We start from the raw sequence: 144179 nt of genomic DNA on the forward strand, positions 1-144179 counted from the left end.
GAGAAACACACAACACACTGAGAGAAACACATGCTGAGAGGCACACATACAGAGACAAGCCCAAAACACCCAGACACAGCAAGCTGACAAGGACACACACATTGAGAGACACCCTCATCCAGGAAGAGTCACACACTCCTGAGAGCAAGACACACACAACGCCTGAGAATCAGACACACTCACACTGAGAGAGATAACACACTGAGACAGACACACCCATTCAGAGAGTCAATACACACTGAGAGAAACACACAGAGACACACAGAGACATGCAACCTGAGACGGACACACACACTGAGAGACACACGCATACACTGGGAGAAATACAGACACACACTAAGAACCAGGCAACCTGACAATGAGAGAGACACACTGACAGAGACAAACACTGAAAGAGACAAAAAACACTGAGAGACACACATCCTGAGAGAGACACACACTGAGAGAGTGTTAACAACACACTGAGAGAAACACACAGAGACACACAGAGAGGCAAACTCACTGGGACATACAGACTAAGAGATATACGCATACAGTGGGAGAAACACACACTCCTGAGAGCAAACAAACACAAACACTGAGAATCAGACATACTCACCCTGAGAGAGACACACACATCCAGAGACACAAATCCCACTGAGAGACTCATGCAGAGACATGCAAAACCAGACGGACACACTGAGAGACATACACATACAGAGGGAGAAACACACACACACACTAAGAACCAGGCACACTCACAATGAGAGAGACACACTGAAACAGACACACACTAGAGACAGAGAAAAACAAAATGAGAGAGACACACTGACAGAGACACTCAATGAGAGACACTGACGGAGAGAGAAAAACACACTGAGAGACACACTGGCTGAGAGACACACATACAGAGAGACAAGCCCAGAGACACACAGACACAGTAAACTGACAAGGACACATACACTGAGAGACACCCTCATCCAGGAAGAGTCACAGACTCCTGAGCACAAGACACACAAAAACCCTGAGAATATGACACACTCACACTGAGAGAGACAACACACTGTGACAGACGCACACATTCAGAGAGTTAAAACACACTGAGAGAAACTCACAGAGACACACAGAGACATGCAACTTGAGAGGGACACACACACTGAGAGACACACACATACAGTGGGAGAAATACTGACACACACTAAGAACCAGGCACACTCACAATTAGAGAGACACACTGACAGAGACACACACTGAAAGATACAAAAACACACCGAGAGACACACACCCTGAGAGAGACACACTCAGAGAGTGTGAAAAACACACTGAGAGAAACACACAGAGACACACAGACAGGCAAACACACTGGGACACACACACTGAGAGACATAAACATTCAGCTGGAGAAACACACATTCCTGAGAGCAAACAAGCACAAACAATGAGAATCAGACACACTCACACTGAGAGAGACACACACGCTGAGAGAGACACACACATTCAGAGACTCAAAACACACGGAGAGACTCATACAGAGACACAAAGGAACATGTAAACTGAGACATACACACAGATTAGGAGACGTACACGTACACAGGGAGAAACACACACACACACTAACAACCGGCACGCTCACAATTAGAGAGAATCCCTGAGAGAGATACACACTGATCGACAGTGAAAAACACACTGAGTGATGCACACAACCTGAGAGACACAGTCAGAGACACACAGACAGGCAAACTCACAGGGACACACACACTAAGAGATATACGCATACAGTGGGAGAAACACACACTCCAGAGAGCAAACAAACACAAACTCTGAGAATCAAACACATTCACACTGAGACAGACACACACAGTGAGACAGACACACACATTCAGAGACTCAAAACCCACTGAGAGTCACATGCAGAGACACGCAGTCATGCAAACCCAGACAGACACACACTGGGAGATATACACACACAGAGGGAGAAACAAACACAAACACACTGAGAACCAGGCACACTCACAATGAGAGAAAACCTGACAGAGACATAAACTGAGAGAGATACAAAAACACAATGAGAGACACACTAAGAAAGACACATACTGAGAGAGACAGTAAAACACACTGAGAGACACACATACTGAGAGACACACATACTGAGAGACACACACAGAGACCCACAGAGACATGCAAAATGACAGGGACACACACTCTGAGAGACACCCTCATCCAGGGAGAGACACACTCCTAAGAGCAAGGCACCCACAAACACTGAGAATCAGACACACTCACACTGAGAGGGTTACAAGCACTGAGAGAGTGTCAAAACACACTGAGCGACACAAAGGGAGACACACAGAGACATGCAACCTGAGACAGACACACACACACACAGACATACACATACATTAGTACAAACACACACTCCTCAGAGCAAACAAACACAAACACTGAGAATCACACACTCACACTGAGAGAGACACACACACTGAGAGAGACACACTTATTGAGAGAGACACACACAGAGAGAGTCAAAACACACTGAGAAACACACACATGCGGAGAGACACACACAGAGACACACAGAGAGGCAAACTCACTGGGACACACACACGCAGAGACATGCACATACAGTGGGAGAAACACACATTCCTGGGAGCAAACAAACACAAACCCTGAGAATCAGACACACTCACACTGAGAGAGACACACACTCAGAGAGACACACATATTCAGAGACTCAAAACCCACTGAGAGACACATGCAGAGACACAAAGTGAGAGGCCAACTACGAGAGACACACACTGAGAGACATACACATACAGAAGGAGAAACACACACACACACCAAGATCAGGCACACTCACAGTGAGGGAAACACACTGGCAGAGACACACACTGAGCGAGGTACAAAAGCATAATGAGAGAGACACACTGAGAAAGACACACACTGAGAGAGACAGAAAAACACACTGAGAGACACACTTACTGAGAGACACACACAGAGAGACACAGAGACAGGCAGAATGACAGGGACACACACACACAGAGACACCCTCATCCAGGAAGAGAAACACTTCTGAGAGCAAGACAGCCACAAATACTGAGAATCAGACACACTCACACTGAGAGGGACACACACTGAGAGAGAGGCAAAACACACTGAGAGACACACACAGAGACACACAGAGACATGCAAACACTGAGGGACACACACACTGAGAGACATACACATACAGTGGGAGAAACACACACTCCTGAGAGCAAACAAACACAAACACTGAGAATCAGACACACTCACACTGAGAGAAACACACACACTGAGACAGACAACTTATTGAGAGAGACATACACAGAGAGAGTCGAAACACACTGAGACACACACACATGCAGAGAGACACACACAGAGACACACAGAGAGGCAAACTCACTGGGACACACACACGCAGAGACATACACATACAGTGGGAGAAACACACATTCCTGGGAGCAAACAAACACAAACCCTGAGAATCAGACACACTCACACTGAGAGAGAGACACACACTCAGACAGACACACATATTCAGAGACTCAAAACCCACTGAGAGACACATGCAGAGACACAAAGTGAGAGGCCAACTACGAGAGACACACACTGAGAGACATACACATACAGAGGGAGAAACACACACACACACTAAGAGACATACACATACAGAGGGAGAAACACACACACACACTAAGAATAAGGCACACTCACAATGAGAGACACACTGACAGAGACACACACAGATAGACAGAGGAAAACAAAATGAGAGAGATACACTGAGAGAGACACTGACTGAGAGAGACACACAGTGAGAAGAAGAGAAAAACACACTGAAAGACACACATGCTGAGAGACCCACATACAGAGAGACAAGCCCAGAGATACACAGACACAGCAAACTGGCAAGGACACACACACTGAGAGACACCCTGATCCAGGAAGAGTCATACACTCCTGAGTGAAAGACCCACACAGACCCTGAAAATCAGACACACTCACACTGAGAGAGCCAACACACTGAAACAGATACACACATTCAGAGAGTCAAAACAGACAGACAGAAACACACAGAGACACGCAAACTGAGAGGGAAACACACACTGAGAGACACACACATGCAGTGGGAGAAATACAGACATACACTAAGAACCAGGCCCACTCGTTATGAGAGAGACACACTGACAGAGACACACACTGAGAGAAAGTGAAAAACACACTGAGACTCAGAAACAAACTGAGAGACACACAGAGACACACAGAAAGGCAAACTCACTGGGACACACACACACTGAGGTGCACACACATACAGTGGGAGAAATACAGACACACACTAAGAACCAGGCACACTGACAATGAGAGAGACACACTGACAGAGACACACACTAAGAGACACAAAAACACACTGAGAGACACACATCCTGAGAGAGACACACACTGAGAGACTGTTAAAACACACTGAGAGATACACACAGAGACACACAGACAGGCAAACTCACTGGGACACACACACTGAGAAACATACACATACAGCTGGAGAAACACACATTCCTGAGAGCAAACAAACAAAATCACTGAGAATCAGACACACTCACACTGAGAGAGACAGACACCCTGAGAGAAACACACACATTCAGAGACTCAAAACACAGTGAGTGACACACACAGAGACACAAAGAAATATGTTAACTGAGACAGACACACACACTGGGAGACATACACTTACAGACGGAAACACACACACACACTAACAACCAGCACGCTAACAATAGGAGAGAATACCTGAGAGATACACACACTGCGAGGCAGTGGAAAACACACTGAGACTCGCACACAAACTGAGAGACACACAGAGTCAAACAGAAAGGCAAACTCACAGCGACACACATACTGAGGGACTTGCACATATAGAGGGAGAAACACATATTCCTGGGAGCTAACAAACACAGAGAATCAGACACATTCACACAGAGAGACACACAAAGTGAGACAGGCACACACATTCAGAGACTCAAAACCCACTGAGAGACACATGCAGAGACACGCCGAGACATGCAAACTGAGAGAGACACACAATGAGAGACATACACATACAGAGGGACAAACACACACACACACACCAAGAACCAGGCACACTCACAATGAGAGAAACACACTGGTGGAGACACACACTGAGAGAGATACAAAAATATAATGAGAGACACACGGAGAAAGACACACACTAAGAGAGACAGAAAATGACACTGAGAGACACACATAATGAGAGACACACACAGAGACACTCAGAGACAGGCAAACTGACAGGGACCCACACATTGAGAGACACCCTCATCCAGGAAGAGAAACACTCCTGAGAGTAAGACACCGGCAAACACTGAGAATCAGACACACTCACACTGAGAGGGACACACACACTGAGAGAGAGTCAAAACACACTGAGAGACACAGAGAGACATGCAAACATAGAGGGACACACACACTGAGAGACATCCACATACAGTGGGAGAAACACACACTCCTGAGAGCAAACAAACACAAACACTGAGATTCAGACACACTTACACTGAGAGAGACACACACACTGAGAGATACATGCTTATTTAGAGAGACACACACACAGAGATTCAAAACACACTGAGAGAGACACACATACGGAGAGACACACACAGAGACACACAGAGAGGCAAACTCACTGGGACACACACACTCAGAGACATACACATACAGTGGGAGAAACAGATACTCTTGAGATCAAACAAATACAAACACTAAGAATCAGACACGCTCACACTGAGAGAGACACACACACACAGAGACACACACATTCAGAGACTCAAAACACACTGAGAGACTCATACAGAGACAAACAGACGCATGCCAACTCAGAGAGACATACACACAGAGAGACATACACATACACTGGTAGAAACACACACACACACTAAGAACCAGGCACACTCACAATGGGAGAGACACACTGACACAGACACACTCTGAGAGAGAGAGAAAAACAAAATGAGAGAGACATATTGACAGAGACACTCACTGAGAGAGACACACACTGAGAGAGAGAGAGAAACACTGAGAGACACACATGCTGTGAGACACACATACAGGGAGACAAGCCCAGAGACACACAGACACAGCAAACTGACAAGGACACACACTGAGAGACACCCTCATCCAGGAAGAGTCACACACTGCTGAGCGCAAGACACACACAAACCCTGAGAATCACACACACTCACACTGAGAGAGACAACACACTGAGACAGACACACACATTCAGAGAGTCAAAACACACTGAGAGAAACACACAGAGACACGCAAACTGAGAGGGACACACACACTGCCAGACACACACATACAGTGGGAGAAATACAGACACACACTAAGAACCAGGCACACTCACAATGAGAGAGGCACCCTGACACAGACACACACTGTGAGAAAGAAAAGCATACTGAGAGACACACATCCTGAGAGAGACACACACTGAGAGAGTGTTAAAAACACACTGAGAGGAACACACAGAGACACAGAGACATGCAATCTGACAGGTAGACACACACTGAGACACATGCACATAAATTGGGTGAAACACACACACACACACACACAGAACCAGTACCACTCACAATGAGAAAAACACACTGACAGAGACCCAGAGAGAGAGAGAAACACAATTAGAAAGACACACTCAGAGAGAGTCACACTGGCAAAAGAAAAACACACTGAGAGACACACATGCTAAGAGACACATATACAGAGAGACAAGCCCAGAGACACAGAGACACAGCTAAGTGACAAGGACACACACACTGAGAGACACCCTCATCCAGAAAGAGTCACACACTCCTGAGAGCAAGACACACAAAAACCCTGACAATCAGACACACTCACACTGAGAGAGATAACACACCGAGACAGACACACACATTCAGATAGTCAAAACACACTGAGAGAAACACACAGAGACACACAGTCATGCAACCTGAGAGGGACACACACACTGAGAGACACACACATACAGTGGGAGAAATACAGACACACAATAAGAACTAGGCACACTCACAATGAGAGAGACACACTCACAGAGACATACACTGAGAGAGAGAAAAACACACTGGGAGACACACATCCTGAGAGAGACACACACTGAGAGAGTGTTAAAAACACACTGAGAGAAACACACAGAGACACACAGACAGGCAAACGCACTGGGACACACACACTGAGAGACATACACATACAGCTGGACGAAGACACATTCCTGAGAGCAAACAAACACAAACACTGAGAATCAGACACACTCACACTGAGAGAGACACACACATTCAGAGACTCAAAACACACTCAGAGACACACACAGAGACACAAAGAAACATGTAAACTGAGACATACACACACACTGGGAGACCAACACGTACACAGGAAGAAACACACACACACACGAACAACCAGCACGCTCACAATTAGAGAGAATCCCTGAGAGAGATACACACGAAGAGACAGTGAAAAACTCACTGAGTGACACACACAAACTGAAAGACATATACAGAGACACACAGACAGGCAAAGACACAGGGACACACACACTAAGAGATATACGCATACAGTGTGAGAAACACACACTCCTGAGAGCAAAAGAACACAAACACTGAGAATCAGACACAGTCACACTGAGACAGACACACAGACTCAGAGACTTAAAACCCTCTGAGAGACACATGCAGAGACACACAGAGACATGCAAACCCAGACAGACACACACTGAGAGACATACACATACAGAGGGAGAAACACACACACACACATTGAGAACAAGGCACACCCACCATGAGAGAAACACACTGACAGAGACACGCACTGAGAGAGATACAAAAATATAATGAGAGACACACTGGGATAGACACACACTGAGAGAGACAGAAAAACACACTGAGAGAGACACATACTGAGAGACACACATAGAGACACAGAGACAGGCAAACTGACAGGGACACACACACTATGAGACACCCTCATCCAGGAAGAGAAACACTCCTGAGAGCAAGACACCCACAAACACTGAGAATCAGACACGCTCACCCTGAGAGGGACACAAGCACTGAGAGAGAGTCAAAACACACTTAGAGACACACACAGAGACACACAGAGACATGCAATCTGAGAGAGACACACACACTGAGAGACATACAGATAGAGTGGTAGAAACACACACTCCTGAGAGCAAACAAACTCAAACACTGAGCATCAGACACACTCACACTGAAAGAGACACAGAGACACAGAGACACACACATTCAGAGACTCAAAACACACTGAGAGACACACACAGAGACACAAAGAAACATGTAAACTGAGACAGACATACACACTGGGAGACATGCTCGTACACAGGGAGAAACACACACTCACACACACTAACAAGCAGCACGCTCACAATTAGAGAAAATCCTGAGAGAGACAAACACTGAGAGACAGTGAAAAACACTCTGAAACATGCACACAAACTGAGAGACTCACACAGAGACACACAGACAGGAAAACTCAAGGGACATACATACTGAGGGACTTACATACAGTGGGAGAAACACACATTCCTGGGACCAAACAAACACAAACACTGAGAATCAGACACACTCACACTGAGAGAGACACACACATTCAGAGACTCAAAATCCACTGAGAGACACATGCAGAGACACGCTGAGACATGCAAACTGAGAGAGACACACACTGAGAAACATCTACATACAGAGGGAGAAATACACACATACACACTAAGAACCAGGCACACTCAAAACTAGAGAAACACACTGGCAGAAACACACAGTGAGAGACATACAAAAACACAATGAGAGACACAATAAGAAAGACACACATTGAGAGAGACAGAAAAACACACTGAGGGACACACATACTGAGAGACACATGCAGGCACACACAGAAACAGGCAAACTGACAGGGACACACACACTGAGAGACACCCTCATCCAGGAAGAGAAACACTCCTGAGAGCAAGACACCCACAAACACTGAGAATCAGACACACTCAACCTGAGAGGGACACACACACTGAGAGAGAGTCAAAACACACTTAGAGACACCCACAGAGACACACAGACACATGAAACCTGAGAGGGACACACACACTGAGAGACATACACATAGTCGGAGAAACACACACTCCTGAGAGCAAACAAACTCAAACACTGAGCATCAGACACACTCCCACTGTGAGAAACACACACACTGAGAGAGACACACTTATTGAGAGAGACACACACACAGAGATTTAAAACACACTGAGAGACACACATGCAGAGAGACACACAGAGACACACAGAGGCAAACTCACTGGGACATACACACTCAGAGACATACACATAGAGTGGGAGAAACACACATTTCTAGGTGCAATCAAACACAAACACTGAGAATAGACACACTGACACTGAGAGAGACACACACACTGAGACAGACACACACATTCAGAGACTCAAAACCCACTGAGAGACACATGCAGAGACACACATGCAAACTCAGAGGGACACACACACTTAGAGACATACACACACTCTAGAGACATACACATACAGTGAGAGAAACACACACTCCTGAGAGCAAACACAAACACTGAGAATCAGACACACTCACACTGAGAGAGACACACACACACTGAGAGAGACACACACATTCATAGACTCAAAACACACTGAGAGACACACACAGAGACACGCAGAGACATGCAAACCCAGACAGACACACATTGAGAGACATACACATTCAGAGGGAGAAACACAGACACACACACTGAGAACCAGGCACACTGACAATGAGAGAAACACACTGACAGAAACACACACTGAAATAGATACAAAAACACAATGAGAGACACACTGAGAAAGACACACACTGAGAGAGACAGAAAAACACACTGAGAGACACACATACTGAGAGACACACATACTGAGAGACACACACAGAGACACCCAGAGACTAGCAAACTGACAGGGACACACACACTGAGATTACACCGTTATCCAGGAAGAGTCACACACTCCAGAGCCCAAGACATACACAACCCCTGAGAATCACACACACTCACACTGAGAGAGACACACATATTGAGAGAGACACACACATTCAGAGACTCAAAACACACTCAGACACACATGCATAGACACGCAGAAATATGCAAAGAGAGAGAGACACCCACTGAGAGACATACACATAGAGAGGGAGAAACACACGAACACACCAAGAGCCAGGCACAGGCAAAATGAGTGAAACACACTGGCAGAGACACACAGAGAGAGATACAAAAACACAATGAGAGGGACACACTGAGAAAGACACACACTGAGAGAGACAGAATCACACTGAGAGACACACATACTGAGAGACACACATACTGAGAGACACACACAGAAACCCACAGAGACAGGCAAACTCACTGGGATAAACACACTGAGGGAAACCCTCATCCAGAAGAGAAACAATCCTGAGAGCAAGATACCTACAAACATTTAGAATCAGACCCATTCACACTGAGAGGGACACACACTCTGAGAGTGAGTCAAAACACACTGAAAGTCACAGAGCGACATGCAAACATAGAGGGACACACACACTGAGAGACATACACATAGAATCAGAGAAACACACACTAGTGAGAGCAAACAAAGGCAAACACTGAGAATCAGACACACTCACACTGAGAGAGACAAACACACAGAGAGACTCACTTATTGAGAGAGACACAAACACAGAGAGTCAAATCACTGAGAGACACACACATACATAGAGACACACAGAGATACACAGAGAGACAAACTCACTGGGACACACACACTCAGAGACATACACATACAGTAGGAGAAACACACTCTCCTTAGAGCAAACAAACACAAACACTGAGAATCAGACACACTCATACTTAGAGAGACACACACACAGAGACACACACATTCAGAGACTCAAAACATACTGAGAGACTCATACAGAGACAGACTCAGAGAGACTTACACATACACTGGGAGAAACAGACACACACTAAGAACCAGGCACACTCATAGTGAGAGAGACACACTGACAGAGACACACACTGAGAGACAGAGAAAAACAAACTAGAGAGACACACTGATAGAGACACTCACTCAGAGAGACACACACTGAAAGAGAGAGGAAAACACACTGAGAGAGACACATGCTGTGAGACACACATACAGAGAGACAAGCCCAGAGACACACAGACACAGCAAACTGACAAGGACACACACACTGAGAAACACCCTCATCCAGGAAGAGTCACACACTCCTGAGCGCAAGACACACACAAACCTAAGAATCAGACATGCTCACACTAAGAGAGACAACACACTGAGACAGACACACATATTCAGAGAGTCAAAACACACTGAGAGAAACACAGAGACACGCAAACTGAGAGGGAAACACACACTGCAAGACACACACATTCAGTGGTAAAAACACAGACACACACTAAGAACCAGGCACACTCACAATGAGAGAGACACACTGACAGAGACACAACCTGAGAGAGAGAAAAACACAATGAGACACACACATCCTGAGAGAGACACACACTGAAACAGTGTGAAAAACACACTGAGAGAAACACACAGAGACACAGAGACATGCAATCTGACAGGTAGACACACACTGAGACACACACACATAAAGTTGGAGAAACACACACACACACACACAAAGAACCAGTACCACTCACAATGAGAGAAACACACTGACTGAGACACAGAGAGAGAGAGAGAGAAACACAAGTAGAAAGACACACTCAGAGAGAGGCACACTGAGAAAAGAAAAACACACTGAGAGACACACATGCTGAGAGACACACATACAGAGAGACAAGCCCAGGACACACAGACACAGCAAACTGACAAGGATACACACACTGAGAGACACTCTCATCCAGGAAGAGTCAAACACTCCTGAGTGCAAGACACACACATACCCTGAGAATCAGACACACTCACACTGAAAGAGACAACACAATGAAACAGACACACACATTCAGAGAGTCAAAACAGACTGAGAGAAACACACAGAGACACACAGAGACATGCAACCTGAGAGGGACACACACTCTGAGAGCCATACACATTCAGAGGAAGAAACACACAAACACACCAAGAACCCAGCACACTCACAATGACAGAAACACAGTGGCAGAAAAACCCACTGAGAGAGATACAAAAACACAATGAGAGAGACACACTGAGAAAGACACACCCTGAGAGAGACAGAAAAACACACAGAAACACATAAACTGAGAGTCACACACAGAGATACACAGAGACAGGCAAACTGACAGGGACACACACAGAGAGACACCCTCATCCAGGAAGAGAAACACTCCTGAGCGCAAGACACCCTCAAACAATGAGAATGAGACACACTCACACTGAGAGGGACACACAAACTGAGAGACACCCTCATCCAGGAAGAGAAACACTCCTGAGAACAAGACACCAGCAAACCCTGAGAATCAGACACACTCACACTGAGAAAGACAACATACTGAGACAGACACACACATTCAGAGAGTCAAAACACACTCAGAGAAACACACAGAGACACACAGAGACATGCAACCTGAGAGGGCCACACACACTGAGAGACACACACATACAGTGGGAGAAATACAGACACACACTAAGAACCAGGCACACTCACGATGAGAGACACACACTGACAGAGACACACACTGAAAGAGACAAAAACACACTGAGAGACACACATCCTGAGAGAGACACACACTGAGAAAGTGTTAAAAACACACTGAGAGAAACACACAGAGACACACAGAGACATGCAACCTGAGAGGGACACACGCACACTGAGAGACATACACAAACAGCTGGAGAAACACACATTCCTGGGAGCAAACAAACACAAACACTGAGAATCAGAAACACTCACACTGAGAGAGAAACACACACTGAGAGAGACACACACATTCAGAGACTCAAAACCCACTGTGAGACACATGCAGAGACACGCAGAGACATGCAAATTGAGAGAGACACACACTGAGAGACATAAACATACAGAGGGAGAAACACACACACACACCTAGAACCAGGCACACACACAATGATAGAAACACTCTGGCAGAGACAGACACTGCGAGAGATACAAAAACACAATGAGGGAGACACACTGAGAAAGACACACAATGAGAGAGACACACTGAGAAAGACACAAACTGAGAGAGACATAAATCACACTGAGAGAGACACATACAAAGAGATACACGCAGAGACACACAGAATGAGGCAAACTGACAGGGACACACACACTGAGAGACACCCTCATCCAGGAAGAGAAACACTCCTGAGAGCAAGATACCCGCAAACACTGAGAATCAGACACACTCACACTGAGAGGGACACACACACTGAGAGACAGTCAAAACACACTTAGACACACAGCGACATGCAAACTGAGAGGGACACAAACACTTAGAGACATACACATACAGTGGGAGAAACACACACTCCTGAGAGCAAACAAACACAAACACTGAGAATCAGACACACTCACACTGAGACACACACACTGGAGAGACTCACTTATTGAGAGAGACACACACACAGAGAGTCAAAACACACTGAGAGACACACACATACAGAGGGACACACACAGAGACACACTCACTGGGACACACACACTTAGAGACATACACATACAGTGGAAGAAACACACACTCCTGAGAGCAAACAAACACAAACACTGAGAATCAGACACATTGACAGTGACAGAGACACACTCACACAGAGACACACACATTTAGAGACTCAAAACACACTGAGAGACTCATAGAGAGACAAACAGCTGCATGCCAACTCAGAGAGACATGCACATACACTGGGAGAAACACACACACACACACACTAAGAACCAGGCACACTCACAATGAGAGAGACACACTGACAGAGACACACACTGAGAGGCAGAGAAAAACAAAATGACAGAGATACACTGACAGACACACACACTGAGAGACAGAGAAAAACAAAATGAGAGAGACACATGGACAGAGACACACATGAGAGACACACTGAGAGAGAGAGAAAAACACACTGAGAGACACACATGCTGAGAGACACATATGCAGAGAGGGAGGCCCAGAGACACACAGAAACAGCAAACTGACAAGGACACACACACTGAGAGACACCCTCATCCAGGAAGTGTCATACACTCCCGAGCGCAAGACACACACAATCCCTGAGAATCAGACACACTCAAACTGAGAGAGACAACACACTGAGACAGACACACACATTCAGAGAGTCAAAACACACTGAGAGAAACACACAGAAACATCCAAACTGAGAGGGAAACACACACTGAAAGACACACACATACAGTGGGAGAAATACAGACATAGACTAACAACCAGGCTCACTCATAATGAGAGAGAAACACTGACAGAGACACACACTGAGAGACAGTGAAAAACACAGTGGGACTCGCACACAAACGGAGAGACACACAGAGACACACAGAAAGGCAAACTCACTGGGACACACACACTGAGAGACATACACATACAGCGGGAGAAACACACATTCCTGAGAGCAAACAAACACAAACACTGAGAATCAGACACACTCACACTGAGAGAGACACACACACTGAGAGAGACACACACATTCAGAGACTCAAAACGCACTCAGAAACACGCATAGACACAAAGAAACATGTAAACTGAGACAGACACACACACTGGGAGACATACACGTACAGAGGGAGAAACACACACACACACTAACAACTGGCACGCTCACAATTAGAGAGAATCCCTGAGACAGACACACACTGAGAGACAGTGAAGAACACACTGAGACACGCACACAAACTGAGAGACTCACACAGAGACACACAGACAGGCAAACTCACAGGGGCAAACATACTGAGGGACCTATACATGCAGTGGGAGAAACACACATTCCTGGGAGCAAACAAACACAAACACTGAGAAGCAGACAAACTCACACAGAGAGAGCCACACATACTGAGACAGACACACACATTCAGAGACTCAAAACCCACTGTGAGACACATGCAGATACACGCAGAGACATGCAAACTGAGAGAGACACACACTGAAAGACATACACATACAGAGGGAGAAACAAACACTCACACCAAGAACCAGGCACACTCACAATGAGAGAAACACACGGGCAGAGACACACACTGAGAGAGATACCAAAACACAATGAGGGAGACACACTGAGAAAGACACACAATGAGAGAGACACACTGAGAAAGACACACACTGAGTGAGACAGAAAAACACACTGAGAGAGACACATACTGAGAGACACACGCAGAGACACACAGAGAGAGGAAACCTGACAGGGACATACACACCGAGAGACACCCTCATACAGGAAGAGAAACACTCCTGAGAGCAAGACACCCACAAATACTGAGAATCAGACACACTCACACTGAGAGAGACAACACACTGAGATAGACACACACATTCAGAGAGTCAAAACACCCTGAGAGAAACACACAGAGACATGCAAACTGAGAGGGAAACACACAATGAGGGACACACACATACAGTGGGAGAAATAGAGACATACACTAAGAACCAGGCCCACTCACAATGAGAGAGACACACTGACAGAGACACACACTGAGAGACAGTGAAAAACACACTGAGACTCACACAAACTGAGAGACACGCAAAGACACACAGAAAGGCAAACTCACAGGGACACACATATGAAGGACTTACATATACAAAGGGAGAAACACACATACCTTGGAGGAAACAAACACAAACACTGAGAATCAGACACATTCACACTGAGAGAGACATGCACACTGAGAGAGACACACACATTCAGAGACTCAAAACCCACTGATAGAAACATGCAGAGACACACAGGGACATGCAAACTGAGAGAGACACACAGTGAGAGACATACACATACAGAGGGAGAAACACACACACACACACACACACACACAGAACCAGGCATACTCACAATGAGAGAAACACACAGGCAGAGACACACACTGAGAGATAGAAAAACATAATGACAGAGACACACTGAGAAAGACACACTGAGAGAGACAGAAAATCACACTGAGAGGTACACATAATGAGAGACACACACAGAGAGACACAGAGACAGGCAAACTGACAGGGACACACACACTGAGAGACACCCTCATCCAGGAAGAGAAACACTCCTGAGAGCAGGACACACGTAAACACTGAGAATCAGACACATTCACACTTAGAGGGACACACACACACTGAGAGAGAGTCAAAACACACTGAGATACACAGTGAGACATGCAAACTGAGAGGGACACACACACTGAGAGACATACACATACAGTGAGATAAACACACACTTCTGAGAGCAAACAAACACAAACACTGAGAATCAGACACACTCACACTGAGAGAGACACACACACTGAGAGAGACAAAACTATTGAGAGAGAAACACACAGAGAGAGTCAAAACACACTGAGAGACACACACATACAGAGAGAAACAGAGACAAACAGAGAGGCTAACTCACTGGGACCCACACACTCAGAGACATACACATACAGTGGGAGAAGCACACACTCCTGAGAGCAAACAAACACAAACACTGAGAATCAGACACACTCACACTGAGAGAGACACATACACTGAGAGAGACACACTAATTGAGCGAGACATAGGCAGAGAGAATCAAAACACACTGAGAGACACACACATTCAGTGGGAGAAATACAGACACACACTAAAACCAGGCACACTCAAATGAGAGAGACACACTGAGAGAGACACACACTGAGAGAGATAAAAAACACCATGAGAGAGACACACTGAGAAAGAGACACACTGCGAGAGACAGAAAATCACACGGAGAGACACACATAATGAGAGACAACACAGAGACACACAGAGACAGGAAAACAGACAGGGACACACACACTGAGAGACGCCCTCATCCAGGAAGAGAAACACTCCTGAGAGCAAGACACCTGAAAACACTGAGAATCAGACACACTCACACTGAAAGAGTCACACACACACACAGAGACACACATATTCAGAGACTCAAAACATACTGAGAGACTCATACAGAGACAAACAGACGCATGCCATCTCAGAGAGACATACACACAGAGAGAGAAACACATACACTGGGAGAAACACACACACATTAAGAACCAGGCACACTCACAATGAGAGAGACACTGACAGAGACACACACTGAGAGACAGACGAATACAAAATGAGAGAAACACACTGACAGAGACACTCACTGAGAGAGAGACACACTGAGAGAGAGAGAGAAAAACACACTGAGAGACACACATAATGAGAGACACACACAGAGACACACAGAGACAGGCAAACTGACAGGGACACACACAGTTAGAGACACCCTCATCCAAAAGAGAAACACTCCTGAGAGCATGACACCCGCATACACTGAGAATCAGACACACTCACACTGAGAGGGACACACACACTGAGAGAGAGTCAAAACACACGGAGAGACACACAGAGACATGCAAACAAGAGGAACACAAACACTGAGAGACATACACTACAGTCGGAGAAACACACACTCCTGAGAGCAAACAAACACAAACACTGAGAATCAGACACACTCACACTGAGAGAGACACACACACTGAGAGAGACGCACGTATTGAGAGAGACACACACACAGAGAGTCAAAACACACTGAGAGACACACACATACACAGAGACACACACAGAGAGACACAGAGGGACAAACTCACAGTGACACACAAACTCAGAGACATACACATACAGTGGGAGAAACACACAATCCTGAGAGCAAACAAACACAAACACTGAGAATCAGACACACTCACACTGAAAGAGCCACATACACACAGAGACACACATATTCAGAGACTCAAAACACACTGACAGACTCATACAGAGACAAACAGACGCATGCCAACACCGAGAGACATACACACAGAGAGACATACACATACACTCAGAGAAACACACACACACACTAAGAACCAGGCACACTCACAATGGGAGAGACACACTGACAGAGGCACACACTGAGAGACAAAGAAAAACAAAATGAGAGAGACACACTGTCAGAGACACTCACTGAGAGAGAGAAACACTGAGAGAGAAAGAAAAACAAACTGCGAGACACACATGCTGAGAGACACACATACAGGAGACAAGCCAAGAGACACACAGACACAGCAAACTGACAAGGACACACACTGAGAGACACCCTCATCCAGGAAGAGTCACACACGCCTGAGCACAAGACACACACAAACCCTGAGAATCACACACACTCACACTGAGAGAGACAACACACTGAGACAGACATACACATTCAGAGAGTCAAAACACACTGAGAGAAACACACAGAGACACAGAGACATGCAATCTGACAGGTACACACACACTGGGCACGTGCACATAAAGTGGGAGAAACACAAACACACACACACACAAAGTACCAGTACCAATCACAATGAGAGAAACACACTGACAGAGACACAGAGAGAGAGAGAGAAAGAAACACAATTAGAAAGACACACTCAGAGAGGGGCACACTGAGAGAAGAAAAACACACTGAAAGACACACATACAGATAGACGAGCCCAGAGACACACAGACACAGCAAACTGACAAGGACACACACACGGAGAGACACCCTCATCCAGGAAGAGTCACACACTCCTGAGCGCAAGGCACACCCAGTCCCTGAGAATCAGACACACTCACACTGAGAGAGACAACACACTGAGATAGACACACACATTCAGAGAGTCAAAACACCCTGAGAGAAACACACAGAGACACGCAAACTGAGAGAGAATCACACACTGCCAGACACACACATACAGTGGGAGAAATACAGACACACACTAAGAACCAGGCACACTCACAATGAGAGAGACACACTGACAGAGACACATACTAAGAGAGAGAAAAACACACTGAGAGACACATATCCTGAGAGAGACACACACTGAGAGAGTGTTAAAAACACACTGAGAAAATCACACAGAGACACAGAGACATGCAATCTGACAAGTACATACACACTGAGACACATGCACATAAAGTGGGAGAAACACAAACACACAGACACACACAAAGAACCAGTACCACTCACAATAAGAGAAACACACTGACAGAGACACAGAGAGAGAGAGAGCGAGAAACACAATTAGAAAGACACACTCAGAGAGAGGCACACGGAGAGAAGAAAAACACACAGAGAGACACACATGGTGAGAGACACACATACAGAGAGACAAGCCCAGAGACACACAGACACAGCAAAGTGACAATGACACACATACTGAGAGACACCCTCATCCAAGAAGAGTCACACACTCCTGAGAGCAAGACACACACAAACCCTGAGAATCACACACACTCACACTGAGAGAGACAACACATTTAGACAGACACACACATTCAGAGAGTCAAAACACACTCAGAGAAACACACAGAGACATGCAACCTGAGAGGGACACACACACAGGGGCACACACATACAGTGGGAGAAATACAGACACACACTAAGAACCAGGCACACTCACTATGAGAGAGACACACTGACAGAGACACACACTGGAAGAGACAAAAACACCCTGAGAGACACACGTCCTGGGAGAGACACACCCTGAGAGAATGTTAAAAACACACTGAGAGAAACACACAGAGACACACAGACAGGCAAACTCACTGGGACACACACACTGAGAGACATACACATACAGCTGGACAAACACACATTCCTGAGAGCAAACAAACACAAACACTGAGAATCAGACACACTCACACTGAGAGAGACACACACACTGAGAGACACACACACATTCAGAGACTCAAAACACACTCAGAGACACACACAGAGACACAAGAAACATGTTAACTGAGACAGACACACACACTGGGAAGATACACGTACAGAGGGAGGAACACACACACACAGTAACAACTGGCACGCTCACAATTAGAGAGAACGCCTGAGAGAGACACACACTGAGAGTCAGTGACAAACACCCTGAGACACGCACACAAACTGAGAGACACACAGAGACACACAGAAAGGCAAACTCACGGGGACCCACATACTGAGGGACTTACACATATAGTGTAAGTAAGAGAACTACAGGTAAAGCACTAAATCTATAAATATTTTAAGCAGACTTGACATCTTTATAACAGTTTTCCCCCATAAATGAATATGGTATACTGCTAGAGACTTTTTTGTTTGAGACTGTTTGAGATTTTTTTTTTTTTACCCATATCTATCTACAAATTTGTGTTGTAGCCTCTATTAAGATTTTACATATTTCATTAGGCTTTTTAGGTAATTTGGGGGTTGTGTTGTGAATGGGGCATTTTTAAATTACATCTTCTAAATAGTGCTTTGTGTGTGTGGCAAGGCTCTTGGTTTTGCTGTAGTAATCTTCCATGCAAAGTCTTTTTTGGTCTTTTATTAATTTGAGTATTCCATGTATTGATTTCTTTGAATTCCCTTTGTAGATGACCATAATGTCACAAAATATTATCTTTTCAATATTTATACTTCTTAGTTCCTTTGATATGCACAGTTCTAACTCTGTGTTCCAGTGAATTTTTGCATCGTATAAGGGAGAGCATGCATCTTTGACACGTTCCTGTTTTTAATGGGAATGCATCGAACATTTCACATTGAAGTATGTTTGCTGTAGATATTAGGAGATGGAAGATCCTTTCTAATCTCAATTAGTTAAAAGTCAAATTCATGTTGAATTGGTTTCAGAGGCTTTCTCCACATCCATTGACATGCTCCAATGATTTTCCCTAATTTGTTACTGTGGATAATTATAATTGAGCTATTTTCTAGTTTGAATCATATTTTCATTCTTTAGCCATAACCTGTCTGTTCATGTAATTCACCGCTATATTGAATATGTTATTAGTTTGCTTAGCATATTTGCTACTGTGTGGGTGAACTTTGCTCAAGTGTTCTATTCATGGTGGGAGTGGGGGTACTCATCTGGTTTTATACTCAAGGAGAGCTAGTCGGAAAATAAGTTAAATAATTTCCCCGTTTTGTGTGTGTGTGTGCTTTAGAAAAGTTTACATAAGATGGAGATTAGTTCTCCCTGACCATTGGTAGAAATGACCACTCAAAATGCCTGTTTTGGAACATTTGAAGGTAGCATGGGTGTTGACTACAGTTAAAGTTTGTTTTGTTTAAAGTTTTCTATCACTTTATGGACTGATTTGGTCTTTTTTAAAAAGCAATTGTCCATTTCACCCAGAATTTCATGTTTATTGCATGATATTTATAATACAACTTTATTATTATAGCAGATGCTGTAAAACACATATAGCAGTAGAGAATGGTATAAGGGACCCAATATGCTTGGCAGCCAGCATCAATCATCTGCAGCACATGGCTGGTCTGGTTCCAATGTCCCCTAACCTTCCCCACATCTCTGCCAATGGACTAATGTGAAGGTAGTCCAAGACATCAGGATGTTTCATCTCTAAGTAGGTCAGTATGCATTTCTAAAAGACAAGGGATATTTTGTAAAACATAAACCCAAAATAATGATCATTCCTAAAAATTTAAATGTTTCAACAAGAGCAAATATCTAGTAATTTTTCACATTTACCTTATACAGTAATTTTTTTTAGTTTGTTTGGATACAAATATGGTCTATATATTGTGATTTTTTTATGTTCCTTAAGTCTTTTTTAATCAATAGGTTTCCCCTGCATCATCTTTTTTCCTTTGTTTTGAAAAAAAAAAAAAAAGAAAAGTGTTTGTTGTGAAAAGAAAAAGCAAGTTTTGTATTTTTCAAGCTTTCCATAATATAGATTACGTTGAATGAAAACAGTTTGATGTCATTTAACACGACTGGCCCTTCAACAGTTCTTTAAATTGCTAGTTACAGGTAGAAGCTTGATTAACTTGTTTATTTACAAGACTGCTACCTAGGTGACGCCATGTACTACCATTAAGAACATAATGTTTTCTTTTCCTTTGTGCTGAGTTGGCAGTCATTGATGATCCTCACCTTCATTTACCCATTGAGGGTTGCAGAGGGGTAATTTTCAAATTCTCTCATTCAGTTTTAGTTTATTACCTAAAGTACTTTCATATGGAGAAACGTTTCCTTGTCCACCATTTGCTTATCTTGAGGGAATCATATAACATATTTGCTGTGTCTTTACATCATTTAAGTATGTGTGGCATCTATAGTTTATACAGTTTTAATTTATATTGTTTATGTGTTATATTTTTTCTTTAGTATCTGGTCATATTTTCGAAAAAAGCCTCTTTCATAAATATTTTCAAGTAACTGGCATTTGTTTTTTGGCCTTACTGCTTTCCAGCTCATTATTTCTACACTTATCTTCGTGATTTCCTACCTTCTATTACCTAAGGTTTCCTATGATGTTCATTACCTAGCTTCTTGAATTTCTTGGGGGATTTAGATAGCTCTTGTTTTCTAACACATCTATCTCAGGATATATATTTCCCTTTGAGTACCATTTTGGCTCTTTTGCAGAAGCCATGCTATTTAACTCTATGGATATTGCTTGAGAAATCTGTATGCGGGTCAGGAAGCAACAGTTAGAACTGGACATGGAACAACAGACTGGTTCCAAATAGGAAACGGAGTACGTCGAGGCTGTATATTGTCACCCTGCTTATTTAACTTATATGCAGAGTACATCATGAAAAACGCTGGACTGGAAGAAACAGAAGCTGGAATCAAGATTGCCGGGAGAAATATCAATAACCTCAGATATGCAGATGATACCACCCTTATGGCAGAAAGTGAAGAGGAGCCAAAAAGCCTCCTGATGAAAGTGAAACAGGAGAGTGAAAAATTTGGCTTAAAGCTCAACATTCAGAAAACGAAGATCATGGCATCCGGTCCCATGAATTCATGGGAAATAGATGGGGAAACAGTGGAAACAGTGTCAGACTTTATTTTGGGGGGCTCCAAAATCACTGCAGATGGTGATTGCAGCCATGAAATTAAAAGACGCTTACTCCTTGGAAGAAAAGTTATCACCAACCTAGATAGTATATTCAAAAGCAGAGACATTACTTTGCCGACTGAGGTCCGTCTAGTCAAGGCTATGGTTTTTGCTGTGGTCATGTATGGATGTGAGAGTTGGACTGTGAAGAAGGCTGAGCACTGAAGAATTGATGCTTTTGAACTGTGGTGTTGGAGAAGACTCTTGAGGGTCCCTTGGACTGCAAGGAGATCCAACCAGTCCATTCTGAAGGAGATCAGCCCTGGGAATTCTTTGGAAGGAATGATGCTAAAGCTGAAACTCCAGTACTTTGGCCACCTCATGCAAAGAGTTGACTCATTGGAAAAGACTCTGATGCTGGGAGGGATTGGGGGCAGGAGGAGAAGGGGACGACAGAGGATGAGATGGCTGGATGGCATCACTGACTCGATGGACATGAGTCTGGGTGGACTCCGGGCGTTGGTGATGGACAGGGAGGCCTGGCGTGCTGCGATTCATGGGGTCACAGAGAGTCGGACATGACTGAGCGACTGAACTGAACTGAACTGATATTGCTTGAATTATTTTTATAAGTTGACTAAGTCACTCTGTTACTTATGCTATTAGAAATTTTCAATATATGCCCCCAAAACAGCAAGTGGAAAATTTAGTTTTGAGAAGGCTGTGAAGATGATGATGAAAGATGTATTATTTGTGGAAAGTTTCAGAGCCCAGGGGTATTTTGTTTTATTACTATTTTTATTAATTACAGAAGAGACAAACGTATTTAACTGCTGGTGACAGAGCTGGGTTTATGCCAGGAATGCAAAGGAGTTTACTAGAAGATCAGTCACTATAATTGGCTGCATGTAACAGTCAAGGATTGTCCAGGAAAATAGAAATAACTGTAAATACTTAACATGGAGAGAACGTAATGCAAGGGGTTGGTTACAAAAGCGGTAGGAAGCCAAGCAGGAAAGAATTGGGAAACCCAATTATTAGCAGCACGAGGAAATCACTCATCTCTAGGATGGAAGGACAAAGAAAGGAGACAGTATTACTGGAACCTGGGTGTTGGATTCAACAGGATCCAGAGCCATGATGGGCCAATCTCATGGCTGAATGGCTGGAGCCATGAATATAGAAGCACTGAAGGACAAGAACCACCTGATGCAGAGGAAGGAGAAAAATCTTTGACTGCTCTGTCTTCAAGGATTCTAATTTCTTGCTGGTGTTTCTGGTGAGCTGAACCAAAATGGCAGCCAACTGTTGGCTAGTTTGTCTGCAGCCTGCCAGACTCGGCCCCTGTATAATCTAGAACAGAGCAAGGAAGAATGAGGGATGGATCTGGGAATGCATAAGCCCAGGATTGCCTCATTAAAATAACAGATTGAGTGAGAAAAATCAGACCTACATTGATGCAGGGAAGTATTAATAAAAATCAACATCCAGTCATCATAAAAAGAAGGGTTAGTCCAAAGTATTCAACTGAGGTAATGAGTTTTGGGGAGGAAGACCAGAGAGACAAAGTGCTATTCTTATCACATCATATCAAGGGTACATACTATCAACATGATTTATCACCATTAATATTTACCTCGATCACCTAGCTGAAGTAGTATTTGTCATGTTTTCTCCTCTCTTGAGCTCAGATGCAGAAATAAGGAAGAGAGGAAGATAGCACTTGGATCATGTCCTAAATAACCAGCCAGAAATCACTGCTAACTGTGGCTAACTTGTCACACAGATTCAGTTCAGTTCAGTTCAGTCACACAAGTCATGTCCGAATCTTTGCGACCCCATGAATTGCAGTGCGTCAGACCTCCCTGTCCATCACCAGCTCCCGGAGTTCACCCAAACTCACGTGCATCGAGTTGGTGATGCCATCCAGCTATCTCATCCTCTGTCGTCCCCTTCTCCTCCTGCCCCCAATCCCTCCCAGCATCAGGGTCTTTTCCAATGAGTCAAGTCTTCGCATGAGGTGGCCAAAGTTTTGGAGTTTCAGCCTCAGCTACAGTCCTTCCTATGAACACCCAGGACTGGTCTCCTTTAGCATGGACTGGTTGGATCTCCTTGCAGTTCAAAGGAATCACAAGAGTCTTCTCCAGCACCACAGTTCAAAAGCATCAAATCTTTGGTGCTCAGCTTTCTTCACAGTCCAAATCTCACATCCATACATAACCACTGGAAAAACCATGGCCTAGACTAGACGGACCTTTGCTGGCAAAGTAATATCTCTACTTTTTAATATGCTGTCTAGGTTGGTCATAACTTTCCTTCCAAGGAGTAAGTGTCTTTTAATTTCATGGCTGCAATCACCATCTGCAGTGATTTGGGAGCCCCAAAAGATAAAGTCTGACACTGTTGCCACTGTTTCCCCATCGATTTCCCATGGAGTGATGGGACCAGATGCCATGATCTTCGTTTTCTGACTGCTGAGCTTTAAGCCAACTTTTTCACTCTCCTCTTTCACTTTCATCAAGAGGCCTTTTAGGTCCTCTTCAGTTCAGTTCAGTTCAGTCGCTCAGTCGTGTCCGACTCTTTGCGACCCCATGAATTGCAGCACGTCAGGCCTCCCTGTCCATCACCAGCTCCCAGAGTTCACTCAAACTCATGTCTATCGAGTCGGTGATGCCATCCAGCCATCTCATCCTCTGTCGTCCCCTTCTCCTCCTGCCCCCAATCCCTCCCAGCAACAGGGTCTTTTCCAGTGAGTCAACTCTTCGCATGAGGTGGCCAAAGTCTTGGAGTTTCAGCTTCAGCATCAGTCCTTCCAATGAACACCCAGGACCGATCTTCCTTAAGATGGACTAGTTGGACCTCCTTGCAGTCCAAGGGACTCTCAAGAGTCTTCTCCAACACCACACTTCAAAAGCATCAATTCTTCGGTGCTCACCTTTCTTCACAGTGCAACACTCACATCCATACATGACCACTGGGAAAACCATAGCCTTGACTAGACGGACCTTTGTTGACAAAGTAATGTCTCTGGTTTTGAATATGTTATCTAGGTTGGTCATAACTTTCCTTCCAAGGAGAAGCGTCTTTTCATTTCATGGCTGCAATCTCCATCTGCAGTGATGTGGGAGCCCCCCAAGATAAAGTCTGACACTGTTGCCACTGTTTCCCCATCTATTTGCCATGAAGTGATGGGACCAGATGCCATGAACTTAGTTTTCTGAATGTCGAGCTTTAAGCCAACTTTTCTCACTCTCCTCTTTCACTTTCATCAAGAGGCCTTTTAGGTCCTCTTCACTTTCTGCCATAAGGGTGGTGTCACCTGCCTATCTGAGGTTATTGATATTTCTCCCGGCAATCTTGATTCCAGCTTGTGCTTCTTCCAGCCCAGCGTTTCTCATGATGTACTCTGCATATAAGTTAAATAAGCAGGGTGACAGTATGCAGCCTTGATGTACTCCTTTTCCTATTTGGAACCAGTCTGTTGTTCCATGTCCAGTTCTGACTGTTGCTTCCTGACTTGCATATAGGTTTCTCAAGAGGCCAGTCAGGTGGTCTGGTATTCCCATCTCTTTAAGAATTTTCCACAGTTTATTGTGACCACACAGTCAAAAGCTTTGGCATAGTCAATAAAGCAGCAACAGATGTTTTTCTGGAACTCTCTTGCTTTTTCCATGATCCAGCAGATGTTGGCAATTTCATCTCTGGTTCCTCTGCCTTTCCTAAAACCAGCTTGAACATCTGGAAGTTCACGGTTCACGTATTGCTGAAGCCTGGCTTGGAGAACTTTGAGCATTACTTTCCTAGCATGTGAGATGAGTGCAATTGTGCACATCTTTGGCATTGCCTTTCTTTGGGATTGGGATGAAACCTGACCTTTTCCAGTCCTGTGGCCACTGCTGAGTTTTCCAAATTTGCTGGCATATTGAGTGCAGCACTTTCACAGCATCATCTTTCAGGATGTGAAGTAGCTCAACTGGAATGCCATCACCTCCACTAGCTTTGTTCGTAGTGATGCTTTCTAAGGCCCACTTGACTTCACATTCCAGGATGTCTGGCTCTAGGTGAGTGATCACACCAGCGTGATTATCTGGGTCATGAAGCTCTTTTTTGTACAGTTCTTCTGTGTATTCTTGCCACCTCTTCTTAAGCTCTTAAGCTTCTGTTAGGTCCATACCATTTCTGTCCTTTATTGAGCAGATTACAACCCAACAAAAAATATTCAGCCCTGTTTCCTGCAGTGAAACAGAAGTCTTCCAACATGGAAAACAATAAATGGGATCATGGTGTAAATAGAGAATATATGGCAGTTTGTGTCCAACTTACGGGGACCCTGAATATCAGAGGAAGGGGTGTGGACCTTATGTTTCACACTAAGTTGCTTCAGTCGTGTCAAGACTCTTTGCGACCCTATGGACTGTACTTTTCCAGGCTCCTCTGTCCATGGGATCCTCCAGGCAAGAATACTGGAGTGGGTTGCCATTTCCTTCTCCAGGAGATCTTCCCTACCCAGGGATCGAACCTGCATCTCTTATGTCTCCAGCATTGGCAGGCAGGTCCGTTTCCCCTGGTGCCACCTGGGAAGCTTTTCTTTTATGGGTGGTAGATAATTAAGCAGCAGAGTGACATGATCACACCTGGGCTCCTCTCATCCCCCCGCCCCAGTTCCTTTTGGGAGTGGGATTTGGATCTGTTTTCTTCTATACTATCCTCACCGGGTATGAGGAAGGCTTAAATGTTCTCACTTTGCGATGTACTTATGAATATCTCAAAAGAAGGGCCCATTTAAGCTCCCGTCTAAGAACAATCCTTTGCTCATTTTGAGATTAAGGTGTTTCAATAAGTCACACATTCAGTTCACCTGTGTTCTCTTTATTCTTTCAGGTCAAATTCCATCCAGTGACTGCTCAACATCATGGCCCAAAACCCTGGAAAGCATGAAGTCTTGATGACGAGCTGAAAACACCAGTTGAGCATCTTCATTCTTCATTGTGTGTTATGGACTCCCTATCCTATGGTCATGTGCACCATTGTATTTCCATCTGAATTCTGATTGTAGGCCTATTTTTGTGCTCAGGTATCTATCACCTCACTGTCTTGACCTCTCTGTTGCTAGAAGGGTGGATTTGCTAAACTAACACTGTCTCAGGTCCTTTTGACTTAAGCAAAAGTGAAACAGAATTACTAAATACTTGTTTCACACACTCACTCTTCTGTAATAGTGACAGGAAGGCCAGGCCTGGAATTCGGACTGTGAGGGTACTTGTTTCTTGTGTACTGACATTTAACACATACACTGTCATGGAAGGGCCAGAATGTTTATCTTCTTAGAAGAGTCAAAGTTGTCTGTATCTTGGATGTGCCAGAGGAAAGGCGCATCCATCCTTTCCTTTTAGGGAAGGACTGGGTTTTATACTTCTGGAAGTCATCAGAATATTCTACTCCTCCAAACCTAAATTGCCTTCCTATTGTGCCTAGTTGGTCATTGCCTCCTAAATGCCACTTTGGTTATCCCAGAACTTGGAGGACACGGGCTCAGCTTGTCATTCTATGAGGAGCTCTTTCTTGCCATCATTTTGTTCTTTCATGGCAGTGATCAGATTTGGGGATTTTTTAAAGCTACCTATGGCCTAAAATGGTTCTGTCTCTGTTGGTGACGTAAGTGTCAGGCGCCTCTCCTACAGATGTTTGCAGAGGTGTGTTTGCGTCACTGCTCCTGTTTGTGTTTATGGTTGTGTTGACCTGTTGCATGTGCTACTGCTAAGTCACTTCAGTCGTGTTCAACTCTGTGCAACCCCACAGATGGCAGCCCACCAGGCTCCCCCGCCCCTGGGATTCTCCAGGCAAGAACACTGGAGTGGGTTGCCATTTCCTTCTCCAGTGCATGAAAGAGAAAAGTGAAAGTGAAGTCGCTCAGCCATGTCGGATTCTTAGCGACCCCATGGACTGCAGCCTACCAGGCTCCTCCGGCCCTGGGATTTTCCAGGGAAGAGTACTGGAGTGGGCTGTCATTGCCTTCTCCGGTTGCATGTATTGGGGGCCAAATAAAGTTGATCTAACCAGATTGCAGGAGCCATGAGTAAGACATTATCTAGCAAACACTTTCTGATCTCCCACTGAGTGCCAAGGACCATGGTGGACACCAAGACCACAGAGCATGACCAGTAAACCTTACCCAGAGGAGCTCGCAATCTTGATAGCTTAGTTGCTCCAAAGTTTTGACTATTCTTCAGAGTTCTGGTAAAGTTGGTTCTTACAATTTCTGCTTGAGTTTTTGAAGTTTCTGAGGTTCTACACATTTTCTTTTTAGAAAAATTTAAAATATGATATCCATTCTCGAATAGTTGTAGTACACATCAGGAGTGAGTTGGGTAGTTTCTGGATTTTGAGGAATTGTACAATTCCATTTAAGTTCTTGAATTTATCTACCATACGTAGATTTGTTCTTAGTGTTTCCTTTTTATCTTTCCAACGTCTTCAGTGTAGGGCTTGTAGAATTGTAGTTATAGTCAGTATTTCATTTCTGGTATTAGACATTTGTCTTCTTTTTTTTGATTTTGTTTATCTGGCTAGAGTTTTCTCAACTTTGTTGATCTTTCCAATGATCCTGTTTTTTTCCACATGGTTTTTTTTTTTTTCCCCCTATGTTTCTAGTTTGTTTTCAGATTGCTTTGGGTAAAGTTTTCTCTTCTTTTTCTAAGTTAAGGTGGGAGCACAGATTATTGCTTGAGGTCCGTCTTCTTTCTTAACCTAAACATTAAATGCTATAATTTTCCCTCTTAACACTGATTTGGCTGCATGCCATGAACTGTAATACATTGCACTTTCCTTCTAATTCATTCTATTGCAGTTTCTGCTTCCTTGAGACTCTCTTTGACCTATGGATGGTTGTTTAATTTCCAAGTGTTTTGAGATTTTCTTCTCCTTCCATATTGCTTGATCTCTATTTTCATTCCTTTCTTGTCAGAGAACATACTCTGCATCATTTACATTTTTTCAATGTCTTTTGAGGATATAGGATTCTATCTTGGTGGATGTTTCCCATGTACTCGAAATAAATGTGCATTTTGCTGTGGTTGATGCAGTGATGCTTAGATCCATAGTGTTTGTGAATCATGCAGGGCCCAGCCTGCCCCTTGGGCAATGGTTCAGTTCTCCATGCTTTGGGTATTCTGCCTATGGTGAAATTCCTACATGCACAGCTCAGGTCAAACTCAGGAGTTCCTACAACATGCTGGAATCCCTTGCTCATATTTGCTCTTCTCCACTCTCTGCCCTCACTCTTTGGCTACCAGGAGGCTCTCCTTCTGGTCCTCTCACTCTGAGTGGGGGAATTTAGTTTCCTCACTCTGTCGTGTACTTCCCTTGAATGGATTCACCTAGATCACCAAGCAGTGAGGTAATACAAAAATAGCACAACAGTCACTTCTCACAAATTTGTTTTCTTTACAGAGAGAAAAAACGCCCTCCCTCAAAATGTTAGGTGTCTACCATGCTGTTATTGAGTCTTCCACCACAGGGTTACAAATCTAGACCTGGGGTTTTTGCTTCTATCCATGTTATAAATCCCTCAGTATGTTCACGCTACTTTGCTTTACACCAGGGATCAGCAAATTTTCCCGGTAAATGGCTAAATTGTAAATATTTTTGTCCTTGTAGGCCATACTTTCTATGAGATAGACAGATATTTAATTTTATTTTTTGTATTATATTCATAATAATTTTGTCTTTAATGTATTCATATTTAATGTTTATGATTAATTTAGTTACTTAATTGATCAATTTACTTAATAGTAAGGTTTATTTAATATCTGAGTGTTCATTGGAAGGACTGATATCGAAGCTGAAACTCCAATATTTTGGCCACCTGATGTGAAGAGCTGACACATTTGAAAAGACCCTGATGTTGGGAAAGGTTGAGGCAAGAGGAGAAGGGGACGACAGAGGATGAGATGGTTAGATGTCATCACCGACTCAATGGAAATGAGTTTGGGTAAACTCCAGGAGTTGGTGATGGACACGGAGGCCTGGCGTACTGCAGTCCATGGGGTCGCAAAGAGTTGGACACGACTGAGCGAATGAACTGAACTGAATAGTATAACAGTAATTAGCTTATATTATATTTTTATCGTTAGTCTTTAACTCATGTTCTTTTTTCTTAGAGGGTCATTTTACATCCAGCATACCACAGTCTATGTAGCTGTCATATTTCCTTAAATTTCTCGTTGCAGGGACAGTTTCTCAGACTTTCCTCTTTTTTTTTTTTGTTTTCTCCTCTCATGACATTGACAATTTTGAGGCATCCTGGTTAAGAATGTTGTAGGGACTTCCCTCATGGTCCAGTGGTTAGGACGCTCTGCTTCCACCGCAGGGGGCGTGGGTTTGATCCCTGGTTGGGGAACTAGGATCCTGCATGCTGAGTGGCCAACATAATTTAAAACATCAAACTAGGTTGTGGCAACCACGAGTCCCTCTTTATCCCTCTGGTCTTTACTCTTGAGCTCCACACACTGCAGGACACTCTGGCTGTCCACTGAGTTAAGTTCACAGCTATTTGAATATCATGGTACTTTGCTCACCTTAAAGGACAATTTCATGGACTCCTACAAGAAAGCAATGGAGTTCTAGGAAATAAATTACAGCCACTCTCAGTTCAGCACAGCTTCTGCAGACACTGGCGTTTACTCACCACAGGAGCAACTGCTAAAAGTCATTGGGAGACATGGAGTTACCACGTTAGAGATCATTTCTCCAGTTCCCAGAGGGGGAAAAGGGTGTCCTCAAGATCTTACCCTGGAGAGCCAGCTCTCCGTGCAGCCCCTCCGAGCTGGCAGGGGTTGGCAAAAAGGGTTTTGTGGAGGGAGACTGGGTAAGACCCAGATACAGATGGAGTAGGGGTAGAGTGGCCCTTGTCCTGACCTCTGTAAACCTGGACTTTGGGTTCAACCCTAGAGCTGGCGAAATGGCCTGGGAAACCCACGGTCAGAGCAAAGTGCCCTAGAATTGAGGATCCTCTACCTTAAGAATGAAGATCTCTGTTTATTCTCTCTACAGATATTGCAACATATATGCTCATCTCTTTGGAAAAGCTTCTGGCTCCTGACCCCTGGGCAGGGAGGCCTTGGCTCTAATGCAGGGCAGGTGGGTCTCTCTCTGAAGCTCTTCATTCAGATAACTGGATCCAAGAGTAATTTATCACTTTGTGAAGGATTAATCAAATGTGTTTCAAGTTCACTTCAAAGACAGTTCAAGTGATGAAAATATACAAGACACTTGAGGGCCATAGACCAGGTGCAAAATTTAGAATAGGACTTTAGGAGAGCAGAACACTATGGAGATACTGTTAGACAGTCTTAACCTATGTCTTCTGCTCTGTTACATATTCCTCTGTCATGTGGTGTTTACTACTCTTGACTGTGTGGCGGTAACTGTCAAAGCTGGGAAATGGACTCACATTGTTCTCTGTTTGCATGCGGGGAGAGAGGTGACACTTCCTGAGTAACAAATCTTTGAACCAGGAAAGCAACTCTTAACCTGCATGTGTCCTCCAGTCCCATTAGGTATTACTGATGTTCAGTCAGAGGAGGTAAGGGAATTTGAAATTTATAAAGTCTGACAATGTACAGATGCCAACTTGAAAACACTAAAACAAGCAGAAACTGGGATGACCCAAGAGGGATGGTACGGGGAAGGAGGTGGGAGGGGCGTTCAGGATGGGGAACACGTGTATACCTGTGGCGGATTCATGTTGATGTATAGCAAAACCAGTACAATATTGTAAAGTAATTCGTCTCCAATTAAAATAAATAAATGTATATATATATAAAAAAAAAACAAGCAGAAAAGGATTCTGATCTGCAGACTGGTTTCCAGAGTGTTATATGGGATGCTGCACTGGAGCCAGAATTGACAGCATCTCCTAAGGGATGTTTAAAATTCTGCTCACACTGAGAACTGTTTCTTGCTCAAATCTGGAAGCGTCACATGGGTGAATGACACCACCACTGCAGTTAGGTTTACTCCACTTGAAGAGAAGCCTTGCTAGCAAGGAGTGATGGAGTTAAAGCAAAAATCTTGACATGTTGATATGATACATTTATAAATGGTGAAATGATTACTGACATAGTATTAGTTACCACCTCCATCCTGTCACATTTCTCTTTTTTTTTTTTTCTTGTGGTGAGAACGTAGAAGTTCTACTCTCCTAGCAACAGTCAAGTATTTGATACAGAATTGTGAGCTGTAAGCATCCTGCTGTATACTGGATTTCAAAACTTGTTAGTACTCTAAGTGGGGGCTAGTACCCTGTGAACAATCTCTGCCTATTTCCCCATCCCCTAATTCTTGGTAAACACCACTCTTGTCTCCATTTCTCTGTTTGTCCTTTTTACTTCTTAAATTTATTTTTATTTATTTACTTTTTTAATGTTTGGCCTTGCTGCTCGGCATGTGGGATCTTAGTTCCCCAACCAGGGATCAAATCCATGCTCCTTGCATTGGAAGCACAGAGTCTTAGCCACTGGACTGCCAGGGAAATCCTGGTTTGTCCTTTTAGGATTCCACATGTAAGTGACAACAACCGGTATTTATCTTTTTCTGTCTCACTTATTTTACTTAGCATAACGCCCTCAAGCTCCTTCCAAGTTGTTGCAAACGGCATGATTTCCTTCTCTCACATGGCTGTATACTGAATGTGTCACATCTTTATCCATTCATCCACTGACGGACACTTAGGTTGTATCCACATTTTGGATATTGTGAACAATGATGCAATAAATGTAGGATTGAAAATATCTTTCTGATATCTTATTTTCATTTTCTTTTGAAAATACACTCAGAAGTGGAGTTGCTGTATCATATGGTAGCTTCTTTGATTGTGTTCTTTGATGCACAGACATTTTCTGTTTTTAATTTGATGAGGTCCAATTTATCTGTGTTTTCTTTTTTTTGCCTCTGTTTTTGGTATCATATCCATGAAATCATTACCATCTAAAATATTTCTAGATATATAAATAAACACAGGATAGGAAGTACACATATAATTCTTTGCTCTGTCAAAAAAGAGGTCCCCAGAACCAATGACTCTTCAGTACCAATGAGCACAATTAGTGTACAGATCTAGGTTTGTCAACACCATTCGATAATAAAAGGAATAAAGGCTCCATGGAAAAATTGATGATTATCGAACTGGGTTAGGAAATATGAAAAATGAGCCTGGAGCATCTTTGAAGGGTGTGAGAAAAAAAAAAGTGCTCAAGAAATGTTTAAAAAACGAAGCAACATTTTCAGGGGTATGACAATGTTATTCAGAAAGTGAACTGACAGGAAGAGCTCCCAATGGCCAATCTGAGAACAATTTGAAAATGAAAATATATAAATTTGTATTGGAGTTTAACCCAAAGTGTAATAAATACCATGAGTCCATACTGAGAAAAATTAATGATTTCTTAATTACACAAACAAAGATAGGCAAATCTCCCACAGAGAAAAATTCCAGTTTATGCAAACACTCCCACTTCTAGAAAGTGGAGCATAACTCCCTACCCCTGAAGCATGGACCGTCCATCGCGGCTTTCCTCCAAGGAGGAGAGGATGGAAATGGGGCATAAAACAATCACTTTATCGCCCAGACACCTGACAAGCACTACCTCAGCCAGATGATCAATGAGAGCATCATCAGTGATCAATTGTGCTAACAGAATATACACTTGATATGATGTGATGAGAATGGGATTTTTATCAGTAATATTCCTCCGGCAAACTCGTAATCCAAGACGAGGCATGAGTACAGTATCAGACAAATCCCAATCAAGGGACAGGGACATTGTACAAAACATCTACTGAGTACTCCTCAAAACTGTCAATATCATCCAAAACAAAGACATGTTAAAGCGAAGGGGAACCCAAGGAGACATTACAACTAAATGTTAGGCTGGTTTCCTGGCCAAGATCCTGGAGTGGGTAAAACCTATAGAAATCTGAGTAAAGTATGGCCTTTAGTTGATAATAAACAATGCATCAATACTTCCTCATCAATACTCCCTCGATAATTCCTCAGTAATAAATGTATCATATTAATGTAAGATATTCGTAATAGGGGAAACTGGGTGAGGGCATATGAGAAGTCCACGATTTTCACAAATATTACTCAAATCTTAAAGGGTTACAACGGAAAAGCTCCAATTAAAGACTATTGACAGTTTCAAAATAATTTTAAAAAAAGACAAGGAATCTTTGGGGAAAAGATGCTGAGTGTGTTTAAAAAGGGAATAGAAAGGAAACCAAACGCAAGCACACAGAACCTGTAAGTGTGAAACAACCCTTCCTAAATTATCTTCAGCTGTTCTTCTCCCTTAACCTCCAACCTCATATAATATACTAACTGGGCCTCTTCCACCACAGAAACATCTCTGGATCCACTTTTTCCTCAAGTCCCAAAAACACTGCCCTGATCCAATCTCATAGATGGTTTGCCTGGATATGGCAAGAGCCACCACCTGAGGCCAGGGGTAGACCTGGAACCCTGTATTGCCCCAAATCCACTTTCAGACGTCTGCCAGTGTTATTTGCCACAGAAGAAGTCTGGCAAGTTCCAGCAGGGGTCAGTGTCTTGCCAAAGATAAAAGAGTCCAGAGCAAACCTTCAGCTGTGCATACATGTGAGCGTGCTCAGTCGCTCCGTCATATCCGACTCTTTGCGACCCCATAGACTGTAGTCCCCCGGGCTCCTCTGTCCGTGGGATTTCCCAGGCAAGAATACTTGAGTGCACTGCCATTTCCTCCTCCAGAGTACCTTCCCACCCAGGGATCAAACTCGCGTCTCCCACATTGCAGGCGGATTCTTTAACACTGAGCCTCCAGGGAAGCCATGAGGAAACACAGGGCCTTCTCAGAAGAGCAGAACATTCACTGAGACTCCTTAAGCCAGGGGAGGCGCCTGTCCAATCGTTGATGCCCTGGGCAAGATCAGCTTGGGAACAGGGTGGTGTGTTTCCGCACAGAGGCTGCCGCAGAAGATGCTGGATCCTGGAAATGACCTCCAGATAAGTCGGTGGGGGCAGGGGGCAGTTTGGGCCTCCTAGCAGCCAAAGGCCTGAGGTTCTTATGTACCCAGAGCAAGAACCCAACCACACCTAACAGTCATATCCAATAAGGGGCATGAGGAGTACCTGTTATGAGAGCTGTCATGTATCCATCCTGGAGTGAAACCCGGGGCTGTGGTCCTGGCCTTGGCCCCAGAGCACGGATGTCCTCATGGAGGCCGGGGTGGCAGCTCACCTGCAGCAGCATCTGCTCCCCTCTCCCTCTCCTGGCCAGTCCCGGAAAAGTCAGATGGGCTCTCCAGGGGCTTGCTGCTTCCACCTCTCTGGGGCAGCCGACCCTCTGTGCAGCCTGCACCTCTGGGTGCCAGATTCCTCTCCTCCCTGGTTCCTTTCCGAATCCCCACCGGAGTCTGTGGCCTCTGGCACCTAGGAGAGCGTCCTGAGTATGATCCCTGCCATCTGCTAGAGCCTGTCCTCTGCTCAAACAGCCCGACTGGCTCCTAGCTGGCTCTGCGGGTGGCTGACCAGACACCCCTCTGCCTCTCTTATTCAGGCTCAAAAGCCATGACCTAACAGTCACATTCAAAGACCCTGCGTTTACTCCAACACGTGGGATTCCACAGGGAATGGTCTGATACACCTCAGGATTATATAGATGTGCCCCGCACATCCATGGGAATGATTATTACTGACCCACCATGAGGAGACTCGCCCAGGGGCTGCGTCAAGTCCTGCAGGCTCGAGCTGAAGCACCATGGAAGGGGATGCTGCTCGGGACTTCCAGATAAAGATACACACATGAGGTCATCAGGACCAGGGCCTAAGCTGTTCTCAGTGGGGACCAGAGAGGGGGCCAGGCAGGACTAAACCCAAGGCCAGGTTCTGAGGGAGAGGGGGCACTGTGGGCAGCAGGGGTGGGAGGCCTCATGACTGGGGCCCATGAGGAGTATGCTCCCAACCGCAACAGGGACCTTTGGCAGCTGGCTGCTGTCCTCCTGATGGAGACTGAGCAGAGCCCCGAAGGGGCTGACAGTGCCTCTCACCGGGGGTGGTGGCAGGCTGTGGGTGGGGGTGGGTGGAATTCCTGCAGCCAGCTCCCTGTGGGCCAGCCTCTCTCAAGGGTCAGAAGTGCAGGACTTTAGTCTCTAGGAGAGAAGCCTCACTCAGAGGTGTCTATGTCTGTGAGTTGTCCTGACTAGATGATTAACTCCCAGGCACCTGTGTCCCTTCAAAACAAATGGTCGTGACAAAAAATGCTTCTTTTCCAAATTCACTGGTCACGGGTCATCACATGACCCTTCCAAAGTGAAGAGGCCTGGCAGGGCCGTGTCCCCATGTGTGCAGGGAGAGAGGAAGACAAGAAGTAACTGAACACCTGCTGCTGCTGCTGCTGCTGCTGCTGAGTCGCTTCAGTCCTGTCCGACTCTGTGCGACCCCACAGACGGCAGCCCACCAGGCTCCTCCATCCTTGGGATCCTCCAGGCAAGAACACTGGAGTGGGTTGCCATTTCCTTCTCCAATGCATGAAAGTGAAAAGTGAAAGTGAGGTCGCTCAGTCATGTCCGACTCCTAGAGACCCCACGGACTGCAGCCTACCAGGCTCCTCCGTCCATGGGATTTTCCAGGCAAGAGTACTGGAGTGGGGTGCCATTGCCTTCTCTGACTGAACACCTGACATCTCTCCAATCCCACACTGCCTACCAGATGCTCAACAAAGAGCAGCAGTTAGAACTTATAATGACAAAATCTCCTGTTTTGGGGAAGACAGTCTGAGCAGGTCACATGGGTCTTGAAATTCTCAACCATTTCCAAGTGTCCACTGACTATGTGGCAGGTGCCATGTATGTAGCCAGAATCACATCTTCTGTTCCTGTTGTTCTCTGGCACTCAGCAGGGAGAGCTGCCCCTTCAGCCCCCTGCACCCGCCCGCACACCGGACAGCAGTGACCTCACCACCTCCTGAGGCCTGGAACTCGCTCCTGTCATTTGATGCCAGGCACAGCCTTAACCTGTTGAGTCTCTGCTGCCTCCACACTTCTGAACCTGCCTGAAGCCAGGGACGCTGGTGGATGCTGCATCTTTTTTTTTAATATAACAGCAAAAGAGACAGATGTATGGATGTTGCATCTCTTCTGGCTAGTACTTCTTTCTTTTGTCATTTGGATCTCAGACTCTGAGTCTCAGATAAATAAAAAAAAGCAGTCAAAATCGCTGCTCTGTGCGTTTTCCTCTTAGAGGTTATGTTATTCAACCGGGGTGTATGTGTGTGTTTGAGGGGTGTGGAGCAGTGTCTTTCCCAGCTGGGAATCAAAGTTCCCAGGATCCAGTCACCCAGCAGGATTTCTCCACTTAGCAGCTTCTCTTCACTCATTCCATCCCTCTGATATCTAGAGCATGGGCACAAGTGGCCAAAATAAAGTCCAGATGACCAAATAAATGGTCATTTCAATATACTTGGTAATCTGCTTTCCCAGGACAGAGAGCAGAGGGCCAGCCCAGGGAATACTGGGCCATACTTCAAAGCAACATTTGCTCTTCTCCAGGATTCTGAGCAGATGGTGGGGCAGTGGTAGAAAACACCTCCTTTGCCCCTGTGGTCAACAGCAATGCAACAACAGGCAGGACCCCTTCCTTCCTGCCCGAGAAAGAGATCTCTCTGTGTTTTATCCAAGATGCAAAAGGATACCTCACAGCAATGATCTGTTTCAGATTTTCCTGTCACCCCCAAGACACACTGTCTGCAAGTCTGAAGGATGCCACCACGCAGCCTCATCACAATCACCTCCCACAGAAGGAACCCAGTTTCCCAAAGCCCCAGAACGCCCTGGCTCAGACATTGACATTGCAGCGTTCCTCTAGGAGCCCGAGCGCCCCGCCCTGTGTTGCCTGGTTTAGTGTGACTAGGGGACTTATCTCCACCTTCTTCGTGTGACTACGGCTCCTAGATCATCGCTCAAGGTGTGGGGGGTGTCCGGCTTCTCCCAGTGTCCCCACTGCTAACCCAGCCTTTCATGGAGCAGCGGCTCCATAAAGGTCTTTGGAATACACGAGCCAGTGAGCAGGGGGCTCAATTCATTATCCGCTGATTCCTTAAATAACCCAGGCAAATCCAAATGAACAAGACATTATTTAGTTTTTGAAAATGACACACAAGAAGGACAGAACCATGAATTCACTACAATTACTCTTATCATCTCTTCCATCATCAATATTACTGCCAAGTAAGCTCACTTTTCCAAAACAGTTCTAATTCCAATTCCACTGCATCCTGTTCAGGACCACAAAACACAATGGAAGAGTCTCCAATCTCTTTTACAAAACAGCAAAACTCTTGCTCACAATCTGGGTAAGCGCAAATGCACTGTGATCAGCATCATTCACGAAGCTGAGACACTGAAGTTTATTTAGCATTCTATGAAAACAATCAAAGTCTGAAAATTATCTAAGGAGAACTGGTGAATCTCCATGTCATCACACAGAAAACAAATGCAATGAAGCTATACACTGGTTCCCCAAACTGCCCCAGGCCCTCACTTCTGAGAAGGCTGACCGCTCCCTCTTCAATCTCAGAGCGAAGGCTCACCTGGATGCTGCTCTGGCTCAGTCCGCCTCATCGTCCTCCCTTGCAGCCTCTGCAGACTGCAGTGGGAAGGCCCTCAAAGCCCTTTGTTTGACCCTGAGCAGAAATGCCATGATTTCCCACTTGCTGGTCTCCGCATAAGCCCGGGGACCCCACAGGAACTCATAGCGAGCAGGGTGGCTGTAAGGCACCTGCCGGTACTCCAGGTACCCCTCCTGCACCCACACGTGGGTCAGAAGCGTCCTGGGCTCCCCAAAGATGCAGTGCACACTCCCAGCATACACACCCAATCTGCTGAGTGCTCCCCAGACCTTCTGCTCAGGGGCACGGTCTCCATTCCGCATGATCAGGTTGAGGACCAGCACCAGGAGGCCGGCCTTGGGGATGCTCTGCCCACTGCTCAGCATTGCGTTGCAGCTGAGGCCCAGGATGGAGACCATGATGTAGATGTGCTCCCTGGGGTCCACCTCCTTCACTTCCACGCCAAAGACCAGCTGCAGGCACTGCGAGGCTTGGCTGAAGACCACCGGGAAGTACTCCTGGTTATCCCTGAGGACCTTATTCAGCATTTCCGCCTGGGAGGTCGGCTCCTTGGCTCGATACTTGAGGAGCAGGAACTTCATTAGGCTAGCTATCATCTCATTCAGCGCTTCCTGGGGCAAGGACTCCCCAGTGCCTAAGGAGGACACTGTGGGGGAGGAGGCCGAGGCAGATGCAGCCACCCCTGCCTCAGCCCCCAAGAGCTGCGCATTCACCGGGCCCTGGGCCTCGCCAGGGTCCTGAAAATCTTCCTCGGGCTTGCTCAGCTCACTCATCTCGACCACGAGCGTGATGCCTGGGATCAAACCACAGACAGGAGTCAGCCAGGGTGACAGATGGGGACCACGGGCCAGGCTGGGGGAGAGAGGGGCTGTGAATGGCCTCAGCTGAGCACCACACCCTGGGCGGACTGACACAGGCAACTTACAGGTCTCCGCTTGAGGGGTGCTCTCAGACCTCACAGGGGAAAGCCTCCGGGGCAGCCAGTCCCCTGGCTACCGGAAGGAGGAAGTGAGGTGGCTCCGCAGGGTACAGTCAGCACAGTCCAAGACTTCCGAGGCTGACAAGGTGGGGGATTAGGCCCTTGGGTGGTCCCTTCCGTTCTGGGGTGGGGAGTCCCCGGTGCACACTCAGGGTACCCTCCTCACCTTGACTCCTGGTACTGCCTGCACCTTCTCTGCCCTCTGACCTCAGGGCACGCGCCTCAGTCCTCTGCCTTCCCTTCCTGGTTCCTGCAGCTCCTGTGAGAAAAAGGGAAGGGGGCAGCTCGGGGGTATCCTGTGGCACAGCCCTGAGCCTTCTGTGACAGTACGCGGGGTGGACTCTGTGAGGTCACCCCAGTTGTGTGGTGGGAGGTCCCCTCAGGGCTCCCTTGTAGTGCTCACCTTGCCCCTGGCACCACCTGGTCCCTCCCCTCTGGGGGCCTGCATGGAAATTCAGAACAAGATCCAAGCCTCAACAGAAAGCGCTGAGGGGCTCCACATGCTGCCGAACCTGCCCAGGGCTTCCTGTGGGTCCTAGGCTGGGGACATGCTCGGTCCTCAGCTCCTCCTCACATCCTGCCTGGCCTCCCAGCACTGACCACAGGGGCGGGGGTCTGCTTAGTCCTCCCTCGGGTTTGGGGAGTTCAGCCTCTGCCGACCTGAAGCCTCTGCCCTCTGCCCAAATAAACCTCACCTCCCGGGGTCCCTAAGCCAGAAGTCAAGAAACTGCTCACCCCACTCTAGGGCCTCCCAGAGTCCCCACAAGGGCTAGGATCCCTGCCTCCCTGTTGGGTCTTTCCGCTTCAGTCCATCCTCGCATGCAGCCTGGCCCTCAGGCAGGACCGGAGATTGTCCCGTCCGCCATTTTGAGACCCCGCCGCTTTCACAAGATCCCCGGTCTCTCTCAGACCAGCATGTAAGAAAGGCAGACAGACAGAATGTGCTCCCAGGGCCGACTACAGGGGCGGGGATCTGTGGGGTTCCCTCACTCCTCATGCAGGGTCCCCTCAGTCCTCCTTCAGGCACCTCACCTGCCTCCGGCCGGGACCTGGGATTCTCGCCTCTCCCCAGCTGAAGCCCCGCCCCTTATACCACCCCCAGTCTCTCCAAGACCCGGATGTCAGGAAGTCAGACCATGCCTGCTGCGCTCCTCCGACCCCCACAGTTGCCCTGGACTGACGGCAGAGATGAGCTTCTCTGAGGTACCCTCTGATTGGGGTTCAGGGTCCTCTAGTTCCTCCTCAGGGTCCTCAACCTGACACCCCACCGGACCTGGGAATCGGACCACCTAAGGCCCCGCCCCATATGCAAGGTCCCCAGTCTGAGATCCCGACCGACCGACGTCAGGAAGTCAGCCCCCCTACCAGGTCTCCAGTCTGAGATCCAGATATGAGGAAGTGAAACCACGCACGTTGGGCTCATCCTACCCCAGGGCCGCCAAGGACCAACAGCAGCTACAGGCTTCTCCGAGGTCTCCTCTGATTGGGGTCCAGAGTCCGCTCGGTCCTCCCTCAGGGTCCTCAACTTGAAACTCTGGAGGAGCTGGGCTTCTTCCCTCTGCTCACCCGAGGCCACGCCCCCTTTCCCAGGTCCCCAGTTTCTCTGAGACCTGGATGTCAGGAAATGCAGCATGTGCTCAGCCACCCTCTGTGTTCCCTGAGCCTTGATGTGAGGGTCCCGCCTCGGGTCAACACTAGGGGTATCCCTGGATCTGCCAGGGCTCAAGATGAGGTCCCTGAGGGATGATAAAAGGTAACCCCACTGATCCCTGCCCCTGCTGTCAGCCCTGGGCCACCCTGGTGGTGGGATGAGCACTTGGCAGCCTGTTCTGACTTCCGCATCTGCATCTCAGAGACATTAGGCAACTGTTAGAAGGGGCAGGGCCTCAGATGGGAAGAGGGGGAGATCTTAGTTCTTTTGAGGGTCAAGGTGAAGACACTAAGGGAAGACTGAGAGGACGCTGGACCCCAGAGCAGAGTGGGGTCTGGGAGGACATAGGACAGATGAACCATGCTGCATTTCCTGACATCCGGGTGTCAGAGAGACTGGGGACCTGACATAACGGATGGGGCACGAGTGGGGAGAGGAGAGAATCGAAAGCCCTTGCACAGAGACAAGTTGAGGTCCCTGAGGGATGACTGAAGGGACCCCAAGCGAAGACTCTAGGGACCCCAAGGTAAGACTGATGGAACCCCACAGATCTCAGCCCCTGTTATCGGCCCTGGGAGCCCTTGGGGTGAGAAGAGCACACTAGGTCTGTCCTCTCTTCCTGAGTTCCGGGTCTGTGAGCGTGGGGACCAGGTGTGAGGAGCAGGGACCTCTTCCCACCTTTCCTAGTGGGGAGACGACAGAGCCTAGGTCCTACCGGAAGTCAAGGTGAACACCCTGAGCGAGGACTGAGGGTAGTCAGATCTCAGACCAGAGGGAACCTAGGTAGTCCCCAGGCAGGACACCTTCATGCCGCATTGCCTGACCTCCCCGTCAGAGAGACGGGTGAAAGCAGCAGAGCCTCCCGATTGCAGACAGGACACTTGCAGATCTTGCCTGGAGTACAGGCTCCATGCGAGGAGGGACCGAGACAGTTAGACCCCAACAGGGAGGGACTTGGCCCTTGCAGGAGGGTCTTGGAGGGCCCAGAGCAGGGTGGTGAGCAGGGTGAGCAGCTTCTTGACATCTGGCCTAGGGACCTCGTGAGGTGAGGTTTTTCGGGTGGAGTGCGGATGTCTTCAGGTTAGCAGAGGCTGGACACACCAATCCCGATGGAGGACTAAGCAGACCCCTGCCTCTGTGGTCAGTGCTGGGAGGCCAGGCAGGACGTGAGGAGGAGTTGAGGACCGAGCATCTCCCCAGCCTAGGACCCGTGGGATTCCCTGGGCAGGTGTGGCCTCTTGTGGGGCCCCTCAGCACTTTTTGTTCAGGCTAGGGTCTTGTTCTGAGTTTCCTTGCAGGTCCCCAGAGGGTAGGGATCAGGTTGTACCAGGGTAAGGGTGAGCACTGCAAGGGAGCCCTGAGGGGACCTCCCGCCACACAAAACTGAGGGGACCTCACAGAGTCCACCCCTCGTACTGTCACAGAAGGCTGAGGGCTGTGCCACAGGATACCCCCGAGCTGCGTCCTCCCTTTCTCTCACAGGAGCTGCAGGAACCAGGAGGCGAAAGCAGAGGTCTGAGGCCCATGTCCTGAGGTCAGAGAGCAGAGGTGGTCCAGGCAGTACCCAGAGTCAAGGTGAGGAGGGTGCCCTGAGTGTACACCAGGGGCTCCCCATCCCAGAACAGAGGGGACCCCACATGGGCCTCGTCCCACCACCTTGTCAGCCTCGGAAGTCTTGGACTGTGCTGACTGCACCCTGGGGAGACACCTCACTTCCTTCTTCAGGTAGCCAGGGGACTGGATGCCCCGGAGGCTTGCGCCTGTGAAGTCTGAGAACACCTTTCAAGAGGAGATGCGTAAGTGGCCTGTGGCCGCCCAGGGTGTGGTTTTCAGCTGAGGCTGTTCACAGCCCCTCTTTCCACCATCCAGGCCTGTGGTCCCCATATGTCCCCATCTGCCCTCCGCCCCCCTCCGCCGCCTCCCTCCTGCCTCAGGCTGTGGTTTGATCCCAGGCATCCCACTCATGGTCGAGATGAGTGAGCTGAGCAAGCTCGAGGAATAACTTAGGACCCAGGCCCAGGGCCCATTGGAGGCGCAGCTCTTGGGGCCTGAGGCAGGGGAGACTGCAATCCGCACCCCCTCAGTGTGTGTCTGTATTTCTCCCAATGTATCTGTGTGTCTCTCAGTGTGTGTGTCCCTCTCAGGTTGCATCTCTCTGTGTGTCTCTCAGTGTGTTTTGACTCTCTGAATCTTTTTGTCTGTCTCAGTGTGTTGTCTCTCTCAGTGTGAGTGTGTCTGATTCTCTGTGTTTGTTTGCTCTCAGGACTGTGTGTTTCTCCCACTGTATGTGTATGTCTCTGAGTGTGTGTGTCCCAGAGAGTTTGCCTCTCTGTGTGTCTCTGTGTGTGTCTGTCGGTATGTGTGTTTCTCTCAGTGTGTTTTGACTCTCTGTTTGTGTGTCTCTCTCAATAAGTGTGTCTCTCTCAGTGTGTGTGTCTTTCAGTGTGAGTGTGTCTGAATCTCAGTGTTTGTGTTTGTTTGCTCAGGAGTGTGTGTTTCTCCCACTGTATGTGTATGTCTCTCAGTGTGTGTGTCCCTCTAAGATTGCATGTCTCTGTGTGTCTCTGTGTGTGTCTCTCAGTGTGTTTTGACTCTCTCTCAGTGTGTGTGTCCCTCTCAGTGTGAGTGTGTCTGATTCTCAGTGTTTGCGGGTGTCTTACTCGCAGGAGTGTTTCTCTTCCTGGATGAGGGAGTCTGTCAGTGTGTGTGTCCTTGTCAGTTTGCCTGTCTCTGTGTGTCTCTATGTGTGTCTCTCAGTATGTGTGTCTCTCAGTGTGTTTTTCTGTCTCTTTCAGTGTGTGTCTTTTTCAGTGTGTCTCTATCATTGTGTTTTTGTATCTCTCTCAGTGTGTGTCTCTGTCAGTCTGTTTCTCTCATTGTGAGTGTGCCTGGTTCTTAGTGTGTGTGTGTGTGTGTTTCTCCCTCGGTATGTGTATGTCTCTCAGTGTGTGTCTGTCTCAGTTTGCATGTCTCTGCGTGTCTCTGCATGTGTCTCTCAGTGGATTTTGAGTCTCTGAATGTGTGTGTCTGTCTCAGTGTGTGTGTGTCTCTCAGTGTGAGTGTGTCTGATTCTCAGTGTTTGTGTTTGTTTGCTCCCAGGAATGTGTGTTTCTCCCACTGTATGTGTAAGTACCTCAGTATGTGTGTCCCTGTGAGCTTGCCTGTCTGTGTGTCTCTGAGTGTTTCTCTCAGTTTGTGTGCGTCTCTCAGTGTGTTTTTCACTGTCTCTCAGTGTGTGTCTCTCTCAGGCGTTCTCTCTAATTGTGAGCATGCCAGTTGTTACTCTGTGTGTGTGTTTCTCACTCTGTACGTGTATCTTCCCAGTGTGTGTGTCTGTCTCAGTTTACATGTTTCTTTGTGTCTCTGTGTGTGTCTCTGAGTGTGTTTTGAGTCTCTGAATGTGTGTGTGTCTCTCAGTGTGTGTGTCTCTCTCAGTGTGAGTGTGTCTGATTCTCAGTGTTTGTGTTTGTTTGCTCTCAGGAATGTGTGTTTGTCCAGCTCTATGTGTATGTCTCTCAGTGTGTGTGTCCCAGTGAGTTTGCCTGTCTGTGTGTCTCTGTGTGTGTCTCTCATCATGTGTGTCTCTCAGTGTGATTTTCTGTCTCTGTGTGTCTCTTTCTCAGTGTGTCTCCCTCATTGTGTTTTTGTATCTCTCTCAGTGTGTGTCTCTGCCACTGTGTTTCTCTCATTGTGAGTGTTCCTGGTTCTTTGTGTGTGTGTGTGTTTCTTCCTCTGTACGTGTATGTCTCCAAGTGTGTGTGTCTGTCTCAGTTTACATGTTTCTTTGTGTCTCTGTGTGTGCCTCTGAGTGTGTTTAGAGTCTCTAAATGTGTGTGTCTCTCTCAGTGTGTGTGTCTCTCTCAGTGTGAGTGTGTCTGATTCTCAGTGTTTGTGCTTGTTTGCTCTCAGTAATGTGTGTTTCTCCAGCTGTATGTGTATGTCTCTCACTGTGTGTTTCCTAGTGAGTTTGCCTGTCTGTGCATCCCTGCGTGTTTCTCTCAGTGTGTTTTTAACACTCTCTCCGTGTGTGTCTCTCTCAGGATATGTGTTTTTAACACTCTCTCCGTGTGTGTCTCTCTCAGGATATGTGTCTCTCCCTGTGTTTTCTTTTCTCTCAGAGTGTGTCTCTGTGAGTGTATCTCTCTCATTGTGAGTGTGCCTGGTTCTTAGTGTGTGTCTGTATTTCTCCCACTGTATGTGTGTGTCTTGCAGTGAGTGTGTCCCTCTGAGTTTGCATACCTCTGTGTGTTTCTCTCAGTGTGGTTTGACTGTTCTAAATGTGTGTGTCTGTCTCAGTGTGTTGTCTGTCTCAGTGTGAACGTGTCTGTTTCTCAGGGTTTGTGCGTGTCTTGCGCTCAGGAGTGTGTGACTTTTCCTGGATGAAGGTGTCTCTCCGTGTGTGTGTCCTTGTCACTTTGCTATGTCTGTGTGTCTCTGGGCTCGTCTCTCTGTATGTGTGTCTCTCAGTGTGTTTTTCTTCTCTCAGTGAGCCTCTCGCTGAGTGTGTCTTTCTAATTGTGTTTCTTTCTCTCTCTCTCTCTGTGTCTCTGTCAGTGTGTTTCTCTCATTGCGAGTGGTACTGGTACTTTGTGTGTGTGTGTGTGTTTGTGTTTCTCCCAGTTTATGTGCATGTGCCCAGTGTGTGTGTACCTGTCAGATTGCATGTCTCTGTGTCTCTGTGTGTTTCTCTCAGTGTGTTTTGACTCTCTGAATATGTGTGTCTGTCTCAGTGTGTTGTCTCTCTCAGTGTGAGTGTGTGTGTTTCTCAGGGTTTGTGCGTATCTTGCGCTCAGGCGTGTGTGACGCTTCCTGGATGAGGGTCTCTCTCAGTGTGTGTGCCCTTGTCAGTTTGCTGTGTCTGTGTGTCTCTGGCCTTGTCACTCTGTATGTGTGTCTGTGAGCATGTGTGTTCTCAGTGTCTATTTCTCTCTGTCTCAGTGTGTCTCTCTCTCAGTGAGTGTCTCTGTCATTGTGTCTCTCTCATTTTGTTTTTCTCTGCCTCTCAGTGTGTGTCTCTGTCAGTGTGTCTCTCTCATTGTGAGTGTGTCTGGTTCTTAGTGTGTGTGTATGTTTCTCCCAATGTATGTGTATGTCTCTCTGTGTGTATGTCTCTCTGAATTTGCATCTGTCTGTTTGTCTCTGTATGTGTCTCTCAGTGTGTTTTGAGTCTCTGAATGTGTGTGTCTCTGTGTGTGTGTGTCTCTCTCAGTGTGAGTGTGTCTGATTCTCAGTGTTTGTGTTTGTTTGCTCTCAGGAGTGTGTGGTTCTCCCACTGTGTGTGTATGTCTCTGAGTGTGTGTGTCCCAGGGAGTTTGCCTCTCTGTGTGTCTCTGTGTGTCTCTCTGTCGGTGTGTGTCTCTCAGTGTCTTTTGACTCTCTCTGTGTATGTCTGTCTCAATAAGTGTGTCTCTCTAGTGTGTGTTTCTGTCTCAGTGTGAGTGTGTCTGATTCTCAGTGTTTGTGTTTGTTTGCTCTCAGGAGTGTGTGTTTTTCCCACGGTGTGTGTATGTCTCTCAGGATGTGTCTCCCAGTAGGTTTGCCTACCGTGTGTCTCTGTGTGTGTCTCTCTGTATGTGTGTGTCTCTCAGTGTCTTTTGACTCTCTATGTGTGTGTCTCTCTCAATAAGTGTGTCTGTCTCAGTGTGTGTGTCTCTCTCAGTGTGAGTGTGTCTGATTCTAAGGGTTTGTGTTTATTTGCTCTCAGGAATGTGTGTTTCTACTACTGTATGTGTATGTCTGTGTGTGTGTGTGTCTCTCTCAGGTTGCATGTCTCTGTGTGTCTCTGTGTGTGTCTCTCTGTGTTTTTTGACTCTCTCTCAGTGCTTGTGACCCTCTCATTGTGAGTGTGCCTGATTCTCAGGGTGTGTGTGTTTCTCCCTCTGTATGTCTATGTCTCTCAGTGGGCGTCTATCTCTGTTTGTATGTCTCTGCGTGTCTCTGCATTTGTCTCTCAGTGGGTTTTGAGTCTCTGAATATGTGTGTCTGTCTGAGTGTGTGTGTCTCAGTGTGAGTGTGTCTGATTCTCAGTGTTTGTGGGTGCCTTGCTCTCAGGAATGTTTCTCTCCCTGGATGAGGGTGTCTCTCAGAGTGTGTGTCCCTGTCAGTTTGCATGACTCTGTGTCTCTGTCTGTGTCTCTCAGTGTGTTTTGACCCTCTCTCAGTGTGTGTGTCCCTCTCATTGTGAGTGTGTCTGATTCTCAGTGTTTGTGCTTGTTTGCTCTCAGGAATGCATGTTTCTCCCACTGTATGTTTATGTCTCCGAGTGTGTGTGTCCCAGTGAGTTTGCCTCTCTGTGTGTCTCTGTGTGTGTCTCTCTGCATGTGTGTCTTCCTCAGTGTTTTTTAACTCTCTCTGTTTGTGTCTCTCTCAATAAATGTGTCTTTTTCAGTGAGTGTGTTTTTCTCAGTGTGAGTGTGTATGATTCTCAGTGTTTGTGTTTGTTTGCTCTCAGAAATGTGTGTTTCTACAACTGTATGTGTATGTCTCTCAGTGTGTGTTTCCCTCAGAGTTTGCATCTCTCTGTGTGTCTCTGTGTGTGTCTCTCAGTGTGTTCTGACCCTCTCTCAGTGTGTGTATCCCTCTCAGTGTGAGTGTGTCTGATTCTCCGTGTTTGTGGCTGTCTTGCTCTCAGGAGTGTTTCTCTTCCTGGATGAGGGTGCCTCTGAGTGTGTGTATCCCTGTCAGTTTGCCTGTCTCTGTGTCTCTCTGTGTGTGTCTCTCAGTATGTGTGTCTCTCAGTGTGTTCTTCTGTCTCTCTCAGTGTGTGTCTTTCTCAGTGTGTCTCTCTCATTATGTTTTTTTACCTCGCTCAGTGTGTGTCTCTGCCAGGGTGTTTCTCTCATTGTGAGGGTGGGTGGTTCTCAGTGTGTGTGTGTGTGTGTGTTTCTCCTTCTGTATGTGTATGTCTCTCAGTGTGTGTCTCTCTTAGTTGGCCTCTCACTTCGTGTCTCTGCTTGTGTCTCTCAGTGGGTTTTGAGTCTCTGAATATGTGTGTCTGTCTGAGTGTGTGTGTCTCTCTCAGTGTGAGTGTGTCTGATTCTCAGTGTTTGTGTTTGTTTGCTCCCAGGAATGTGTGTTTCTCCCACTGTATGTGTATGTCTCTGAGTGTGTGTGTCCCAGTGAGTTTTCCTCTCTGTGTGTCTCTGTGTGTGTCTCTCTGCATGTGTGTGTTTCTCAGTGTGTTTTGACTCTCTCTGTGTGTGTCTCTCTCAATAAATCTGTCGCTGTCAGTGTGTGTGTTTCTCTCAGTGTGAGTGTGTATGATTCACAGTGTTTGTGTTTATTTGCTCTCAGGAGTGTGTGTTTCTACTACTATATGTGTATGTCTGTGTGCGTGTGTGTCTCTCTCTCTCAGGTTGCATGTCTCTGTGTGTCTCTGTGTGTGTCTCTCTGTGTGTTTTGACTCTCTCTCAGTGCTTGTGACCCTCTCAGTGTGAGTGTGTCTGATTCTCAGTGTTTCTGGGTGCCTTGCTCTCAGGAGTGTTTCTCTCCCTGGATGAGGGTGTCTCTCAGAGTGTGTGTCCCTGTCAGTTTGCATGACTCTGTGTCTCTGTGTGTGTCTCTCAGTATGTTTCTCTGTCTCTCTCAGTGTGTGTCTTTGTTAGTGTGTCTCTCATTGTATTTTTGTGTCTCTTCAATTTCTGTCTCTATCATGTTTTCTCTCATTGTGAGTGTGACTGGTTCTCAGTGTGTGTGTGTGTTTCTCCCTCTGTATGTGTATGTCTCTCAGTGTGTGTCCCTCAGAGTTTGCAAGTCTCTGTGTGTCTCTGTGTGTGTCTCTCAGTGTGTTTTGCCCCTCTCTCAGTGTGTGTGTCCCTCTCAGTGTGAGTGTGTCTGATTCTCCGTGTTTGTGGCTGTCTTGCTCTCAGGAGTGTTTCTCTTCCTGGATGAGGGTGTCTCTGAGTGTGTGTATCCCTGTCAGTTTGCCTGTCTCTGTGTCTCTCTGTGTGTGTCTCTCAGTAAGTGTGTCTCTCAGTGTGTTTTTCTGTCTCTCTCAGTTTGTGTCTTTTTCAGTGTGTCTCTCTCATTATGTTTTTGTACCTCGCTCAGTGTGTGTCTCTGCCAGTGTGTTTCTCTCATTTTGAGAGTGCCTGGTTCCTGGTGTGTGTGTGTGTGTTTCTCCCTCTGTATCTGTATGTCTCTCAGTGTGTGTCTCATTTAGTTTGCCTGTCTCTTCGTGTCTCTGCATGTGTCTCTCAGTGTGTTTTGAGTCTCTGAATGTGTGTGTCTCTCTCAGTGTGAATGTGTCTGATTCTCAGTTTTTGTGTTTGTTTGTGCCCAGGAATGTGTGTTTTTCCCACTGTACGTGCATGTTTCTGAGTGTGTGTGTCCCAGTAAGTTTGCCTGTCCGTGTGTCTCCGAGTGTGCCTCTCAGTTTGTGTGCATCACTGAGTGTGTATCTGTCTCAGGGATTCTCTCTAATTGTGAGCGTGCCGGTAGTTAGTATGTGTGTGTGTTTCTCCCTGTATACCTGTATGTCTCCTAGTGTGTGTGTTTGTCTCATTTTACAAGTTACTTTGTGTCTCTGTATGAGTTTCTTAGTGTGTTTTGTGTCTCTGAATGTGTGTGTCTCTCTCAGTGTGTGTGTCCCTCTCATTGTGAGTGTGTCTGATTCTCAGTGTTTGTGCTTGTTTGCTCTCAGGAATGCGTGTTTCTCCCACTGTATGTTTATGTCTCTCAGTGTGTGTGTCCCAGTGAGTTTGCCTGTCTATGTCTCTCTGTGTGTTTCTCTCAGTGTGTTTTTAAGACTCTCTCAGTGTGTGTCTCTCTCAGGATGTGTGTCTCTCAGTGTGTTTTTGTGTCTTGCAGTGTGTGTCTCTGTCAGTGTGTCTCTCTCATTGTGAGTGTGCCTGGTTCTTAGTGTGTGTGTGTGTGTTTCCCCCAGTGTATGTATATGTCTCTCTGTGTGTATATCTCTCTGAGTTGGCATGCATCTCTTTGTCTCTGTATGAATCTCTCAGTGTGTTTTGAGTCTCTGAATGTGTGCGTCTAAATGTGTGTGTCTCTCTCAGTGTGTGTGTCTGATTCTCAGTGTTTGTGTTTGTTTGCTCTCAGGAGTGTGTGTTTCTCCCACTGTACGTGTCTGTCTCTCTGTGTGACTCTCCCTCTCAGTTTGCGTGTCTCTGTGTATCTCTCTGTTTTTCTCTCAGTGCGTTTGACTCTCTCTCAGTGTGTGTGTCCCTCTCAGTGTGAGCGTGTCTTGTTCTCAGGGTTTGCGGGGTCTTGCTCTCAGGAGTGTTTCTCTTCCTGGATGAGGGCGTTCTCAGTGTGTGTGTCCCTGTAAGATTGCCTGTCTCTGTGTGTCTCTGTGTTTGTCTCTCAGAATGTGCGTCTCTCAGTGTGCTTTTCTGTCTCTCTCGATGGGTGACTTTCTCAGTGTGTCTCTCTCATTATGTTTGGTATCTCTCTCAGGGTGTGTCTCATTCAGTGTGTTTCTCTCATTGTGAGTGTGCCTGATTCTCAGGGTGTGTGTGTTTCTCCCTCTGTATGTCTATGTCTCTCAGTGGGTGTCTATCTCCATTTGCATGTCTCTGCGTGTCTCTGCATTTGTCTCTCAGTGGGTTTTGAGTCTCTGAATATGTGTGTCTGTCTGAGTGTGTGTGTCTCTCTCAGTGTGAGTGTGTCTGATTCTCAGTGTTTGTGTTTGTTTGCTCCCAGGAATGTGTGTTTCTCCCACTGTATGTGTATGTCTCTGAGTGTGTGTGTCCCAGTGAGTTTGCCTCTCTGTGTGTCTGTGTGTGTGTCTCTGCATGTGTGTCTTCCTCAGTGTTTTTTAACTCTCTCTGTTTGTGTCTCTCTCAATAAATGTGTCTTTTTCAGTGAGTGTGTTTTTCTCAGTGTGAGTGTGTATGATTCTCCGTGTTTGTGTTTGTTTGCTCTCAGGAGTGTGTGTTTCTACAACTGTATGTGTATGTCTCTCAGTGTGTTTCCCTCAGAGATTGCATCTCTCTGTGTGTCTCTGTCTGTGTCTCTCAGTGTGTTTTGACCCTCTCTCAGTGTGTGTGTCCCTCTCAGTGTGAGTGTGTCTGATTCTCCGTGTTTGTGGCTGTCTTGCTCTCAGGAGTTTTTCTCTTCCTGGATGAGGGTGCCTCTGAGTGTGTGTATCCCTGTCAGTTTGCCTGTCTCTGTGTCTCTGTGTGTGTCTCTCAGTATGTGTGTCTCTCAGTGTGTTTTTCTGTCTCTCTCAGTGTGTCTCTCTCATTATGTTTTTGTACCTCGCTCAGTGTGTTTCTCTGCCAGTGTGTTTCTCTCATTGTGAGGATGGGTGGTTCTCAGTGTGTGTGTGTTTCTCCTTCTGTATGTGTGTCTCTCAGTGTGTGTCTCTCTTAGTTGGCCTCTCACTTCGTGTCTCTGCTTGTGTCTCTCAGTGGGTTTTGAGTCTCTGAATATGTGTGTCTGTCTGAGTGTGTGTGTCTCTCTCAGTGTGAGTGTGTCTGATTCTCAGTGTTTGTGTTTGTTTGCTCCCAGGAATGTGTGTTTCTCCCACTGTATGTGTATGTCTCTGAGTGTGTGTGTCCCAGTGAGTTTTCCTCTCTGTGTGTCTCTGTGTGTGTCTCTCTGCATGTGTGTGTTTCTCAGTGTGTTTTGACTCTCTCTGTGTGTGTCTCTCTCAATAAATCTGTCGCTGTCAGTGTGTGTGTTTCTCTCAGTGTGAGTGTGTATGATTCACAGTGTTTGTGTTTATTTGCTCTCAGGAGTGTGTGTTTCTACTACTGTATGTGTATGTCTGTGTGTGTGTGTGTGTGTCTCTCTCTCAGGTTCCATGTCTCTGTGTGTCTCTGTGTGTGTCTCTCAGTTTGTGTGCGCCAGTCAGAGTGTTTTTCACTGTCTCTCAGTGTGTATCTCTCTCAGGGATTCTCTCTAATTGTGAGCGTACCGGTTGTTAGTGTGTGTGTGTTTTTCTCCCTGTGTACTTCTATGTCTCCCAGTGTGTGTGTCCCACTGAGGTTGCATGTTTCTATATTTCTCTGTGTGTTTCTCTCAGTGTGTTTGACTCTCTGAATGTGTGTGTCTGTCTCAGTGTGTGTGTCTCTCTCAGTGTCAGTGTGTCGAATTCTCAGGAGTTGTGTTTCTCTTGCACTCAGGAGTGTGTGACTTTTCCTGGATGAGGGTGTCTCTCAGTGTGTGTGTCCTTGTCAGTTTGCTGCGTCTGTGTGTCTCTGGCCTTTTCTCTGGCCTTGTCTCTCTGTATGTGTGTCTTTCAGCATGTGTGTCTCTCACTGTGTTTTTCTCTCTCTCTCAGTGTGTCTCTCTCTCAGTGAGTGTCTCTGTCAGTGTGTCTCTCTCTTTTTGTCTTTCTATGTCTCTCAGTGTGTGTCTCTGTCAGTGTGTCTCTCTCATTGTGAGTGTGCCTGGTCTTAGTGTGTGTATGTGTGTTTCTCCCTGTGTATGTGTATGTCTCTCTGTGTGTATGTCTCTCTGAGTTGGCATGAGTCTCTTTGTCTCTGTATGAGTCTCTCAGTGTGTTTTGAGTCTCTGACTGTGTTTCTTGTGTGTGTGTGTCTCTCTCAGTGTGAGTATGTTTGATACTCATTGTTTGTGTTGTTTGCTCCCAGGAATGTGTGATTATCCAGCTGTATGTATATATCTCTCAGTGTGTGTGTCCCAGTGAGTTTTCCTCTCTTTGTCTCTCTGTATGTGTGTGTCTCTCAGTGTGTTTTGACTCTCTCTGTGTGTGTCTGTCTCAATAAGTGTGTCTCTCTCAGGGTGAGTATGTCTGATTCTCAGTGTTTGTGTTTGTTTGCTCTCAGGAGTGTGTGTTTCTCCCACTGTATGCGTATATCTCTTAGTCTGTATGTCCCAGTGAGTTTGCCTCTCTGTGTGTCTCTGTGTGTTTCTCTCAGTGTGTTGTTAACACTCTCTCAGTGTGTGTCTCTCTCAGGATGTGTGTCTCTCAGTGTTTTTTTGTCTCTTTCAGTGTTTGTCTCTGTCAGTGTGTCTCTCTCATTGTCAGGTTGCCTGGTTCTTAGTGTGTGTCTGTATTTCTCCCAGTGTATGCGTGTGTCTCTCAGTGTGTGTGTCCGTCTCAGGTTGCATGTCTCTGTGTGTCTCTGTGTGTTTCTCTCAGTGTGTATTGACTCTCTGAATGGGTGTGTCTGTCTCAGTGTGTTATCTCTCTCAGTGTGAGTGTGTCTGATTCTCAGGCGTTGTGTGTGTCTTGCGTCAGGAGTGTGTGACTCTTCCTGGATGAGGGTGTCTCTCAATGTGTGTGTCCTTGTCAGCTTGCTGTGTCTGGGTGTTTCGGGCTAGTCTCTGTATGTGTGCCTCTCAGCATGTGTTTCTCTCAGTGTTTTGTGTGTTTCTCTCTCTCTCAGTGTGTGTCTTTCTCAGTGAGTGTCTCTGTCAGTGTGTCTCTCTCTTTTTGATAATCTCTGTCTTTCAGTGTGTGACTCTGTCAGTGTGTCTCTCTCATTGTGAGTGTGCCTGATTCTTAGTGTGTGTGTGTTTCTTCCAGTGTATGTGTATGTCTCTCTGTGTTATGTCTCTCTGACTTTGCGTGTGTCTGTCTGTCTCTGTATGAGTCTCTCAGTTTGTTTTGAATCTCTGAATGTGTGTGTCTCTGTGTGTGTGTCTGTCTCAATGTGAGTGTGTCTGATTCTCAGTGTTTGTGTTTGTTTGCTCTCAGGAGTGTGTGTTTCTCCCACTGTATGTGTATGTCTCTGAATGTGTGTGTCCCAGGGAGTTTGCCTCTCTGTGTGTCTCTGTGTGTGTCTCTCTGTATGTGTCTCTCTGTATGTGTGTGTCTCTCAGTGTGTTTTGACACACTCTGTGTGTGTCTCTCTCAAGAAGTGTGTCTCTCAGTGTGTGTGTTTCTCTCAGTGTGAGTGTGTCTGATTCTCAGTGTTTGTGTTTGTTTGCTCTCATGAGTGTGTGTTTCTACCCCTGTATGTGTATGTCTCTCAGTGTGTGTGTCTCTCAGATTGCATGTCTCTGTGTGTGTCTCTCAGTGTGTTTTGACTCTCTCTCATTGCTTTTGTCTCTCTCAGTGTGAGTGTGTCTGATTCTCAGGGTTTGCGAGTGTCTTGCTCTGAGGAGTGTTTCTCTCCTGGATGAGGGCGTCTCTCAATGTGTGTGTCCCAGTCAGTTTGCCTGTCTCTGTGTGTCTCTGTGTGTCTCTCTTAGTATGTGTGTCTCTCAATGTGTTTTTCTGACTCTCTCAGTGTGTGTCTTTCTTAGTGTGTCTCTCATTGTGTATTTGTATCTCTCTCAGTGTTTTTCTCTGTCAGTGTGTTTCTCTCATTGTGAATGTGCCTGGTTCTCAGTATGTGTGTGTGTGTTTCTCCCTCTGTATGTGTATGTTTCTCAGTATGTGTTTGTCTGGGTTTGCATATTGTTGCATGTCTCTGCATGTGTCTCTCAGTGGGTTTTGAGTCTCTGAATGTGTGTGTCTGTCTCAGTGTGTGTGTCTGTCTCAGTGTCAGTGTGTCTGATTCTCAGTGTTTGTGTTCTTTTGCTCTCAGGGGTGTGTGTTTCTCCCAATGTATACGTATATCTCTTAGTGTGTGTGTCCCTGTGAGTTTGTCTGTCTGTGTCTCTCTGTTTGTGTCTCTCAGTTGGTGTGCGTCACTCAGTGTGTTTTTCACTGTCTCTCAGTGTGTATCTCTCTCAGGGATTCTCTCTAATTGTGAGCGTGCCGGTTGTTAGTGTGTGTGCGTTTCTCCCTGTGTATGTGTAAGTCTCCCAGTGTGTGTGTATGTCTCTGTTTCCGTGTTTCTTGTGTCTCTGTGTGTGTCTCTGTTTTCAGTCTCTGAATGTGTGTGTCTCTCTCAGTGTGTGTCTCTCTCAGTGTGAGTGTGTCTGATTCTCAGTGTTTTTTGTTTGTTTGCTCTCAGGAATGTGTGTTTCTCCAGCTGTATGTGTATGTCTCTGAGTGTGTGTGTCCGAGTGAGTTTGCCTCTCTGTGTGTCTCTGTGTGATTCTCTCAGTGTGTTTTTAACACTGTCTCAGTGTGTATCTCTCTCAGGATGTTTGTCTCTCAGTGTGTTATTGTCCCTTTCAGTGTGTGTCTCTGTCAGTGTGTCTTTCTCATTGTGAGTGTGCCTGGTTCTTAGTGTGTGTCTGTATTTCTCCCACTGTATGTGTGTGTCTCTCAGTGTGTGGGTCCCTCTCAAGTTGCATGTCTCTGTGTGTCTCTGTGTTTTTCTCTCAGTGTGTTATGACTCTCTGAATGTGTGTGTCTGTCTCAGTGTGTTGTCTCTCTCGTGTGAGTGTGTCTGATTCTCAGGGTTTTTGTGTGTCTTGTGCTCAGGAGTGTGTGACTCTTCCTGGATGAGGGTGTCTCTCAGTGTGTGTGTCCTTGTCTGTTTGCTGTGTCTGTGTGTCTCTGGGCTTGTCTTTCTGTATGTGTGTCTCTCAGCAAGTGTGTCTCTCAGTGTGCTTTTATCTCTATTTCAGTGTGCCTTTCTCTGAGTGTGTCTTTCTAATTGTGTCTCTCTCTTTCTCTCTCTCTGTGTCTCTGTCAGTGTATTTCTCTCTTTGTGAGTGGTACTGGTTCTGTGTGTGTGTGTTTCTCCCACTTTATGTGCATGTGTCTCAGTGTGTGTCTACCTGTCAGTTTGCATGTCTCTGTGTCTCCTTTTGTTTCTCTCAGTGTGTTTTTAACACTCTCTCCCTGTGTGTCTCTCTCAGCATGTGTGTCTCCCAGTGTGTTTTTCTCTGTCTCAGTGTGTGTCTCTGCCAGTGTGTCTCTCTCATTGTGAGTAAGCCTGGTTCTTGGTGCGTGTCGGTATTTCTTCCACTATATGTGTGTGCCTCTCAGTGTGAGTCCCTGTAAGTTTGCTGTCTCTGTGTGTTTTTCTCAGTGTGTTTTAACTCTCTGAATGTGTGTGTCGGTCTCTGTGTGCTGTCTCTCTCAGTGTGAGTGTGTCTGATCCTCAGTGTTTGCGGGTGTCTTGCTCTCAGGAGTGTTTCTCTTCCTGGATGAGGGTGTCTCTCAGTGTGTGTGTCCCTGTCAATTTGCCTGTCTCTGTGTGTCTCTGTGTTTGTCTCTCTGTATGTGTGTCTCTCAGTGTGCTTTTCTGTCTCTCTCAGTGTGTGTCTTTCTCAGTGTGTCTCTCTCATTGTGTTTTTGTATCTCTCTCAGTGGGTGTCTCTGCCAGTGTTTTTCTCTCATTGTGAGTGTGCCCGGTTCTTAGTGTGTGTGTGTGTGTTTCTCCCTCTGTATATTTATGGCTCTCAATATGTGTCTGTCTCAGTTTGCCTGTCACTGCATGTCTCTTCATGTGTCTCTCAGTGGGTTTTGGGTCTCTGAATATTTGTGTCTCTCTCAGTGTGTGTGTCTCTCTCAGTGTGGGTGAGTCTGATTCTCATTGTTTGTGTTTGTTTGTTCCCAGGAATGTGTGTTTCTCCCACTGTATGTGTAAGTCCCTCAGTATATGTGTCCCTGTGAGTTTGCCTGTCTGTGTGTCTCTGTGTGTGTCTCTCAGTTTGTGTGCGTCTCTCAGTGTGTTTTTCACTGTCTCTCAGTGTGTGTATATCTCAGGGATTCTCTCTAACTGTGAGCATGCCGGTTGTTAGTGTGTGAGTGTGTTTCTCCCTGTGTACGTGTATGTCTCCCAGTGTGTGTGTTTGTCTCAGTTTACATGTTTCTTTGTGTCTCTGTGTGTGTCTCTGAGTGTGTTTTGAGTCTGAATATGTGTGTCTCTCTCAGTGTGTGTGTCTCTCTCAGTGTAAGTGTGTCTGATTCTCAGTGTTTGTGTTTGTTTGCTCCCAGGAATGTGTGTTTCTCCAGCTGTATGTGTATGTCTCTCAGTGTGTGTGTCCCAGTGTGTTTGCCTGTCTGTGTGTCTCTGTGTGTTTCTCTCAGTGTGTTTTTAACACTCTCTCAGTGTGTGTCTCTCTCAGGATGTCTGTCTCACAGTGTGTTTTTGTGTCTTTCAGTGTCTATCTCTGTCAGGGTGTCTCTCTCATTGTGAGTGTGCCTGGTTCTTAGTGTGTGTCAGTATTTCTCCCACTGTATGTGTGTGTCTCGCAGTGTGTGTGTCCCTCTCAGGTTGCATGTCTCTGTGTGTCTCTGTGTGTTTCTCTCAGTGTGTTTTGACTCACTGAATGTGTGTGTCTGTCTCAGTGTGTTGTCTCTCTCAGTGTGAGTGTGTTAGATTCTCAGGGTTTGTGTGTGTCTTGCACTCAGGAGTGTGTGACTCTTCCTGGATGATTGTGTCTCTCAGTGTGTGTGTCTCAGTCATTTTGCCTGTCTCTGTGTGTCTCTGTGTGTGTCTCTCTGTATGTTTGTCTCTCAGTGTGTTTTTCTGTATCTCTCAGTGTATGTCTTTCTCAGTGTCTCTCTCATTGTGTGTTTGTATCTCTCTCAGTGTTTCTCTGTCAGTGTGTTTCTCTCATTGTTAGTGTGCCTGGTTCTCAGGGTGTGTGTGTGTGTTTCTCCCTCCTTATGTGTATGTCTCTCAGTGTGTGTCTCTCTCAGTTTGCCTGTCCATGTGTCTCTGCATGTGTCTCTCAGTGGGTTTTGAGTCTCTGACTGTGTGTGTCTGTCTCAGTGTGTGTGTCTGTCTCAGTGTGAGTGTGTCTGATTCTCAGTGTTTGTGTTTGTTTGCTCCCAGGAATGTGTGTTTCTCCCACTGTATGTGTAAGTCCCTCAGTATGTGTGTCCCTGTGTGTTTGCCTGTCTGTGTGTCTCTGTGTATGTCTCTCAATGTGTGTGTCTCTATGTCTCTCTGTGTGTGTCTCTCAAGGTGTGTGACTCTGAGTGTATGTCCCTCTCAGTTTCTGTGTGTGTCTCTCACTGTGTGTTTCTCTTTCTGTTTTCGGATGTCTCTCTTTCGCATTGTGTGTGTGTGTCTTTCTCAATGAGGGTGTGTTTCTCTATGTTTTGTGTTCAATCATGCACATTGTGTGTGTTTACTCTCATATAGTGTGTGTCTCTCTCAGTGTGAGTGTGTCTGTCAGTGTGTTTGTGTGTCTCTCTCAGTGTGAGTCTGTCTTTTCCTCAGGGTGTGTGTGCCTGTATTAGTTTTTCTCTCTCTGTAAGGGTATGTTTCTCAGTGTGTGTATCTGTCAATTGTGTTTCTGTATGTGTCTCTGTGTGTGTTTGTCAGGGTTTGTGATGCTCTCTCAATGTGTATATCTCTCTCAGTGCATTTGTCTGTCTCTCAGTGTGTGTGCCTCTCTCTTGGTGTGTATGTGTCTTTTGTGTCTCTCAGTGTTAATATGTCTGGTTCTCAGTGTGTGTTTGTGTGTCAGTGTGCGTGAGTCTCTCTCTCTGTATGTATATGACTAACAGTGTGTGTGTTGTGTCTGTTCATTGTGTGTCTCTATGGGTCTCTGTGTGTGTCTTTCAGTGTTTGTGACTCTTGAAGTGTTTAAGTCTGTCAGTGTGTGTGTCTCTCAGTGTGTGTTTCTCTCTCTCAGTGTGTGTCTGTTTCTCTCTCTGTATTTGTATGTTCTAAGTGTGTGTGTGTGTGTGTCTGTGTGTGTGTCTCTATGTGTCACTGAGTGTGGCTCACAGTGTATGTTTCTCTCAGTTTCTGTGTCTCTCACAGTGTGTTTCTCCTTCTCAGTGTGGATGTCTCTCTCTCTCTTAGTGTGTGTGTCTCTCAGTGTTTGTGTGTCTCTGTATGTTGTGTGTTCATTATTTCACAGTTGGTGTCTCTCTCTTGAATGTGTCTTTCCCAGTGTGTGTGTGTGTGTGTGTGTATGTGTGTGTGTGTCTCAGTGTGCATGGATAACTCTCAGCATGTGTGTTTCCCTTTCAGTGTGTGTGTCTTTGTGTGTGTGTCTCTGTGTGACTCTCACAATGTCTCTGTTTGTGTGTCTCCCAGTGTATCTCTTTCCATGTGTGTGTTTCTGTCAAATTTTGCATCTGCCTCAGTGTTGTGGGTCTCTTTTGTAGTGTCTGTGTGTTGCTCAATATGTGTCTCGCCCTCTAAGTTGTGCGTGTCTCTCAGTGTGTGTGTGTCTCTCTCAATGTGTGAATGTGTGTCTCGCTCTCTGTCTTTAAGTTTCTCTCCCTCAGTATGTTTATTTGTGTGTCTTGTGCTCAGGAGTGTGCATCTCTTCCTGGATGAGGGTCTCTCAGTGTGTGTGTCCCTGTTAGTTTGCCTGTCTCTGTGTGTGTCTCTCAGTATGTGTGGCTCTCAGTGTGTTTTTTTCTCTCTCTCTCAGTGTGTTTTTCTCTCTCTCTCTCAGTGTGTGTGTCTCTCTCTCTCAGTGTGTGTGCCTCTCTCTCTGTGTGTCTCTGTGTGTCTCTGTGTGTGTCTCTCTCAGTGTGAGTGTGTTTGATTATCAGGGTGTGTGTGTGTGTCAGTGTGCATGTGTCTCTCTCTGTATGTGTATGACTCTCAGTGTGTGTGTCTGTCCATTTTTTGTCTGTAAGTTTCTCTGTGTGTCTCTCTGTGTTTGTGACTCTCTCGAATTATTTAAGTCTCTGTGTGTGTCTTTCAGTGTGTGTTTCTCTCTCTCAAGTTGGATGTGTCTCTCTCAGTGTGTGTGTGTGTCTCTCTCTGTATGTGTATGTCTCTAAGTGTGTGTGTGTGTTTGTCTCTCTGTGTGTGAGTCTGTGTGTCACTATGTGTGGCTCACAATGTTTGTGTCTCTCTCTCAGTGTGTATGTTTCCCTCAGTATGTGTGTTTCTCACAGTATGTTTCTCTTCTCAGTGTGAATGTCTCTCTCTCTCTCTCAGTGTATGTGTCTCTCAGTGTGTGTGTGTCTCTGTATGTTGTGTGTTCACACTTTCACATTGAGTGTCTCTCCATTGTGTGTCTTTCTCAGTGTGTCTGTGTGTTTGTCTGTCTCTCTCAGAGTGCATGGCTAACTCTCAGTGTGTGTGTGTCCCTTTCAGTGTGTGTGTCTCTGTGTGTGTCTGTCTCTGTATGACTCTCACAATGTCACTGTTTGTGTGTCTCCATGTGTGTCTCTCTCTCCATGTGTGTGTTTCTGTCTCATTATGTGTCTGCCTCAGTGTTGTGGGTCTCTTTCATAGTGTCTGTGTGTCTCTCTCTCAGTGTGTGAATGTGTGTTTCTCTCTCTGTGTTTAACTTTCTCTCTCTCAGTGTGTGTGTGTGTGTGTGTGTTGCTCTCAGGAGTGTGTGTCTCTTCCTGGATGAGGGTGTCTCTCAGTGTGTGTGTCCATTTCAGTTTGCCTGTCTCTGTGTGTCTCTGGTCGTGTCTCTCAGTATGTGTGTCTCTTATGTGTTTTTCTTTCTCTCTCAGTGTGTGTCTCTCTCAGTGTGTCTCTCTCATTGTGAGTGTGTCTGGTTCTTAGCATGTAGTGTGTGCCTCTCTCTGTATGTTTATGTCTCTCAGTGTGTGTGTCTCTCAGTCTGTGTGTCCCTCTCAGTGTGCATGTCTCTGTGTGTCTCTGTGTGTGTCTCTCAGTGTGTTTTTGTCTCTCTCTCAGTGTGTGTGTCTCTCTCAGTGTGAGTGTGTCTGGTTAATAGTGTGTGTTTGTGTGTTTTTGTTTTTCACTCTCTGTAAGGGTATGTCTCTCAGTGTGTGTATCTCTCAGTTGTGTGTCTGTATGTGATTGTGTGTGTGTTGCTCAGTGTTTGTCACTCTCTCTCAATGTGTATGTCTCTTTCAGTGTGTGTGTGTGTCTCTCAGTGTGTGTCTCTCTATGTATGTGTATATCTCTCATTGTGTGTGTCTCTCATGGTATGTGACTCTGTCTGTGTATGTCTCTCTTAGTGTCTGTGTGTGTCTCTCACTGTGTGTTTCTCTCTCTCATTGTGGATGTCTCTCTTTCGCAATGTGTGTGTGTTTCTTTCTCAATGAGTGTGTGTTTCTGTATGTTTTGTGTTCAATCTTACATAGTGTGTGTGTCTAGTCTCATAGTGTGTGTGTCTCTCTCAGTGTGAGTGTATCTTTCAGTGTGATGGTGTTCTCTCTCAGTGTGTTTGTGTCTCTCTCAGTGTGTGTGCCTCTCTCTCTGAGTGTGTGTGTCTCTGTGTGTCTCTCACTGTGTTTCTTCCCTCTCTCAGTATGTGTCTCTCCCAAGCTGAGTGTGTCTGGTTCTCAGTGTGTGTATCCATTTGTTTTGTTTTTCTCTCTCTGTAAGGGTATGTTTCACAGTGTATGTATTTCTCAGTTGTGTCTGTGTGTGTCTGTGTGTGTGTTTTCAGTGTTTGTGACTCTCTCTCAGTGTGTATGTCTCTTTCAGTGTGTGTGTCTCTCTCTCTGTATGTGTATGTCTCTCAGTGTGTTTGTCTCCCACTGTGTGTGTCTCTATGTCTCTCTGTGTAGATCTCTCTTGGTGTGTGCATTCTGAGTGTGTATGTCTCTCTCAGTGTCTGTGTGTGTCTCTCACTGTGTCTTTCTCTCTCTCATTGTGGATGTCTCTCATTGCACTGTGTGTCTTTCTCAATGAGTGTGTGTTTCTGTATGTTTTGTGTTCAAAGTTACGCAGTGTGTGTGTCTCTCTCAATGTGAGTGTGTCTTTCAGTGTGATGGGGTTCTCTATCATTGTGTGTGTCTCTCTCTCAGTGTGTGTGCCTCTCTCTCTGAGTGTGTGTGTCTCTGTGTGTTTCTCTCTCAGTGTGAATGTGTCTGATTCTCAGTGTGTGTCATTGTGTCAGTGTGTGTGTGTCTCTCTCTGTAGGTGTATGATTCTCAGTGTGTGTGTCTGTCCGTAGTCTGTCTCTATGTGTCTCTTTGTGTGTCTCTAAGTGTGTGTGTGTGTCTCTGTGTATGACTCTATGTGTCATTATGTGTGGCTCACAATGTTTGTGTCTCTCTCTCAGTGCGTATGTTTCTCTCAGTGTTTGTGTCTCTCACAATGTGTTTCTCCTTCTCAATGTGGATGTCTTCTCTCTCTCAGTGTGTGTGTCTCTCAGTGGGTGTCTGGCTCTGTATGTTGTGTGTTCATTAGTTCACAGTTGGTCTTTCTATCTTGTGTGTATCTTTCCCAGTGTGTGTGTGTGTTTGTCAGTCTCTCTCAGTGTGCATGGCTAACTCTCAGTGTGTGTGTGTCCCTTTCAGTGTGTGTGTCTCTGTGTGACTCTCACAATGTCTCTGTTTGTGTGTCTCCCAGTGTGTCTTTCTCTCCTGTGTGTGTTTCTCTCTCATAGTGTGTCTGCCTCAGTGTTGTGGGTCTCTTTCATAGTGTCTGTGTTTTGCTAAATGTGTGTGTCTCTCCCTCTAAGTTGTGCCAGTGTCTCCAAAGATGGAGAAGCTCTATACAGTCAACAAACACAAGACCAGGAGTAGACTGTGGCTCAGATCATGAACTCCTTATTACCAAATTCAGACTCAAATTGAAGAAAGTAGGGAAAACTGCTAGACCATTGAGGTATGACCTAAATCAAATCCCTTACAATTATACAGTGGAAGTAAGAAATAGATTTAAGGGCCTAGAGCTGATAGAGTGCCTGATGAAGGATGGGATGAGGTTCGTGACATTGTACAGAAGACAGGGATCAAGACAATCCCCATGGAAAAGAAATGCCAAAAAGCCAAATGGCTGTCTGGGGAGGCCTAACAAATAGCTGTGAAAAGAAGAGAGGCAAAAAGCAAAGGAGGAAAGGAAAGATATAAGCATCTGAATGCAGAGTTCCAAAGAATAGCAAGAAGAGATAAGAAAGCCGTCTTCAGCAATCAATGCAAAGAAATAGAGGAAAACTGCAGAATGGGAAAAACTAGAGATCTCTTCAAGAAAATTAGAGATACCAAGGGAACATTTCATGCAAAGATGGGCTCGATAATGGACAGAAATGGTATTGACCTAACAGAAGCAGAAGATATTAAGAAGAGGTGGCAAGAATACACAGAAGAACTGTACAAAAAAGATCTGCACGACCCAGATAATCATGATGATGTGATCACTAATCTCGAGCCAGACATCTTGGAATGTAAAGTCAAGTGGGCCTTAGAAAGCATCACTATGAATAAAGCTAGTGGAGGTGATGAAATTCCAGTTGAGCTGTTTCAAATCCTGAAAGATGATACTGTGAAAGTGCTGCACTCAATATGCCAGCAAATTTGGAAAACTCAGCATTGGCCACAGGACTGGAAAAGGTCCGTTTTCATTCCAATTCCAAAGAAAGGCAATGCCAAAGAATGTTCAAACTACCGCACAATTGCACTCATCTCACATGCTAGTAAAATAACGCTCAAAATTCTCCAAGCCAGGCTTCAGCAATACATGAACCGTGAACTCCCTGATGTTCAAGCTGGTTTTAGAAAAGGCAGAGGAACCAGAGATCAAATTGCCAACATCCACTGGATCATGGAAAAAGCAAGAGAGTTCCAGAAAAAACATCTATTTCTGCTTTATTGACTATGCCAAAGCCTTTGACTGTGTGGATCACAATATACTGTGGAAAATTCTGAAAGAGACGGGAATACCAGACCACATGACCTGCCTCTTGAGAAATCTGTATGCAGGTCAGGAAGCAACAATTAGAACTGGACATGGAACAACAGACTGGTTCCAAATAGGAAAAGGAGTACGTTGAGGCTGTATATTGTCACCCTGCTTATTTAACTTCTATGCAGAGTATATCATGAGAAATGCTGGACTGGAAGAAACACAAGCTGGAATCAAGATTGCTGGGAGGAATAACAATAAGCTCAGATATGCAGATGACACCACCCTTATGGCAGAAAGTGAAGAGGAGCTAAAAAGCCTCTTGATAACAGTGAAAGAGGAGAGTGAAAAAGTTGGCTTAAAGCTCAACATTCAGAAAACGAAGATCATGGCATCCGGTCCCATCACTTCATAGCAAATAGGTTGGGAAACAGTGGCAACAGTGTCAGAGTTTATGTTTTGGGGCTCCAAAATCACTGCAGATGGTGACTGCAGCCATGAAATTAAAAGACACTTACTCCTTGGAAGAAAAGTTATGACCAACCTAGATAGTATATTCAAAAGCAGAGACATTACTTTGCCGACTAAGGTCCGTCTAGTCAAGGCTATGGTTTTTCCTGTGGTCATGTATGGATGTGAGAGTTGGACTGTGAAGAAGGCTGAGCGCCAAAGAATTGATGCTTTGAAGTGTGGTGTTGGAGAAGACTCTTGAGGGTCCCTTGGACTGCAAGGAGATCCAACCAGTCCTTTCTGAAGGAGATCAGCCCTGGGGTTTTTTTGGAAGGAATGATGCTAAAGCTGAAACTCCAGTACTTTGGCCACCTCATGCGAAGAGTTGACTCATTGGAAAAGACTCTGATGCTGGGAGGGATCGGGGGCAGGAGGAGAAGGCGACGACCCAGGATGAGATGGCTGGATGGCATCACACACTCGATGGACGTGAGTCTGAGTGAACTCCGGGAGTTGGTGATGGACAGGGAGGCCTGGTGTGCTGCGATTCATGGGGTTGCAGAGAGTCAGACACGACTGAGCGACTGAACTGAAGTGAACTGTGCCTCTCTCAGTGTGTGTGTGTCTCTCTCAGTGTGTGAATGTGTGTCTCGCTCTCTGTGACTCAGTTTCTCTCCCTCATTGTGTTTGTGTGTGTGTCTTGCGCTCAGGAGTATGTGTCTCTTCCTGGATGAGGGTATCTCTCAGTGTGTGTGTCCCTCTTAGTTTGCCTGTCTCTGTGTGACTCTGTGTGTGTCTCTCAGTATGTGTGTCTCTCAGTGTGTTTTCCTCTCTCTCTCTCAGTGTGTGTCTCTCTCAGTGTGTCTCTCTGGTGAGTGTGTCTAGTTCTTAGTGTGTGTTTGTGTTCCTCCCTCTGTATGTGTATGTCTCTCAGTCTGTGTGTCCCTCTCAGTTTGCATGTCTCCGTGTGTCTCTGTGTGTGTGTCTCAGTGTGTTTTTGTCTCTCTCTCATTATGTGTGTCTGTCTCAGTGTGAGTGTGTCTGGTTCTCAGTGTGTGTGTGTGTCCATGTTTTTGTTTTTCTCTCTCTGTAAGGGTATGTCTCTCAGTGTGTGTATCTCTCAGTTTGTTCTGTATGTGTCTGTGTGTGTCTTTCTCAGTGTTTGTGACTCTCTCTCTCAGTGTGTATGTCTCCTTCAGTGTTTGTGTCTCTCTCTCAGAGTGTGTTCCTCTCTCTTGGAGTGTGTGTGCCTCTGTGTGCCTCTTTGTGTGTCTCTCTCAGTGTGAATGAGTTTGGTTCTCCTTGTGTGTGTGTCAGTGTGAGTGTGTCTCTCTCTCTATGTGCACGACTCACAGTGTGTGTGTCTGTTCGTTGTGTGTCTCTATGTGTCTCTCTGTGTGTCTCTATTTGTGACTCTCTCGAATTGTCTAAGTCTCTCAGTGTGTGTGTCTCTCAGTATGTGTTTCTCTCTCTCAGTGTGTGTATGTTTCTCTCTCTGTATTTGTATGCTCTAAGTGTGTGTGTGTGTCTGTGTGTGTGTCTGTATGTGCCACTGAGTGTGGCTCACAGTGTATGTTTCTCTCAGTTTCTGTGTCTCTCACAGTGTGTTTCTTCTTCTCAGTATGGATGTCTTCTCTCTCTCCGTGTATGTGTCTCTCAGTGTGTGTGTATATCTGTATGTTGTGTGTTCATTATTTCACAGTTGGTGTCTCTCTCTTGTGTGTGTGTTTCCCAATGTGTGTTTGTGTTTGTCTGTCTCTCTCAGTGTGCATGGCTAACTCTCAGTGGGTGTGTTTCCCTTTTAGTGTGTGTGTCTCTGTGTGACTCTCACAATGTCTCTGTTTGTGTGTCTCCTAGTGTGTATTTCTCTCCATGTGTGTTTCTGTCTCACTGTGTGTCTGCCTCAGTATTGTGGGTCTCTTCCGTAGTGTCTGTGTGTTGTTCAATATGTGTGTCTCACCCTGTAAGTTGTGCGTCTCTCTCTCTCTCAGTGGGTGTGTGTCTCTCTCAGTGTGTGAATGTGTGTCTCACTCTCTGTGGTTAAGTTTCTCTCCCTCAGCGTGTGTGTGTGTTGAGCTCAGGAGTGTGTTTCTCTTCCTGAATGAAGGTGTCTCTCAGTATGTGTGTCCCTGTTAGTTTGCTTGTCTCTGTGTGTCTCTGTGTGTTCTCAGTATGTGTGTCTCTCAGTGTGTCACTCTCATTGTGAGTGTGTCAGGTTCTTAGGGTGTGTGTGTGTGCCTCACTCTCTTTGTGTCTGTCTCTCAGTGTGTGTGTCCCTCTCAGTTTGCATGTCTCTGTGTGTCTCTATGTGTGTCTCTCAGTGTGTTTTTGTCTCTCTCTCAGAATGTGTGTCTCTCTCAATGTGAGTTTCTCTGGTTCCCCTGTGTGTGTGTGTCCATGTTTTTGTTTTCCTCTCTCTGTAAGGGTATGTCTCTTAGTGTGTGTATCTCTCAGTTGTGTGTCTATATGTGTCTCTGTGTGTGTTTCTCAGTGTTTGTGACTCTCTCTCAGTGTGTATGTCTCTTTCAGTGTGTGTGTGTCTCTCAGTGTTTGTGTGTCTGTATGTATATGTCTCTCAGTGTGTGTCTCTCAATGTGTGTGTCTCTATGTCTCTCTGTGTGGGTCTCTCATGGCGTGTGACTGAGTGTGTATGTCTCTCTCAGTGTCTGTGTGTGTCTCTCACTATGTGTTTCTCTCATTGTGGATGTCTCTCTTTCGCAGTGTGTGTGTTTCTCAATTAGTGTGTGTTTTTGTATGTTTTGTGTTCAATCTTCCACAGTGTGTGTGTGTCTACTCTCATATAGTTTTGTGTGTCACTCTTAGTTTGAGTGCGCCTCTCAGTGTGTTTCTCTCTCAGTGTTTGTGCTTCTCTCTCTGAGAGTGTGTGTCTCTGTGTTTCTCTGTGTGTGTCTCTCTCAGTGTGAATGTGTCTGATTCTAAGTGTGTGTTTGTGTTTCAGTGTGTGTGTGTCTCTCTCTGTATGTGTATGACTGTCAGTGTGTGTGTCTGTCTGTTGTCTGTCTCTATGTGTCTCTGTGTTTTTCTCTCAGAGTTTGTGGCTCTCTCGAATTATTGAAGTCTCTCTCAGTGTGTGTTTCGCTCTCTCATTGTGGATGTCTCTGTCTCTCAGTGTTTGTGTGTGTGTCTCTCTGTATCTGTTTGTCTCTATGTGTGTGTGTGTGTGTGTGTGTGTGTCTCAGTGTGTGTGCCTCTATGTGTTACTGACTCTGGCTCAGAGTGTGTGTCTCTCTCAGTGTGTATGTTTCTCTCAGTGTGTTTGTCTCTCACAGTGTGTTTCTCCTTCTCAGTGTGGATATCTCTCTCTCTCAGTGTGTTTGTCTCTCAGTGTGTGTGTTCTCTGTATGTTGTGTGTTCACACTTTCACAGTGAGCATCTCTCTCTTGTGTGTGGCTTTTTCAGTGTGTGTGTGTTTGTCTGTGTCTCTCATTGTTCATGTCTAACTCTCAGTGTGTGTGTCCTTTTCAGTGTGTGTGTGTGTCTCCGTGAGTGTGTCTCTGTGTGACTCTCCCAATGTCTCTGTGTGTCTCCCAGTGTGTCTCTCTCTCTATGTGTGTGTTTCTGTCTCATTGTGTGTCTGCCTCAGTGTTGTGGGTCTCCTTGGTAGTGTCTTTGTGTGTTTCTCAATGTGTGTGTCTCTTCCTCTAAGTTGTGTGTGTCTCTCTCAGTGCGTGAATGTGTGTCTCACTCTCTGTGTTTAAGTTTCTCTCCCTCTGTGTGTGTCTGTGTGTCTTGCGCTCAGGATGAGGGTGTCTCTCAGTGTGTGTGTCCCTGTTAGTTTGCCTGTCTCTGTGTGTGTCTCTCATTATGTGTGTCTCTCAGTGTGTTTTTCTCTCTCTCTCAGTGTGTGTCTCTCTCAGTGTGTCTCTCTCATTGTGAGTGTGTCAGGTTGTTAGCGTGTGTGTGTGTGCCTCTCTGTATGTGTATGTCTCTCAGTGTGTGTGTCCTTCTAAGATTGCATGTCTCTTTGTGTCTCTGTGTGTGTCTCTCAGTGTCTTTTTCTCTCTCTCTCAGTGTGTGTGTTTCTCTCAGTGTGTGTGTGTGTCCTTGTTTTTGTTTTCTCTCTCTCTCTAAGGGTATGTCTCTCAGTTTGTGTATCTCTCAGTGTGTGTCTCTATGTGCCTCTGGGTGTGTCTCAGTGTGTGTTACTCTCTCTCACTGTGTATGTCTCTTTCAGTGTGTGTGTGTGTCTCTCTCTGTATGGGTATGACTCTCAGTGTGTGTGTCTTTATGTCTCTCTGTGTGGGTCTCTCATGGAGTGTGACTGAGTTTGTATGTCTCTCTCAGTGTCTGTGTGTGTCTCTCACTGTGTGTTTCTCTTTCATTGTGGATGTTTGTCTTTCATGGTGTGTGTGTGTGTGTGTGTCTTTCTCAATGAGTGTGTGTTTCTGAATATTTTGTGTTCAATCTTACACAGCGTGTGTGTCTACTCTTATATAGTGTGTGTGTCTCTCAGTGTTTGTGCATCTCTCTCGGTGGGTGTGTGTCTCTGTGTGTGTCTCTCTCAGTGTGAGTGTGTCTGATTCTCAGTGTGTGTGTGTCAGTGTGCATGTGTCTCTCTCTGTATCTGTATGACTCTCAGTGTGTTTGTCTGTCTATTTTCTGTCTCTATGTGTCTCTGTGTGTGTCTCTCAGTGTTTGTGACTCTAATTATTTAGGTCTGTGTGTGTGTGTGTGTCTCTCAGTATGTGCATCTCTCAGTGTGTGTTTCTCTTTCTCATTGTGGATGTCTCTCTCTCAGTGTGTATGTGTGTCTTTCTCTGCATGTGTATGTCTGTGTGTGTGTGTTTGTGTGTGTGTCTCTGTGTCTGTTACTCTGTGTGTCACTATGTGTGGCTCACAATGTTTGTGTCTCTGTCTCAGTGTGTATGTTTCTCTCAGTGTGTGTGTTTCTCACAGTGTGTTTCTCCTTCTCAGTGTGGATGTCTCTCTCTCTCGCAGTGTGTGTGTGTTTCTCAGTGTGTTTGTGTCTCTGTATGTTGTGTGTTGACTCTTTCACAGTGTGTCTCTCTCTCATGTGTGTGTCTTTCTCAGTATGTTTGTGTGTGTGTGTTGGTCTGTCTCTCTCAGTTTGCATGGCTAACTCTCAGTGTGTGTGTGTCCCTTTCAGTGTGTGTCTGTGTGTGTGTGTGTCTCTGTGTGTGTGTGTCCCTGTGTGACTCTCACAGTGTCTCTTTTTGTGTGTCTCCCATTGTTTCTCTCTCTCAATGTGTCCGACTGTTTGCAATCCCATGGACTATATACATTCCATGGAATTCTGCAGGCCAGAATATTGGAGTCAGTAGTCGTTCCCTGCTCCAGGGCATCTTCTCATCTCAGGCAAGATCCCAATCTCCCTCATTGCAGATGGATCCTTTACTGACTGAGCAACCAGAGATATCTCATCTTATTCCACTTTAGGCAGTTGGATGTGCTTCATGAACATGTGTGTGTTAAGTCGCTTCACTCGTGTCCCACTGTTTGTCACTCCATAGACGGTAACCCGCCAGGCTCCTTTGTCCATGGGACACTCCAGGCAAGAGTACTGGAGTGGGTTGCCATACTCTCCTCCAGGAAATCTTCTCGACTCTGGGACCAAACCCATGTCTCTTACACCTCCTGTATTGGCAGGTGGGCTCTTTCCACTTGCACAACCTGGGAACATGCATGTACATATATTTGTTTGGGTACCAGTTTAAGCTGGATTCAAGATTGCCGGGAGAGATATCAATAACCTCAGATATGTAGATGACACCACCCTAATAGTAGAAAGCAAAGAGGAATAAAAGAGCTTCTTGATGAAGGTGAAATATGGGAGTGAAAAAGCTGGCTTAAAATACAACATTCACAAAAATGATGATTATGGCATCCAGTCCCATTCAGTTCAGTTCAGTTCAGTTCAGTCCCTCAGTCGTGTCCGACTCTTTGTGACCCCATGAATCACAGCATGCCAGGCCTCCCTGTCCAACACCAACCCCCGGAGCTTACCCAAACTCATGTCCATTGAGTTGGTGATGACATCCAGCCATCTCATCCTCTGTCGTCCCCTTCTCCTCCTACCCCAAATCCCTCCCAGCATCAGAGTCTTTTCCAAAGAGTCAACTCCACATGAGGTGGCTAAAGTATTGGAGTTTCAGCCTCAGCATCAGTCCTTCCAATGAACACCCAGGACTGATCTCCTAGAGGATGGACTGGTTGGATCTCCTTGCAGTCCAAGGGACTCTCAAGAGTCTTCTCCAACACCACACTCAAAAGCATCAATTCTTTGGTGCTCAGCTTTCTTCCCAGTCCAAATCTCACATGCATACATGACCACTGGAAAAACCATAGTCTTGACTAGACGGACCTTTGTTGACAAAGTAATGTCTCTGCTTTATAATATGCTATCTAGGACTGATCTCCTAGAGGATGGACTGGTTGGATCTCCTTGCAGTCCAAGGGACTCTCAAGAGTCTTCTCCAACACCACACTTCAAAAGCATCACTTCTTTGGTGCTCAGCTTTCTTCCCAGTCCAACTCTCACATGCATACATGACCACAGGAAAAACCATAGCCTTGACTAGACGGACCTTTGTTGACAAAGTAATGTCTCTGCTTTTTAATATGCTATCTAGGTTGGTCATAACATTCCTTCCAAGGAGTAAGCATCTTTTAATTATTGGCTGCAATCAACATCTGCAGTGATTTTGGAGCCCTAAAAAATAAAGTCTGACACTGTTTCCACTATTTCCCCATCTATTTCCCATGGAGTGATGAGACCAGATGCCATGATCTTCGTTTTCTGAATGTTGAACTTTAAGCCAACCTTTTCACTCTCCTCTTTCACTTTCATCAAGAGGCTTTTTAGTTCCTCTTCACTTTCTGCCATAAGGGTGGTGTCATTGCTCAAGCACAAACAAAACCCCTGAGCTGCTAGATCCCTAGGGGTGCTCAAAAGCCCTCTCTTGTAATCAAAAGTCGATTTCTGGTCTAATAAAGTAAAGCAGAACTCCACAGGAGTAAAGAATCAAATGAGAACTGCGAGTCTGTGTTCTTTCTATCTGTCCATGCTATTCACATGGCACAGGATGAGCCCAATGAGGCTGGAAGCCCATGCCTCAGACAGTCTTCGGTCTGGACCGCATGGTTCCTTTTTTCTGAAGCAGCAACATTTCACACACTCGGCCAAGAGTGTGGTTGCTGATTTGGATGACGAAGCAAGCACAGGATGGACTGGTTCTTGGGCCTTGGCTCCTGTCCATGGGGGTGTCACCTTCCATGAGTTATGCACCCTGAAGCAGAAGGTGCTCCTCAAGGATCCCCCAAGGATACCACAAGTTTCTGATCAGCAGCTGAGCATCTCCAACTACCGATCCATGGGCCTCCCCAAGATGCTCAGCAGAAAGTGGGGTCACTCACCCCACCCGCCAAGAGCCTTGCAAACACATGACCCCAAACCCAAAGACAAGTACAGGTTCCCACAAGGTGAACAGCAGCCCTTTTTGCTCTGCCCTCACAGCTGTATTGACGAGCCTGTGTTTGGACATGATGCAGACAGGCAGTGTGTCCAACATGCAGGCCTTGTGAGCAAAGCAACAGTCTCCAGCAGGGCAAGGGTCACCTGCAAGGACACGCCAAGGCTTGTTTCTGGGCCTGGGGGACTCTCTATCAGCTGGAGGCCTCACTGGCTGCTTACGCTCAGCCCTGTCCCCAGCCTTCTCTCATCACCCCGTGGACACTGTTCCAACATCAGGGAGTTTGGACCAGAACAAAGAGGGCAAAACACTAACCGGTTTCCTAACAACACATTTTTCTCAAGCACCCAGACACAGCAGAGCCAATGCGAGTGGCAACACCATCATTTTGTAAAGGTCAAAGGCGTGGAGACCCTTGCTGAGTCCAGAACAGCACCTTATGAGGGGAGACCCTGCACCCGGCCCTGCACCAAGTAGGCACCGCAGGGTGGGGCAGATTCAGACAGAATCACATGTCCAGGGCATGGTGTCACCATGTGCTGATCTCTCAGTCACCTTCCTTTTGAGAGCCCAGTCTGGACAGGCCTCCTGCCCAAAGGGGATCAGATGCTCGGGGATGTCCACCTGGAAGATGTCCTTCCCACCCCTTGCTGGGAAGGGCTGCAACAGCCAGCTAGGGTTGACGAGCACTGTCAGGTACTTCTATTGCAGGTCGGGTAGCAGGGCTTGAATCTCCAGCTCCTCCACCTCATCAGGACCTAGGTTTTCTGGGTGCAAGAAAGTGTCCCCGCTGTCCACAAGACCTGTATGCAAAGACAGGACACAGAAAGCGAAAAGGTGATTCAAAGTCGCACCTCCTAGAGATGAAGACCGTATCATGAAAGGGATGTGAGATGAATTGGGTCCTCTGGCTGAGCAATTCAGGATGGCTCACCTTCAGTTCCGTTTGGTTCAGTTCAGTTGCTCAGTCGTGTCCGACTCTGTGACCCCATGAATCGCAGCACGCCAGGCCTCGCTGTCCATCACCATCTCCCGGAGTTCACTCAGACTCGCGTCCATCGAGTCAGTGATGCCATCCAGCCATCTCATCCTCTGTCGTCCCTTCTCCTCCTGCCACCAGTCCCTCCCAGCATTAGAATCTTTTCCAGTGAGTCAGCTCTTCGCATTAGGTGGCCAAAGTACTGGAGTTTCAGCTTTAGCATCATTCCTTCCACGGAAATCCCAGGGCTGATCTTCAGAATGGACTGGTTGGATCTCCTTGCAGTCCCAGGGACTCTCTAGAGTCTTAAGGGAATTCAGGGCAAGGCCAAGCGAGGGAGGGAGCAAAATGAAAGGGAGAGGTCTGGTGCTCCAGGAATGCACCAGGCCACAGGCAGGTCTCAGTCTGCCCACTGCAGGCACAGGGGCAGAGCAGAAGGGCCCAAGCGGGGAGCCTGTGGACATCAGGTCCCCAAACATTTTGCCACAAGACAGGTGTTGCTGTGGGAACTACCCCTGGGGAGTCAGGGGACTTGCTCAAGCCCAGTTGCAGACAGTGGGGATGTGGAACCCTGGCTGGTTGCTTTCCTACCTCTCATGGTCTCTGCCAGGCACTCACACACACACACACACACACACACACACACACACGTGTGGACACACACACAGAAAGACTAGTGCCATGTGCAGACCTGGATGCACCTCTGCCTCAGAGCACAAATGGGGACTGAGGCACAGAGTGGTGGTCAGGCACCTTGGCCACCATCTCCCAGCCCAGGGACCCTTGCTGTCCCTCTGAAGAACCCTCATACCTCCACCCCCCACCAACCAGTTCAACAGAAAACAAACGAGCACAACCCAGCTGAGATCCAAGGCAGCACCCGGGGCTGTGTAGGCAGCGCAGGGCAGGGTGTCACTTGCCTGCAATCACTCTGCAGCTGAACTTGTCCCCATCCCACAGCAGGCCTGGATCTAGGTGGGGCTCATCCTTAGCCTCTGCTCTAGCAGCTCCTGCCAGGCCACGTCCTCCCAGTCCCGGTGTGCCATGCGGATGGCCAGGGTACAGTGCCGGGTCCACATAGCATGGGCCACCACCACATCTTCAGGGTCTTGACACTCTTTAAGATGAAACCTGAAAAAGGCTGTTGGAAGGACAGACAGTTAAACTTCATCTCACAGGGCTCTCCGGGCCTCCTGTGGCTGTGGAAACACAGAACCACAAAGGTCAGGAGCCTGACACAGCAGCCTCCAAGCTCACAGCCCTGGGCTGGACCTCAGCACTGGGCCAGACCTCAGCCCCACATGCCTGAGCATCTTTCAAGCCTGCTGACACAGAATGGGGGCAGGTGCTGTCAGAGAGGTCTGACTCCTTCCATCCATCTCCACATGGTCTGCTGACAGGTGGACGGCAATCTAGAGGACACGTTCATCACATGGATGCTGTGGGGAGGTCAGGAAGGAGGGCAGGACAGCGGAAGAGAGTCACGTGGTGACTTCCAAGACAGAGGGCCCAGAAACATGGGGAGCACTGAGGAGGGAGGGCAAGCCCCTGACTTCACAGCCCAGAGGCTAGGTTCTGGTCCTCTCCCAGCAGAGAGAGGCACTGTCTTGGGCTTGGCTTCCCCCACCCCAGGCCACCACCCTACCCCTCAGCTCCCAACCCCACCCCTGCCAATGCTCTACAGATCCCCCATCTCAGCCCAGGGCTGCTGAGGGCAGTTCCGTGCTAGCCAATCTGGCCTTGGCCCTGGGGCTGCCCTGAAGCTCAGATGGCCCTGCCAGGTGTCTTCTGCATGCCTTTGGGAGCCACCTCCCTCCCAGCCCTTCCCACACCCCAGACGCCACTGTCAGCTGATACCCTGGCCCTTGCCCAGAGCCTTGAGAAAGAACAAAGGAGAGCAGGAACTACTGGGATGGATGCACTCCGTGTCATCATCAGGGCCTGGGACGGCACCACACAGGGGTCACAGAACTCAAACCTCAAAGAATCCGCTAGGTTACTGTCACCTCGTTCCATGACTGAGGAAATGCTGAGAGATAGAGAGATAGCCCATGACTTCAGGGGACCTGACCACACACACCTCCAATCTCATTTCTTTTCTTTTACCTGGAGGGGGGTCCCTGTTTACTGGAGGGAATTGGAGGCCGAGGAGCAGAGCCTCAGGCCTGAACCTCAGCAGTGTCTCAGCACCTCCAAGGGAGCCTCTGTTTCCACATGGCTGTGAGGACGGGGACAAGGTCCCAGAGGAACCCATCCCAGGGCCTTCCAGGCCTTCCCTCCCCTGAGAACAGCAGAGCCACAGTTACCACGGGCCCGTGAGGCCCCATGAGATCTGGCTCCTACCCTGGTGACCTGCTCTCCTCCCCTCTAGATTCACCCCTGGTAGCCATGAAGATCATCCTTCCATACTTGGAACATTCCAGTGTCTTCCTACCTCAGGGCCTTTGTAGGGTGTGAGGAGACACATCATGCCCCTCAGAGTCAGGTGCTAGAGTCTGAATCCCAAGTACCTTGGCGTGACATTAAAGACAAAGAAAAGGTCTTCACAGAGCTGATGGAGGTCTAGTGAGCTCATTAGGATGGACCCTGCTCTAACAGGACCGCAGGCTCCACATGAAGGGCACATTTAGAGACAGAAAGGTACACAGGAGAACTCTGGGTGAAGAAGAAGGTGGAGCTCTCCAAGCCCAGACACACCCACCATGGTCAGCAATGCCCTGGAAGTGAGGGGGTAGAGATGGGACAGACTCTTCCCACAGCCCACATGATAGCCAACATCAGCTGACACCTCGACCTCGGCTCCTGGTCTACTGAGCCAACACGGATCATACTTTGAGCTACCCAGCCTGTGTGACCCTTACACAAAAGCCATACTCCAGAGAAGACCCTTTCTCCAAAGATGACACAGATGGCTAACAGGCACTTGAAAAGATGCTCAACATTCTTAATTATTAGACAAATTCAAACCAAAACTCCAGTGAACTATCACCTTACCCTGGTCAGAAAGGCCATCATCAATAAAACCTACAAAGAATAAATGCTGGAGAGTGTGCAGAGAAAAAGGAACCCTTGTACACTATTGGTGGAAACATAAACTGAAACAGTCAATATGAAGAACAGTGTGGAAGATCCTTAAACAACAACAAACGGAACTACCATATGATCCAGCAATCCCACTCCTGAATATATGCTTGGAAAAGACAAAAACTCTAATATTAAAAGATACATACACCCCAATGCAGACAAGATATGGAAGCATCCTAAATATCTGTCAACAGATGAGTGGATAAAGAAGATGTGGTGCTCACATGCACACACACACACCCCCCGACACACACAGGAATACTACTCAGTCATGAAAAATAATGAAGTAATACCATCTGTTTGAGCATTCTTTGGCATTGTCTTTCTTTGGGATTGGAATGAAAACTGACCTTTTCCAGTCCTGTGGCCACTGCTGAGTTTTCCAAATTTGCTGACATATTGAGTGCAGCTCTTTCACAGCATTGTGTTTCAGGATTTGAAAAGCTCAACTTGAATTCCATCACCTCCACTAGCTTTGTTCATACTGATGCTTCCTAAAGCCCACTTGACTTCACATTCAAAGATGTCTGGCTCTAGGTGAGTGATTACACCATTGTGATTATCTGGGCCGTGAGGATCTTTTTTGTACGGTACTTTTGTGTATTCTTGCTACCTCTTCTTATTATCTTCTGCTTCTGTTAGGTCCCTACCATTTCTGTACTTTATTGAGCCCATCTTTGCATGAAATGTTCCCTTGGTATCTCTAATTTCCTTGAAGAGATCTCTAGTCTTTCCCATTCTATTGTTTTCCTCTATTTCTTTACATTGATCACTGAGGAAGGCTTTCTTATCTCTCCTTGCTATTCTTTGGAACTCTGCATTCAAATTGATACATCTTTCCTTTTCTCCTTGGCTTTTTGCTTCCCTTCTTTTCATAGCTATTTGTAAGGCCTCCTCAGACAGCCATTTTGCTTTTTTGCATTTGTTTTTCTTGGGGATGGTCTTGATTTCTGTACAGTGTCATGAACCTCCAACCATAGTTTATCAGGCATTCTGTCTATCAGATTTAGTCCCTTAAATCCATTTCTCACTTCCACTGTATAGTCATAAGGGATTTGATTTAGGTCATACCTGAATGGTCTAGTGGTTTTCTCCACTTTCTTCAATATCAGTCTGACTTTGGCAATAAAGAGTTCATGATCTGCGCCACAGTCAGCTCCCAGTCTTGTTTTTGCTGACTGTATAGAGCTTATCCATCTTTGGCTGCAAAGAATGTAATCAATCTGATTTTGGTGTTGACCATCTGGTGGTGTCCATGTGTAGAGTCTTCTCCTGTGTTGTTGGAAGAGGGTGTTTGCTATGACCAGTGCGTTCTCTTGGCAGAACTCTATTAGCCTTCGCCCTGCTTCATTCTGTAATCCAAGGCCAAAATTGCCTGTTACTCCAGGTATTTCTTGACTTCCTACTTTTGCATTCCATTCCCCTGCAATGAAAGGGACATCTTTTGGAGGTGTTAGTTCTAGAAGGTCTTGTAGGTCTTCATAGAACTGTTCATCTTCAGCTTCTTCAGCGTTACTGGTTGGGGCATAGACTTGGATTACCATGATATTGAATGGTTTGCCTTGGAAACAAACAGAGATCATTCTGTCGTCTTTGAGACTGCATCCAAGTACTGCATTTCAGACTCTTTTGTTGACTATGACAGCTACTCCATTTCTTCAAAGGGATTCCTGCCCACAGTAGTAGATATAATGGTCATCTGAATTAAATTCACCCATTCCAGTCCATTTTAGTTCACTGATTCCTAGAATGTTGATGTTTACTCTTGTCATCTCCTGTTTGACCGCTTCCAATTTGCCTTGATTCATGGACCTCTTGAAAGTTCCTTGGACAGCAAGGAGACCAAGCCTGTCGATCCTAAACGAAATCAACTCTGAATATCCATTGGAAGGACTAATGCTAAAATTGAAGCTCCAATACATTGGTCAGCTGATGGGAAGAGCCGACTCCACTGGCCCCTGTCCTCTCCCCACCTGAGTCCTTGCTCCTCACACCAGGTCCCCAGTCTCCCACAGGCCCAGATGTCAGGAAGTCAGAACAGACCTAGTGTGCTCTTCTCATCCCAGGGGCTCCCACGACTGATGACAGTGGTAAGGATCTGTGGCGTTCCATCAGTCCTCCTCAGGGACCTCAAGTTGTCTCTGGGTAGGACTTCAGATTGTCTCCTGTCCCCTACTAAGGTCCCAGCACTTACACCAAGACACCAGTCTCTCAGAGACCAGGAAGTCTGCTCCGTGTACCAGGACCCCAATCTGAAGCCCGGATGTCAGGAAGTCAGGCGCCTGTTTCAGATCCTCAGTCTGAGACCTGGATGTCAGGAAGTCTGCTCCCTATACCAGGACCCCAGTCTGAAGCCCGAATGTTAGGAAGTCAGGCGCCTGTTTCAGGTCCCCAGTCTGAGACAGAGTCAGACATGACTGAGGCGACTTAGCAGCAGCAGCAGCAGCAGCAGGGCTCAGAGAGACTGGGGACCTGGTATAGGGGGCTGACTTCCTGACATCCAGTCTCAAACTGGGGACCTGATATAGGCGTCTGACTTCCTAACATACAGGGTTCAGACTGGGGTCCTGGTATAGGGAGCAGACTTCTTGACATCTGGGTCTCAGAGAGACTAGAGTCCTGGTATAAGGGGTGGGGGCTTAGTAAGGGAGGAGAGAGAATCAGAACTTCTACCCAGACACAAAGTGAGGTCCCTGAGGAGGACTCAAGGGACCCCAGGTTCCCGCCCCTGTCATTGGCCCTGGGAGCCCCTGGGGTGAGAAGAGCACACTAGGCCTGTCCTGGCTTCCTGACATCCTGGTATCTGAGAGACTGAGGACCTGGTGTGAGGAGAAGAGACTCAGGTACGGAGAGGACAGAGCCCAGGTGAGTCAGCTCTTCCCATCAGCTTTAGCATCAATCCTTCCAATGCATATTCAGGGTTGATTTCCTTTAGGATGGACTGGCTTGATCTCCTTGCTGTCCAAGGGACTCTCAAGAGTCTTCCCCAGCACCACAGTAGTCCTATTTTATACATAGTCATGTGTATCTGTTAATCTCAAACTCCTTATTTATCCCTTCCCCTGCTTTTCCTCTTTGGTAACCATAAATTTGTTCTCTGAGTCTGTTTCTGCTTTGTAAATAATTTCATTTGTATCGTCTTTTAGATTCCACATATAAGTGATACCATAGAATATTTATCTTTCTCTTTCTGACTTCCTTCTCTTAATATGATACTCTAGGACCATCTGTGTTGCCACAGATGGTATTACTTCATTATTTTTCATGGCTGAGCAGTATTCCTGTGTGTGTGTGTGTGTGCATGCACGTGCACGCGCAAACCACATCTTCTTTATCCAATCATCCGTTGATGGACATTTGGGTTTCTTCCATATCTTGTCTGCTGTAAATAGTGCTGCAATGAACATTGGGGTCCGAGTATCTTTTCATATTAGAGTTTCTGTCTTTTCCAGGTATATGTTTAGGAGTGGGATTGCTGGATCATCTGGTAGTTCTGTTTGTAGTTGTTTAAGGATCCTCCATACTGCTCTCCCTATTGACTGTACCCATTTACATTTCACCAACAATGTACAAGGGTTCCCTTTTCTCTGCACCCTCTCCAGCATTTATTCTTCACAGGTTTTATTGATGATGGCCATTCTGACCAGTGTAAGGCAATACTTCATTGGAGTGTTGATTTGTATTAGTCTAATAATTAGGACCATATGTTGAGCTTCTTTTCATGTGCCTGTCGGACATCTGTGTCATCTTTGAAGAAAGAGTCTTCTTTGGAGAAGGGGTTTTGTGTCAGGCTCACACAGGCTGGGTGGCTCAAACTACAAACCGCATTGGTGCAGGAGGTCAGCAACTGAGGTCAAGGTGTCGACTGACGTTTGGTTCTCATGACGGATGTGGAGAGTCTGTCCCATATCTCCCCCCTCACTTCTGGGGCTTTGCTGGCCATGGTGGGCGTGTCTGGGTTTGGAGAGCTCCACCTTCCTCTTCACCCAGAGTTCTCCTCTGTGTTTATCTGTCTCTAAATGTGTCCTTTGTATGGAGACAGCCATCCTGTTAGAGGAGGTTCCATCCTAATGAGCTCACTTGACCACCGTCAGCTCTGAGAAGACCTTTCCTTTGTCTGTAAGGTCCGGCGAGGTACAGGGGATTGAGACTCCAGCACCTGACTCTGAAGGGACGTGATGTGACTCCTCACACCTTACAAAGGCTCTGAGGTAGGAACACACTGGAATGTTCTACGGATGGAAGGATGGCCTTCTTAGCTACCGGGGGTGAATCCAGCACTGAAGAGAGCAGGCCACTAGGGTAGGAGCCAGATCAGGTGGGGTCTTGTGGGCCTGTGAGAACTGTGGCTTTGCTGTGTTTGGGGAAGGAAAGGCCTGGAAGGCCCTGAGCTGGGTGCCTCTGGGACTTTGTCCCCATCCTCACAGACACATGGAAATGGAGGCTCCCTGCAAGGTGCTGAGATGCCGCTGAGGTTCAGGACTGCAGCTCTGCTCCTCTGACTCCACCCTCTTCCAGTAAACAAGGAACCCCAACCAGGTACAAGGAAAGAAGTGAGAATGGAGGTGCATGTGGTCATGTCTCCTACAGTCATGGGCTACCTCTCTATCCCCCGGCTCCTCCTCAGCAGTTGAACGAGGTGACAGTAACCTAGCGGGTTTTTTGAGGTTTGAATTCTGTGATCCTTGCGTGGTGCCATCCCAGGCCTGGCAAGGACATGTCCGTCCCAGTTGTTTCTGCTCTCTGTCCTTCCTCTAGGCTCTGGGCAGGGGCCGGTGCGTCTGCAGACAGAGGAGGGCATGGTGTGGGAAGGGCTGGGAGGAAGGTGACTCCCAAAGGTGAAGACACCTGGGGAAGACACCTGGCAGGGTGTCTGAGGTCCAGGGCAGCCCCGGGGTCAAGGCCAGATTGGTTAGCACAGATCTGTGCTCAGCATCCATGGGCTAAGATGGAGGATCTGCAGAGCATGGGCAGTGATGGGGCCAGGGAGCTGAGGGTTGGGGTGGGGCCCAGGGCTGGGGGAAACCAAGCCCAGGACTGTGCCTGTCTGTGCTGGGAGAGGACCAGAGCCCAGCCCCTGGGCTGTGAAGCCAGAGGAGCCACCCTCCCTCCTGACTGCTCCCAGGGTTTTGACTCCCTCTGTCTTCAGACTCACCTCATGCCTCTCTCCTGCTGTCCCGCCTTCCTTCCTGACCTCCCCACAGACTACATGTGATGGGCAGGTCCTCTGGCTCACCAACCCCTGTCTACAGACAGTGTGGAGATGGATGGAAGGCACCAGCCCTCTGCGACCCTCCCTTCTGTGTCAGGAGGCTTGGAGGATGCTCAGACACATGGGGTGATGTCCGGCCCAAGGCTGTGAGCTTGGAGGCCGCTGTGTCAGGCTCCTGGCCTTTGTGGATCTGTGTTTCCACAGCCACATGAGACCCTGGGAGCCCTTGGAGATGAAGTTTGGCTGTCTGTCCTTCTGAAAGCCTTATCCAGGTTTCTTCTTAAACAATGTCAAGAACCTGGAAACGCGGTAGCAGCCCGTGCTATGAGGACCCTGGCCACCCACATTGGGCACTGGACTGGGAGGATGCGGCCTGATGGGAGGTGCCGGAGCAGAGAGCTCCAGTGGATGAGCCCCACCCAGATCCAGGTCTGCATGTGGCACTTGTCTCTGTGCATGTTCCTACGTGCATGTGTGTGCCCGGCAGAGAACATGAGAGGCACCACAGCACCCAGCCTGGGTTCCCCATCCCCACTGCCTGCAGCAGAGCCAGAGCAAATCCCCTGACTCCCCACGGGTGAGGCCCCACAGCAACACCTGTCTGCTGGTGAATCACTTGGGGACCTGATGTCTGCAGGCTCCCCACCAGGGCCCTCCTGCTCTGACCCTGTGGCCTGCAGTGGTCAGACTGAGAGCTGCTCCTGTCCTGGTGAGTTCCTGGAGCACCAGGCCTCTCCCTTTCACTTTGCTCCCTCCCTCACTTGGCCTCGCCCTGAATTACCTTTGCCGAGGTGAGCGTGCTGAAATGCTCAGACAGAGGATCCAGTTCACCCAGGTTCCCTTCCGTAATGCGGTCTTAGTCTCTAGCAGGTGTGACTTTGAATCACATTGTTCTCCTTCTGTGTCCTGTCTTTGCACGCAGGTCTCGTGGACATTGGGGTCACTTTGCTGTGCCCAGAAAACCTAGGTCCAGACGAGGTGGAGGAGCTGGAGAATCAAGCCCTGCTGCCTGACCTGCAACAGACGTACTGACTGCACTCACCAACCCCCACTGGCTGCTGCAGCCTGCCCCGGGGAGGGCCAGGAAGGCCATCTTCCAGGTGGACATCTTCGAGCACCTGATCCCCTTTGGGCAGAAGGCCTGTCCAGACTAGGCTCTCAAGTGGAAGGTGACTGAGAGACCAGTCTCTCATGGTGACACTGTCCCGTTGCCGCCGTGCCCTGGACATGCTCTCCTAGTTCAGTCTGAATTGACCCCGCCCAGCGGTGGGCTGCCCACTTGCTGCAGGGTCAGGCCCAAGACTCCCACTGTGTGTTGCTGCTCTGGACTCAGTGAGAGTCTCTGGGACTTTGACCTTTATGAAAAAGTGGCATCGCCACTCATTTCGGCCCTGCTCGGTCTAGGTGGTTGTGAATGTGTTGTTAAGAAACCGATTAGTGCTTTTCCCTCTATGTTCTGGTCGAAACTCCCCAATGTTGGAACAGTGTCCAGCAGGTGATGGGGGAGGGCCAAGGGCTGGGCTGAGCATCAGTAGCCGGCAAGGCCTCCAGCACCTGGACAGGCCCGCAGGCCCAGAAACAGGCCGTGGTTTGTTCTTGCAGGTGACCCTTGCCCTGCTGGAAAGTGTCCCTTGGCTCACAAAGTGTGTGTGTTGGATGCGGTGCCTGGCTATTCCACGTCCAAAGACAGGCTCTTAAATACAGCTGTGAGCTCAGAACAACAAGGGCTAGTGCTCACCTTGTGGAAACCTCGTACTTGTCTTTGGGTTTGGGGTCATGTGTTTGCAAGGCCTTTAGCCGGTGGGGTCACCCCCACCTCTTGAGGAGGCCCCTGGATTGGGAGCTGGAGACTCTCAGCTACTGATCAGAAACCTATGGCATCATCGGGGGACCCAGGAGCAGCCCCTTCTGCTTCAGGGTGCATGACTCATGGAAGGTGACACCCCCAAGGTCAGGAGCCTGGCTGGGCTGTCTGCTGAGTGGCAGGCAAGGCACGGGGACCAGTCCGTCCTGGGTTTGCCTCAGCGCTCAGCTTGTGGGTCAGACCCTTGGCCGAGCGTGTGAAATGCTGCTGCTTCAGATGAAAATGGACCATGAGGACTGGACTGAAGCTTTCCTGGGGTGTGGGCTTCCAGCCTCATGTGGCTCATCCAGTGCCATGTCTGAATAGCATGGACAGATAAAGAACACAGACTCAAAGTTCTTGTTCAATTCTTTATTTACTCCAGTGAAGTTTTGCTTTACTTTATTAGAGCCAGAATTAGATTTTTGATTACAAGAGAGTGCTTTTGAGTGTCCCTGGGGACCTGGCAGCTCAGGGACTGGGGTTGTTCTCAAACTGCTCACAGAGGGCACACTTGTAATCTGAGGTCTCCTGCTCCTCTTCCACCTCAGGGGCCTCGTTTGGGGCCACAAGTGAAACGGCCGCCTTCATGATGGAATAATAGATGCTGTACACAATCATCACTGAACCATAACCTGGGTACTCTGGGAGGCTCTCGGACAGTTGCCCTGTGGTGTCCCTTCCAGCAGTAGCCGGGGGTACAGACGTGGCATTGCTGGACGTACCCTCTCCACTGGGGCTGCCCTGTTCTCTGGGAAGATGGTTTGCCCCGGCCTGCACGGCTACACTGCCCATAAACCAGAGGCCACAGAACACAAAAGAGTGCCGGCCGTGGGTTCCGTGAGCAGTTGGGGCTCCCTTCTGGGCCTTCTTGTCAGCCTCTTGGGTGGACTCATTGTGATGGAATCAAGGAGAGTGTCTGGTCGTCAACGCTCACTTCTTTCTCTTTGGAGTCATTGTTGTGCCAGTGGCGGGCTGAGCAGTTGTTATGGGGTTGCCTTTTGTCTGGATGTTCTGCAGGAAGAGAGGCTTGTCTCTCTGAAAGTTGGAGCTGTGATAGATCTGAAAGGACATGGATTACTTTAGCCGTTGTGGAGGAGAATAGCCATTCCTCGCTGCCCTCCTCCCCACCACAGTCCTGGCCTTCCCTAAGGAGGGAGACAAGGTCTTTTCATTCCTGGCAGGTTGAGGCCCTAGCGAGTGTGCTCCCTAGAGCTCCCCTGGGGTCGGCCTCGCTTGAGGTGTTGCTGGAGGTCCCTGACATCAAGTGGCCTCTCAGGATCTGGAGTCACCCATGTGGATCCTGTCTAAGGGGATTTGTGGAACACTAAAGGCTCTGCTTTCTTCTCTTTCCTTAACCACCCTCTCATGAGAAAACAGTTCTCCTGGGAAACGAAAGCTGTCCCGCACTCGGGTCATCTAGTCTAGTCTCCCTGGAAGGGCTTTCTTCTTTACCATCATCCTCTTTTTCCCCACAGAGCTACCCGAAGGATGGATTTTACTGAACTCATACAGGTTCAGTTCACAGATAAAACTCTGGATGCTGTCTGTCTCAAAGATCCTGTCCACGCCTCTGCCCTGGAGGACCTCTGTCTGGAAGAGATCTGCCTTGATGACCACTGTGTCTCCCTTGTTGTTCCAGTGCACACAGGTGAAGGCCGCATCCTCCATGATCATCCAGAGCTTCCTGGGGAAGGACAGCCTGAGGATGGTGTTGTTCTCTTCCTTGTTGGCTGTTTCTGGGTTTGGGCCCTGTGGGGGGGCGGGTTGTCTTGGGAGCCCAGATCTAGGCTCTCGGGTTGGTCACCCTGCTTTGCCAAAACCTCCCCTGAATACACATTTGCATTGGGAAAGATTGGGGGGGGGTTCTCTCCTGCTGTGGGCTCCCCATCAGTTGATGGGGCCAGCGGGGCTGTGTGCCTCGTTGGAACTCTGACTAGCCATGGAGCCACTCTAGCTCAGGAGCATTCTCTATCCAAGCAGTGAACGCTCAGGGCAGAAGGGCCTCAGGCCAGGGTTGGGGGGCGGGGGGGGCAAAAATACTCTGTAGAGGTTCTAGAATCTGGCAGCCAATTAAGTGGTCAGCTCCCTTAATTGTTTCATGATGTCACAGAGCTGATGTGGTGAGGCAGCCCTGCACCCAGTGTGGGGCAGGGGGGATGTAGACAGGGATGGGATCCCCAGCTTGTTTCTTGTCTGAAAGTACAGAAAAACATGTTTCAGGTTGCCTGCAAAAGCTCTCATCTGCTGCCAGGCACCTTGTTTCAGGGGGCCAGGCCCTGGATGGGTTGACAAACGTGCCCCTGGCTCCACCTCCCTCCTTAGCAATGGGCAGGCCTGTGGCTGGCTTCTGCTAAAGGGCCAGGCCCTGGTGAGTCCTGGCTCAGCTTCCACCGAGAGAGACCTCAGGGGTCAGATGGGCTCCTGGGAACTGTCCCTCCCAGAAGACCGGGTCCGTAGTGGGCTGGATGGCCTAGCTGAGGTGTTGGTCCCACCCCACCCCCCAACCCCCATCCCGGTCTCCTTGCCCCTCTTCTGGCTTTGGTCTCTTCCAACTGGTGCTGCCGGTAGGTAGGTCCCGCTCAGATGGCCCCAAAGTCAGAGTCCTGTTGTCCTGTCCCCAGCACCCCCCAGGTCAAGCCCTCCCCAGAATAGGGCTGTGCTTGAGCACAGTGGGAGCGACCTCACGTTCCACTTGACGGTGGAGAATAAGGAGACATGGACACGGACTCCACACGAGACATGGACTCCACACGATGCCGTGTAAGAGGGCACAGCCAGGTGCTCTGCTGAACTCGCAGCCTCCTGAGTTCTGCCCACCCCCAGACGTCATCCCACTGAACATTACGGGTTGTTGCCTTCAGTTTCCATTTCTTCCTATAAAGACTGCTCTCATGGCTCACCTTGGGAACACCTGGGTGTGTGCTTTCCCTGCCCCCTTCCCAGAGTCTCAGACTTGGATTTAGACTCCCTGGAGGCTGACTCGAAGTCCTGTTTCCTTTCGTAACTGGGGTGGTTTGACTTCTGCTATCCCCAGTCCTGGCCTCCCATGTCCAACTTGCATGTCCCATGGGTACTTGCCCTTTGAAGGACTTGACTAGGGGCTCAAGGCACAGCTTGTTCTGTTGAAAACAAGCATTTCACTGGTCCTCTCCGAGGCCAGCTCTGATCTTCTCCACCCCTGCCCCTGCCCCTGCCCCCACCACCACTGTGGACCTGTTCTCCCTTACCTAGATGGCTGGTACATTGAATGATTTTGTTGGCTCACAGGTTAGGTACTTTTCAAGGAGTCTCCTTTATACACACTCACCCCCAGGGAGAATTCTCAGTTGTTGAGCTAGATGTGACCAAAGGATGCCCCTGTCTACCTGTATTTGAAAATGGATGAGAGTCTGGGTGTGGGACTGGATGAAACCCAAGTGAGAGTCACCTGTCTTCACAGCACATGGACGATAGGGCAGTGGGTTTGGAGATGTGTGTTCTCTGACCTTTGTGGGCCACTGTTCTTCAAAATCCCATGTAGGGGACAGACCAGCACCTTGGAAAGGCCCACGTGTGAGGACCCTAGGGCACTGTCCCCCTAGGGACGGTGTCCCCCTAGTTCTGCCACTCATCAGGGTCATTTGCCCTGTGTGAGGGGCACAGCCTGGTGTGTGAAAGGGGAGAGCTAAGAGGCTGTGGAAGAGGCTCTCCCAGGGAATTTTGGCCTGAGGACTGGTGGCCAGAATGGAGCTTGCAGGCCTCGACTTGGGCTTGCTCCCTTGCCTTTGCACTCCTAAACAGGCTGACAAGGCATTCCTTCAGGTCGGTTCATCTGACTGGATGGAGACCACTGGTGGCTCCTCTGAAGGGGACCGGAGACTGGTATCTGTGGGCAGCTTGGCTAGGTGGCCTTTCCTGCCCCCACCCAAACCCACTCGGGGCACCGCCTCACACCCTGGGTCCTGAGGGAGCTGCATTTTCTGGTCCCCATCCTCCAGGCACCACCTGGGGCCTGGCAGTGGGTTCACGTGGCACTGAGGAGACTTCGTCAGCTGGTGCTTGGGACACATGTGTTGTGCACACACCAAGCTCTCATGATGTCAAAGGCCTGCCCTTCTCAGCCTAGCTCTCCTGCCCCTGCGCTTGGCATCCCCACCCTGGTGTCCCCAGAGCAGAGGCCCTGCAGCTGCTCCCCTCCTTCACTGCAGCTGGAGAGGCCTGGAGCCTCAGGGGTCTGCCTGTGTTACCTTCCCTCCCATATCGGAGGAGGCTCCTATAGGAGCCTTATCCCAGTGGGTACTGGGACCATACAGTCAGGCCCTCCTCCCTCCTGCTCAGTGAGAAGCTGGTCAGCCTGGCACATTCACTTGGGCAGGAGGCCCCATGGCAGCAGCAAGGACAGGGCGCTGCCCTCACTCAGGAGGTGCTGGGACTGCACAGAGACACCGGCCCCAGACAGAGTCAGTTCTCAGCAAAGCACAGAGCAGCCCACAGTGCTTCTGATTCACCTTGTCCCCTTCCTTCTGCCAGCCTGCTTTTTGTCGCCTCAGAGACATCATGTAGCACTAAGAGGAAGGCGTGAGGTGTCGGAAGGATGGGGCACAGCCTGGGCTGGGCGGGGAGGGCAGGGGCTCCAGAGGAATTGAGACCAGGGCTCTAAGCCCACCCTGGCCCTCACTAGCAGATGGTCTTGGGAAGATGCCCAAGCCCCGTGGCCTGAGTTCTTCATCTGGGAGGTGAGCAGGTGTGAGGAGCCCCGTATGCTGGGTTGCAGGATGGGCCTGAGGGACAGTACAGAGCTCGCAGGGCCTGGCGGCTGTTGGCACTGTGATGACAGGACAGGAATCTCGCACATCGTTGCCCCCAGACACTCCTCCACTCTCCACTGTGGGATGGGGTTGGCTGCTTTGTGGTCCAGGCCTGTCAGAGAATATGACCCTCAATAGGATGTGGAATAGCTAATCACCCAAACTGGATGTTTCATAAATAAAACTAAGAAACTTTTCTACTTAGACCATAGTGGACTATAGTGTTTGTCACTCAGTCATGTCTGACTCTTTGCAATTCCGTGGACTGTAGCCTGCCAGTCTCCTCTGTCCATGGAATTCTCCAGGCAGGAATACTGGAGTGGGTTGCCATGCCCTTCTCTAGGCAATCTTCCTGACCCAGAAATCGAACCCAGGTCTCCCACAGTGCAAGCAGATTCTTCATCATTTTAGCTACCTGTTAAGCCCCATTTCCAGTTAGAGGACCTGTTAAATTTGGGTGTGAAGGAGTGTTCCAGCAGGACCCAAGCTGCTATAGGAAATAGAAGCAAGAACCAGTCTTTGCCTCTGCCTCAGCCGGTCTTCCATCCAAACCGTTATTTTCCTTCATTGCAGCCCCAACAGAGGTCGATTCATTGATTATGATGGCCAAATACAATCAAGATAATTCAAAGCTAATTAACACTTTATGATCTGGATCCCCTGGTCCAGGAAAAAGAGAGTAGTTTCGTGGATTTCTTGGGCACCACTTCAAGGGAGTGTGACCAAGTTCTGCAGAATTCCTAGCAGATATGGGGTATGATGGAGAAGGCAATGGCACCCCACTCCAGTACTCTTGCCTGGGAAATCCCATGGATGGAGGAGCCTGGCAGGCTGCAGTCCATGGGGTCACTAAGAGTCGGATACGACTGAGCGACTTCACTTTCACTTTTCACTTTCACCCACTGGAGAAGGAAATGGCAACCCACTCCAGTGTTCTTGCCTGGAGAATCCCAGGGACGGGGGAGCCTGGTGGGCTGCTGTCTATGGGGTCGCACAGAGTCAGACACGACTGAAGCGGCTTAGCAGCAGTAGCAGCAGCATGGGGTGTGAAAACACCTCATTTGCCCCTGTGATCAAGAGCAATGTGACGAGAGCCAGGGCCCCTTCCTTCCTGCCCAAGAAAGAGATCTCTCTGGGCTTTATCCAAGATGCAAAAGGACACCTCACAGCAACGATCCACTTCAGAATTTCCCGTCACCCCCAAGACACACTGTCTGCAAGTCTGAGGGCTGCCACCACCCAGCCTCAACACGGTCACCTCCCACAGAAAGAACCCAGCTTTCCCAAGCCCCAAACCACCCTGGCTCAGGCACTGACACTCCAACACTCCTCCCGTAACCCCACCACCCTGCCCTGTGTTGCACTGTTCATTGCGACTATGGGATGTCTTTCCACCTTCCTCGTGACTGCAGCTCCTAGACCGTCGCTCTAGGTGTGGGGGTGTCCTGCTTCTCCTAGTATCCCCACTGCTAACACAGCATTTCACAGAGCAGAGGCTCCTAAAAGGTCTTCGGAATACACGAGCCAGTGAGCAGGGGGCTTAATTCATTATCTGCTACTTCCTAAAATGACCCAGGCAAATCCAAATAAACAGAGATAATTTAGTTTTTGAAAATGACACACAAGAAGGACAGAACCATGCATTCACTACAATTACTTTTATCATCTAATTCTTCCCCCATCAATAGTACTGCTAAGTAAGCTCACTTTTCCAAAATAGTTCTAATTCCAATTCCATTGCATCCTGTTCGGGACCACAAAACACAATGGAAGAGTCTCCAATCTCTTATACAAAACAGCGAAGCTCTTGTTCTCGAACTGGGTAAGTTCAAACACACTGTGATCAACATCATTCACTAAGTTAAGACACTGAAGTTTATTTAGCCTTCTATGAAAACAATCATGGAAAAAAAAAAAAACAATCAAAGTTTGAAAGTTCTCTAAGGAAAACAGATGAATCTCCATGTCATCATAGAGAAGAGTAACCCAAAGATGCTATACACCAGTTTCCCCAACTGGCCTGGGCCAGCACGTCTGAGAAGGCTGACCTCTCCCTCTTCAATCACAGAGGGAAGGATCACCTGGATGCTGCTCTGGCTCAGCCCGCCTCATCCTCCTCCCTTGCAGGCTACGTAGACAGGGGTGGGAAGGCCCTCAAAGCCCTTTGTTGGACCCTGAGCAGAAATGCCACGACGTCCCACTTGCTGGTCTCTGCATAGGCCTGGGGACCCCACAGGAACTCAGAGCGGGCAGGGTGGCTTTCAGGCACTTGCCGGTATGCCAGGTACCCCTCCTGCACCCACATGTGGGTAAGCAGCTCCCTGGGCTCCCCAAAGTTGCAGTGCTCACTCTCGACACCGCCCCCCATCCTGCTGAGTGCTCCCCTGACCTTCTCCTCAGGGGCACGGTCTCCATTCCACATGATTAGGCTGAGGACCAGTACCGGGAGGCCGGCCTTGGGCAGGCCCTGCCCACTGTTCAGCATCATATCATAGGTGAGGCCCACGGTGGGGACCATGATGTAGATGTGCTCCCTGGGTTCCACCTCCTTCACCTCCACACCACAGACCAGCTGCAGGCACTGTGAGGCTTGGCTGAAGACCACCAGAAAGTGCTCCTGGTTATCCCTGAGGACCGTCTTTAGCATTTCCACTTGGGAGGTCAGCTCCTTGGCCGGATGCATGAGCAGCAGGAACTTAATCAGGTTAGCCAGAATCTCATTCAGAGCTACCGGGGGCAAGGCCAGAGACTGTTGGGGGGGCGGGCAATTGCAGTCTCCCCTGCCTCAGGCCCCAAGAGCTGTGCCTCCAATAGGCCCTGGGCCTGGGTCCAAGTTCTTCCTCCAGCTTGCTCAGCTCACTCATGTCGACCATGAGCACGATGCCTGGGATCAAACCACAGCCTGAGGCAGGAGGGAGGCGGCGGAGGGGGGCGGGGGGCAGATGGGGACATACGGGGACCACAGGCCTGAATGGTGGAGAGAGGGGCTGTGAACAGCCTCAGCTGAAAACCACACCCTGGGCGGCCACAGGCCACTTATGCATCTCCTCTTGAAAGGTGTTCTCAGACTTCACAGGCGCAAGCCTCCGGGGCATCCAGTCCCCTGGCTACCTGAAGAAGGAAGTGAGGTGTCTCCCCAGGGTGCAGTCAGCACAGTCCAAGACTTCCGAGGCTGACAAGGTGGTGGGATTGGGCCCATGTGGGGTCCCCTCTGCTCTGGGATGGGGAGCCCCTGGTGTACACTCAGGGCACCCTCCTCACCTTGACTCTGGGTACTGCCTGGACCACCTCTGCTCTCTGACCTCAGGACATGGGCCTCAGACCTCTGCTTTCTCCTCCTGGTTCCTGCAGCTCCTGTGAGAAAAAGGGAGGATGCAGCTCGGGGGTATCCTGTGGCACAGCCCTCAGCCTTCTGTGACAGTACGAGGGGTGGACTCTGTGAGGTCCCCTCAGTTTTGTGTGGCGGGAGGTCCCCTCAGGGCTCCCTTGCAGTGCTCACCCTTCCCCTGGTACAGCCTGGTCCCTACCCTCTGGGGACCTGCAAGGAAACTCAGAACAAGACCCTAACCTGAACAAAAAGTGCTGAGGGGCCCCACAAGAGGCCACACCTGCCCAGGGAATCCCACGGGTCCTAGGCTGGGGAGATGCTCGGTCCTCAACTCCTCCTCACGTTCTGCCTGGCCTCCCAGCACTGACCACAGAGGCAGGGGTCTGCTTAGTCCTCCATCGGGATTGGTGTGTCCAGCCTCTGCTAACCTGAAGACATCCGCTCTCCACCCGAAAAACCTCACCTCACGAGGTCCCTAGGCCAGATGTCAAGAAGCTGCTCACCCTGCTCACCACCCTGCTCTGGGCCCTCCAAGACCCTCCTGCAAGGGCCAAGTCCCTCCCTGTTGGGGTCTAACTGTCTCGGTCCCTCCTCGCATGGAGCCTGTACTCCAGGCAAGATCTGCAAGTGTCCTGTCTGCAATCGGGAGGCTCTGCTGCTTTCACCCGTCTCTCTGACGGGGAGGTCAGGCAATGCGGCATGAAGGTGTCCTGCCTGGGGACTACCTAGGTTCCCTCTGGTCTGAGATCTGACTACCCTCAGTCCTCGCTCAGGGTGTTCACCTTGACTTCCGGTAGGACCTAGGCTCTGTCGTCTCCCCACTAGGAAAGGTGGGAAGAGGTCCCTGCTCCTCACACCTGGTCCCCACGCTCACAGACCCGGAACTCAGGAAGAGAGGACAGACCTAGTGTGCTCTTCTCACCCCAAGGGCTCCCAGGGCCGATAACAGGGGCTGAGATCTGTGGGGTTCCATCAGTCTTACCTTGGGGTCCCTAGAGTCTTCGCTTGGGGTCCCTTCAGTCATCCCTCAGGGACCTCAACTTGTCTCTGTGCAAGGGCTTTCGATTCTCTCCTCTCCCCACTCGTGCCCCATCCGTTATGTCAGGTCCCCAGTCTCTCTGACACCCGGATGTCAGGAAATGCAGCATGGTTCATCTGTCCTATGTCCTCCCAGACCCCACTCTGCTCTGGGGTCCAGCGTCCTCTCAGTCTTCCCTTACTGTCTTCACCTTGACCCTCAAAAGATCTAAGATCTCCCCCTCTTCCCATCTGAGGCCCTGACCCTTCTAACAGTTGCCTAATGTCTCTGAGATGCAGATGTGGAAGTCAGAACAGGCTGCCAAGTGCTCATCCCACCACCAGGGTGGCCCAGGGCTGACAGCAGGGGCAGGGATCAGTGGGGTTACCTTTTATCATCCCTCAGGGACCTCATCTTGAGCCCTGGCAGATCCAGGGATACCCCTAGTGTTGACCCAAGGCGGGACCCTCACATCAAGGCTCAGGGAACACAGAGGGTGGCTGAGCACATGCTGCATTTCCTGACATCCAGGTCTCAGAGAAACTGGGGACCTGGGAAAGGGGGCATGGCCTCGGGTGAGCAGAGGGAAGAAGCCCAGCTCCTCCAGAGTTTCAAGTTGAGGACCCTGAGGGAGGACCGAGCGGACTCTGGACCCCAATCAGAGGAGACCTCGGAGAAGCCTGTAGCTGCTGTTGGTCCTTGGCGGCCCTGGGGTAGGATGAGCCCAACGTGCGTGGTTTCACTTCCTCATATCCGGATCTCAGACTGGAGACCTGGTAGGGGGGCTGACTTCCTGACCTCGGTCGGTCGGGATCTCAGACTGGGGACCTTGCATATGGGGCGGGGCCTTAGGTGGTCCGATTCCCAGGGCCGGTGGGGTGTCAGGTTGAGGACCCTGAGGAGGAACTAGAGGACCCTGAACCCCAGTCAGAGGGTACCTCAGAGAAGCTCATCTCTGCCGTCAGTCCAGGGCAACTGTGGGGGTCGGAGGAGCGCAGCAGGCATGGTCTGACTTCCTGACATCCGGGTCTTGGAGAGACTGGGGGTGGTATAAGGGGCGGGGCTTCAGCTGGGGAGAGGCGAGAATCCCAGGTCCCGGCCGGAGGCAGGTGAGGTGCCTGAAGGAGGACTGAGGGGACCCTGCATGAGGAGCAAGGGAACCCCACAGATCCCCACCCCTGTAGTCGGCCCTGGGAGCACATTCTGTCTGTCTGCCTTTCTTACATGCTGGTCTGAGAGAGACCGGGGATCTTGTGAAAGCGGCGGGGTCTCAAAATGGCGGACGGGACAATCTCCGGTCCTGCCTGAGGGCCAGGCTGCATGCGAGGATGGACTGAAGCGGAAAGACCGCAACAGGGAGGCAGGGATCCTAGCCCTTGTGGGGACTCTGGGAGGCCCTAGAGTGGGGTGAGCAGTTTCTTGACTTCTGGCTCAGGGACCCCGGGAGGTGAGGTTTATTTGGGCGGAGGGCAGAGGCTTCAGGTCAGCAGAGGCTGAACTCCCCAAACCCGAGGGAGGACTAAGCAGACCCCCGTCCCTGTGGTCAGTGCTGGGAGGCCAGGCAGGACGTCAGGAGGAGCTGAGGACCGAGCATGTCCCCAGCCTAGGACCCACAGGAAGCCCTGGGCAGGTTCGGCAGCATGTGGAGCCCCTCAGCGCTTTCTGTTGAGGCTGGGATCTTGTTCTGAATTTCCATGCAGGCCCCCAGAGGGGAGGGACAGGGTGGTGCCAGGGGCAAGGTGAGCACTACAAGGGAGCCCTGAGGGGACCTCCCACCACACAACTGGGGGGACCTCACAGAGTCCACCCCGCATACTGTCACAGAAGGCTCAGGGCTGTGCCACAGGATACCCCCGAGCCGCCCCCTTCCCTTTTTCTCACAGGAGCTGCAGGAACCAGGAGGGGAAGGCAGAGGACTGAGGCGCGTGCCCTGAGGTCAGAGGGCAGAGAAGGTGCAGGCAGTACCAGGAGTCAAGGTGAGGAGGGTACCCTGAGTGTGCACCGGGGGCTCCCCACCCCAGAACGGAAGGGACCACCCAAGGGCCTAATCCCCCACCTTGTCAGCCTCGGAAGTCTTGGACTGTGCTGACTGTACCCTGCGGAGCCACCTCACTTCCTCCTTCCGGTAGCCAGGGGACTGGCTGCCCCGGAGGCTTTCCCCTGTGAGGTCTGAGAGCACCCCTCAAGCGGAGACCTGTAAGTTGCCTGTGTCAGTCCGCCCAGGGTGTGGTGCTCAGCTGAGGCCATTCACAGCCCCTCTCTCCCCCAGCCTGGCCCGTGGTCCCCATCTGTCACCCTGGCTGACTCCTGTCTGTGGTTTGATCCCAGGCATCACGCTCGTGGTCGAGATGAGTGAGCTGAGCAAGCCCGAGGAAGATTTTCAGGACCCTGGCGAGGCCCAGGGCCCGGTGAATGTGCAGCTCTTGGGGGCTGAGGCAGGGGTGGCTGCATCTGCCTCGGCCTCCTCCCCCACAGTGTCCTCCTTAGGCACTGGGGAGTCCTTGCCCCAGGAAGCGCTGAATGAGATGATAGCTAGCCTAATGAAGTTCCTGCTCCTCAAGTATCGAGCCAAGGAGCCGACCTCCCAGGCGGAAATGCTGAATAAGGTCCTCAGGGATAACCAGGAGTACTTCCCGGTGGTCTTCAGCCAAGCCTCGCAGTGCCTGCAGCTGGTCTTTGGCGTGGAAGTGAAGGAGGTGGACCCCAGGGAGCACATCTACATCATGGTCTCCATCCTGGGCCTCAGCTGCAACGCAATGCTGAGCAGTGGGCAGAGCATCCCCAAGGCCGGCCTCCTGGTGCTGGTCCTCAACCTGATCATGCGGAATGGAGACCGTGCCCCTGAGCAGAAGGTCTGGGGAGCACTCAGCAGATTGGGTGTGTATGCTGGGAGTGTGCACTGCATCTTTGGGGAGCCCAGGACACTTCTGACCCACGTGTGGGTGCAGGAGGGGTACCTGGAGTACCGGCAGGTGCCTTACAGCCACCCTGCTCGCTATGAGTTCCTGTGGGGTCCCCGGGCTTATGCGGAGACCAGCAAGTGGGAAATCATGGCATTTCTGCTCAGGGTCAAACAAAGGGCTTTGAGGGCCTTCCCACTGCAGTCTTCAGAGGCTGCAAGGGAGGACGATGAGGCGGACTGAGCCAGAGCAGCATCCAGGTGAGCCTTCGCTCTGAGATTGAAGAGGGAGCGGTCAGCCTTCTCAGAAGTGAGGGCCTGGGGCAGTTTGGGGAACCAGTGTATAGCTTCATTGCATTTGTTTTCTGTGTGATGACATGGAGATTCACCAGTTCTCCTTAGATAATTTTCAGACTTTGATTGTTTTCATAGAATGCTAAATAAACTTCAGTGTCTCAGCTTCGTGAATGATGCTGATCACAGTGCATTTGCGCTTACCCAGATTGTGCGCAAGAGTTTTGCTGTTTTGTAAAAGAGATTGGAGACTCTTCCATTGTGTTTTGTGGTCCTGAACAGGATGCAGTGGAATTGGAATTAGAACTGTTTTGGAAAAGTGAGCTTACTTGGCAGTAATATTGATGATGGAAGAGATGATAAGAGTAATTGTAGTGAATTCATGGTTCTGTCCTTCTTGTGTGTCATTTTCAAAAACTAAATAATGTCTTGTTCATTTGGATTTGCCTGGGTTATTTAAGGAATCAGCGGATAATGAATTGAGCCCCCTGCTCACTGGCTCGTGTATTCCAAAGACCTTTATGGAGCCGCTGCTCCGTGAAAGGCTGGGTTAGCAGTGGGGACACTGGGAGGAGCCGGACACTACCCCCCACACACACCTTGAGCGATGATCTAGGAGCCCTAGTCACACGAAGAAGGTGGAGATAAGTCCCCTAGTCACACTAAACCAGGCAACACAGGGCGGGGCACTCGGGCTCCTAGAGGAACGCTGCAATGTCAATGTCTGAGCCAGGGTGTTCTGGAGCTTTGGGAAGCTGGGTTCCTTCTGTGGGAGGTGATTGTGATGAGGCTGCATGGTGGCATCCTTCAGACTTGCAGACAGTGTGTCTTGGGGGTGACGGGAAAGTCTGAAACAGATCATTGCTGTGAGGTATCCTTTTGCGTCTTGGATAAAACACAGAGAGATCTCTTTCTCGGGCAGGAAGGAAGGGGTCCTGACTGTTGTTGCATTGCTGTTGACCACAGGGGCAAAGGAGGTGTTTTCTACCACTGCCCCACCATCTGCTCAGAATCCTGGAGAAGAGCAAATGTTGCTTTGAAGTATGGCCCAGTATTCCCTGGGCTGGCCCTCTGCTCTCTGTCCTGGGAAAGCAGATTACCAAGTATATTGAAATGACCATTTATTTGGTCATCTGGACTTTATTTTGGCCACTTGTGCCCATGCTCTAGATATCAGAGGGATGGAATGAGTGAAGAGAAGCTGCTAAGTGGAGAAATCCTGCTAGGTGACTGGATCCTGGGAACTTTGATTCCCAGCTGGGAAAGACACTGCTCCACACCCCTCAAACACACACATACACCCTGGTTGAATAACATAACCTCTAAGAGGAAAACGCACAGAGCAGCGATTTTGACTGCTTTTTTTTATTTATCTGAGACCCAGAGTCTGAGATCCAAATGACAAAAGAAAGAAGTACTAGCCAGAAGAGATGCAACATCCATACATCTGTGTCTCTTTTGCTGTTATATTAAAAAAAAAAAAAAAGATGCAACATCCACCAGCGTCCCTGGCTTCAGGCAGGTTCAGAAGTGTGGAGGCAGCAGAGACTCAACAGGTTAAGGCTGTGCCTGGCATCAAATGACAGGAGCGAGTTCCGGGCCTCAGGAGGTGGTGAGGTCACTGCTGTCCGGTGTGCGGGCGGGTGCAGGGGGCTGAAGGGGCAGCTCTCCCTGCTGAGTGCCAGAGAACAACAGGAACAGAAGATGTGATTCTGGCTGCATACATGGCACCTGCCACATAGTCAGTGGACACTTGGAAATGGTTGAGAATTTCAAGACCCATGTGACCTGCTCAGACTGTCTTCCCCAAAACAGGAGATTTTGTCATTATAAGTTCTAACTGCTGCTCTTTGTTGAGCATCTGGTAGGCAGTGTGGGATTGGAGAGATGTCAGGTGTTCAGTCAGAGAAGGCAATGGCACCCCACTCCAGTACTCTTGCCTGGAAGTCCGTGGGGTCTCTAGGAGTCGGACATGACTGAGCGACTTCACTTTCACTTTTCACTTTTCACTTTCATGCATTGGAGAAGGAAATGGCAACCCACTCCAGTGTTCTTGCCTGGAGGATCCCAAGGATGGAGGAGCCTGGTAGGCTGCCGTCTGTGGGGTCGCACAGAGTCGGACAGGACTGAAGCGACTTAGCAGCAGCAGCAGCAGCAGGTGTTCAGTTACTTCTTGTCTTCCTCTCTCCCTGCACACATGGGGACACGGCCCTGCCAGGCCTCTTCACTTTGGAAGGGTCATGTGATGACCCGTGACCAGTGAATTTGGAAAAGAAGCATTTTTTGTCACGACCATTTGTTTTGAAGGGACACAGGTGCCTGGGAGTTAATCATCAAGTCAGGACAACACACAGCCATAGACACCTCTGAGTGAGGCTTCTCTCCTAGGGACTAAAGTCCTGCACTTCTGACCCTTGAGAGAGGCTGGCCCACAGGGAGCTGGCTGCAGGAATTCCACCCACCCCCACCCACAGCCTGCCACCACCCCCGGTGAGAGGCACTGTCAGCCCTTTCGGGGCTCTGCTCAGTCTCCATCAGGAGGACAGCAGCCAGCTGCCAAAGGTCCCTGTTGGGGTTGGGAGCATACTCCTCATGGGCCCCAGTCATGAGGCCTCCCACCCCTGCTGCCCACAGTGCCCCCTCTCCCTCAGAACCTGGCCTTGGGTTTAGTCCTGCCTGGCCCCCTCTCCGGCCCCCACTGAGAACAGCTTAGGCCCTGGTCCTGATGACCTCATGTGTGTATCTTTATCTGGAAATCCCGAGCAGCATCCCCTTCCTTGGTGCTTCAGCTCGAGCCCGCAGGACTTGACGCAGCCCCTGGGCGAGTCTCCTCATGGTGGGTCAGTGGTAATCATTGCCGTGGATGTGTGGGGCACATCTATATAATCCTGAGGTGTATCAGACCATTCCCTGTGGAATCCCACGTGTTGGAGTAAACGCAGGGTCTTTGAATGTGACTGTTAGGTCATGGCTTTTGAGCCTGAATAAGAGAGGCAGAGGGGTGTCTGGTCAGCCACCCGCAGAGCCAGCTAGGAGCCAGTCGGGCTGTTTGAGCAGAGGACAGGCTCTAGCAGATGGCAGGGATCATACTGAGGACGCTCTCCTAGGTGCCAGAGGCCACAGACTCCGGTGGGGATTCGGAAAGGAACCAGGGAGGAGAGGAATCTGGCACCCAGGGGTGCAGGCTGCACAGAGGGTCGGCTGCCCCAGAGAGGTGGAAGCAGCAAGCCCCTGGAGATCCCATCTGACTTTTCCGGGACTGGCCAGGAGAGGGAGGGGGGAGCAGATGCTGCTGCAGGTGAGCTGCCACCCCGGCCTCCATGAGGACATCCGTGCTCTGGGGCCAAGGCCAGGACCACAGCCCCGGGTTTCACTCCAGGATGGATACGTGACAGCTCTCATAACAGGTACTCCTCATGCCCCTTATTGGATATGACTGTTAGGTGTGGTTGGGTTCTTGCTCTGGGTACATAAGAACCTCAGGCCTTTGGCTGCTAGGAGGCCCAAACTGCCCCCTGCCCCCACCAACTTATCTGGAGGTCATTTCCAGGATCCAGCATCTTCTGCGGCAGCCTCTGTGCGGAAACACACCGCCCTGTTCCCAAGCTGATCTTGCCCAGGGCATCAACGATTGGACAGGCGCCTCCCCTGGCTTAAGGAGTCTCAGTGAATGTTCTGCTCTTCTGAGAAGGCCCTGTGTTTCCTCATGGCTTCCCTGGAGGCTCAGTGTTAAAGAATCCGCCTGCAATGTGGGAGACGCGAGTTTGATCCCTGGGTGGGAAGGTACTCTGGAGGAGGAAGTGGAAGTGCACTCAAGTATTCTTGCCTGGGAAATCCCACGGACAGAGGAGCCCGGGGGACTACAGTCTATGGGGTCGCAAAGAGTCGGATATGACGGAGCGACTGAGCACGCTCACATGTATGCACAGCTGAAGGTTTGCTCTGGACTCTTTTATCTTTGGCAAGACACTGACCCCTGCTGGAACTTGCCAGACTTCTTCTGTGGCAAATAACACTGGCAGACGTCTTAAAGTGGATTTGGGGCAATACAGGGTTCCAGGTCTACCCCTGGCCTCAGGTGGTGGCTCTTGCCATATCCAGGCCAAACATCTATGAGACTGGATCAGGGCAGTGTTTGTGGGACTTGAGAAAAAAGTGGATCCAGAGATGTTTCTGTGGTGGAAGAGGCCCAGTTAGTATATTATATGGGATGGAGGTTAAGGGAGAAGAACAGCTGAAGATAATTTAGGAAGGGTTGTTTCACACTTACAGGTTCTGTGTGCTTGCGTTTGGTTTCCTTTCTATTCCCTTTTTAAACATACTCAGCATCTTTTCCCCAAAGATTCCTTGTCTTTTTTTTATTATTATTCTGAAACTGTCAATAGTCTTTAATTGGAGCTTTTCCGTTGTAACCCTTTAAGATTTGAGTAATATTTGTGAAAATTGTGGACTTCTCATATGCCCTCACCCAGTTTCCCCTATTACGAATATCTTACATTAATATGATACATTTATTACTGAGGAATTATTGAGGAAGTATTGATGAGGAAGTATTGATGCATTGTTTATTATCAACTAAAGCCCATACTTTACTCAGATTTCTATAGGTTTTACCCACTCCAGGATCTTGGCCAGGAAACCAGCCTAACATTTAGTTGTAATGTCTCCTTGGGTTCCCCTTCGCTTTAACATGTCTTTGTTTTGGATGATATTGACAGTTCTGAGGAGTACTCAGTAGATGTTTTGTACAGTGTCCCTGTCCCTTGATTGGGATTTGTCTGATACTGTACTCATGCCTCGTCTTGGATTACGAGTTTGCCGGAGGAATATTACTGATAAAAATCCCATTCTCATCATATCAAGTGTATATTCTATTAGCACAATTGATCACTGATGATGCTCTCATTGATCATCTGGCTGAGGTAGTGCTTGTTAGGTGTCTGGGCGATAAAGTGATTGTTTTATGCCCCATTTCCATCCTGTCCTCCTTGGAGGAAAGCCGCGATGGACGGTCCATGCTTCAGGGGTAGGGAGTTATGCTCCACTTTCTAGAAGTGGGAGTGTCTGCATAAACTGGAATTTTTCTCTGTGGGAGATTTGCCTATCTTTGTTTGTGTAATTAAGAAATCATTAATTTTTCTCAGTATGGACTCATGGTATTTATACTACACTTTGGGTTAAACTCCAATACAAATTTATATATTTTCATTTTCAAATTGTTCTCAGATTGGCCATTGGGAGCTCTTCCTGTCAGTTCACTTTCTGAATAACTTTGTCATACCCATGGAAATGTTGCTTCGTTTTTTAAACATTTTTTGAACACTTTTTTTTTTCACACCCTACAAAGATGCTCCAGGCTCATTTTTCATATTTCCTAATCCAATTCTAGAACCATCCATTTTTCCATGGAGCCTTTATTCCTTTTATTATTGAATGGTGTTGACAGACCTAGATCTGTACACTAATTGTGCTCATTGGTACTGAAGAGTTATTGGTTCTGGGGACCTCTTTTTTGACAGAGCAAAGAATTATATGTGTACTTCCTATCCTGTGTTTATTTATATATCTAGAAATATTTTAGATGGTAATGATTTCATGGATATGATACCAAAAACAGAGGCAAAAAAAAAAAGAAAACACAGATAAATTGGACCTCATCAAATTAAAAAGAGAAAATGTCTGTGCATCAAAGAACACAATCAAAGAAGCTACCATATGATACAGCAACTCCACTTCTGAGTGTATTTTCAAAAGAAAATGAAAATAGGATATCAGAAAGATATTTTCACTCCTACATTTATTGCATCATTGTTCACAGTATCCAAAATGTGGATACAACCTAAGTGTCCGTCAGTGGATGAATGGATAAAGATGTGACACATTCAATATACAGCCATGTGAGAGAAGGAAATCATGCCGTTTGCAACAACTTGGAAGGCGCTTGAGGGCGTTATGCCAAGTAAAATAAGTGAGACAGAAAAAGATAAATACCGGTTGTTGTCACTTACATGTGGAATCCTAAAAGGACAAACCAGGATTTCCCTGGCAGTCCAGTGGCTAAGACTCTGTGCTTCCAATGCAAGGAGCATGGATTTGATCCCTGGTTGGGGAACTAAGATCCCACATGCTGAGCAGCAAGGCCAAACATTAAAAAATAAATAAATAAAAATAAATTTAAGAAGTAAAAAGGACAAACAGAGAAATGGAGACAAGAGTGGTGTTTACCAAGAATTAGGGGATGGGGAAATAGGCAGAGATTGTTCACAGGGTACTAGCCCCCACTTAGAGTACTAACAAGTTTTGAAATCCAGTGTACAGCAGGATGCTTATAGCTCACAATTCTGTATCAAATACTTGACTGTTGCTAGGAGAGTAGAACTTCTACGTTCTCACCACAAGAAAAAAAAACAATGTGACAGGATGGAGGTGGTAACTAATACTATGCAAGTAATCATTTCACCATTTATAAATGTATCATATCAACATGTCAAGATTTTTGCTTGAACTCCATCCCTCCTTGCTAGCAAGGCTTCTCTTCTAGTGGAGTAAACCTAACTGCAGTGGTGGTGTCATTCACCCATGTGACGCTTCCAGATTTGAGCAAGAAACAGTTCTCAGTGTGAGCAAAATTTTAAACATCCCTTAGGAGATGCTGTCAATTCTGGCTCCAGTGCAGCATCCCATATAACACTCTGGAAACCAGTCTGCAGATCAGAATCCTTTTCTGTTTGTTTTTTTTTTATAAATACATTTATTTATTTTAATTGGAGACGAATTACTTTACAATATTGTATTGGTTTTGCTATACATCAACATGAATCCGCCACAGGTATACACGTGTTCCCCATCCTGAACGCCCCTCCCACCTCCCTCCCCGTACCAACCCTCCTGGGTCATCCCAGTTTCTGCTTGTTTTAGTGTTTTAAAGTTGGCATCTGTACATTGTCAGACTTTATAAATTTCAAATTCCCTTACCTCCCCTGACTGAACATCAGTAATACCTAATGGGACTGGAGGACACATGCAGGTTAAGAGTTGCTTTCCTGGTTCAAAGATTTGTTACTCAGGAAGTGTCACCTCTCTCCCCACATGCAAACAGAGAACAATGTGAGTCCATTTCCCAGCTTTGACAGTTACCGCCACACAGTCAAGAGTAGTAAACACCACATGACAGAGGAATATGTAACAGAGCAGAAGACATAGGTTAAGACTGTCTAACAGTATCTCCATAGTGTTCTGCTCTCCTAAAGTCCTATTCTAAATTTTGCACCTGGTCTATGGCCCTCAAGTGTCTTGTATATTTTCATCACTTGAACTGTCTTTGAAGTGAACTTGAAACACATTTGATTAATCCTTCACAAAGTGATAAATTACTCTTGGTTCCAGTTATCTGAATGAAGAGCTTCAGAGAGAGACCCACCTGCCCTGGATTAGAGCCAAGGCCTCCCTGCCCAGGGGTCAGGAGCCAGAAGCTTTTCCAAAGAGATGAGCATATATGTTGCAATATCTGTAGAGAGAATAAACAGATCTTCATTCTTAAGGTAGAGGATCCTCAATTCTAGGGCACTTTGCTCTGACCATGGGCTTCCCAGGCCATTTCGCCAGCTCTAGGGTTGAACCCAAAGTCCAGGTTTACAGAGGTCAGGACAAGGGCCACTCTACCCCTACTCCATCTGTATCTGGGTCTTACCCAGTCTCCCTCCAGAAAACCCTTTTTGCCAACCCCTGCCAGCTCGGAGGGGCTGCACGGAGAGCTGGCTCTCCAGGGTAAGATCTTGAGGACACCCTTTTCCCCCTCTGGGAACTGGAGAAATGATCTCTAACGTGGTAACTCCATGTCTCCCAATGACTTTTAGCAGTTGCTCCTGTGGTGAGTAAACGCCAGTGTCTGCAGAAGCTGTGCTGAACTGAGAGTGGCTGTAATTTATTTCCTAGAACTCCATTGCTTTCTTATAGGAGTCCATGAAATTGTCCTTTAAGGTGAGCAAAGTACCATGATATTCAAATAGCTGTGAACTTAACTCAGTGGACAGCCAGAGTGTCCTGCAGTGTGTGGAGCTCAAGAGTAAAGTCCAGAGGGATAAAGAGGGACTCGTGGTTGCCACAACCTAGTTTGATGTTTTAAATTATGTTGGCCACTCAGCATGCAGGATCCTAGTTCCCCAACCAGGGATCAAACCCACGCCCCCTGCAGTGGAAGCAGAGCGTCCTAACCACTGGACCATGAGGGAAGTCTCTACAATATTCTTAACCAGGATGCCTCAAAATTGTCAATGTCATGAGAGAAAAAAAAACAAAAAAAAAAGAGGAAAGTCTGAGAAACTGTCCCTGCAATGAGAAATTTAAGGAAATATGACAGCTACATAGACTGTGGTATGCCGGATGTAAAATGACCCTCTAAGAAAAAAGAACATGAGTTAAAGACTAACGATAAAAATATAAGCTAATTACTGTTATACTATTCAGTTCAGTTCATTCGCCCAGTCGTGTCCAACTCTTTGCAACCCCATGGACTGCAGTACACCAGGCCTCCGTGTCCGTCACCAACTCCTGGAGTTTACCCAAACTCATTTCCATTGAGTCGTTGATGACATCTAATCATCTCATCCTCTGTCGTCCCCTTCTCCTCTTGCCTCAACCTTTCCCAACATCAGGGTCTTTTCAAATGTGTCAGCTCTTCGCGTCAGGTGGCCAAAATATTGGACTTTCAGCTTCAATATCAGTCCTTCCAATGAACACTCAGATATTAAATAAATTAAACCTTACTATTAAGTAAATTGATCAATTAAGTAACTAAATTAATCATAAACATTAAATATGAATACATTAAAGACAAAATTATTATGAATATAGTACAAAAATAAAATTAAAAATCTGTCTATCTCAGAGAAAGTATGGCCTACAAGGACAAAAATATTTACAATTTAGCCATTTACCGGGAAAATTTGCTGATCCCTGGTGTAAAGCAAAGTAGCATGAACATACTGAGGGATTTATAACATGGATAGAAGCAAAAACCCTGGGTCTAGATTTGTAACCCTGTGGTGGAAGACTCAATAACAGCATGGTAGACACCTAACATTTTGAGGGAGGGCGTTTTTTCTCTCTGTAAAGACAAAAAATTTGTGAGAAGTACTGTTGTGCTATTTTTGTATTACCTCACCGCTTGGTGATCTAGGTGAATCCATTCAAGGGAAGTACACGACAGAGGGAGGAAACTAAATAAACCCCCACTCAGAGTGAGAGGACCAGAAGGAGAGCCTTCTGGTAGCCAAAGAGTGAGGGCAGAGAGTGGAGAAGAGCAAATATGAGCAAGGGATTCCAGCATGTTGTAGGAACTCCTGAGTTTGACCTGAGCTGTGCATGTAGGAATTTCACCATAGGCAGAATACCCAAAGCATGGAGAACTGAACCATTGCCCAAGGGGCAGGCTGGGCCCTGCATGATTCACAAACACTATGGATCTAAGCATCACTGCATCAACCACAGCAAAATGCACATTTATTTCGAGTACATGGGAAACATCCACCAAGATAGAATCCTATATCCTCAAAAGGCATTGGAAAACTGTAAATGATGCAGAGTATGTTCTCTGACAAGAAAGGGATGAAATAGAGATCATCAATATGGAAGGAGAAGAAAATCTCAAAACACTTGGAAATTAAACAACCATCCATAGGTCAACGAGAGTCTCAAGGAAGCAGAAACTGCAATAGAATGAATTAAAAGGAAAGTGCAATGTATTACAATTCATGGCATGCAGCTAAATCAGTGTTAAGAGGGAAAATTATAGCATTTAATGTATAGGTTAAGAAAGAAGACGGACCTCAAGCAATAATCTGTGCTCCCACCTTAACTTAGAAAAAGAAGAGAAAACTTTACCCAAAGCAATCTGAAAACAAACTAGAAACATAGGAGGGAAAAACAAATCAAAAATAAAGAAAAAAAAATCCTGGGAAAAAAACTGGTTCATTGGAAAGATCAACAAAATTGATAAAACTCTAGCCAGATAAACAAAATCGAAAAAGAGAGGACAAATGACTAATATCAGAAATGAAATACTGACTATAACTACAATTCTACAAGCCCTACACTGAAGACGTTGGAAAGATAAAAAGGAAACACTAAGAACAAATCTACGTATGGTAGATAAATTCAAGAACTTAAATGGAATTGTACAATTCCTCAAAATACAGAAACTACCCAACTCACTCCTGATGTGTACTACAACTATTCGAGAATGGATATCATATTTTAAATTTTTCTAAAAAGAAAATGTGTAGAACCTCAGAAACTTCAAAAACTCAAGCAGAAATTGTAAGAACCAACTTTACCAGAACTCTGAAGAATAGTCAAAACTTTGGAGCAACTAAGCTATCAAGATTGTGAGCTCCTCTGGGTAAGGGTTACTGGTCATGCTCTGTGGTCTTGGTGTCCACCATGGTCCTTGGCACTCAGTGGGAGATCAGAAAGTGTTTGCTAGATAATGTCTTACTCATGGCCCCTGCAATCTGGTTAGATCAACTTTATTTGGCCCCCAATACATGCAACCGGAGAAGGCAATGACAGCCCACTCCAGTACTCTTCCCTGGAAAATCCCAGGGCCGGAGGAGCCTGGTAGGCTGCAGTCCATGGGGTCGCTAAGAATCCGACACGGCTGAGCGACTTCACTTTCACTTTTCTCTTTCATGCACTGGAAAAGGAAATGGCAACCCACTCCAGTGTTCTTGCCTGGAGAATCCCAGGGGCGGGGGAGCCTGGTGGGCTGCCATCTGTGGGGTCGCACAGAGTTGAACACGACTGAAGTGACTTAGCAGTAGCACATGCAACAGGTCAACACAACCATAAACACAAACAGGAGCAGTGACGCAAACACACCTCTGCAAACATCTGTAGGAGAGGCGCCTGACACGTCACCAACAGAGACAGAACCATTTTAGGCCATAGGTAGCTTTAAAAAATCCCCAAATCTGATCACTGCCATGAAAGAACAAAATGATGGCAAGAAAGAGCTCCTCATAGAATGACAAGCTGAGCCCGTGTCCTCCAAGTTCTGGGATAACCAAAGTGGCATTTAGGAGGCAATGACCAGCTAGGCACAATAGGAAGGCAATTTAGGTTTGGAGGAGTAGAATATTCTGATGACTTCCAGAAGTATAAAACCCAGTCCTTCCCTAAAAGGAAAGGATGGATGCGCCTTTCCTCTGGCACATCCAAGATACAGACAACTGTGACTCTTCTAAGAAGATAAACATTCTGGCCCTTCCATGACAGTGTATGTGTTAAATGTCAGTACACAAGAAACAAGTACCCTCACAGTCCAAATTCCAGGCCTGGCCTTCCTGTCACTATTACAGAAGAGTGAGTGTGTGAAACAAGTATTTAGTAATTCTGTTTCACTTTTGCTTAAGTCAAAAGGACCTGAGACAGTGTTAGTTTAGCAAATCCACCCTTCTAGCAACAGAGAGGTCAAGACAGTGAGGTGATAGATACCTGAGCACAAAAATAGGCCTACAATCAGAATTCAGATGGAAATACAATGGTGCACATGACCATAGGATAGGGAGTCCATAATACACAATGAAGAATGAAGATGCTCAACTGGTGTTTTCAGCTCCTCATCAAGACTTCATGCTTTCCAGGGTTTTGGGCCATGATGTTGAGCAGTCACTGGATGGAATTTGACCTGAAAGAATAAAGAGAACACAGGTGAACTGAATGTGTGACTTATTGAAACACCTTAATCTCAAAATGAGCAAAGGATTGTTCTTAGACGGGAGCTTAAATGGGCCCTTCTTTTGAGATATTCATAAGTACATCACAAAGTGAGAACATTTAAGCCTTCCTCATACCCGGTGAGGATAGTATAGAAGAAAACAGATCCAAATCCCACTCCCAAAAGGAACTGGGGGGGATGAGAGGAGCCCAGGTGTGATCATGTCACTCTGCTGCTTAATTATCTACCACCCATAAAAGAAAAGCTTCCCAGGTGGCACCAGGGGAAACGGACCTGCCTGCCAATGCTGGAGACATAAGAGATGCAGGTTCGATCCCTGGGTAGGGAAGATCTCCTGGAGAAGGAAATGGCAACCCACTCCAGTATTCTTGCCTGGAGGATCCCATGGACAGAGGAGCCTGGAAAAGTACAGTCCATAGGGTCGCAAAGAGTCTTGACACGACTGAAGCAACTTAGTGTGAAACATAAGGTCCACACCCCTTCCTCTGATATTCAGGGTCCCCATAAGTTGGACACAAACTGCCATATATTCTCTATTTACACCATGATCCCATTTATTGTTTTCCATGTTGGAAGACTTCTGTTTCACTGCAGGAAACAGGGCTGAATATTTTTTGTTGGGTTGTAATCTGCCCAATAAAGGACAGAAATGGTATGGACCTAACAGAAGCTTAAGAGCTTAAGAAGAGGTGGCAAGAATACACAGAAGAACTGTACAAAAAAGAGCTTCATGACCCAGATAATCACGCTGGTGTGATCACTCACCTAGAGCCAGACATCCTGGAATGTGAAGTCAAGTGGGCCTTAGAAAGCATCACTACGAACAAAGCTAGTGGAGGTGATGGCATTCCAGTTGAGCTACTTCACATCCTGAAAGATGATGCTGTGAAAGTGCTGCACTCAATATGCCAGCAAATTTGGAAAACTCAGCAGTGGCCACAGGACTGGAAAAGGTCAGGTTTCATTCCAATCCCAAAGAAAGGCAATGCCAAAGATGTGCACAATTGCACTCATCTCACATGCTAGGAAAGTAATGCTCAAAGTTCTCCAAGCCAGGCTTCAGCAATACGTGAACCGTGAACTTCCAGATGTTCAAGCTGGTTTTAGGAAAGGCAGAGGAACCAGAGATGAAATTGCCAACATCTGCTGGATCATGGAAAAAGCAAGAGAGTTCCAGAAAAACATCTGTTGCTGCTTTATTGACTATGCCAAAGCTTTTGACTGTGTGGTCACAAAAAAACTGTGGAAAATTCTTAAAGAGATGGGAATACCAGACCACCTGACTGGCCTCTTGAGAAACCTATATGCAAGTCAGGAAGCAACAGTCAGAACTGGACATGGAACAACAGACTGGTTCCAAATAGGAAAAGGAGTACGTCAAGGCTGCATATTGTCACCCTGCTTATTTAACTTATATGCAGAGTACATCATGAGAAACGCTGGGCTGGAAGAAGCACAAGCTGGAATCAAGATTGCCGGGAGAAATATCAATAACCTCAGGTAGGCAGGTGACACCACCCTTATGGCAGAAAGTGAAGAGGAGCCAAAAAGCCTCCTGATGAAAGTGAAAGAGGAGAGTGAGAAAAGTTGGCTTAAAGCTCGACATTCAGAAAACTAAGTTCATGGCATCTGGTCCCATCACTTCATGGCAAATAGATGGGGAAACAGTGGCAACAGTGTCAGACTTTATCTTGGGGGGCTCCCACATCACTGCAGATGGAGATTGCAGCCATGAAATGAAAAGACGCTTCTCCTTGGAAGGAAAGTTATGACCAACCTAGATAACATATTCAAAACCAGAGACATTACTTTGTCAACAAAGGTCCGTCTAGTCAAGGCTATGGTTTTCCCAGTGGTCATGTATGGATGTGAGTGTTGCACTGTGAAGAAAGCTGAGCACCGAAGAATTGATGCTTTTGAAGTGTGGTGTTGGAGAAGACTCTTGAGAGTCCCTTGGACTGCAAGGAGGTCCAACTAGTCCATCTTAAGGAAGATCGGTCCTGGGTGTTCATTGGAAGGACTGATGCTGAAGCTGAAACTCCAAGACTTTGGCCACCTCATGCGAAGAGTTGACTCACTGGAAAAGACCCTGTTGCTGGGAGGGATTGGGGGCAGGAGGAGAAGGGGACGACAGAGGATGAGATGGCTGGATGGCATCACCGACTCGATAGACATGAGTTTGAGTGAACTCTGGGAGCTGGTGATGGACGGGGAGGCCTGACGTGCTGCAATTCATGGGGTCGCAAAGAGTCGGGCACGACTGAGCGAGTGAACTGAACTGAACTGAAGAGGACCTAAAAGGCCTCTTGATGAAAGTGAAAGAGGAGAGTGAAAAAGTTGGCTTAAAGCTCAACAGTCAGAAAACGAAGATCATGGCATCTGGTCTCATCACTCCATAGGAAATTGATGGGGAAACAGTGGCAACAGTGTCAGACTTTATCTTTTGGGGCTCCCACATCACTGCAGATGGTGATTGCAGCCATGAAATTAAAAGACACTTACTCCTTGGAAGGAAAGTTATGACCAACCTAGACAGTATATTAAAAAGTAGAGATATTACTTTGCCAGCAAAGGTCCGTCTAGTCTAGGCCATGGTTTTTTCCAGTGGTTATGTATGGATGTGAGATTTGGACTGTGAAGAAAGCTGAGCACCAAAGATTTGATGCTTTTGAACTGTGGTGCTGGAGAAGACTCTTGTGATTCCTTTGAACTGCAAGGAGATCCAACCAGTCCATGCTAAAGGAGACCAGTCCTGGGTGTCCATGGGAAGGACTGTAGCTGAGGCTGAAACTCCAATACTTTGGCCACCTCATGTGAAGACTTGACTCATTGGAAAAGACCCTGATGCTGGGAGGGATTGGGGGCAGGAGGAGAAGGGGACGACAGAGGATGAGATAGCGGGATGGCATCACCGACTCGATGCACATGAGTTTGGGTGAACTCCGGGAGCTGGTGATGGACAGGGAGGCCTGACGCACTGCAATTCATGGGGTCGCAAAGAGTCGGACATGACTTGAGCGACTGAACTGAACTGACTCTGTGTGACAAGTTAGCCACAGTTAGCAGTGATTTCTGGCTGGTTATTTAGGACATGATCCAAGTGCTATCTTCCTCTCTTCCTTATTTCTGCATCTGAGCTCAAGAGAGGAGAAAACATGACAAATACTACTTCAGCTAGGTGATCGAGGTAAATATCAATGGTGATAAATCATGTTAATAGTATGTACCCTTGATATGATGTGATAAGAATAGCACTTTGTCTCTCTGGTCCTCCTCCCCAAAACTCATTACCTCAGTTGAATACTTTGGACTAACCCTTCTTTTTATGATGACTGGATGTTGATTTTTATTAATACTTCCCTGCATCAATGTAGGTCTGATTTTTCTCACTCAATCTGTTATTTTAATGAGGCAATCCTGGGCTTATGCATTCCCAGATCCATCCCTCATTCTTCCTTGCTCTGTTCTAGATTATACAGGGGCCGAGTCTGGCAGGCTGCAAACAAACTAGCCAACAGTTGGCTGCCATTTTGGTTCAGCTCACCAGAAACACCAGCAAGAAATTAGAATCCTGGAAGACAGAGCAGTCAAAGATTTTTCTCCTTCCTCTGCATCAGGTGGTTCTTGTCCTTCAGTGCTTCTATATTCATGGCTCCAGCCATTCAGCCATGAGATTGGCCCATCATGGCTCTGGATCCTGTTGAATCCAACACCCAGGTTCCAGTAATACTGTCTCCTTTCTTTGTCCTTCCATCCTAGAGGTGAGTGATTTCCTCGTGCTGCTAATAATTGGGTTTCCCAATTCTTTCCTGCGTGGCTTCCTACCGCTTTTGTAACCAACCCCTTGCATTACGTTCTCTCCATGTTAAGTATTTACAGTTATTTCTATTTTCCTGGACAATCCTTGACTGTTACATGCAGCCAATTATAGTGACTGATCTTCTAGTAAACTCCTTTGCATTCCTGGCATAAACCCAGCTCTGTCACCAGCAGTTAAATACGTTTGTCTCTTCTGTAATTAATATAAATAATAATAAAAAAATACCCCTGGGCTCTGAAACATTCCACAAATAATGCATCTTTCATCATCATCTTCACAGCCTTCTCAAAACTGAATTTTACACTTGCTGTTTTGGGGGCATATATTGAAAATTTCTAATAGCATAAGTAACAGAGTGATTTAGTCAACTTATAAAAATAATTCAAGCAATATCAGTTCAGTTCAGCTCAGTCGCTCTGTCGTGTCCGACTCTCTGCGACCCCATGAATCGCAGCATGCCAGGCCTGCATCCTCTGTGTGTGTGTGCCTGGCAGAGACCATGAGAGGCAGGAAAGGACCCAGCCAGGGTTCCACACCCCCACTGCCTGCAACTGGGCTTGAGCAAGTCCCCTGACTCCCCAGGGGTAGGCCCCACAGCAACACCTGTCTTCTGGCAAAATGTTTGGGGACCTGATGTGTACAGGCTCCCCACTTGGGCCCTTCTGCTCTGCCCCTGTGGCCTGCAGTGGGCAGACTGAGACCTGCCTGTGGCCTGGTGTATTCCTGGAGCACCAGGCCTCTCCCTTTCATTTTGCTCCCTCCCTCGCTTGGCCTTGCCCTGAATTCCCTTAAGACTCTTGAGAGTCCCTTGGACTGCAAGGAGATCCAACCAGTCCATTCTGAAGATCAGCCCTGGGATTTCCGTGGAAGGAATGATGCTAAAGCTGAAACTCCAGTACTTTGGCCACCTCATGCGAAGAGTTGACTCATTGGAAAAGACTCTAATGCTGGGAGGGACTGGTGGCAGGAGGAGAAGGGACGACAGAGGATGAGATGGCTGGATGGCATCACTGACTCGATGGACGCGTGTCTGAGTGAACTCCGGGAGATGGTGATGGACAGCGAGGCCTGGCGTGCTGCGATTCATGGGGTCACAGAGTCGGACACGACTGAGCAACTGAACTGAACTGAACCGAACGGAACTGAAGGTGAGCCATCCTGAATTGCTCAGCCAGAGGACCCAATTCACCTCACATCCCCTTCATGATATGGTCTTCATCTCTAGGAGGTGGGACTTTGAATCACCTTGTTCGCTTTCTGTGTCCTGTCTTTGCACTCAGGTCTTGCGGACAGCGGGGACACTTTCTTGCACCCAGAAAACCTAGGTCCCGATGAGGTGGAGGAGCTGGAGATTCAAGCCCTGCTACCTGACCTGCAATAGAAGTACCTGACAGTGCTCGTCAACCCTAGCTGGCTGTTGCAGCCCTTCCCAGCAAGGGGTGGGAAGGACATCTTCCAGGTGGACATCCCCGAGCATCTGATCCCCTTTGGGCAGGAGGCCTGTCCAGACTGGGCTCTCAAAAGGAAGGTGACTGAGAGATCAGCACATGGTGACACCATGCCCTGGACATGCGATTCTGTCTGAATCTGCCCCACCCTGCGGTGCCTGCTTGGTGCAGGGCCGGGTGCAGGGTCTCCCCTCATAAGGTGCTGTTCTGGACTCAGCAAGGGTCTCCACGCCTTTGACCTTTACAAAATGATGGTGTTGCCACTCGCATTGGCTCTGCTGTGTCTGGGTGCTTGAGAAAAATGTGTTGTTGGGAAACCGGTTAGTGTTTTGCCCTCTTTGTTCTGGTCCAAACTCACTGATGTTGGAACAGTGTCCACGGGGTGATGAGAGAAGGCTGGGGGCAGGGCTGAGCGTAAGCAGCCAGTGAGGCCTCCAGCTGGTAGAGAGTCCCCAAGGCCCAGAAACAGGCCTTGGTGTGTCCTTTCAGGTGACCCTTGCCCTGCTGTAAACTGTTGCTTTGCTCACAAGGCCTGCATGTTGGACACACTGCCTGTCCGCATCATGTCCAAACACAGGCTCGTCAATACAGCTGTGAGGGCAGAGCAAAAAGGGCTGCTGTTCACCTTGTGGGAACCTGTACTTGTCTTTGGGTTTGGGGTCATGTGTTTGCAAGGCTCTTGGCGGGTGGGGTGAGTGACCCCACTTTCTGCTGAGCATCTTGGGGAGGCCCATGGATCGGTAGTTGGAGATGCTCAGCTGCTGATCAGAAACTTGTGGTATCCTTGGGGGATCCTTGAGGAGCACCTTCTGCTTCAGGCTGCATAACTCATGGAAGGTGACACCCCCATGGACAGGAGCCAAGGCCCAAGAACCAGTCCATCCTGTGCTTGCCTCGTCATCCAAATCAGCAACCACACTCTTGGCCGAGTGTGTGAAATGTTGCTGCTTCAGAAAAAAGGAACCATGGGGTCCAGACCGAAGACTGTCTGAGGCATGGGCTTCCAGCCTCATTGGGCTCACCCTGTGCCATGTGAATAGCATGGACAGATAGAAAGAACACAGACTCGCAGTTCTCATTTGATTCTTTACTCCTGTGGAGTTCTGCTTTGCTTTATTAGACCAGAAATCGACTTTTGATTACAAGAGAGGGCTTTTGAGTGCCCCTAGGGATCTGGCAGCTCAGGGATTTTGTTTGTGCTTGAGCAATGACACCACCCTTATGGCAGAAAGTGAAGAGGAACTAAAAAGCCTCTTGATGAAAGTGAAAGAGGAGAGTGAAAAAGTTGGCTTAAAGTTCATCATTCAGAAAACGAAGATCATGGCATCTGTCTCATCACTTCATGGGAAAAAGATGGGGAAATCGTGGAAACAGTGTCAGACTTTATTTTTTAGGGCTCCAAAATCACTGCAGATGGTGATTGCAGCCAATAAATTAAAAGATGCTTACTCCTTGGAAGGAATGTTATGACCAACCTAGATAGCATATTAAAAAGCAGAGACATTACTTTGTCAACAAAGGTCCGTCTAGTCAAGGCTATGGTTTTTCCTGTGGTCATGTATGCATGTGAGAGTTGGACTGGGAAGAAAGCTGAGCACCAAAGAATTGATGCTTTTGAAGTGTGGTGTTGGAGAAGACTCTTGAGAGTCCCTTGGACTGCAAGGAGATCCAACCAGTGCATCCTAAAGGAGATCAGTCCTGGGTGTTCATTGGAAGGACTGATGCTGAGGCTGAAACTCCAATACTTTGGCCACCTCATGCGGAGTTGACTCATTGGAAAAGACTCTGATGCTGGGAGGGATTTGGGGTAGGAGGAGAAGGGGACGACAGAGGATGAGATGGCTGGATGTCATCACCAACTCGATGGACATGAGTTTGGGTAAACTCCGGGAGTTGGTGTTGGACAGGGAGGCCTGGCGTGCTGCGATTCATGGGGTCACAAAGAGTCAGACACGACTGAGCGACTGAACTGAACTGAACTGAACTGAATGGGACTGGATGCCATAATCATCAATTTTTTGAATGTTGTGTTTTAAGCCAGCTTTTTCACTCCCATCTTTCACCTTCATCAAGAAGCTCTTTTATTCCTCTTTGCTTTCTACTATTAGGGTGGTGTCATCTACATATCTGAGGTTATTGATATCTCTCCCGGCAATCTTGAATCCAGCTTAAACTGGTACCCAAACAAATATATGTACATGCATGTTCCCAGGTTGTGCAAGTGGAAAGAGCCCACCTGCCAATACAGGAGGTGTAAGAGACATGGGTTTGGTCCCAGAGTCGAGAAGATTTCCTGGAGGAGAGTATGGCAACCCACTCCAGTACTCTTGCCTGGAGTGTCCCATGGACAAAGGAGCCTGGCGGGTTACCGTCTATGGAGTGACAAAGAGTGGGACACGAGTGAAGCGACTTAACACACACATGTTCATGCAGCACATCCAACTGCCTAAAGTGGAATAAGCTGAGATATCCCTGGTTGCTCAGTCAGTAAAGGATCCATCTGCAATGAGGGAGATTGGGATCTTGCCTGAGATGAGAAGATGCCCTGGAGCAGGGAACGACTACTGACTCCAATATTCTGGCCTGCAGAATTCCATGGAATGTATATAGTCCATGGGATTGCAAACAGTCGGACACATTGAGAGAGAGAAACAATGGGAGACACACAAAAAGAGACACTGTGAGAGTCACACAGGGACACACACAGAGACACACACACACACAGACACACACTGAAAGGGACACACACACACTGAGAGCCATGTAAACTGAGAGACAGACCAACACACACACACAAACATACTGGGAAAGACACACACGAGAGAGACACACACTGTGAAAGAGTCAACACACAACATACAGAGACACAAACACACTGAGAAACACACACACTGAGAAACACACACACTGAGAGAGAGAGAGACATCCACAGTGAGATGGAGAAATACACACTGAGAGACACACATGCTGAGAGAGACTTAAACACTTTGAGAGAGTCACAAACACTGAGAGACACAAACAGAGACACATAGAGACACATAATGCAGAGACACACACAGAGAGTCATACACATACAGAGAGAGACACACATGCACACTGACACACACAAACTGAGAACCAGATACTCTCACACTGAGAGGCACACACAAAGAGACACAGAGACACACACACTCAGAGAAACAAGCAAACACACACTGAGAGAACGACACAAACACTGAGAGAGACATACACACTGAGAGAGTCACAAACACTGAGAAACACACAGACACATACAGACACACAATTGAGAGATACACACATTGAGAGACATACCCTTAGAGAGAGAGAAAAACAAAAACACAGACACACACACACTGAGAACAAGACAGACTTACACTGAGAGAGACACACACACTGAGAGAGACACACACAGAGAGAGAGAGAGAGAGACAAAAACACACTGAGAAACACACAGAGACACACAGGGACATGCAAACTGAGAGGGACAAACACACTGAGAGACACACACACTGAGAGAAATACACATACAGAGAGAGAGACACACACATGCTAAGAACCAGACACACTCACAATTAGAGAGACACACAGAGAGACACATACTGAGAAAGAGAGAAAAACACACTGAGAGACACACATACTGAGAGACACACACACAGATATACAGAGACAAGCAAAATGACAGGGCCACACACACTGAGAGACACCCTCATCCAGGAAGAGACACACACTCATGAGAGCAAGACACACACACACACTGAGGGAGAGAAACTTAAACACAGAGAGCGAGACACACATTCACACACTGAGAGAGACACACACACACACTGAGAGGGAGACACACACAACTTACATGGAGAGACACACACATTGAGAAACACACACAGACACTACCAAAGAGACCCACAGCACTGAGGCAGACACACAATGAGACAGAAACACACACATGGAGAGAGAGACACATTGGGAGACACACAAACAGAGACATTGTGAGAGTCACACAGAGACACACAGAGACACACACACTGAAATGGACACACACACACTGAGAGTTAGCCATGCACACTGAAAGACACACACAAACACACTAACACACAAGGGAGAGACACTCACTTTGAAAGTGTGAACACACAACATACAGAGACACACACACTGAGAGAGAGAGACATCCACACTGAGAAGGAGAAACACACTGTGAGAAACACACACACTGAGAGAAACATACACACTGAGACAGAGACAAACATTGTGAGCCACACATAGTGACACATAGAGTAACACACACAGAGACACACACACAAACACACAGAGAGACATACACATGCAGAGAAAGACACACATACACACTGAGAGAGAGACCTCCACAATGAGAAAGAGAAACACACACTGAGAGACGCACATACTGAGAGACACACACACACACAGAGACCAAAATAATTAGAGTCACAAACACTGAGAGACACACACTGAGACACATAGAGACAGAAAATAGACAGACAGACACACTGAGAGTCATACAGATACAGAGAGAGACACATGCACACTGACACACACACACTGAGAATCAGACACACTCACACTGAGAGAGACACACACAGAGACACACACCCACAGAGAGAGAGATGCACAAACACTGATAGAGACACACACTATATGAGAGTAGACACACACACTGTGTAAGATTGAACACAAAATATACAGAAACACACACTCATTGAGAAAGACACACACACACACACACACCATGAAAGACAGACATCCACAATGAAAGAGAGAAACACACAGTGAGAGACACACACACACACTGAGAGAGACATACAAACTCAGTCACACTCCATGAGAGACCCACACAGAGAGACATAGAGACACACACACTGAGAGTCATACCCATACAGAGAGAGACACACACACACACTGAAAGAGACATACACAGTGAGAGAGAGTAACACACACTGAGACACACCCAGAGGCACATAGAGACACACACTGAGAGATACACAAACTGAGAGACCTACCCTTAGAGAGAGAGAGAAAACAAAAACACGGACACACACACACACACTGAGCGAAACACACACACTGAGAGAGAGAGAAAAACACACTGAGAGACACACACAGAGACACAAAGAGACATGCAATCTTAGAGGGACACACACACTGAGAGAGACACACTGAGAGAGAGAGAAAAACACACTGAGAGACACACACACTGAGAGACACACACAGAGACAGGCAATCTAACAGGGACACACACACTGAGAGACACCCTCATCCAGGAAGAGACACACACTCATGAGTGCAAGACACAAGACACACACAGAGGGAGAGAAACTTAACCACAGAGAGTGAGACACACATTCACACACTGAGAGAGAGACACACACAACTTAGAGGAAGAGACACACACATTGAGAAACACACAAAGACACTACCAAGGAGACCCACAACACTGAGGCAGACACACAATGAGACAGAAACACACACACACAGACACACTGGGAGACACACAGAGACATTGGGAGAGTCACACAGAGACACACTCGCAGAGGCGCACACACACACTGAAAGGGACACACACACTGAGAGTTAGACATGCACAATGAGAGACACAGACACACACACACTGAAAAAACCACACACAGAGAGACGCTCACTGTGAAAGTGTGAACACACAACATACAGAGAAACACACACACTGAGAGACAAACACACTGAGAGAGAGAGACATCCACACTGAGAAGGAGAAACACACTGTGAGAGACAAACACACTGAGAGAAACATACACACTGAGAGAGACACACACTCTGAGCCAGACTCAGTAACACATAGAGGCACACACACTGAGACACACACAGAGACATAGAGACAAACATACAGAGAGAGACACATACACACACTGAGAGACAGAGACATCCACACTGAGAGAGAGAAACAAACACGGAGAGACACACATATTGAGAGAGACTTAAATAATTCGAGAGAATCACAAACACTGAGAGACACACACAGAATAACATAGAGACAGACAACGGACAGACACACACACTGAGAGTCATACACATACAGAGAGAGACACACGCACACTGACACACAGACCCACACTGAGAATCAGACACACTCACACTGAGAGCGACACACAGAGACACACACTCAGAGAGAGAGGCACACACAGAGAGAGACACACACACACTGAGAGAGAAACACAAACACACTGAGAGACACACACACACTAGATGAGACTAGACACACACATTGTGTAAGATTGAACACAAAACATGCAGAAACACGCACTCATTGAGAAAGACACACAGTGCAACAGAGAGACATCCACAATGAGACACACACATTGAGAGACACACACACTGAGAGACATACACATACATAGAGAGACACACACACACACTGAGAGACACACACTGAAAGAGACATACACACTGAGAGAGAGTCACAAACACTGAGAAACACACACAGACACATACCGACACACAACTGAGAGATACACACACTGAGAGACATTCCCTTACAGAGAAAGAAAAACAGAAACACGGATACACACACACAGTGAGAACCAGACACACCCACACTGAGAGAGACACACATACTGAGAAACACACACAGAGACTCACAGAGACATGCAAACTGAGAAGGACACACACACTGAGAGACATACACATACAGAGAGAGGCAGACACACACACGCTAAGAACCAGACACACTCACAATGAGAGAGACACACTGAGAGAGACACACACTGTGGGAGAGAGAAAAACACACAGAGAGACACACATACTGAGAGAAACACACAGAAACACACAGAGACAGGCAAACTAACAGGGACACACACACTGAGAGACACCCTCATCCAGGAAGAGACACACACTCCTGAGAGAAAGACACACACACACACACACACACACACACACTGAGGGAGAGAAATTTAAACACAGAGAGACACACATTCACACATTGAGAGAAAGAGACACACACAACATACAGGGGGAGATACACACATTGATAAACACACACAGACACTATGAAAGAGACCCACAACACTGAGGCAGACACACAATGAGACAGAAACACACATGGAGAGGGAGACACACTGTGAGACACACAAACAGAGACATTGTGAGAGTCACACAGAGACTCACACAGAGAGACACACACACTGAAAGGGACACACACACACTGAGAGCTAGCCAGGCACACTGAGAGAGACAGATACACAAACACACACACTGAAAAAGACACACACAAGAGACAGACACTCACTGTGAAAGTGTGAACACAAAGCATACAGAGACACACACACTGAGAGAGAGAGAGACAACCACACTGAGAAGGAGAAACACACAGTGAGAGACACAGACAGACATTGAGAGAGACATACACACTCAGAGTCACAAATCATGAGAGACCCACAGAGAGAGACACAGAGACACACACACTGAGAGACATACACATACAGGGAGACACACACACACTGAGAGACACACCACACTGAAAGATACATACACAGTGAGAGAGCATCACAAACACTGAGAAACACACACAGAGACACATGCAGACACACAACTGAGAGATACACATACTGCGAGATATACCCTCATATATAGAGAAACACAAAAACACGGACACATGCACACTGAGAACAACACAGACTCACACTGAGAGAGACACACACGCTGAGAGAGACACACACAGGGAGAGAGACATACACACTGAGAGAAAGTCACAAACACTGAGAAACACACACACAGACACATATAGACACACAATTGAGAGATGCACACACTGACAGGCATACCCTTAGAGAGAGAGAAAAACAAAAACATGGACACACTCACCCTTAGAACAAGACAGACTCACATTGAGAGTGACACACACACTGAGAGAGACACACACATGGAGAGAGACATACATACTGAGAGTCACAAACACTGAGAAACACACACAGACACACAACTGAGAGATACACACACTGAGAGACATACCCTTACATAGAGAGAAAAACAAAAAAGAGGACACACACACACTGAGAACATGACAGACTCACACTGAGAGAGACTCACACACTGAGACAGACACACACATTCAGAGAGTCAAAACACACTGAGAGAAACACACAGAGACACGCAAACTGAGAGGGACACACACACTGCGAGACACACATACAGTGGGAGAAATACAGACACACACTAACAACCAGGCACACTCACAATGAGAGAGGCACCCTGACACAGACACACACTGTGAGAGAGAAAAGCACACTGAGAGACACACATCCTGAGAGAGACACACACTGAGAGAGTGTTAAAAACACACTGAGAGGAACACACAGAGACACAGAGACATGCAATCTGACAGGTAGACACACACTGAGACACATGCACATAAATTGGGTGAAACACACACACACACACAGAACCAGTACCACTCACAATGAGAAAAACACACTGACAGAGACCCAGAGAGAGAGAGAAACACAATTAGAAAGACACACTCAGAGAGAGTCACACTGGCAAAAGAAAAACACACTGAGAGACACACATGCTAAGAGACACATATACAGAGAGACAAGCCCAGAGACACAGAGACACAGCTAAGTGACAAGGACACACACACTGAGAGACACCCTCATCCAGAAAGAGTCACACACTCCTGAGAGCAAGACACACAAAAACCCTGAGAATCAGACACACTCACACTGAGAGAGATAACACACCGAGACAGACACACACATTCAGATAGTCAAAACACACTGAGAGAAACACACAGAGACACACAGTCATGCAACCTGAGAGGGACACACACACTGAGAGACACACACATACAGTGGGAGAAATACAGACACACAATAAGAACTAGGCACACTCACAATGAGAGAGACACACTCACAGAGACATACACTGAGAGAGAGAAAAACACACTGGGAGACACACATCCTGAGAGAGACACACACTGAGAGAGTGTTAAAAACACACTGAGAGAAACACACAGAGACACACAGACAGGCAAACGCACTGGGACACACACACTGAGAGACATACACATACAGCTGGACGAAGACACATTCCTGAGAGCAAACAAACACAAACACTGAGAATCAGACACACTCACACTGAGAGAGACACACACCCTGAGAGAGACACACACATTCAGAGACTCAAAACACACTCAGAGACACACATAGAGACACAAAGAAACATGTAAACTGAGACATACACACACTGGGAGACATACACGTACACAAGGAGAAACACACAAAGACACTAACAACCGGCATACTCACAATGAGAGAGAATCCCTGAGAGAGATACACACTGAGAGACAGTGAAAAACACACTGAGTGATGCACAGAAACTGAGAGAATCACACAAAGACACACAGACAGGCAAACTCACAGGGACACACACACTAAGAGATATACGCATACAGTGGGAGAGACACACACTCCTGAGAACAAAAAAACACAAACACTGAGAATCAGACACAATCACACTGAGAGAGACATACACACTGAGACAGACACACACATTCAGAGACTCAAAACCCACTGAAAGACTCATGCAGAGACACTCAGAGACTTGCAAACACAGACAGACACACACTGAGGGACATACACATACAGAGGGAGAAACACACACACACACACACACTGAGTACAAGGCACACTCACAATGAGAGAAACACACTGACAGAGACACGCACTGAGAGAGATACAAAAACACAATGAGAGACACACGGAGAAAGACATACACGGAGAGAGACAGAAAAACACACTGAGAGACACACATTCTGAGTGACACACACAAAGACACACAGAGACAGGCAAACTGACAGGGACACACACACTGAGAGACACCCTCATCCAGGAACAGAAACAGTCCTGAGAGCAAGACACCCATAAACACTGAGAATCAGACACGCTCACACTGAGAGGGACACAAGCACTGAGAGAGAGTCAAAACACACTGAGAGACACACAGAGACATGCAAACATAGAGGGACACACACACTGAGATCATACACATACAGTGGTAGAAATACACTCTCCTGAGAGCAGACAAACACAAACACTTCGAATCAGACACACTCACACTGAGAGAGACCCACACACTGAGAGAGACAATCTTATTGAGAGAGACATACACAGAGTCAAAACACACTGAGAGACACAGACATACAGAGAGACACAGACAGAGACACACAGAGAGGCAAACTCCCTGGGGCACACACACTCAGAGACATACACATACAGTGGGAGAAAAACATACTCCTGAGAGCAAACAAACACAAACACTGAGAATCAGACACACTCTACTGAGAGAGACACACACACAGAGAGACACTCACATGCAGAGACTCAAAACACACTGAGAGACTCATACAGAGACAAACAGACACGTGTCAAATGAGAGAGACATACACACAGAGAGACATACACACACACTGGGAGAAACACACACACACACTAAGAATAAGGCACACTCATATTGAGAGAGACACAATGACACAGACAGAATCTGAGAGACAGAGAAAAACAAAATGAGAGAGACACACTGACAGACACACTCACTGAGAGAGAGAGAAAAACACTGAGAGACACACATGCTGTGAAACACACATACAGAGAGACAAGCCCAGAGACACACAGACACAGTAAACTGACAAGGACACACACTGAGAGACAGCCTCATCCAGGAAGAGTCAGACTCCTGAGCGCAAGACACACACAAACCCTGAGAATCACACACACTCACACTGAGAGGGAAAACACGCTGAGACAGACACACACATTCAGAGAGTCAAAACACCCTGAGAGAAACACACAGAGACACACCAACAGAGAGAGACACACACACTGCGAGACACACATATACAGTGGGAGATATACAGACACACACTAAGAACCAGGCACACTCACAATGAGAGAGACACACTGGCAGACACACACACTGAGAGAGTGTTTAAAACACACTGAGAGAAACACACAGAGACACAGAGAAAGGCAAACTCACTGGGACACACACACTGAGAGACATACACATACAGCTGGAGAAACACACATTCCTGAGAGCAAACAAACACAAACACTGAGAATCACACACACTCACACTGAGAGAGACACACACACTGAGAGAGACACACACATTCAGAGACTCAAAACACACTCAGAGACACACAAAGAGACACAAAGAAACATGTAAACTGAGACATACACACACACTGGGAGACCAACACGTACACAGGAAGAAACACACACACACACACTAACAACCAGCACGCTCACAATTAGAGAGAATCCCTCAGAGAGATACACACGAAGAGACAGTGAAAAACTCACTGAGTGACACACACAAACTGAAAGACATATACAGAGACACACAGACAGGCAAACACACAGGGACACACACACTAAGAGATATACGCATACAGTGTGAGAAACACACACTCCTGAGAGCAAAAGAACACAAACACTGAGAATCAGACACACTCACACTGAGACAGACACACACACTGAGACAGACACACAGATTCAGAGACTTAAAACCCTCTGAGAGACACATGCAGAGTCACACAGAGACATGCAAACCCAGACAGACACACACTGAGAGACATACACGTACAGAGGGAGAAACACACACACACACACTGAGAACAAGGCACACCCACGATGAGAGAAACACATTGACAGAGACACGCACTGAGAGAGATACAAAAATATAATGAGAGACACACTGGGATAGACACACACTGAGAGAGACAGAAAAACACACTGAGAGAGACACATACTGAGAGACACACATAGAGACACACAGAGACAGGCAAACTGACAGGGACACACACACTTTGAGACACCCTCATCCAGGAAGAGAAACACTCCTGAGAGCAAGACACCCACAAACACTGAGAATCAGACACACTCACCCTGAGAGGGACACAAGCACTGAGAGAGAGTCAAAACACACTTAGAGACACACACAGAGACACACAGAGACATGCAATCTGAGAGAGACACACACACTGAGAGACATACAGATAGAGTGGTAGAAACACACACTCCTGAGAGCAAACAAACTCAAACACTGAGCATCAGACACACTCACACTGAAAGAGACACAGAGACACAGAGACACACACATTCAGAGACTCAAAACACACTGAGAGACACACACAGAGACACAAAGAAACATGTAAACTGAGACAGACATACACACTGGGAGACATGCTCGTACACAGGGTGAAACACACACTCACACACACTAACAACCGACATGCTCAAAATTAGAGAAAATCCTGAGACAGACAAACACTGAGAGACAGTGAAAAACACTCTGAAACATGCACACAAACTGAGAGACTCACACATAGACACACAGACAGGCAAACTCACAGGGACACACACACTAAGAGATATACGCATACAGTGGGAGAAACACACACTCCAGAGAGCAAACACACAAAAAAACTGAGAATCAGACACACTCACACTGAGAGAAACACACACACTGAGAGAGACACACTTATTGAGATGGACACACACAGAGAGAGTCAAAACACACTGAGAAACACACACATGCAGAGAGACACACACAGAGACACACAGAGAGGCAAACTCACTGGGACACACACAGTCAGAGACATACACATACAGTGGGAGAAACACACATTCCTGGGAGCAAACAAACACAAACACTGAGAATCAGACACACTCACACTGAGAGAGACACACACACTGAAAGGGACACACACACACTGAGAGTTAGCCAGGCACACTGAGAGAGACAGATACACAAACACACACACTGAAAAAGACACACACAAGAGACAGACACTCACTGTGAAAGTGTGAACACAAAACATACAGAGACACACACACTGAGAGAGAGAGAGACAACCACACTGAGAAGGAGAAACACACAGTGAGAGACACAGACAGACATTGAGAGAGACATACACACTCAGAGTCACAAATCATGAGAGACCCACAGAGAGAGACACAGAGACACACACACTGAGAGACATACACATACAGGGAGACACACACACACTGAGAGACACACCACACTGAAAGATACATACACAGTGAGAGAGCATCACAAACACTAGAAACACACACAGAGACACATGCAGACACACATACTGCGAGATATACCCTCATATATAGAGAAACACAAAAACACAGACACATACACACTGAGAACAACACAGACTCACACTGAGAGAGACACACACGCTGAGAGAGACACACAGGGAGAGAGACATACACACTGAGAGACAGTCACAAACACTGAGAAACACACACACAGACACATATAGACACACAATTGAGAGATGCACACACTGACAGGCATACCCTTACAGAGAGAGAAAAACAAAAACATGGACACACACACCCTTAGAACAAGACAGACTCACATTGAGAGTGACACACACACTGAGAGAGACACACATATGGAGAGAGACATACATACTGAGAGTCACAAACACTGAGAAACACACACACAGACACATACAGACACAATTGAGAGATACACACACTGTGAGATATACCCTTAGAGAGAGAGAAAAACAAAAACACAGAAACATACACACACGGAGAACAAGACAGACTCATACTGAAAGACACACAAATACTGACAGAGACACACACACTGAGAGACATACACATACAGAGAGAGACATCCACAAACATGCTAAGACACACTCACAATGAGAGAGACACACTGAGAAACACACACTGAGAGAGAGAGAAAAACACACTGAGAGACCCACATACTGAGAGACACACATACTGAGACACACACAGAGACACACAGAGACAGGCAAACTGAAAGCGACACACACACTGAGAGACACCCTCTTCCAGGAAGAGACACACACTCCTGAGAGTAAGACACACACACACTGAGGGAGAGAAATGTAAACACAGAGAGCGAGACACACATTCATACTCTGAGAGAGACACACACACACTTAGAGAGAGACATGAACAACTTAGAGGGAGAGAAACACACATTGAGAAACACACAGAGACAGCACCAAAGCGACCCACAACACTGAGGCAGATACACAATGAGACAGAAACACACACATGGAGAGAGAGACACACACTTGGAGACACATACACAGAGACACACACACTGAAAGGGGCATACACACACTGAGAGTTAGCCATGCACACTGAGAGAGACAGACAAACACACACACACACACTGGGAAAGACACACACAAGAGAGAGACACCAACTGTGAAATAATGAACACACAACATACAGACACACACACACACTGAGAGACACACACACTGAGAGACAGAGAGACATCCATACTAAGAAGTAGAAACACACTGTGAGAAACACACACACTGAGAGGAACATACACACTGAGAGAGACACACAAACATTGTGAGCCACACATGGTGACACATAAAGACACAAACACAAAAACACACACACAAACACACACTTAGAGACGTACACATACAGGGAGAGACACACACACACTGAGAGAGACATCCGCACTGAGAGACACACACACTGAGAGAGACTTAAATAATTCGAGAGAGTCACAAACACTGAGAAACACAAACAGAGACCCATAGAGACAGACGACGAACAGACACACATACTGAGAGTCATACACATACAGAGATAGACACACACACACTGACACACACACACTGAGAATCAGACACACTCACACTGAGAGACAAACACAGAGACACACAGAGACACACACACTCAGAGAGAGAGGCACACACACTGAGAGAGAGACACACACACTGAGAGACACCCTGATCCAGGAAGAGACACACACTCCTGAGAGCAAGTCTCACACACACACACTTAGGGAGAGAAACTGAACCACAGAGAGCGAGATGCACATTCACACACTGAGAGAGAGCCACACACACACTGAGAGAGACACACACACAACTTAGAGGGAAAGACACATATTGAGAAACACACACAGACACTAACAAAGAGACTCACAACACTCAGGCAGACACACAATGAGACAGAAACACACATGGAGAGGGAGACACACTGTGAGACACACAAACAGAGACACTGTGAGAGTCACACAGAGACACACACTGAGAGACACACACAATGAAAGGGACACACATGCTGAGAGTTGGTCATGCACACTGAGAGAGACAGACACACAAACACACACACTGAAAAAGACACACACAAGAGAGAGACACTCACTGTGAAAGTGTGAACACACAACTGACAGAGACACACACACTGAGAGACACATACACTGACAGAGAGAGAGAGACAACCACACTGAGAAGGAGAAACACACACTGAGAGACACACACAGACACTGAGAGAGACATAAACACTCAGAGTCACAAACCATGAGAGACCCACACAGAGAGACAAAGAGATACACACATTGAGAGACACACACACTGAGAGACATACACATACAGGGAGAGACGTACACACACTGAAAGGGACATACACACTGAGAGAGAGTCACAAACACTGAAAAACACACACACAGACACATACAGATACACAACTGAGAGACACACACGAACAGACATACCCTTACAGAGAGAGAGAAAAAAAAAAAACACAGAGACACACACACACACACTGAGAACCAGACACATTCACACTGAGAGAGACACACACACTGAGAGAAAGACAAAAACACAGTGAGAGAAACACACAGAGACACACAGAGACATGCAAACTGAGAGAGACACACACTGAGAGACATAAACATACAGAGAGAGGCACACACACACATGCTAAGAACTAGACACACTCACAATGAGAGAGACACACTGAGAGAGCCACACCCAGAGGGAGGGAGAAAAACACATTGAGAGAAACACATAATGAGAGATACACACAGAGACAGTCAACTAACAGGGACACACACACTGAGAGACACCCTCATCCAGGAAGAGACACACGCTCCTGAGAGCAAGACACACACACATACACACACACACTGAGGGAGAGAAACTTAAAGACAGAGAGCAAGACACACATTCACACTCTGAGAAAGACACACACACACTGAGAGAGAGACATGCACAACTTAAAGGGAGAGACACACACATTGAGGACACACACAGACAGCACCAAAGAGACCCACAACACTGAGGCAGACACACAATGAGACAGAATCACACATATGGAGAGAGGATACACTGGAGAGACAAACAGAGACACACACACAGAGACACACACTGAAAGGGACATACACACCGAGTGTTAGCCATGCACACTGAGAGAGATAGACAAACACACACACACACTGAAAAAGACACACACAAGAGAGAGACATTCATCATTAAAGTGTGAACACACAACATACAAAGACACACACACACTGAGAGACAAACACACTGAGAGAGAGAGAGACATCGACACTGAGAAGGAGAAACACACTGTGAGAGACATACACACTGAGAGAAACGTACACACTGAGATAGAGACACAAACATCGTGAGCCACACAGAGTGACACATAGAGACACACATACAGATACACACACACACACACACACACACATACAGACAGACACATACAGAGAGTGACACACACACACACTGAGAGAGAGAGACATCCACACTGAGAGAGCGAAACACACTGAGAGAGACTTAAATAATTCGAGAGAGCCACAAACTCTGAGAGACAAACACAGAGACACATAGAGACAGACAACAGACAGACACACACACTGACAGTCATACACATACAGAGAGAGACACACACACACTGAAACACAAACACACACCTAGAATCAGACACATTCACACTGAGAGAGACACACACAGAGAAACACAGAGACACACACTCTCAGAGAGAGAAGCACAAACACTGAGAGAGAAACACACTGAGAGGCACACTCAAACTAAGAGTGACACACAAAACTATATGAGAGTAGACACACACACTGTGGAAGATTGTACACAAAACATACAAAAACACACACTAATTGAGAAACACACAAACACTGTGAAAGAGAGACATCCACAATGAGAGAAACACATAGTGAGAGACACACACAGACACTGAGAGAGACATACACACTCAGTCACACACCATGAGAGACCCACACAGAGAGACATAGAGACACACACATTGAGAGACACACACTGAGAGACATACATATACAGAGAGAGACACAGAAACACTGAGAGACACACACACACTGAAAGAGACATACACACTGAGAGAGAGTCACAAACACTGAGAAACACACAGAGAGACACATATAGACACACAACTGAGAGATACACACACTAAGAGACATACCCTTACAGAGAGAGGAAAACAAAAACATGGACACACACACACACTGAGAACCAGAGAAACTCACATTGAGAGAGACACACATTCTGAGAGAGAGACAAAAACACACTGAGAGACACACACAGAGACACACAGAGACATGCAAACTGAGAGGGACACACACACTGACAGACAGACACAAAGAGAGAGAAGCACACACACACACACCCTAATAACCTGACACACTCACAATGAGAGTGACACACTGAGAGAGACACACACTGAGAGAGAGAGAGGAAAACACACTGAGAGACACACATACTGAGACACACACAGAGACACACAGAGACAGGCAAACTAACAGGGAGACACACACTGAGAGACACCCTCATCCAGGAAGAGAAACACACTCCTGAGCTCAACACACACACACACACACACACACACACGCTGAGGGAGAGAAACTTAACCACAGAGAGCGAGACACACATTCACACACTGAGAGAGACACACACCCACTGAGAGAGAGGGAGAGATGCACAACTTACAGGGAGAGACACACACATTGAACAACACACAGACACTACGGAAGAGACCCACAATACTGAGGCAGACACACAGTGAGACAGAAAAACACATGGAGAGAGACACACACTGGGTGACACACAAACAGAGACATTGTGAGAGTCACACAGAAACACACACACTGAAAGGGAAACACACCCACTGAGAGTTAGCCATGCACACTGAGAGAGACAGACAAACACAAACACACATTGGGAAACACACACACAAGAGAGAGACACCAACTGTGAAATAATGAACACACAACATACAGATATACACACACACTGAGAGACACATACACGGAGAGAGAGAAGACATCCATACTGAGAAGAAGAAACACACTGTGAGAGACACAGAAACTGAGAGAAACATACACTGTGAGCCACACTCAGTGACACATAGAGACACACACACAGACACACACACACACACTTAGAGCATACAAATACAGAGAGAGAAACATACACACACTGAGAGAAACACACACTGAGAGACACACACACTGACAGACTTATACAATTCGAGAGAGTCACAAACACTCAGAGACACACAGAGAGACACATAGAGACACACAACGAACAGACACAAACACTGTGAGTTGTACACATAGAGAGAGAGACACTCACACTGACACACACACAAGGAGAACCAAACTCATTCACACTGAGAGAGACACACAAAGAGGCACACAGAGGCACACACACTCCAAGAGAGAGGAACACACTCTGAGAGAGAGACACAAACACTGAGAGAGACATACACACTGAGAGAGAGAGGCACAAACACTGAGAAAGACACAAACAGACACATACAGAACAAACAGAGATACACACACTGAGAGACATACCCTTACAGAGAGAGAAAAACAAAAACATGGACACACACACACACTAAGAACCAGATACACTCACACTGAGACAGACACACATAATGAGAGAGAGACAAAAACACACTGAGACACACACACAGAGACACACAGAGACATGCAAACGGAGAGGGACACACAGACTGAGAGACATACACATACAGAGGGAGGAACACAAACACTAAGAACCAGACACACTCACGAGAGAGACACACTGAGAGAGACACACACTGAGAAAGAGACAAAAACACACTGAGAGACACACATACTGAGAGACACACACAGAGACAGGCAAACTAAGAGGGACACACACACTGAGAGACAGCTCATCCAGGAAGAGACACATATTCCTGAGCGCAAGACACACACACAAACACAATGAGGGAGAGAAACTTAGTCACAGAGAGTGAGACACACATTCACACACTGAGAGAGACACACACACACTGAGAGAGGCACAGTTCACTTCAGTTCAGTCGCTCAGTCGTGTCCAACTCTCTGCGACCCCATGAACCGCAGCACACCAGGCCTCCCTGTCCATCACCATCTCCCGGAGTTCACTCAGACTCACGTCTATCGAGTGCGTGATGCCATCCAGCCATCTCATCCTCGGTCGTCCACTTCTCCTCCTACCCCCGATCCCTCCGAGCATCAGAGTCTTTTCCAGTGAGTCAACTCTTCGCATGAAGTGGCCAAAGTACTGGAGCTTCAGCTTTAGGATCATTCCTTCCAAAGAAACCCCAGGGTTGATTTCCTTCAGAATGGACTGGTTGGATCTCCTTGCAGTCCAAGGGACCCTCAAGAGTCTTCTCCAACACCACAGTTCAAACGCATCAATTCTTTGGCACTCAGCCTTCTTCACAGTCCAACTCTCACATCCATACATGACCACAGGAAAAACCATAGCCTTGACTAGACAGACCTTAGTCGGCAAAGTAATGTCTCTGCTTTTGAATATACTATCAAGGTTGGTCATAACTTTTCTTCCAAGGAGTAAGTATCTTTTAATTTCATGGCTGCAGTCACCATCTGCAGTGATTTTGGAGCCCCCAAAAATAAACTCTGACACTGTTTCCTGTGTTTCCCCATCTATTTGCTATGAAGTGATGGGACCGGATGCCATGATCTTCATTTTCTGAATGTTGAGCTTTAAGCCAACTTTTTCACTCTCCTCTTTCACTTTTCTCAAGAGGCTTTTTAGCTCCTCTTCAGTTTCTGCCATAAGAGTGGTGTCATCTGGATATCTGAGGTCACTGATATTTTTCCCGGCAATCTTGATTCCAGCTTGTGTTTCTTCCAGTCCAGCGTTTATCATGATGTACTCTGCATAGAAGTTAAATAAGCAGAGTGACAATATACAGCCTCAACATACTCCTTTTCCTATTTGGAACCAGTCTGTTGTTCCATGTCCAGTTCTAACTGTTGCTTCCTGATCTGCATACAGATTTCTCAAGAGGCAGGTCAGGTGGTCTGGTATTCCAGTCTCTTTCAGAATTTTCCACAGTTTATTGTGATCCACACAGTCAAAGGCTTTGGCATAGTCAATAAAGCAGAAATAGATGTTTTTTCTGGAACTCTCTTGCTTTTTCCATGATCCAGTGGATGTTGGCAATTTGATCTCTGGTTCCTCTGCCTTTTCTAAAACAAACTTGAACATCAGGGAGTTCACTGTTCACGTATTGCTGAAGCCTGGCTTGGAGAATTTTGAGCATTCCTTTACTAGCATGTGAGATGAGTGCAATTGTGCGGTAGTTTGAACATTCTTTGGCATTGCCTTTCTTTGGAATTGGAATGAAAACGGACCTTTTCCAGTCCTGTGGCCACTGCTGAGTTTTCCAAATTTGCTGGCATATTGAGTGCAGCACTTTCACAGCATCATCTTTCAGGATTTGAAACAGCTCAACTGGAATTCCATCACCTCCACTAGCTTTATTCATAGTGATGCTTTCTAAGGCCCACTTGACTTCACATTCCAAGATGTCTGGCTCGAGATTAGTGATCACATCATCATGATTATCTGGGTCGTGAAGATCTTTTTTGTACAGTTCTTCTGTGTATTCTTGCCACCTCTTCTTAATATCTTCTGCTTCTGTTAGGTCAATACCATTTCTGTCCATTATCGAGCCCATCTTTGCATGAAATATTCCCTTGGTATCTCTAATTTTCTTGAAGAGATCTCTAGTCTTTCCCATTCTGTTGTTTTCCTCTATTTCTTCACATTGATCACTGAAGAAGGCTTTCTTATCTCTTCTTGCTATTCTTTGGAACTCTGCATTCAGATGCTTATATCTTTCCTTTTCTCCTTTGCTTTTTGCCTCTCTTCTTTTCACAGCTATTTGTAAGGCCTCCCCAGACAGCCATTTTGCTTTTTGGCATTTCTTTTCCTTGAGGATGGTTTGATCCCTGTCTTCTGTACAATGTCACGAACCTCATCCCATAGAGGGAGACATACACACTGAGAGAGAGACACAAACATTGTGAGCCACACATAATGACACATAGAGTCACACACAGACACACAGACACAGACACAGACACACACTTAGAGACATACATATACAGGGAGAGACACACACACACACACTGAGAGAGATGTCCACACTGAGAGAAACACACACTAAGTGAGACACACACTAGAAATACTTAAATAATTCGAGAGAGTCAGAAACACTGAGAGACACACAAAGAGACACATAGAGACAGACTACGGACAGACACACACACTGAGAATCATACACATACAGAGAGAGATACACACACTGACACAATGACACACACTGAGAATCAGACACATTCACACTGAGAGAGAAACACACACAGACACACACACTCAGAGAGAGAGGCACACACAATGATAGAGAACCCCATCACACTGAAAGACATACTCACATTGAGAGAGACACACACAATATATGAGAGTAGACACATACACTGCATAAGTTTGAACACAAAACATACAGAAACACACACTCATTGAGAAAGACACACACAGTGCAACAGAGAGATATCCACAATGAGAGAGAGAAACACATGGTGAGAGACACACACAGACACTGAGAGAGATATACACACTCCGAATGCACACACCATGAGAGATCTATACAGAGAGACATAGAGACACACACAGTGGGAGACAAACACACTGAGAGACATACACATACAGAGAGAGAGACACACACATACTGAAAGAGACATACACACTGAGAGAGAGTCACAAACACTGAAAACACACACACGAACACATACAGACACACAACTGAGAGATACACACACTGTGAGACATACCCTTACAGAGAGAGAAAAACAAAAAAAATGGACACACACACTGAGAACCAGACACACTCACCTTGGGAGAGACACATACTGAGAGACGGAAAAAACACTGTGAGAGACACACACAGAGACACACAGAGACACACACACTCAGAGAGAGAGGCACACACACTGAGAGAGACACACACACTCAGAGAGAACACCATCACACTGAAAGATACACTCACACTGAGACAGACACACACACTATGTAAGATTGAACACAAAACATACAGAAACACACACTCATTGAGAAAGACACACACACACATTGCGAAAGAGAGACATCCACAATGAGAGAGAGAAACACACAGTGAGAGACACACACAGACACTGAGAGAGACATACACAGTCAGAGTCACACACCATGAGAGACCCACACAGAGTGACATAGAGACACACACAGTGAGAGACACACACAATGAGGGACATACACATACATAGAGAGACAGACACTGAGAGACACACACACACACTGAAAGAGACATACACACTGGGAGAGAGTGACAAACACTGAGCAACACACACACAGTCACATACAGACACAAAACTGAGAGATATACACTCTGAGAGACATACCCTTACAGAGAGTGAAAAACAAAAACACACAAACACACACTATTAACCAGACACACTCACACTGAGAGAGACACACACACACTGAGAGAGAGACAAAAACACACTGAGACACACACACAGAGACACACAGAGACATGCACACTGAGAGGGACACACAGACTGAGAGACACACACACTGAGAGACATACACATATGGAGGGAAAACACAAACACACACCCTGAGAACCAGGCACACTCACAATGAGAGAAACACACTGACAGAGACACACACTGAGAGAGATACAAAAACATAATGAGAGAGACACACTGAGAAAGACACATACTGAGAGAGACAGAAAAACACACTGAGAGACACCATACTGAAAGACACACACAGAGACACACAGAGACAGGCAAACTGACAGGGACACACACACTGAGAGACGCCCTCATTCAGGAAGAGAAAGACTCCTGAGAGCAAGACACCTGCAAACACTGAGATTAGACACGCTCACACTGAGAGGGACACACACACTGAGAGAGAGTCAAAACACACTGAGAGAAATAGAGAGAAACACAGAGACATGCAAACTGAGAGGGAGTGTCACACTGAGAGACATACACATATAGTGGGAGAAACACACACCCCTGAGAGCACACAAACACAAACACTGAGAATCAGACACACTCACACTGAGAGACACACACACACAGAGACACACACATTCAGAGACTCAAAGCACACTGAGAGACTCATACAGAGACAAACAGACGCATGCCAACTCAGAGAGACATACACAAAAGAGACATACACATACACTGGGAGAAACACACACACACACTAAGAACCAGGCACACTCACAATGAGAGATATATACTGACAGAGACACAGACTGAGAGACAGAGAAAAACAAAATGAGAGAGATACACTGACAGAGAACTCACTGAGAGAGACACACTGAGAGAGAGAGAAAAACACACTGAGAGACACACATGCTGAGAGACACACACTGAGAGAGTGTTAAAAACACACTGAGAGAAACTAACAGAGACACAGAGACATGCAAACTGACAGGTACACACACACTGAGATGCACGCACATAAAGTGGGAGAAACACACACAGAGACACACAAAGAATCAGGACCAATCCGCAATGAGAGAAACACACTGACAGAGACACACACAGAGAGAGAGAGAGAAACACAATTAGAAAGACATACTCAGAGAGAGGCACACTGAGATAGAGGGAAAAAGACACTGAAAGACACACATGCTGAGAGACACACATACAGAGAGACAAGCCCAGAGACACACAGACACAGCAAACTGACAAGGACACACACACTGAGAGACACCCTCATCCAGGAAGAGTCACACACTCCTGAGCACAAGACACACACAAACCCTAGAATCAGACACACTCACACTGAGAGAGACAACACACTGAGAGAGACACACACATTCAGAGAGTCAAAACACACTGAGAGAAACACACAGAGACATGCAAACTGAGAGGGAAACACACACTGAGAGACACACACATACTGTGGGAGAAATACAGATATACCCTTAAAACCAGGCAGACTCACAATGAGAGAGTGACACTGACAGAGACACACACTGAGAGAGAGAAAAACACACTGAGAGAAACACATCCTGAGAGAGATACACACTGAGAGAGTGTTAAAAACACACAAAGAGAAACACACGGAGACACACAGACAGGCAAACTCACTAGGACACACACACTGAGAGACATACACATACAGCTGGAGAAACACACATTCCTGAGAGCAAACAAACACAAACACTGAGAATCAGACACACTCACACTGAGAGAGCACACACACACACCGTGACACACAAAGTCAGAGACTCAAAACACACTGAGAGACTCATAAGGTGACAAGCAGACACATGCAAACTCAGAGAGACATACACACAGAGATACATACACATACACTGGGACACACACACACACACTAAGAACCAGGCACACTCACAATGAGGGAGACACACTGACAGACACACACACTGAGAGACAGAGAAAAACAAAATGAGAGACACACAGTGACAGAGACACTCACTGAGAGAGAGACACACTGAGTGAGAGAGAAAGATACACTGAGAGAGAGAGTAAAACACACTGAGAGACACACATGCTGAGAGATACACATACAGAGAGACAAGCACAGAGACACACAGACACAGCAAACTGACAAGGACTCACACACTGAGAGACACCCTCATCCAGGAAGAGTCACACACTCCTGAGTGCAAGACACACAAAAACCCTGAGAATCAGACACACTCACACTGAGAGAGACAACACACTGAGACAGACACACACATTCAGAGTGAAAACACACTGAGAGAAACACACAGAGACACACAGAGACATGCAATGTGAGAGGGTCACACACAGTGAGAGACACATACACACAGTGGGAGAAATACAGACACACACTAAGAACCAGGCACACTCACAATGAGAGACACACTGACAGAGACACACACTGAAGGAGACAAAAACACACTGTGAGTAACACATCCTGAGAGAGATACACACTGAGAGAGTGTTAAAAACACACTCAGAGAAACACACAGAGACACACAGACAGGCAAACAGACTGGGACACACACACTCAGAGACATACACATACAGCTGGAGAAAAACACATTCCTGAGAGCAAACATACACAAACACTGAAAATCAGACACACTCACACTGAGAGAGACACACACATTCAGAGACTCAAAACACACTCAGAGACACACACAGAGACACAAAGAAACATGTTAACTGAGACAGACAGACACACTGGGAGACATACACATACAGAGGGAGAAGCACACACACACACTAACAACCGGCACGCTCACAATTAGAGAGAATCCCTCAGACAGACACACACTGAGAGACAGTGAAAAACACACTGAGACTCGCACACAACCTGAGAGACCCACACAGAGACACACAGACAGGCAAACTCACAGGGACACACATCCTGAGGGACTTACACATACAGTGGGAGAAAGACACTCCTGAGAACAAACAAACACAAACACTGAGAATCAGACACACTCACACTGAGAGAGACACACACACAGAGAGACACACACACTCAGAGACTCAAAACACACTGACAGACTCATACAGAGAAAAACAGATGCATGCCAACTCAGAGAGACATATGCACAGAGAGACATACACATACACTGGGACACACACACACACACACAAAGAACCAGGCACACTCACAATGAGAGAGACACACTGACAGAGACATAGACTGAGAGACAGAGAAAAACAAAATGAGAGAGACACACTGACAGAGACACTCACTGAGAGAGGGACACACTGAGAGAGAGAGAAAAACACACTGAGACACACATCCTGAGAGACACGCTTACAGAGAGACAAGCCCAGAGACACACAGACACAGCAAACTGACAAGGACACAAACACTGAGAGACACCCTCAGCCAGGAAGATTCACACACTCCTGAGCGCAAGACACACAAACACTCTGAGAATCACACACACTCACACTGAGAGAAACAACACACTGAGATAGACACACACATTCAGAGAGTTAAAACACCCTGAGAGAAACACACAGAGACACGCAAACTGAGAGGGAGACACACACTGGGAGACACACACATACAGTGGGAGAAATACAGACACACACTGACATTCAATCTGACAGGTACACACACACTGAGAGACATATATCTACAGTGGGAGAAACACACACACACACAAACAAAGAACCAGGCACACTGACAATGAGACAAACACACTGACAGAGACACAGAGAGAGTGAGAGAGAGAAACAATTAGAAAGACACACTCAGAGAGAGGCATACTGAGATAGAGAGAAAAACACACTGAGTGACACACCTGCTGAGAGACACACATACAGAGAGACAAGCCCAGAGACACGCAGACACAGCAAACTGACAAGGAAACACACACTGAGAGACACCCTCATCCAGGAAGAGTCACACACTCCTGAGCACAAGACACACACAAACCCTAGAATCAGACACACTCACACTGAGAGAGACAACACACTGAGACAGACACACACATTCAGAGAGTCAAAACAAACTGAGAGAAACACACAGAGACACACAGAGACATGCAACCTGAGAGGGACACACACACTGAGAGACACGCATACAGTGCTACAAATACAGACACACACTAAGAACCAGGCACACTCACAATGAGAGAGATACACTAACAGAGACACACAGTGAAAGAGACAAAAACACACTGAGAGACACACATGCTGAGAGAGACACACACTGAGAGAGTGTTAAAAACACACTCAGAGAAACACACAGAGACACACAGACAGGCAAACTCATTCGGACAAACACATTGAGAGACATACACATACAGCTGGAGAAACACACATTCCGGAGAGCAAACATTCACAAACACTGAAAATCAGACACACTCACACTGAGAGAGACACACACATTCAGAGAGTCAAAACACACCGAGAGACACACACAGAGACACAAAGCAACATGTAAATTGAGGCAGAAACACACACTGGGAGACATACACGTACAGAGCGAGAAACACACATACACACTAACAACCGGCATACTCACAATTAGAGAGAATCCCTGAGAGAGACACACACTGAGAGACAGTGAAAAACACACTGAGAAACGCACACAAACTGAGAGACACACACAGAGACACACAGACAGGCAAGCTCACAGGGACACACATACTGAGGTACTTACACATACAGTGGGAGAAACACACATTCCTGGGAGCAAACAAACACAAACACTGAGAATCAGACACACTCACACTGAGAGACACACACACACTGAGACAGACACACACATTCAGAGACTCAAAATCCACTGAGAGACACATGCAGAGACACGCAGAGACATGCAAACTGAGACAGACACACACTGAGAGACATACACATACCGAGGGAGAAACACACACACACACACACACTAAGAACCAGGCACACTCACAATGAGAGAAACACACTGACAGAGACACACACTGAGAGAGATACAAAAACACAATGATAGAGACACACTGAAAAAGACACACACTGAAAGAGACAGAAAAACACACTGAGAGACACACATACTGAGAGACACACATAGAGACACACAGAGAAAGGCAAACTGACAGGGACACACACACTGACAGGGACACACACACTGACAGACTCCCTCATCCAGGAAGAGAAACACTCCTGAGAGTAAGACACCCGCAAACACTAAGAATCAGACACACTCACACTGAGAGGAACACACACACTGAGAGAGAGTCAAAACACACTGAGAGACACACACGGAGACACACAGAGACATGCAATCTTAGAGGGACACACACACTGAGAGACATACACATACAGTGGGAGAAACACACACTCCTGGAGCAAACAAACACAAACACTGAGAATCAGACACACTCACACTGAAAGAGACACACACACTGAGAGACACACACTTATTGAGAGAGACACACAAACAGAGAGTCAAAACACACTGAGAGAAACACACATACCGACAGACACACACAGAGACACACAGAGAGGCAAACTCTTTGGGACACACACACTCAGAGACATACACATACAGTGGGAGAAACACACAGTCCTGAGAGCAAACAAACACAGAGAATCAGACACACTCACACTGAGAGAGACAACACACTGAGACAGACAAAAAGATTCAGAGAGTCAAAACACACTGAGAGACACACAGAGACATGCAACCTGAGAGGGACACACACACTGAGAGACACAGATACATTGGGAGAAATACAGACACACACTGAGGGGGGTGCGGATTGCAGTCTCCCCTGCCTCAGGCCCCAAGAGCTGCGCCTCCAATGGGCCCTGGGCCTGGGTCCTAAGTTCTTACTCCAGCTTGCTCAGCTCACTCATCTCGACCATGAGTGGGATGCCTGGGATCAAACCACAGCCTGAGGCAGGAGGGAGGGGGCGGAGGGGGGCGGAGGGCAGTTGGGGACATATGGGGACCACAGGCCTGGATGGTGGAGAGAGGGGCTGTGAACAGCCTCAGCTGAAAACCACACCCTGGGCGGCCACAGGCCACTTATGCATCTCCTCTTGAAAGGTGTTCTCAGACTTCACAGGCGCAAGCCTCCGGGGCATCCAGTCCCCTGGCTACCTGAAGAAGGAAGTGAGGTGTCTCCCCAGGGTGCAGTCAGCACAGTCCAAGACTTCCGAGGCTGACAAGGTGGTGGGACGAGGCCCATGTGGGGTCCCCTCTGTTCTGGGATGGGGAGCCCCTGGTGTACACTCAGGGCACCCTCCTCACCTTGACTCCGGGTACTGCCTGGACCACCTCTGCTCTCTGACCTCAGGACATGGGCCTCAGACCTCTGCTTTCTCCTCCTGGTTCCTGCAGCTCCTGTGAGAGAAAGGGAGGACGCAGCTCGGGGGTATCCTGTGGCACAGCCCTCAGCCTTCCGTGACAGTACGAGGGGTGGACTCTGTGAGGTCCCCTCAGTTTTGTGTGGCGGGAGGTCCCCTCAGGGCTCCCTTGCAGTGCTCACCCTTACCCTGGTACAACCTGATCCCTACCCTCTGGGGACCTGCAAGGAAACTCAGAACAAGACCCTAGCCTGAACAAAAAGTGCTGAGGGGCCCCACAAGAGGCCACACCTGCCCAGGGAATCCCACGGGTCCTAGGCTGGGGAGATGCTCGGTCCTCAACTCCTCCTCACGTTCTGCCTGGCCTCCCAGCACTGACCACAGAGGCAGGGGTCTGCTTAGTCCTCCATCGGGATTGGTGTGTCCAGCCTCTGCTAACCTGAAGACATCCGCTCTCCACCCGAAAAACCTCACCTCACGAGGTCCCTAGGCCAGATGTCAAGAAGCTGCTCACCCTGCTCACCACCCTGCTCTGGGCCCTCCAAGACCCTCCTGCAAGGGCCAAGTCCCTCCCTGTTGGGGTCTAACTGTCTCGGTCCCTCCTCGCATGGAGCCTGTACTCCAGGCAAGATCTGCAAGTGTCCTGTCTGCAATCGGGAGGCTCTGCTGCTTTCACCCGTCTCTCTGACGGGGAGGTCAGGCAATGCGGCATGAAGGTGTCCTGCCTGGGGACTACCTAGGTTCCCTCTGGTCTGAGATCTGACTACCCTCAGTCCTCGCTCAGGGTGTTCACCTTGACTTCCGGTAGGACCTAGGCTCTGTCGTCTCCCCACTAGGAAAGGTGGGAAGAGGTCCCTGCTCCTCACACCTGGTCCCCACGCTCACAGACCCGGAACTCAGGAAGAGAGGACAGACCTAGTGTGCTCTTCTCACCCCAAGGGCTCCCAGGGCCGATAACAGGGGCTGAGATCTGTGGGGTTCCATCAGTCTTACCTTGGGGTCCCTAGAGTCTTCGCTTGGGGTCCCTTCAGTCATCCCTCAGGGACCTCAACTTGTCTCTGTGCAAGGGCTTTCGATTCTCTCCTCTCCCCACTCGTGCCCCATCCGTTATGTCAGGTCCCCAGTCTCTCTGACACCCGGATGTCAGGAAATGCAGCATGGTTCATCTGTCCTATGTCCTCCCAGACCCCACTCTGCTCTGGGGTCCAGCGTCCTCTCAGTCTTCCCTTAGTGTCTTCACCTTGACCCTCAAAAGAACTAAGATCTCCCCCTCTTCCCATCTGAGGCCCTGCCCCTTCTAACAGTTGCCTAATGTCTCTGAGATGCAGATGCGGAAGTCAGAACAGGCTGCCAAGTGCTCATCCCACCACCAGGGTGGCCCAGGGCTGACAGCAGGGGCAGGGATCAGTGGGGTTACCTTTTATCATCCCTCAGGGACCTCATCTTGAGCCCTGGCAGATCCAGGGATACCCCTAGTGTTGACCCGAGGCGGGACCCTCACATCAAGGCTCAGGGAACACAGAGGGTGGCTGAGCACATGCTGCATTTCCTGACATCCAGGTCTCAGAGAAACTGGGGACCTGGGAAAGGGGGCGTGGCCTCGGGTGAGCAGAGGGAAGAAGCCCAGCTCCTCCAGAGTTTCAAGTTGAGGACCCTGAGGGAGGACCGAGCGGACTCTGGACCCCAATCAGAGGAGACCTCGGAGAAGCCTGTAGCTGCTGTTGGTCCTTGGCGGCCCTGGGGTAGGATGAGCCCAACGTGCATGGTTTCACTTCCTCATATCTGGATCTCAGACTGGAGACCTGGTAGGGGGGCTGACTTCCTGACGTCGGTCGGTCGGGATCTCAGACTGGGGACCTTGCATATGGGGCGGGGCCTTAGGTGGTCCGATTCCCAGGTCCGGTGGGGTGTCAGGTTGAGGACCCTGAGGAGGAACTAGAGGACCCTGAACCCCAATCAGAGGGTACCTCAGAGAAGCTCATCTCTGCCGTCAGTCCAGGGCAACTGTGGGGGTCGGAGGAGCGCAGCAGGCATGGTCTGACTTCCTGACATCCGGGTCTTGGAGAGACTGGGGGTGGTATAAGGGGCGGGGCTTCAGCTGGGGAGAGGCGAGAATCCCAGGTCCCGGCCGGAGGCAGGTGAGGTGCCTGAAGGAGGACTGAGGGGACCCTGCATGAGGAGCGAGGGAACCCCACAGATCCCCGCCCCTGTAGTCGGCCCTGGGAGCACATTCTGTCTGTCTGCCTTTCTTACATGCTGGTCTGAGA

The 144179-nt window shown here is 47.5% G+C and overlaps 2 protein-coding genes and 2 pseudogenes across 2 annotated transcripts; 1 reads left to right on the forward strand and 3 right to left on the reverse strand.

Annotated features, from left to right (window-relative positions):
* Positions 1 to 39680: 39680 nt before the first annotated feature.
* On the reverse strand, positions 39681 to 40475 carry LOC128069490 (melanoma-associated antigen 10-like). The gene has a single exon (XM_052662668.1). It carries the CDS (start codon positions 40473 to 40475, stop codon positions 39681 to 39683), a length of 795 nt encoding a protein of 264 aa, XP_052518628.1.
* A 2789-nt stretch (positions 40476 to 43264) lies between these two features.
* LOC128069491 (protein EOLA1-like) lies at positions 43265 to 74639 on the reverse strand (annotated as a pseudogene).
* A 9439-nt stretch (positions 74640 to 84078) lies between these two features.
* LOC128069492 (heat shock transcription factor, X-linked member 3-like) lies at positions 84079 to 91261 on the reverse strand (annotated as a pseudogene).
* A 3830-nt stretch (positions 91262 to 95091) lies between these two features.
* Positions 95092 to 95886, forward strand: LOC128069494 (melanoma-associated antigen 10-like). The gene has a single exon (XM_052662670.1). The coding sequence runs from the start codon at positions 95092 to 95094 to the stop codon at positions 95884 to 95886; it is 795 nt and encodes a 264-aa protein (XP_052518630.1).
* Positions 95887 to 144179: the final 48293 nt, after the last annotated feature.

Source organism: Budorcas taxicolor, chromosome X, assembly GCF_023091745.1.
Source record: "Budorcas taxicolor isolate Tak-1 chromosome X, Takin1.1, whole genome shotgun sequence".
Lineage (NCBI taxonomy): Eukaryota > Metazoa > Chordata > Mammalia > Artiodactyla > Bovidae > Budorcas > Budorcas taxicolor.

What these genes read in the sequence shown, in the direction of transcription:
- LOC128069494 (XM_052662670.1), top strand. Translation starts at nt 95,092, where the DNA reads ATGAGTGAGCTGAGCAAGCCCGAGGAAGATTTTCAGGACCCTGGCGAG.
- LOC128069490 (XM_052662668.1), bottom strand. Translation starts at nt 40,475, where the DNA reads ATGAGTGAGCTGAGCAAGCCCGAGGAAGATTTTCAGGACCCTGGCGAG.